This window comes from Cryptomeria japonica, chromosome 6 (genome assembly GCF_030272615.1).
Source record: "Cryptomeria japonica chromosome 6, Sugi_1.0, whole genome shotgun sequence".
In the NCBI taxonomy this organism is placed as follows: Eukaryota; Viridiplantae; Streptophyta; class Pinopsida; order Cupressales; family Cupressaceae; genus Cryptomeria; species Cryptomeria japonica.
In genome coordinates, this window is record NC_081410.1 from 265,089,404 (window position 1) to 265,233,582 (window position 144,179).

Consider the following 144,179-nt stretch of genomic DNA (forward strand, 5'->3'; position numbering starts at 1 on the left):
TCTCATGAGTGCTCATTGATTCAATGTGTATGGTGAATGTGATTACTAAAAAATATCTTTACATTTTACAATTGCATGAAGTAGCACATGATAAATCCAATGTTATGGTCAAGATGTATGATGGTTTCTCTTTCCCTACTATTGGATCTATAACCCTTCTCATCAAGGTTGGTAATAAGGGCTTAGATGTGACTTGTGTTATCATTCCTACATTAGATCAATTTCACGTGAAGTTGGGACATCCTTGGCTCTCTTCCATGAAATTTATCCCTTCTACTATTCATAAATATTTAAAATTATCTCATAATGGCACTATAATAAAAATTAATCATAGCCTTTACCAATCCATGACAAAGCATGGCAATTTCACCCTTACTTAAATTTGGCCTAAACAACTTTGGCCTCTCAAGCCTTTAAATGGTGTCCTTTTTCTATCTTATCAAAAGTGGAAGAGTGATATGATAATATATTTGAGTAAGCCTAGAGACCCTAGACCTATTCCCCCTCCTCATGATGGACCTAGTATCCTTCCCATATATGTCGCAATCCCACTTCCTATGTCTCATAAAGGAAAGAGCTTGGCATCTTCTATGTCCCAACCTAATGTGGTTTCTTTTTCTCCTCCTTTAAAGGAAGAAACAAAGCCTAGGCCCATTGATCCTTAACCTTCACAACCTTCAGCTAAAACTAAAAGAAACTATTGTGCAAGAAAACACCAATGAAGACATTGTGCTAAGGCTCGTGAACTTGCTTCCCAAACCATTTCCTCCCCAAGGACACCAAATACTGACTTGATCCCATTTGCATATCCTTCACCTAATCCTAGGGAGGAAGTAACCTACATCACCAAGATTAAAAATTCTTAATAAAAATGATGGTTCATGCTCTTTTTCTATTAGAGATCCTATTTTTATTTATATAGATGATGAAATGGATGATGATATTGTTCATGCTAACAATGTTGATTCTAATTATTTTTATGATATGTATGATCTTGTTGATGTTAATCATGATCTATCTTCACATTTTTCAAAAGCATTAACCCTAGCTCCTAGTGACAAACAAAGTGACTCGTCATTAGAGCGTGTTCCTTGTTTGGAACTTGCAGTAGCTCCATCTACTATTCTTGAACTGGATCCTCTTTCATCTTGTCCACATTCCCAAAACAATGTTTATAAATATTAGGAGGTGAATGATTTGCCTAATTACCTTCATTTGTGTCATACATCCTCTCTTGTCTGTTTGTAATGTGTTTCCCTTGTGATGTGTTTTTGTGTTATGTTAAGTTCTCTTTAGATTATCCTTGTTACTCTATTGGTATAAGGTAATATAAATAGGTCTAATCTATTGTGGCATTCATATATTTGTATCTCAATTATTCTATATGTTATCCCTAGTGTTGTCTACTTGGGGACAATGCAAAGCGTTGAGATCTCTTTTAGTCTCTTCCATGTTGACTCAAAAGACACATGTGCTCTTCTTCCATTGTGCTTGTAGTTCCACTACCTTTGGGAGATGAAGTCAATTCAATACAAATATTCATGATATACATTATTTATCATAAGAGCATACTGACCCTAGAGATAGTGGATCCCTTATGTGCTTTTATGTTTTGTGACCATTATCCTTTGATTTATCCTTTCTTTAGGGCATCTCATTGTGGTAACATGCTTGTTTTTTGGATACATACCACCTTAAAGAATTTTCTCCCATTAAGGCATATGCAATTGCTTTAACATCAAGGCATACACTTCTCTCAATGTTACACTTTTTGCACACACTATGAGATGTTTCGATAATCGAGTTACTTTGCAAACTGGGCCTTTTGCTTTTTAATTTGGTATTTTTATTTCATGACTCATAGTAAGAAAATCTTACTAGGCTATCAGTCATGTTCTCTCTCTCTCTCTCTCTTTCCTATTTCTTATGATGTCTCTTTTGTCTTGATATTGGATTACTAAGATCCTAAAGTCTCTGGGGGGTTGATGCATCTTGTCTCTTTGATATCTTGATGAAATTTTTTAATGCAAACCTTTGTACTTTACCATGAGTATGCTTAGTATCACACTCCCACTAAAGTGGGGGCTAAATGTAGTGTCTTAAATTGTACTCACCTACAATTTTTTCCTCATGTAGGCCTTACTTTGGCATTCCATCCTCCAAGCCCTAATTGCAATTCTTATTTTTCTCACAACACCCATCTATTTCACATTTTCATCAATTTTCTAGCTTAGCCCCCAGTTTGGAGTCTTGATTTCTAGAATAAGGACATACCATGCCTTGGTCCCAAATCAGGTTCAGGATGTACCATACCTTGGTCCTAAATCAAGACTAAAGTGTATATGCCCAGGGCCTCTTAAATTGGCCCCAAATTGACACCCTCTAATGGTTATCTTTGGTGAGAAGGAAAAATAACCCCATGTCGGCATGTTGTAGAAACTCATTCAGAATTTTGACAAGCAAGTATAAAATGAGATCCACCTCTCTCATTTTTAACTTAACAAACCTCATTCAAGATCTCAATTGCACTTTAGTGAATTCAAGTGAGAAAGCAATCAGTCTTGTATCAAGCATTGGAGCATAAGTGAACTCAAGATTCAAGCATTAGAGATAACATTCATGTTCTATGTTTTATGAAGACAACGTACATGAAACCCTAATTCCTCTATGGAGACAAACAAAACTTCATTAAGGTATTATATCATTAGTGTTTCAATTATTTCAACCTTTCCCTCAAAATGAAAGTATTTTACTGTAGTATTTCATTTACATTTTAATTCATTTTCATGAATAATTCCAAAATCAAGGTTTAACCTAAGGCAAACCCCTATTTCCAACATATTTCTCCTTTTCATTATGTGTAGGAACAAGTAAAGAGTTGTAATCAAGAGGATGAATAGAATTCACAAATATGAACTAGTTCAACTTTCAATGGTAAGAAATTCAAAGGACCGTTGTGAATTGATAGTACTACCTAGTTCAGAAAAATCAACCTAAACTTCTAGGAACATATCTAAAACACATTATTTTGCTCAGATTTAGGTTGGTGGCTCTATACAACATATGTAGCGTATTGTTTCTATTAGATTGCTTCAATAGTTCACTATCTTGTTTTAATCGTCAATAATTCAATTCAATTCAATTTAAGGAGGAGAAACCCCTACCAAAGGAACCATGAATCTAATCAAAATCTTGGTATTTCAAGTCTATATCTATTAGATTTGTCTCCTCCCTAATGTAATGGTTAATTAGGACATTTAGTGGTTTCACTATCTTAACTCAACCCTAACCCTAATTTTCCATTATGACACAAAGAGGTGCATGAAAAAGATTCTCAAAATATCCAAATAGTTCAAAGTTCTAGAAATACATATAGGAAAGCCCAAGAGAAGCCATCCAATGCAAACAAAAAGTTTCTAGGAGCCAAATTGACCAAGTAATCAACCATAAAATAAAAAAGAAAAAGAATGAATAAAAAATACTTGGGAAAAAATATAGCAAAAATAGTAGCAAATTTAGATAGATCACTGAACCACCTTTCCATTGATATCTAGTTTTAAAAAAATGGAGTCCACATGTGCAAGTTATGGCTCTAGAAGAACAAAACAAAGAGTTGACTTCAACAGCCTATTGTAGTCACCAGGAACAAAAATAAGATCAAACCACCTATAGATTCAAATAATCCTTTGAACTAGCTTTCCAATGATATGGGGAAGTTGAAAAATAGATTTTGTATGGGCAAGTTCGTTGGATGTGTGGGGATATTGTTGGATAATGTTCAAATATGTGTTTGGATTGACTGAGTAATGTGTTGTCATTGATGTCAACATATTCCTCTACATGTTCCAATGTTGCAGTCAGATTAAGTAAGTTGGTTTGGCTAGTGTGTTGTAGATTAGTTGTTGTGGATTAAAGGGTTTTGAGATAAGTATCTCTTGTTGATTCAGCTCAAGTTTCAGTGGTTTGAATGGAGATTTCATTGAGTTATGAGATTTGGTATTGCGGTTGGTTTTTTAGTTGCTCAGTGTTGATCAGTATTCTGTATTTTGCTCCACGTTGCAATATCTTGGTTTGTGGATTTAGGACATTCTGGTGTGTCCTGAATTTAGGTGGTTTGTAATTTGGAGGTCCACAAGTGAATCTTTCAGTTTGATAGTCATTGCAGTTATTGTTCTCAAAGTTTGGTATAATGATGATAAAGATTCTAGTAAGTTGTGTTGGTGTGGTGGTTGTTGTGGTAATTAATGATTCTTGTGGATATTTCTAGATCATGTGCTATTTGTATTGGTGGTCCGCATTGATCGTTGTGTGCGCTATTGATGATTTTCCTTGATCCGATGGTGTTCTTCATGGTCTTGGTTGACATGATGATTGTAGCATGTTGCAAATGTTTGAGGCATAATTATTGGAGGTGTTTCATGTTTGAGGTGTTGATTTAGGTCCATACTATGTCTTAGCCAATATTTTTTGGGTTTGCATATAATATTGTAGTGTGTATGGTTATATTTTTGTAATTTGTGATGAGTGTTGAGCCGACCTTGAAAGATAGGTTGATGTCATGTATAAATAAATGTAATACTCATGTGTGAGAAGCATCTGCATGTGAAAATAACTTCTTGATCCTTTGAAAGCAATGACGTAGTGTGAAGAAGTGTGAAGAAGACTTCAGGGTTTACTTTAGTGGCGAATATTTGCCATTGGCGAATATTTCACATCGGTGACTTGGAAAATGGTGAATATATTGTACCAAATAGGGGTGGCCATGTCACTAGGAATTTATAAATATTAGTCAAATGCATGACCCAATCACCCATATTTTTTATATAAATAATTGTATCTATGTGAAGATTTCGCCAATAAAATCCATGCTTTATACACGGTAAATTCAATTTTTTTGCCTACACTCTCCAAGGTTGCCTTAATAGACGGCCATAATTCACCAATAGCCATATAAAGATTTATTTTCTAGGAGGACCCAATTCGTCTAGCATTTCACGGAAGGATGTCTCAGTTCACCCCAATTTTCACCAACTTTATTATATTTGCCAATTAATTGGTCGACCCATAATCACCTCGTAAATTACATAAGACATGTTATAGTTAAGTGGAATCACCAAATATTTGTATACCATATAAAATTCCCATCGAATTCACCAAATAAGGATTGGTATAAATACATTCAAAGATCAGACCTTTCTCTACACAATTTGGTCAATTTTGGGCTCTCAATTCAGATCAATAGCAAAGTTTCAGACCAGGAATAACCATTGCTACTAACTGCATTGGCGACTGCTAGTGACCTATTAGGTGAGTGATCATATTTTTGAAGTATTCTAATATTATTCTGAATTCATCTCTATCTGTTTGCACTGTTGAGTTCATTCTTATTCAGTGGGGACCCGTCAATGTCAATGGTCACCTGGGAGACCTCAGACATCTATATTGTAGGTCGTAGGTCCAATGAATCATATAGTCTAGTCTATTTACTATTATTACTTCTTCAACAACTTGATATTTTTTTGTAGCCTTTATTTCGTTGGAGATGTCAAATAGGAAGAAGGGTAGGAATCCTGAATGTGGGGAAGGTGGAGAACCTGATATCTCAGGAAGAAGATTCACAACCTTCACCACATATTGAAGAAGGTGGAGAACCTGATATCTCAGATCATGATGAACTTGAAGAATATTTTATGGTAGATGCCCAGGTTAGCCGGAATGATATAATTGACTTGGGTGATAATGCACGAAAGGGGAAAACAAAAGTCATATCAAAAAATGATAAACCCAAATCAAAAAAGGATCAACCAAAATCAAAAAAGGATCGGGAGTGGGATATGTCAGTGAGGAATTTTCAAATTAATTGGGTGTCAAAGTATCCATTCATTGAACTAGTGGAGAATCCAATTGAAGGTGAGCCTCCAATAGAATGTAGGTGTAATATTTGTACTTGGAAACATAAGAAGGAAAAGAGGTTGTAGCTAAAAATGACACCATAGAAAAGTATATGGGTAAAGTTTATGAAAAAAAAAAGATAGACGGGGTTGAAAAATTAGTGATAAGATGGAAAAAAAATGAGGAATGTAATGTGAGGAATGTCGAAGAATTTTATTTTCATGAGAAAATACAGATGAAGCCTGTTGAAGTTAAAGGTTCTATTGAAGCTATTCTTGGAAAAGCAATGCAAATAGAACACTTGGTAAAACTTGTTCACTTAAGTGTTGTTTTTTTATATTTTGAGTATAGGGCATTCTATGATAGACTACCCATCAATGAGTGGTTTATTACACTTTTTGAAAGTTCCTAACTATCCTAATAGTCAATGGTCAGTAAACAGTGGATGGGAATGGGCAAGTTGCTTTGCTGAGGTTGAAAAAGAAGATGTAAAGGAAAAAATAAGAGATTCAAACTTTATTGCATTGTCTTTAGATGAAGTTGCCATAATAGATAATACTTCATGGGTATGCATGCATGTTTATACTATACAAAATCATGCTTGCCAGCCTCATCTACTATCTGTTTCTAAAATAAAGGATAGTATGATGGCGGAAAATTTATTTCAACTTTTGAAGAGTTGTTTATTTGAATATTGAGGTATGGATGACATGATGATTGCCAAAAAGTTGGTGTGTGTTGGAGTAGATGGAGCTTTAGTAATGCAAGGTCATAGGAATGGTCTTTGCACAAAGATGGAAAACCCTTGTGCACCCTACATTACTGGCATTCACTGCATGGCCCACATAATCAATCTAGATTTTGGAATTGTGAGCAAGTATGCTACAGTAAAAAGAAGTAAACATTTAGTCAGAAATTTCTAGTCACACTTTTGTCAAAGTCCCAAATGATTTATCAGATTTCAACACTTTGCTGATGAAATAACTGATGGGAACAAGCTTCTTAAGGATAATGATACCAAATGGATTTCTTTGGATGGTCCAGTGCATCAATTTTTTTCATAATATCCATCCTTGATTGGACTATTTCACACAATTCATGATGAATCAGAGCAACCAAAATTTCCTTACCTACTTCGAAGGTTAATTAATATAGAGAGACTCTTAACTTTAGCATCTCTTCTCCCCATGCTAGAGGAAATGAGGGAAATTATGAAAAAATCCCAGCAAAGAGATATGTATAATGCAAAATATGCTAAGTTGCGTAAGATGACATGCCTCTCCCTTGATAATCTCTATCGATCTCAACCAACATTATCTGATGAAAAATTTGCTAAGTGGCGGACACTCACAAATTTGAACAATCCTGATAACTTTTTACAGATCAGTGCAAACGGGGAGATATGTGCTAGTGTATGTGGAGATGAGATAATAATGCACTTCTTTGCCATGGTCGAGCCTGAGGAATCATAAAAGCACCCCAAGAAGCAACTAGCAAGAGTTACAGGGGAAGATTTTAGAAAGATTGTTGAATCTATAAATTCTTTTGTGAAGAAAATTGACTATTATCTTTCCTCACAGATTAGAACCAGATCCCCTCCTGATAAAATACTTGAATCCATGTCTATTGTGTTTCCTCAATATTAGAACTTCAACAATGCTCCTAATTTTTGAGCTAAGCTACTGAATTTGATAAATCAATTTTGTAAATCCATAGAATTCAATGGAGTAAACTATAAATGGAATTTTAAAGAGAACTCTTCTTAGAGAGAAATCATCCAATTTTGCATACACTATGAGGGAACAATATGATAGAATGGAGAACCCCCATGAAGACGGATCGGTAACAAGGATTTGGACAAATCTAGGTAAGAACGAAGTGTTGTATGATTCAATATCAGAATATTTCAAGCTTGTTGATTTTTGTCTTACCATGATATTGGGTTCAGTGGAGGATGAGAGAGTTTTCCGTTCTTTGGGGTTCCTAAAATAAAAGCCAAGAAACAAACTATACAAGAATTTGGAAAATTGATTGAGGCTCTATAATCTAGGTATGATATCCACACTTTTCCTTACGATAGGGTACTAAAAATCTGGAGGTCGAAATGTGAAAGAAGAGGTTTGGGAAACACTTCAAACCAAAGTGCCAGTAGGACAATTGACTCATGTATTGGACCTACTGGTAGCATTGAGATGCAGTTCAACGAAGGTATGCAGACTCAAAGTGAAGAAAACATGGACAAGGATCAAGGATGCTTTGATTTTAATGAGGAATGGAAACTATAAGAGATTTAGGACTACCAGTTCGTAGGTATTTATTAACCTTATTATTGTATCTCATCATTCATATTATAAAAATATACTATGGTGGTTGATAACTTGATGATATTTTATGTGTATCAACTTTTTGCAATTAAAATTTAGTATTGAATTGCAATTGCATTTTTCAACTTTCTATTTTCAGATAGAAAATAGAAGAACAAAAGAGCGTAATGTGTTTATTGATACAGAGATATTTATTTAGACATGTTGTGATTTCAATTAATTCTTTCAAAATATAGCCATAAGATACAATTTATTCAATACACAACTCTGTGTGATTCTCTATGGAAAAGTCAATACCAAATTTTAGAACCCTTTGCAAATGACCCTGAATTCCCTTTTATAGAAACAAGGGAGCAACAACAACTTCAGGTCAGTTTGCAACATGTGAAGACTCAACATCAAAATCAATTACCAAGGCACTAAATCTATTGTCCCATAAGTATCAGAAACTTGGTACAATTTTACAAGGCTGAAGGTATCTATGACCATCATAAGTCAAATTAGCAATTTAGCAACTAATACATGTCTCCTGAGTCCTGTTCAAAAAATAGAGTTCAAACTTAAACTTAATTCAAGACATGAAAAATTAAATATACATAATAACAGTGTACAAAACCTAGAAATAAGAAATAGAAAAATGCAAAAAAGTTAAAACCTAAGAGAAATTGAGAATACAAATTTACAAGGCTGAAGGTGTGCATCATAGGATGGATTAGTAATAGTGAGTGTTGCATTTTCTTGTCCATAAAACAAAGTTATTTCAATTGATGCCAAAAGAATAAAACCTTGAAATTAAGAGTAAAATCATAAAACTATGCAATACATACTATGATTCATGAGATCTTTACGCCAGTTTTTGTAAGGTTCTCCAATCTTCATCTAATGGAAGTCCAATTTCTTTTAAAGTATAGTAAGTCAACTGTAACTTCATCAACAATCCATATTTGGAAGAGTGACTTGGCTCCACTATTTCACCCAATATCGCATTCAAAGTTGTCAATGGTTTGATGAAATCCAGAAAGCTGTGAGGATTTGTGTCCTTAGGAAGCAAGTCTAAATCATACTTCATTTTGTCCTCCATCCTTTTTTTGAAATCTTTTTTTCCAATGAATTTATTTGATGTGTCAACACTCTCTGGAAAACCAAGATTTAACAAATTGGTTGTCTTTTGTTGCAGCTTGAATAATCTTTTCCCATCTTTATCCAAAAATTCCCGAAACTAATGGACCACCCTGAACCACCCCTTAGAATAGTAGGGGCCCACCCACAACAACTATTCCCTCCCACCTGTGCTTCCCTTAGTTTCAGGAATTTTTGAATGATAGATGATGCCTTAACTGAGGCACCAATCTGGATCTTAATTCCCTTGGATGCCAAATAGTTGTCATTGTTACTATAGACTTCTTGCAAAATCTGTTTTGCAATATTCTCTTTTAAATTAATATTTTTGTTCTTCTCAATGTTTTCTTTGAGCTTCCCAAAAAATACTCTCAGACTTTCATTCAATTCCAACGATTCACACAAGTTGTCAGTCCTCTGCATTATTTGCCCCCAAATGTTTTCTTTTATATACTTCACTATATTTTCATATTGTCCTTCAATCTGTCTTCCAAAGTTTTAAGTTTATTATTTGTATTTTGCATCTCTTCTTTCATTTGTGCATGTTTTTTATGTCTTCCTCTACTTTCTCTTCCAAATGTTTTTCTTTTTTCGTCTCATGTTGCAATTGGTTCTGTAATTTTTTTTATTTCAGCAGCACTAGACTCCACACTTTTGTATAATTTCCTAAACTATCTCTTTCATCATTAAATTTTTTAATGCTTTCATCCAATTTTTCCCTTAGTTCCTTCAGTTATGCCTCCATCTATTCCTACACTATAATTGTTGAGGTAGAGGCTGAATTTTTTATCCTTTTCTGTAATTCATTACACTTATTATCTATTTCTTTCCTCTTTGCTTTTTCATTTTCTAGGTCTTCCTTTAACTTTTCCATTTGTTTGTCTACCTTATTTTTCTCTCTCTCCATCTTTAGCAGTAAAGTGTAGATCACTTTGTTGGTCTTTTTTGACACACTAATTTTGTCCATATTTTGAACTTTGGAAAAATCCATTTGGAGGGTGCTGACGTGAAATTCAGAGGGATCTATCTGACTCTGTGGTAGATTTTTATCTTTATTTGGGGGCATAAAAACCATGAACTTCATCATATCTTTGTTTGGGTCATATGTGGGAGATACCCTATTTGATGTAGGTTGTTCCTCTAAAGCTTCAGTAAGGGCACCCATCTTCAATCTCTTCTTTTTTTCTTTATTCATATTTGTTGTTTGTACAAATTTCTTAAATAAATCATTGTAATGAAAATCTAGGTTTGCTGAAGCAATTGAATGTTTGAAAGGTGAACTAGCACTTGCAGTGATATATGAGGCTTCACCTATGCCTATGGTTCTAACTAATGCATTTTGAGGAGTACCAAAAGCCATTCCTTATCCTATCCCACCTTCACTTGCAAGTATAGTTTGTTATGAAGGTGTTTTTGTACTCACCGTTGTTGTCATAACCTTTTGCTTCTTCACATTGCCTTGATCACTAGGATTTTGTATAGTATCTACTACTATTGTCCTCTTGCAAGAGATATCTTGTTATTTCACTTGTTGAGGACAACTAGTATTAGTACCCATGCCATCCCCACTAGTGGAAATGACACTTGATTGAACACTAATATGAATACTATCCCAAGATTCCCCACTAGTGTTAGTGGGACTTGATTTACCACCAATAGGAATACCATGTTGTGGTAGTGGTTGTGATTGAATCTGAGTGTCTGTACACGTTGGATTTGAATCTCTAACAAATTCAAGTGGAGATGTCGGGTAATGAGTAGTACCTTTCTATGATGAATTTCATAAATCAAGTCCAATGACTGGTTTCTCAGGATGTTTTGATTTTAAATTTGATGGGAGTGGTACCTCAAGTGGAAACCAAGGGCCTTCTCCTCTGGGACCTAGACCACCACCTTCAAAAACCATTTTTCCACAATGTTTGCCCCTTTGCTATATTTTTCTTTCATGGAATCATCAACTTCACTCAATTTTGCAAAGACTGTAGTAGTTTTTGGTGTGACCTCAACCTCACACTCATTTTCATCATCACTTATGTCATATCCTTCTATGGGATGCTCCATATTCCACAATTTTCTAAACTCAATATCCTCATCGTTTTCATCAAAGTCTGCACTGGTCTTTGGTTCATCGAGATTCTTCCTCATAATCCCAAAATCATTTATTTTGGTTTGATTCCAATGTTTGTATTTACATTCTTGTAGTATTTTCTTGGGAATAGCTTTGTTAGATGGATTAGCAGCTTTTTGGTAGAAATTGTAGGACCTCCTATTTTCATTTTGATTTTGGATGCCCTACTATGTTGTTTTCTATGTGTGCAATGCCATAATTTGTGATGACAACTATTCTGTGAAAATTTTATTGTCAGCAGTAATTTTCTCCATCTCTTTTTTACCTCATCCCAGGAGTCCATGTTTTTAAGATTTTCTAGTAATGGTTTACTTTCATTTTGACATAACCTTTCAAAGTTCCCATTTTTCTTAAGCCTTGTTTGAATGATGCTGAGTGGATCATACTGCCAGTGACCCTCAACACCAAAACTAAAAATTGTCAAAAAAATCATGTGCCACTTTGAATGTTTTTCTATTAAATATGAACCCTCCACATGAGAAAGGCAAGGAAGTAAATAGGATCTTCTTTTGCTAACCATGAAAGAGTAAATATATTCTCTCCAACTATTGTACATATTCCAATGCAAAAACCCTCCTTGTCACATGTATTGGAAGTTTGTGGGGTTCTACTGTTGATCCGTAAAACCCTAACATAGTGTATTCTTCCATGAAGAACTAGACAACCTATTGAATTTGACTTTCAAGTTGAATGCAATATCTACAAGACATAGGCAATCTAGGCATTAGAGTGCTTGTAATTTGATTTTATATTGGTGCCAAAAAGAAGCCTACAAAATGGTTGTAGTTCTTTCTATTATCATGCATCCTTATCTTAGGTGTGTTGGTATTTTGGTATGGTTTTGTCATTGATGTCAACACCTACTAAACCTTATCAACTCTGGCACTTTGGAGAATCGACAACATTCACCAGCAAGCAAATGACTTATGCACAATCACCGGTATCTGGTACACTGACAGGATATAATGATCACTGACACTTGGAATGGCATGGAAAACACTTGGTTATGATGAAGACATCATTTGGACACCTTGTCTTAGAGATTTGATTATTGGTATATTCATATTCACATATTTGCAGTTACTGACAAATAGGTCCAGGTTATACACCAGCAGGTTTATCTTTTCTAGATCAGCATGACACACTATGGAGATGATTTATTATTGTTGTAAATGCATTAAGCTGACATGTTGAATCAGTTATTGTATCGAGCATTAATTTAATTGTAAATTGATTTTATTGTAATATCTCTTAGAGCCGACCTACTAAAATTGGTCCTAGGTTATAATATAAATGTAAGATCTTATTTGTAAGATAGGATGTGGAATGGGAAGAAGAATTGTGTGAAGGTATATGCGAGCTTAAACAGAGCTATACACATAGACATCATTTGAAGGTGAAGCAAGGTTTTTGTGAAAGCATATCAGAACTACATCGATACTGAATCCAGCATATGAAGATGCTATTTTGAGTAGTACATCCTTATTGGATTTAACCATCCAATTGTAGTCAGTGTGACTCCTATTTTGTGTTTGAGCAGTGAGCTCTAGGTGCTTGGCCTTTCTACATGTGTAGACCCCATTTGTATACACTTACTATCTGCAGTAGTATCATCTGATTGTGGGTAAGGTTTCCCACCATGGTTTTTTCCCTTATAGGGTTTCCACGTACAAACATTGGTGTTAAGTGTTGTGGATAACTTTGTCTTTTTGTTTCATGCATTAATCTTTATCAGTATTGCAATTATCTAATAAAATTGTCCACCAGTATTAAAGACTGGTTCACCGGTATTAAGCAGTAAGTTGGTTAAGTTGTTTTTGTTTTGAATTTATTTGACAACTGATTCACCCCCCCTCCCCCTCTTAGTTGTCTCTAGGACCTAACAATTGGTATCAGAGCCTAGTTCTATTCTGCAGAAGTTTAACAACTTGAGGAGATCCAATGTCTACTAACTATTTCAGGAAGGACAGTCCTAAACTTGATGGAACCAACTATGGCATATGGAAGATCAGAATGGAGACACAATTAAATTGCATTGGAAAGGACATCTGGGATGTTACAAAGAATAGCTATACTGCTCCTACTCAAAGCTAGCCTAATCCACCTAACTCGACTAAAGATGAAGAAAATGATTGCAAAGCAAGAGAAGCACTCTTGAGTGCATTAACAGATCAACAAATCATGTGATTATTAGATAGATCAACTGCTAAAGCTATTTGGGATCATTTGGAAACACTAAATGAAGGAGATTCCACAGTCAAAATTGCAAAGCTTGAAAGCTTCCAGGTCAAGTATGAAAATCTAAAAATGGAAGAAGATGAAAGGATTTCTGCTTTTATGGAAAGAGTTAATGAAATTGTTTTGGGTATTAAATGTACTGGAGGAACCTTAAGTGAAGATGAAATTGTTTCAAAAGTTTTAAGAGGATTGCCACCAGCATACAAAATGAAGGTCATTGCTATAAATGAGTTAAGAACAATGCCTAATACATCAATAACTAGAGATACATTGATTGGAAAACTTTCAGCCTTTGAAATTGAGGAATTTGGTCCTGTTGCTACTATAAAGACAGATTTAGCCTTTAAAGCATCAACATCATCTGCATCATCATTTGACAAATCTGATTGGAAAGCCTTTTATGCAAGAGAACTTGAAGAAAGCAGGAAAGAAAATGAAGAACTTGAAGCACTATTTGCAAGGAAAATGCCTAAAGGTCCAGTTGGAAGTAAGTATGAAGGTAAAGCACCCATTAAATGTTTTAACTATAATAAGATTGGTCATATGGCTTCAAGATGCCCTGATAGACATGCTTGATTGTACATATTGATGAAAGTTGGCTATGGCATAAGAAACTCTGTCATGTAAACTTTGATTGCATGGTGAAAATCAGTACTACTAAGGCAGTTAGAGATTTACCTAAAATTGTCAAACCTCACAATACAGTATGTAAGGAATGTCAATTTGGAAAACAAGTTAGAACTACCTCTAAAAGTATTCTAGAAAAATCCAATAATGCTTTTGACTTAATTCATACTGACTTATGTGGTCCAACTAGAACCAAAATCTTGCAAGGTGGTAGATATTTCATGCTAATCATTGATGACTATTCTAGAATGTGTTGGGTTACTTTTCTGAGAGAAAAATCAGAAGCACTTGGAAAGTTCAAACTATTCAAAGCAATGGTAGAAAATGAAACCAGTAAGAAAATCAAATGTCTAAGATCTAATCAAGGAGGAGAATTTACACCTAAGGAATTTGATGCATTCTGTGAAGTGAATGGAATCAAAAGACAGCTATCAGCACCTCGAACACCACAGCAAAATGGAGTTGTTGAAAATTAAAAAAAAACCATCTTGGATGTTGCTAGAAGTATGTTATCAGATGCAAATTGGGCAGGAGATGTGGATGATAGAAAAAGCACCACCAGCGGAGCATTTTTTCTTGGAAGCAGACTAGTTTATTGGTTGAGTAAGAAACAAAGTTGTACATCCTTATCAACAGCAGAATCAGAATATGTTGCAGCAAGAACTAATTGTACATAGGTACTATGGCTTAAACAAATGTTGAAAGACATAAAGGTAAAATGCAAGGAACCTATTACTATCTATTGTAACAACACTACAGCAATTGATCTATCTAAGAATCTGGTACTACAATTCTAAAACCAAACATGTTTCTATCAAATTGAATTTTCTAAGGGAGAATGTTGAAGCAAAAGAAATTAAACTAGTTTATGTGAATACTAAAGAGAAGATTGTAGATATTTTCACTAAACCTCTACCTAAGGAGACTTTTGAATATCTTAGAGATCAGCTTGGGGTCATTCTCCCACCGATAGATACTTAGAGAGTTGATGTTTGTCATCAACCGACAGAATTAATAGAAATCTTTTACTCTGGCTTTGATGAGGAAGCTACTTCTCAAGGGGAGTAGTTGGTATACTAAATTGGTTGGTATTTTGTAATGAACTCAGTTTTATAGTAACTTTGGCATTTGATGTCAAAGGGGGAGAGATTGGTATGGAAAAACACAAGGAAACTGTTGGTATTTTGGTATGGTTTTGTCATTGATGTCAACACCTACTAACAATTATCAACTCTAGCACTTTGGAGAATCAACAACATTCACCAACAAACAAATGACTTATGAATAGTCAGTGGTATCTGGTACACCGGCGGGATATAATGATCACCAACACTTGAAATGGAATAGAAATCACATGGTTATGTCGAAGACATCGTTTGGACACTTTGTCTTGAAATTTTGTTAATTGGCATATTCGTATTTGCATATTTGTTGTTATCGAAAAATAGGTCCAGGATATACATTGGCAGGTTTATCTTTTCCAGATCAACATGGCACGCTATGGAGATGACTTATTATTGTTGTAAATGCATTAAGCCGACATGTTGAATCGTTTATTGCATCATATATTGTATTGTTTATAAAATGATTTTATTGTAATATCTTGTAGAGTCGACCTACTAAAATTGGTCGTAGGTTATGATATAAATATAAGATCTTATTTGTAAGATCAAGTGAGGAATGTGAAAAAGGATTGTGTAAAGGTATATGTGAGAATAAGAAGAGCTATACACGCAAACATCATTTGAAGATTGAAGAAGGGTTTTTTGTAAAGACATCAGAACTATACTGGTACTGAATCCAGCATAGAAAGATGCTAACTTAAGTAGTACATTCTTATTGGATTTAACCATCCAATTGTAGTCAGTGTGACTCCCATTTGTGATTGAGTGGTGAGCTCTAGGCACTTGGCCTTTCTGCATGTGCAGACCCCATTTGTATACACTTACTATCTGTAGTAGTACCATCTAATTGTGGGTAAGGTTTCCCACCATGGTTTTTCCCCTTACAAGGTTTCCACATACAAACATTGGTGTTATGTGTTGAGGATGACTTTGTCTTTTTGTTTCATGCATTAATCTTTATCGGTATTGCAATTATCTAATAAAACTATCCATCAATGTAAAAGCCTGGTTCACTGGTATTAAGCAGTAAGTTGGTTAAGTTGTTTTTTTTTTGAATTTATTTGACAACTGATTCACCCCCCCCCCCCTCTCAGTTGTCTCTAGGACCTAACAATTGGTATCAGAGCCTAGTCCTATTTTGTAGAAGTTTAACAGCTTGAGGAGATCCAACGTCTACTAACTATTTTAGGAAGGATAGTCCTAAACTTGATGGAACCAACTATAGCATATGGAAGATCAGAATGGAAACACATCTAAATTGGATTGGAAAGGACATCTGGGAAGTTACAAAGAATGGCTATACTACTCCCACTCCCGGTTAGCCCAATCCACCTAACTTGACTAAAGATGAGGAAAACGATTGCAAAGCAAGAGAAGCACTTTTGAGCACATTATCAAATCAAAAAATTATGGGATTATTAAATAGGTCTACCGCTAAAGCTATTTGGGATTGGAAACACTGAATGAAGGAGATTCCACAGTCAAGATTGCAAAACATGAAATCTTCTGGGTCAGGTATGAACATCTGAAAGTGGAAGAAGATGAAAGGATTCTTGCTTTTATGGAAAGAGTTAATGAAATTATTTTAGGTATTAAATGTTGTGGAGGAACTTTAAGTGAAGATGAAATTGTTTCAAAAGTTTTAAGAGGATTGCCACTGGCATATAAAATAAAAGTCACTGCTATAAATGAGTTAAGAACAATGCCTAATACATCAGTAACTAGAGATACATTGATTGGAAAACTTTCAGCTTTTGAAATTGAGGAATTTGGTCTTGTTGCTACTATAAAGACAGATTTAGCTTTTAAAGCATCAACATCATCTGCATCATCATTTGAAAAATCTGATTGGAAAGCCTTTTATGCAAGAGAACTTGAAGAAAGCAGGAAAGAAAATGAAGAGCTTGAAGAACTTGAAGAACTTGAAGAACTTGAAGCACTATTTGCAAGGAAAATTCCAAAAGGTCCAGTTGGAAGTAAGTAGTAAAGCACCCTTTAAATGTTTTAACTATAATAAGATTGGTCATATGGCTTCAAGATACCCTAATAGACATGCTAGACTAAGAGAAGAAGCTAGAAGAACATACAAGCCTAACCCTAAATATCAGAGATACATATTTAAGAAGAATAAAGACAAATCTTGTTACATTGCTGATGAAGGAGTGACTGATGATTCTGATGAGGATCTGACAGATAATGGATGGGTCTTTGTTGCTATAATAGAAGATCAACTGGTACCTACTGGTCAACCGACATAATAGGCCTTGGCAGCTAAAGTTGAAGTAAAGGATGAGTGGATCATTGATTCAGGATGCTCACATAATATGACTGGTGATAAGAGTAAATTCCTAACTTTTCAGGAGTATAATGGAGGTCTTGTAAGATTTGGAGATGATAAAGCTTGTTTGATCAAAGGTAAGGGTACAATATCTCTTGACGGTAATAATAATACTGACAATGTCTACTATGTTGAAGGTTTAAAGCATAATCTTTTGAGTGTTGGTCAATTAGTTGAGAAAGGATTTCAGTTACAATTCAAAAATGGAAAATGCAAAATCATGAATAGAACTGGTTTGGAAATTGCAACTGGTAATCAAACTAGAGGTAATATTTTTCATTTGAATAATAGTGAGGAGACAGCTTGATTGCACATATTGATGAAAGTTGGCTATGGCATAAGAGACTTTGTCATGTAAATTTTGATTGCATGGTGAAAATCAGTACTACTAAGGTAGTTAGAGATTTACCTAAAATTATCAAACCTCACAATATAGTATGTAAGGAATGTCAATTTGGAAAACAAGTTAGAGCTAGTTTCAAAAGTATTCCAGAAAAATCTAATAATGCTCTTGATTTAATTCATACTGATTTATGTGGTCCATCTAGATCTAAAAGTTTACAAGGTGATAGATATTTCATGCTAATCATTGATGACTATTCTAGAATGTGTTGGGTTACTTTTCTTTGAGAAAAATCAGAAGCACTTGGGTTTTTTTCAAACTATTCAAAGCAATGGTAGAAAATGAAACCAGTAAGAAAATCAAATGTGTAAGATCATATCAAGGAGGAGAATTTACATCTAAGGAATTTAATACATTCTATGAAGTAAATGGAATCAGAAGACAACTATTAGCACCTCGAACACCATAGTAGAATGGAGTTGTAGAAAGGAAAAACAAAACTATCTTAGATGCAGCCAGAAGTATGTTATCATAAAAAAACCTACCACATGTATATTGGAGAGAAGCAATAAGTACAGTGGTCTATACATTCAACAAAGTTCACATCAAAGGTGAAACCGGTAAGACCCCTCATGAACTATGGTTTGGCATTACTCCTACTCTTAAATATTTCAGAATATTTGGAAGCAAATGTTATATTAGAAGAGATGAGTATATTGGCAAATTTGATCCTAGAAGTGATGAAGGAATATTTCTTGGTTATTCATCTAAGAGTAAGGCATATAGATGTTTTAACAAAAGATTGCATAATATTGTTGAAAGTACAAATGTAAAGATTGATGAACAATTCAGAGGAACTTCAAGGTATATAGACTCTAAACCGGCAATAGAAATTTTGACAAATGAACCTACACTAAACCCACCGGTACATAATGAAGATCCAATTACCCCAGTATCATCTGAAAATTCCACTATAACTGAGGAACAACAGCAAACCAAGACACCCTGGTATGTAAGGCTGAATCGTTCTAAAGATCAGATAAATAGAAACAAGTATAAAGGAGTTATGACAAGAGGAAGATTGGAAAATGAAGAGGTATGTCTTATTTCTCAAATTGAACCATCATCTGTTAATGAGGCATGTTAAGATGAATATTGGATTAAAGCTATGAAAGAAGAATTAGAACAAATTGAGAAGAATAACACTTGGACATTAATTCCCCAACCTAAAGATAAAAATGTAATTGGAACCAAATGGGTATTCAGAAACAAACTTAATGAAGATGGTAAGGTTATCAAAAATAAAGCAAGACTAGTATGTAAGGGATATTCTCAAAAAGAAGGAATTGATTACAATGAAACCTTTGCACCAGTAGCTAGAATTGAGGCAGTCAGATTATTTTTGGCCTTTGCAGCACACAAGAACTACAAAGTATATCAAATGGATATTAAATGTGCATTTTTGAATGGAGATCTTGAAGAAGATGTTTACATTGAACAACCTGATGGATTTTCTTTGATAGAAAACAAAGATATGGTTTGTAGGTTAAGGAAAGCTTTGTATGGGTTGAAGCAAGCTCCAAGAGCTTGGTATGCAAGATTGGATAAGTATCTTTTGAAGATTGGTTTTTCTAAAGGTAATGGACACAACAATTTATATTATAAAGTGACTAATGATGACATCCTGGTTATAGAAGTTTTTGTTGATGATATAATCTTTGGAGGAGAAGATAGATTATGTAAAGAATTTTCTATTGAAATGCAGCAAGAATTTGAAATGTCTATGATTGGAGAAATAAAATTTATTTTAGGATTGCAGATTTCTCAAACCGATAAAGGTATATTCTTGAGTCAATCTAAGTACTTAAAAGAATTACTAAAGAAATTTGGGATGGAGAACTCTAAACCGGTAAGCACACCTATGACTACAAATGACAAATTATCACTAAGGGATGAATCTACACCTGTTAATCCAACTAGGTACAAATCTATGATAGGAGGTTTACTGTATTTGACACAAACCAAACCTGATATTATGAATGCAGTATGTATTGTTTCAATATTTCAGAGTAATCCTAGAGAAAATCATGAATCATCAGTAAAAAGGATTTTCCGGTACTTACAAGGCACTACGGATCTTAGATTATGGTATCCTAGAGATGAAAACTTTGAATTATGTGCATATATAGATGCAAATTGGGCAGGAGATTTGGATGATAGAAAAAGCACCACCAATGGAACATTTTTTCTTGGAAACAGATTGATTTCTTGGTTGACTAAGAAATAAAGTTATACATCTTTATCAACAGTAGAATCAGAATATGTTGCAGCATCAACTAATTGTACACAGGTACTATGGCTTAAGAAAACGTTGAAGGACATAAACATAAAATGCAAGGAACCTATTACTATCTATTGTGATAACACTGCAGCAATTGATATATCCAAGAATCCGGTATTACATTCTAAAACCAAACATGTTTCTATCAAACTCAATTTTCTAAGGGAACATGTTGAAGCAAAAGAGATAAAACTGGTTTATGTGAATACTAAAGAGCAGATTGCAGATATTTTCACTAAACCTTTGCCTAAGGAGACTTTTGAATGTCTCAGAGATCAGCTTGGGGTCATACCCTCACCGGTAGAGACTTAGGAAGTTGATGACTATCATCAACTGGCAGAATTAATAGAGAAATCTTTTATTCCAGCTTTTGATGAGGAAGCTACTTCTCAGGGGGAGTAGTTGGTATACTAAATTGATTGGTATTTTGTATATGAACTTGGCTTGGTAATAACTTTGGCATTTGATGTCAAAGGGGGAGATTGGTATGGAAAAACACAAGGAAACACATGTTCCTCTCAGGGGGAGAGATTGATACTTTGGGAGAGATTGTTACTCTCTGTATCTATATTTTGATTTCAGGTTATTGGGAGATTGTTGGCTTTTGGTATTTGGCATTTTTGTTTTGGCACTTTGATAGTTTTTCCATCTTGTGTTGCCATCAATGCCAAAGGGGGAGATTGTTGGTATTCTGGTATGGTTTTGTCATTGATGTCAACACCTACTAACAATTATCAACTTTGGCACTTTGGAGAATCAGCAACATTCACCGGCAAACAAATGACTTATGAACAGTCACCGGTATCTGGTACACCGATAGGATATAATGATCACTAGCACTTGGAATGGAATGGAAATCACATGGTTATGTCGAAGACATCATTTGGACACTTTGTCTTGAAATTTTGTTAATTGGCATATTCGTATTTGCATGTTTGTTGTTACCAGCAAACAGGTCCAAGATATACATCAGCAGGTTTATCTTTTCTAGATCAGCATGGCACGCTATGGAGATGACTTATTATTGTTGTAAATGCATTAAGCTGACACGTTGAATTGGTTATTACATCGGATATTGTATTGTTTATAAAATGATTTTATTGTAATATCTTGTAGAGCCGACCTACTAAAATTGGTCTTAGGTTATGATATAAATATAAGATCTTATTTGTAAGATCAAGTGAGGAATGCAAAAAAGGATTGTGTAAAGGTATATGCAAGAATAAGTAGAGCTATACACGCAGACATCATTTGAAGATTGAAGAAGGGTTTTTTGTAAAGACATCAGAACTATACCAGTACTAAATCCATCATAGAAAGATGCTAACTTAAGCAGTACATTCTTATTGGATTTAACCATCCAATTATAGTCAGTGTGACTCCCATTTGTGATTGAGTAGTGAGCTCTAGGCGCTTGGCCTTTTTGCATGTGCAGACCCCATTTGTATACACTTACTATCTGCAATAGTATCATCTAATTGTGGGTAAGGTTTCCCACCGTGGTTTTTCCCCTTACAGGGTTTCCACGTACAAATATCAGTGTTATGTGTTGTGGATGACTTTGTCTTTTTGTTTCATGCATTATTCCTTACCGGTATTGCAATTAACTATTAAAATTGTCTACTGGCATATTAGACTAGTTTACCGGTATCAAGCATTAAGTTGGTTAAGTTTTTTTTGGTTTGAATTTATTTAACAACTAATTCACCCCCCCCCCCTCTTAGTTGTCTACAAGACCTAACAGAAACACATGTCACTCTCAGGGGAGAGAATGTTACTTTGGGAGAGATTACTTATATTTTGGTGTTTGGCATTTCTGTTTGGCACTTTGATGGTTTTTCCATCTTGTGTTGCCATCAATGCCAAAGGGGGAGATTGTTGGTATTTTGGTATGGTTTTGTCATTGATGTCAACACCTACTAAACCTTATCAACTCTGGCACTTTGGAGAATCAACAACATTCACCGCCAAGCAAATGACTTATGCACAGTCACTGGTATCTGGTACACTGACAGGATATAATGATCACCGGCACTTGGAATGGCATGGAAAACAATTGGTTATGATGAAGACATCATTTGGACACCTTGTCTTGGAGATTTGATTATTGGTATATTCATATTTGCATATTTGTTGTTACCGGCAAATAGGTCCAGGTTATACACCGACATGTTTATCTTTTCTAGATCAGCATGGCATGCTATGGAGATGATTTATTATTGTTGTAAATGCATTAAGCTGACATGTTGAATTGGTTATTGCATCGAGCATTAATTTAATTGTAAACTGATATTGTAATATCTCTTAGAGACGGCCTACTAAAATTGGTCCTAGGTTATAATATAAATGTAAGATCTTATTTGTAAGATCGGATGTGGAATGCGAAGAAGAATTGTGTGAAGGTATATGCGAGATTAAGCAGAGCTATACACATAGACATCATTTGAAGGTGAAGAAAGGTTTTTGTGAAAGCATATCAGAACTACACTAGTACTGAATCTAGCATATGAAGATGCTATTTTGAGTAGTACATCCTTATTGGATTTAACCATCCAATTGTACTTAGTGTGACTCCTATTTTGTGTTTGAGCAGTGATCTCTAGGCGCTTGGCCTTTCTAGATGCGCAAACCCCATTTGTATACACTTACTATCTATAGTAGTATCATCTGATTGTGGGTAAGGTTTCCCACCGTGGTTTTTCCCCTTACAGGGTTTCGATGTACAAACATTAGTGTTAAGTGTTGTGGATGACTTTGTCTTTTTGTTTCATGCATTAATCTTTACCAATATTGCAATTATCTGATAAAATTGTCCACCGGTATAAAAGACTGGTTCACCAGTATTAAGCAGTAAGTTGGTTAAGTTGTTTTTGTTTTGAATTTATTTGACAACTGATTCATCCCCCCCTCTCAGTTGTCTTCAGGACCTAACAAGGTGTCCATTCATATATTGGAGACTCTATTATGTTCATAGTCTTCTCATCAATCTTATAGACCTCAATGTGAAGCTTGTTGGTCTTGAATATTGCACGATACTTTGATAGAAAAAGATAGCACAAGTAGGATGTGAACCTAAATGTCTTACAGGAACCAATTTCAATCATTAGTAATTGTGTTTTCATGGATTGAACAACGTGCTCAACAAAATTAAATCTTACTAGTTCTGTTATGCAATGGATATTAAAAATCATTTCAAGAAGGTTGGCACCCACTTCCCTATCATTTTCCAATCGCAGGTAAAATGTTAGCAAGGAAATAGTTTCCTGAACCCACGGCACAAAAAAATTACAATCATAAGGAGGCTTATGATTCTGATCCAATCGAGTATCGGGCATTATTAGACCTTTGATAAATGAATCTTTATAATTTACATCGATTTTTTCATATTGCTCTGCCAGCTTTCCTAGGTCAATGTGGACATTTGAGTTGTGTGCTTCAAACCCTAGGTTCAACAAATGAGCAAATTCTCCCTCGGTTATTGACAAAATTTCCTCTTGATTATTTTTATAAACAATTTATTTTCTATCTTCATCATAATTTAGGGCACAAACCATGACAATTTATGGGCAAGGGAATAATTCAAGTAACACCATGTTGGGAAGTCCAACATACCACGATGCAATTTTATTTGTCCTTGTATTTGACATTTTGTTAAAGGCAATATATTTTTCCCTGTTTAGATCTCTCACCTTATTAGAAAATGCATATCTAATTTCTATGATTCAATTTTTACCATGGATAGCAGGGTCATAAATATCATGGTATTCATCAGTGAAACCTATTGTTTTAACCAGTTCGGTTAAGTCTCTTTTTTTATTCACCTAGGTTTTAGTTCTACTATCAATTTTCCCCATCGATGGTACTATTAATGATTCAAAATAATGCAACCCTCAAGTTGAACCCCTAATTCTAGCTCTATAGTCTAAATGGTAAACCACGAGATTCAAAAATTTAAAACGTGAGATGTAGGCGTTCTAGATTTTACCTGGACTTTCTATTTGAGTAGATTGATGTAAACAAATTCTATTGCATTCCTCAATCTAGTAGTTGTTTCTGAATCTCCTTGGATTTACTGGTTTATCCAAGAATCAAAATACCAATATGAGTCCCTTAGTTTTAAAACCCTCAAAAGTTCAAAAGTAAAACCTAAAGGGAAAAATTTCTAGAATCGTGTGGTAATTTTATAAATTATTATTAATAACTTTTCTCTACTGCAAGGCAAAAAATTCATTGCTTCTTTCTATATTCTGAGGATTGGGAGTCTAACACGTCACACGAGTCACTTTTCGAGAATGTTTTTGAAGACTTTTTTATTCTTTACAACTTCTTCCCAAAATAGAGCTTATTACACTTAATTAAGTATACAATTACAAATTTAGAATTTAAGTATACTTAATTAAATATTTATCATTTATGGAAGTCTTCTAGTAGAAGTTTGCAAAAAATATTTATCGTTCCCACATTTGGCCTGAAATACACCCTACATCATTGATCTATGCTCATCCAATGGATGATGATATCCTTTGTCACTTGTCATGGGTTCCATTATACATAGGATTTTTTCCACCCAAATGCCATGTCACCTGACACTTCATCATCGTATGGGCCATTACCTTTATTTTGTGTCAGTGATCAATGACATGTGTTTCCAGTGGAAGTTTGGAAAAAAATTAGAGATCCCACATTCGGCCCGAAATACACCTTAAGTTGTTGATCTGTGCTCATCTAACGGATGATGGTATCCATTGTCAGTTGTCGTCTATCCCATTATCAATAGGATTTAAATATGAATTAAATATGTAATTTCAAAACTTGCATGATATTTCATTTTTTTATCGAGAATTTTTGTATTGTATTACTTGGAAATAAAATATTACAAATATGCAAGTATGGGTGATATAGTAAAACCACCAGAGTTCTGCCACTGTAAAAAACACCCCCAAAACCACCATTCCCAACAACAACAAAAACCCTACTACATTTAGAAACCCCAGAATTCCCCTCATACAGTGTACCCCAGAATTCAGTGTACCAAAATTGTTAGCAGACATCCCCTCATACATACAAAGTTGGGGAGAAAATGGACATGAAACAAAAAGATACAAATAGACAACACCAAACACCACTGACCATAGCAGGATTAACCCAAAAATGGCCTCTACTCCAAGTCATCATATAATTATGAGAGTCACTTCATTTCTTGGGTAGTCTTGGGTCTCGGTCGCAACTCTCGACTGACCTCTTCTCATTCCACTTCATGAAGGACCCTTAAAACCTCATCAAACTGCATCAACCTTGCGAACATTTTGAAGACCTACCACCCAAACCAAGAAAGAGCTCTGCATATTTCCTTCAAATCATCATTGGCCCATTGAATGAGTGGTAGTAGCACCACTAGACCATCCACCCTTCCTTAGGAACAATATTGCCCACCTTCAGGACCACACGAGCACACACACTATCCATAATTAATAGGTAGTTTGAATTAATTATAACTCTCAAGGCATTTTTTACCTTGTCCATCTCATCCTCAAACTGGAAACCCCAAGCGGCAATCAATGAATATGCCTCCATGTTCATCCTGTAACGATGACCTACATGGACAATTTCCTCTCCCAACAGCATTTTCACACTCTCATACAATCGTTCATCCTTAAACAAGAACAAACCTTTCAGCCTCCTATCCATAAATTGTCCAAGAAATGGGATTAATTTCTTATTAGTATGAAAGGAGAAATTGGTTTCCATGCTTCTTAAGAAACCCAAGAGAACGCTGCAAATGCAGATAGTATGATACCAAGAAAATGGCAATCCAACTACACTCTATGACTCTTTGGCTTCCAATCCACCCAAGCTTTAAACACCTCACACTCAATTCTAATTTTTGACATCCAACGGCAATAGCAGTCGGCATTAATCACAAACTCTACCATCATTCCTCTACATGTACTAGTTCAACCGCACAACTCATCCGCACAAGCCACCATTAAAGTCACCTAAAGGCTAAATGTTAACCATTCACTTTCAGTGGCATGCATACCATAAGGTAATATCACTGCATATCCATTGTTAGTTCTCATGGGTCCCATTATACATAGGATTTTTGCCACCCAAATGCCACGTCACTTGACACTTCATTGTCCCATGGGCCATAGCCTTTCTTTCGTGTCTGTGTTCAATGACACGTGTTTCTGGTAGAAGTTTGCAAAAAAAATAATTGTTCCCACATTCGGCCAGAAATACACCTTATGCCATTGATCTATGCTCATCCAACAAATGACAGTATTCGTGCTCGAAATTATATATGAAGAATAATAGTATTGAAAATGTTAATAAATAGTTTTTAAATTATATTGATTATATTTTTATTTTTAATATGTTGAAATTATAGTGGTAATAAATAGTTAAAAGTATTCCCAATATTTATAAATTTATAATAGTCATATTCAAAGTAGTGACTAGAAATTAATTTGTTTAAACAAAAATGGATTAAAAAGATTTGGAATAAAGAAATATACTACAAAATAAATATAAAATAAATTAATATATTTATTTATTTATCATTAATTAAATTAATTATAATTTAATTATAAATTACAAGAATCATATGATATAAATATTTTAAACGTATTTATGTATAAGATATTAAATATATTTCCATCTTTAAAATCTTACATCTAATAAAATTCTAACTTTTATTTAGAAAAATATTTTATTTTATTTAAGTGTATTATTTAATTATAGATATTTATTAATGTATAACATTTATATTAAATTTAAAAAACTTATATTAAATATGTAAATAAAATTTCTATAATCTTTAACTTTTTTTTTGTTAATTTTGCAATTCAAAGACCCAAACTTCAACATGTAAGCTCTCTACCTACAAAGTAGAGGTAAACAACCTACCAAAATAGAAGCAAACAAAATAAACACAAATCTAGTATGATAGTTATGACAGAATTGCAGCAGCTGACTCTTTATAGTTTAAAAAATCAGTATCACTTACACCTAAATACTGACATCACTTAAATTTAATCTTCATCCTCTGCCTCATTCTCAGCAATGTTAAAATATTGTAGCTCATAGACATTATGTTTTTTCAAATACTTCTTTGTCAAGCACTTCAAATATCTTTTAGAAAAGGTCATCTCAAAAGTGACACTGAGTTTGTTCTTTAACTTAGATAAGAAATTAGAATAGACTTGCTATGTTCGACAATATCTTCCCTCCTTTAATTACTATCCCATATTTGGAATCTTCTAATTCCAACTTGTGTTCAAAATGGAATTTCTCTTTCTCTCTGCTCGAGATTTAATTTAATGAGATTTGACATTTGTTTAGAATTTAATATTTTTCAATGGTGAAAATTAAATTTTATATCCACACAAATTAATAACTATTTAAGCTATTTCTAAACATAATGATTATGCTAAGTATCATGCCATGGAAGGAACTAATAATACAATGAAATAGAAAACATTTTTAAATTCATAAAAGGCAAACTGAAACGAACTGGAATTTGCAAAATTTTCATTAATATGTTGCACAAATTTACAATTTTCAATTGTCAGAGTCCCTATCCCTCCAAAACTTTAAAGCCAAAATGAGGGATGTTATGAGGAAATAGCCAAAAAAACAAAACTACTAGGAGCTAGAGCACTAGCACTGGACGGTGGACCAGTGGTATCCAAAAAATAAGACAAAAAATTGAAACCCTTCATGGGTAACCCTAAGGATCTTGCCCTCCATCTAAGTAGAATTCTTCAAAGATGAGAAGCTCTAAGAATTCTTTGAGTCATCTGTAGTCTTTAAATTCATCCAGGAGAAACCATTTTTTGAAGTAAATCTCTACCAATCCATGCCCATTTCCTATGTCATGTCAACTGGTCAACATTCAGGCTCAAAAGAAATGGTTGCCTAGCCACATTTTGGTCAGCGAGGAGAATATTGGGTAAATCACTCACCCTTGAAGGGATCCTTACCCCTACTTCTGCAAAGACAACAACAGTAACAGCATTCCCAAGGAATTCTTCTTTGAACACTCTCCTTAATAGCATCAACATTTCCACCTTTTCTCCTTCGAGGTCCAGAAGAGACGCCAAGAACTAGGACGTAATGTCCATGTTAACATGGTATCTATTATCATTTCTCAAAAACTCTCAGCCCATCACCATCTTCATAGCCTCATTAGTGAACATCTCGACCTCCTTACAAACTGATTGTAGGGTTGGGTCTTTGACGTAGCCCAAAAAGGCCCCTGGTCCTCCTCAGTTGTGCTTCTCAACCAGATAGGAGTGTCCATCTTCATAAATCTGAATACCAAATTATACAGCCTAAAGACCTAAAGTAGAGGTAGAATCTCAACTACCATCAGCTCCAACAATTTATCTACCAAAGGCGAATTGAAGAAGAAAGAAGCAAAGATCATCTATAAATAGCTCTAGTTGATACTAGAAATTCCTTCACTAACCGTATTAATTCCTTTGTCCTTTAAATTTTTATATCTTTTGTATCTCTTAGTAAATCTTTCTCATAAATGCACGAGTGTGCAAAATTGGAAACAACCGTAAACCACTACCAATTACTAGTTGGAATTCATGTGTGCTGAGTGGATTGCAGTTAGAGAATGTCAGTGACAAGATATTAATAAATGTTGATACTCGATTAGATTTGATACGTGTCTACCGTCTCCAATTCCATTCTAGGGACTTTTTGGAGAACTACGTTCTCTTCAAAAATTTGGGCCAAAATAAAACTTTAGCCATTGATCTACGATCATCGAACGGTTTTAAATCATTGATGGATTTAAGGTATGTGGAACATGTCGATGAGGTTGCACTTAACGATACATCATGCAGAGTCTGGACTTGACGTGATGTTGCATTAATTAGATGATGATATGGCTATTAATAGATAAGGAAAATGGCAATGAATTTATGAAATTGCCAATAAAATATTTATTTTTTATAAATAATAAAATATTAGCCAATAAAACTAAATAATTTTCAAATGGTAGATAAAAATTACCAATACACTTAAAAAAAAATTCCTTCCGAGTATAACTTTTCGCCCATACACTTATATATTTTTTCCTTTAACCGAAAAACATTTGCCTCCGACATTATATATATTTCCCCACACAATAATGAATTAGTCGTCAGGATTTTATGGAATTTTTATACCCTAAAAAAAATTTCCAACACAAATTAATTTTTTTCCAAATTTGAAAAACATTTTGCCATCAATATGAAATTTGCCCCTCAAAAATAATGTTTGATTTGCCAGGATTTTACACTTCTGCATGGGGGTAGTTTCTTAAAGTTATCCCTGGAAGAAGTGTGAAAGAGAAGAATATGTGTTATGTGCCTAACCAGAATTGTAACTAGGCATGAGGAGATGATATTCTATTAGTTCATGATCTTCCAAATGTAATTTGAATATGTGTGTAAGATAGTGAGTCTTCCTTGGGTTGTAGCCCTTTGTTGTTTTTGAGTAGTGAGCTCTAAGCAATGTGCCTAAATGCATGTGCATTCCCCATTGTAATATTTCATATACTTCTAATAGGGTATCATCATGTTGTGGGTAGGTTCCCACCATGGTTTTTCCCTTAACTAGGTTTTCCACATCAAAAGTCTTGGTGTTATGTGTGTTATTGATGTGGTGTAGATTTATATTTTCACTGTCAATTATTAGATCTAAAATTGTGTTTGAGTTAAGAAAAGATTTTGAAAAAATTGATTCACCCCCCCTCTCAGTGTTTTGCTTTGTTTCCAACAATTGGTATCAGAGAAGGTTCCTCTGAACAAGCTTGATCACTTGAGGTGATCCAGGATGGCAACTTATAAGAAGGATAGTCGGAGATTTGATAGATCAAACTACACTCTTTGGAAAAATTGGATGGAGTTGTTAGCAACAAGAAGGAAGGAAAACTAAGAGGGATGAATCAATTTTCACCAAATTAATCAATTTAAGCACAAACTTAGATCTAAACAACTGCATAAAGAATAAAGATAAAGACAATAATTCCACAACACACAACACCAAGATTTTGACGTGGAAAACCTGGTTAAGGGAAAAACCACAATGGGAACGTACCCACAATAAGATGATACTTTGTAGTAGTATGTGTAAATATTACAATGGGGAATGCACATGCATTCAAGCACATTGCCTAGAGATCACTGCTCAAAATTGATAACTCAATGATGAACGGATAGTACCAAACCGGTACTGAGAGGGGGGGTGAATCAGTATAGACAAAAACACAATCCTAAACTGGTTTGTCAGCAAACACTGTGCTTTGACAAACAAATAGTAACATCGGTCTTAAACAGAGTACAACCGGCAAAACCCAGAATAACTGAGACAAGCATAAACTGGTTGACACTTATCTTTTCATACAATCTAATACTTCATTTCCATTTCACCCTAGTGCATGAACATGTAATCTATCATCAAAGATATATAAACAACTAGATTAACATGATTTACCTTCAAACATAAATCACTTAAACCATCACATGAATAACACCACACATGACACACATATTTTTCACGTGGAAACCCAACTGGGAAAAACCATGGTGGGGATGAATACCCACAAGCTATTTTTGAACTCTTTAGAAGTCCGCTCTGTTAGGAGCCTTGTCCGGTTAAAGACTAATACAATAGGTTCTATTAGGAACCAATCCTGTTAAGGATCACTTGGTTAAGGGATGGCTAGAATACCTGGTTAAGGGTTAAACCCTGTTAAAGGTTACCTTGTTAGAGGATTTCAAGAACTCAATGGTTTTGAGTCACCTTGTTAAAGGACTTATAGTAAGCCAGTTAAAGCCACCTTGTTAAGGGATTCCCAATTGTTGATGTGGTTAGAGATCAACAGGTATTACAATGATCTGGTAACAACACTCAATGCCAATGCAGATCCGCTTTAGCTCCTCTTCACCTTCTGCACTTACACTCTGCAGGTATCACTTCTCTCTTTTGGTCTGGCAAGAATCATGTATCTCTTTACTTGGATAATCACACACAACTTTTGCCAACAACCTCAGAAAGAAACACAACATCGACCTTATAGGAAACAGATAGGTCAGTAGCATAAACCCTAAACCCTAAACCTGCTAGGTTGAGCAATTCAAATGGTTCAATCCTGATCATTGAGCATATTGCATTAAATGCAACAGTCTTGAACCAATCTCAAGATGTTCTCCATCGTTCATTTTCCACCAATTTCATGGCAGCTGATAACCCATCACGCATTATCACCATTTACAGACTTTGCACATTCTCGAGGTAGATAGGGACAATCTCCTTCATGCAAGATCCTTCATGCCCACAAGGTTGTCATGGCAACATGATCTGTTCTTCGTTGCAATGCTAACTCATCACACAAAGTCACCGATTGAGTCACACAAGCTTGAGGAAATTCAACTGGAACCCTGAAGTTGAGACTACCAACTGGTAGTCATACAAAGCTTCCATCTATCGGTTCCCATAACCACATGCCGGTTCACCTTGAACAAACACACCGCTTCACTTTGGCACATATACCAGTTCACAATGTTATACCGGTTCTCACATATACTGGTTCTTTGTAACATATCGGTTCTCTCTTCTTCAACATAATGACATCAATGACAACATACAATGTCATCATGTCCTCATACTAGTTCACATAATGCCAACAATCTCCCCCTTTGGCATTGATGGCAATATACAAAGATATCTCTCTGCTTCACATCTTCTCCCCCAATTTTTGTTGATATCTTCTTCACTTCACTTCTTCTCCCCCTTTGACAACAATGCCAAAGTGGACGCACAAGCTTCCCTGTTCCATTATGTTGCTCCCCCTCAAGAGTAGCATCCTTCAACACATCAATCCTAAAGAAACATTTGACTATGCAATACTTGACTGATGTGGAGCATATACCTTTAGTTTACCTCCTGAAGGGGCAACACCCCTAATTCACCTCTTAAGTACATAAATGTAGCCTTTGGGAGAGGCTTGGTGAATATATCTGCTAATTGCTCCTTACTGGAAACATGTTCCAGTGCAATCTCTTTGTTCTGAACCTTTTCCCTCAAGAAATGATACTTAAGCTCAAAGTGCTTGGTTCTAGAATGTAAAACTAGATTCTTGGAAATGTTAATTGCACTAGTATTGTCACAAAATATACTTACCGGTTTAGATACAGGAACTTTGAAGCCATTTAATACATGCTTCATCCAAATTGTCTAAGTGCAGTTCATGAAAGCTACAACAAACTCTGCTTCCGTTGTAGACTAAGAGATACAACTCTACTTCTTACTCATCCATGAGACTAGTCTACCACTGAGAAAGAATGCACCATCGATTGTGCTCTTCTAGTCATCCACATTACCTGCCCAATCAGCATCTGTGAATATTTTCAAGTTGAAATCCTTGCTATATGGATACCACAATTCATAATCAATAGTTCCCTTTAGATACCTAAGAATCCGCTTGACTGCAACCAAGTGGGATTTTCTTGGACTTTTCTGGAACCTTGCAGTAATGCCAACTGCATGTGCAATATCTGGTGTGCTATGCACTACATAATGCAACTTACCAATCATTGATCGGTATTTGTTCTCATCAACCAATGATGAGTCATCCTCTTTGGATAGTTTACAACCAGTCACCATTGGTGTACCAACTAGTTTGCTATCTTCCATGCTAAAGGTCTTTAACACCTCTTTGACATACTTGGACTGAGTGATAAAGATTCCATCTTTCATCTATTGAATTTGTAGTCCAATGAAGAACTTAATCTCCCCTATGAGTGACATCTCAAACTCTTTCTTCATCTCATCTGCAAACTCATGACTCATCTTGTCATCTCCACCAAAGATAATGTCATCAACAAATACCTCACAGATCAGGATCTGATCTCCTTCAGACTTCAAGTAGATATTGCTATCTTCGCTTGTTCTCTCAAAGCCAATCTTGACAAGATGGGAGTGCCAGCATTCATACCATGCTCTAGGTGCCTCCTTTAGACCATATAAGGCTTTGTGTAGCCTACACACCATGTCACTGTCTTTAGATAGGGCAAACCCATCTAGTTGCTCTATATACACCTCCTCTTCAAGTACACCATTTAGGAATGCAAATTTTACATCCATTTGATATACTTTGAATCCTTTAAAAACTGCATATGCAAGAAGCATACGAACTCCTTCCAATTTGGCTACAGGAGAAAAGGTTTCTCCATAGTCTTCTCCTTCTTCTTGAGCATATCCTTTACACACTAGTCTGGCTTTGTTTCTAATCATTGTGCCATCCTCATTCATCTTATTTCTGAAAACCCATTTGGTACCAATGACATTTTTATGCTTCGGTCTAGGTACCAAAGACCATGTACCATTTCTCTCTATCTGGTCAAGTTCCTCTTCCATTGCCTTGAACTAGTTTTCATCTTTATGTGCCTCTTTGAATGATTTAGGCTCAAATTCAGAGATCATACATGAGTTTTCTCTGACCTTTCTTCTTGTAAGGATTCCTACATCCTTAACTCCTATGATCTGCTTAGGATCATGATTTATCTTGACATACCGAGGAATGGTCTTGATAGATTCCTCTTGCTTTTCTTCTTCATCCTCATCTCCATCAGTATCAGCATCTACATCTACCGGTGTAGGAACACTGTTACTGGTACTTGGTTGATTGGCAACCAGTTCCCAAAAGGTTACAATTGGTTCATTTACTTCTTTCTTACTATCGGTTTCCTCAATTTTCTCAGAGGTTTCATCAACTCTTACATTGATGCTTCCCATAATTATTTGAGTCCTATTATTGAAACACTTGAGAGCTTTGCTCTTGGTGGAATACCCTAGGAATATTCCCTCATCACATTTTGCATCAAATTTTCTCTGGTGTTCACTCCTCTTGATGTAACATTTTCTACCAAACACTCTAAAGTAGATAACCACAGGTGTCTTACCAGTCCAATACTCATAAGGAGTTTTATCCTTACCTTTCTTGATGAGTACCTGGTTCATTGTGTAGACTACAGTGCTCACCACTTCTCTCCAAAAGGTGTGAGCTACCTTTCCTTGAATCAACATAGTTCTAGCTGCTTCAACCATAGTCCAGTTATTCCTCTCTGCTAGGCCATTCTGCTATGGAGTTTGGGGGGCAGACAGTTGCCTCTTGATGCCATGTTCTTCACAATACTTGTTGAATTCACCGGAAGTGAATTCCCCTCCTTGATCAGTTCTCAGGCACTTGATCCTTTTACTGCTTTCCTTCTCCACTAATTCTCTGAAAGCTTTGAACTTTACAAAAGCTTCAGACTTATCTTTCAAGAATGTGACCCACATCATTCTTGAGTAGTCATCAGTGAGAATCATGAAGTACCTATCACCCTGCACACTCCTAGTTTTCATAGGACCACACAAATCAGTATGCACAAGATCAAGCAAATTGTCAGCAATGAAAGGTTTACCTTTAAAGGTTGAGGAAGACATTTTCCCCAGTTGACACTCTCTGTACAAGGTATTTTCTAGTTTTCTCAGCACCGGCAACCCTCTAACTACCTTGATCTTATTGGCCTTCACAATGTTATCAAAGTTTACATGGCAGAGTCTCCTATGCCATATCCAACTATCATCAAATTTAGCCATAAGACATGTACTTGTATTTGCATTCAGCTGAAATAGGTTACCTTTGGTCTGCATGCCGGTAGCCACCAATTCACCATTCTTTCCTTTGATTCTGCACACTCCATTCTTGAATTCCAGAGTGAGACCACTATCATTCAGTTGGGCAACACTTAGAAGGTTGTGTCTTAGACCATCAACCCAATACACATTGTTAGCACTACTCTTTCCATTCAAAGAGATGGACCCTCTAACTTTGACCATACATGGTGCATCATTACCAAAGCAAACCACACCACCATCATACTCTTCCAAGGATAGAAACATGCTCTGGTCACCAGTCATATGGTGAGAACAGCCACTATCAATAATCCACTCATTGGAATTATCAAAGTGGGAGACAAGAGCCTTCTTGTCTGACACATCTTCCTTGATAGCAACAAACACAATATCTTCATTTTCTTTATCTTCTGACTCCTCATCTGTGACACCTTCATCAACTGCCACAAAATAGTTTCTCCTATTTCCTCCTTTGAATTTCTTGAACCTTTCTAGTTTGTCCTTGTTCTAAGTATTCTGGAACTTCTTCTTGTTGTCTGGCATATTTGTCCTTCCATTCCTGGAACACGTCATCATTCGGCCAAGAAAAGCTAACAATATTCTTCTTCATTCCTTCTAGCCTTTTCCAAGTGACCCTTAACTGCCCAATCTCTATTTCTATGAAACCATAATGTGACTTTACCTTTTCAATCTCCTCAATTGTCTTGACAAATAAGGACATGTCATTAGTGTTCATGATTTCATTGACTCTTTGGTACAAATTGTGGTCCAACTCTTCTAGCCATGTCTTCTCCTCTTTTAACTGAGTTGGACCAATAAAACCCTCAGGAAACAACTCATACTTGTGATCAGAATATTCTTTCCTGTATAATTAGGCTTTTATCTTCACACCTGCCATTTCTTCTAAGAGTATATTCATTTCTTTTATGAATTCACAAGTGGATCTGAGACTATCATTTGCCTATGCATCTGCATGAGCTGAACACATAAGCTCTAACTCCTTTCCCCTAGGCATCCACTTATTTAGAATCAGTTCCAGAGTGATCTCATCTTCTCTTAATTCAGTCAAAATATTCAGAATCCTCTTCATAGAAATATGTATGACATAGGCCCTAACTGAATCAGCAAATTTCAAAATTGTAGCCTTTACCTTTTCCTCATATTTACTTGCAAACAGGGCTTGGGCCTGTTTCAACTTTTCCAACTCATGTTGAATAGTTTCAGCTGGTTGGAAACCAGAAGGAATAGGAGAAGGGGGATATTCTATGATAGGACTTGTAGGTGGAGGTATTGCTAGAGAAGAAGCTATCATTAGAGTAGAGGACTCACCTTGATGGTGTTGTCCTGCCATCTGACTCTGAAGTCTAGCAATGATGCTATCTCGATTAGCTATTCCTTCTTTGGCCTCATTATAAGCCTTCAAGATTTTTTCCAATTTCAACTGGAGATTATCTTTTTCCTTTGCCTCCTTTCCTACCACTGCTACATTGAATTTTGCAGTTTCTAAAACTGTGCTAGCAGCTTCTACCACCCCTGTATCTTGGACTCTTTTCACAATCATACCTCCTAGGAAACTAGAACCTGAGGCATCTTTCCTTATTCTATTTTCATCCTTTTTCAATGACCACATGACTAAAGCAACATTATCTTTGTTGAATGTCACTCCTTCCATAGGCTCGGTTTCTTTCCTGACCGCTTCAAGTACCAAAGCATTAGCTATATCCCTCTCAAGGAGGATTAAGACACCAGCCTTTGATACCATTTCTCTTCCCTTTTCAGGAGTAACAGCCTTGAATTCTTCAATCATTTCTTGTTTTACCTCTTCCTCCACCAGAGTTACATCTTTGTGAGGTTGCTCATTCTTCCTTTTTTCACATCTTGCCTTAAACTGTTCAATGTTTTGTTTCCATACAAATTGCATGAAGGCCCCTGTTGTAAAAAAGTTACTATCAGCCAAGAACTCCTCACTGGCTTTCTTGACAATTGGGTCTAGCTCTTTACCTTTGAACTCCCCTTCAGTCAAGTTCATCTTAGCACTAAGTGGCTCTTCTGGCATCCCCTCTTGTGTTTCCTCATATGTGTAGGCAATCTCCCTGAGACTCCCTAACTGTAACAATTGTTTGCCCACCGCCTGCTCATCTCCTATGTGGATAGGGGATTGAGATGGACTATATAGAGGCTCATTGGTTTGCACTTCCTTCCCCACTCTTTGCCTTTTAGGGGAGTCTTGGATGTCAATGACATCTTCAATTTCTCTTTTCCCTCTTGAAGTAGAAGGCTCACCAGTCACTGGTATCATCACACTGTATTTTGATTTCTTGTGCATTACATAATCACCTGGTGGGATGGCCTTAGCAAAGGCAGGCTTAGCCAGAACCAGTCTAACCCTGTCAGGATCATTTCTCATTATAGCCTCCCTCTTTTCCTTCAAATTTTGCATGAGGTCTTCAAAATAAAGAATTAAGAATTTGATTTTTTCCTCAAAGGGATTAAAACTAGAAAAAGGGTCGTAACTACTATCAAATTGATGAATGAAATCAAGAGCTCTTTTGTATGCCACCCACTTCTCTTTCCTCAATTCTTGCTCATCCAAATTGAATTCATTCCTAATCAGATCTTCAGGGAAATGAAATTGGTCTAGCCTACCTTTACATACTGCTCTCTTTCTAAACATGCCATTGAAAAATCCTTCAGGGTCTGCAAATCTTGAAAGTGCAGTAGACAACCTATATGGTTTAAATAATTCTTCAAAACACTTCCAGCCACCTTTGGTGATCAAAAAATGATGAGCCATGGTAATAGTTGGGAAAATAGTCCCTTTACCCCTATTTCTTAGCTCTGCCTCTTGCACACTTCCAATTTGCCTTAAGACTTCTGCAATCCCTATCTTCAATGGGACTTGATAAGGTAATAAATATGGAGTGCCTCTGAAACCATAAACTCTAAAAACTGTAGAAATAGGGTACAAATACATATCACCCCAATTATGAACAATTTTAATACCTTCAGCAAACTCTTTAGGCCTAAGGAACTCCAAAATAGCCTTTGGGATCCTAGGGTTTTCTACACACAAGAGAATCCTGATTTTAGATGCAAAGCATCTATCAAACTTTAGGTAACTAGTGTCTTCTCTATCCCAAGATAGAATGGTGCTTCATAATTGCACTGGCATCTCTTCACCATCTTTTTTCTTTATTAGTTCTATTTCACTAGCAAAATAATCGGCACCTTTAAATAAAAACATATGCATGAGAAGGGAGTACCATCCAAAAGGCCTATCCACCTTACCATTTTTTATGCCTACTAGCCCTTCATGAATTGCATCAATGAGGTAAGGCACATAGTCAAATGTTACTGCCAAAGAGGGATTCAGAATCTGTGCTATCATCAGCATATAATGGGTTGGCATGTTTTTCTCAACATCTTCTCCAAAAATCTGACAAAGTGACCAATACATTCCCTTAGCCCTTAGAGTAAACGAGTTCAGGGAGCAAGGTTCCATGGTACTGGGGCCTACAATAGTTAACCCTCCTATCTTGACAAAAAACTCTTTCAGTGGGCCACTCCTAAGGTGATCCCTTTGCACATTGTAGACTTGTGCAAGTATCTCAAAGTTGATAGGCTCTAAATAAATGGACACTTCACTGAGCTTGAAAACCTTCCTGAACTCATCATCATTTATCTCAATTAAGGCTGCTCCTTTTATATTTATGATATATTTGGCTATAGGGTCATAATTTTGTGCACTCAGGGTCAACAAATCTACATCCATGAAGACGTCGGGGACTACGAGCTTTCCCACATCCAATTCCAATATACTTTTTAATGGGGCAAGGGAATGTCTCTGACCAAAACCTACCTTGAAAAGTCCTAGACCTACCATCCCTATCTGTGGATCCTTGAACCTATTTCCTTTATCATATAGACCGTCTCCAATTCTTAAATGAGGGTTTTTTGGTACCAACTCTTTAGTTTTGGCCACAGCATTGGTAGACATGGTTAGTTGTTCCAGCTTGCCATCACATATGTTCCTATCTTGGTAATTTACATTCCCTGTGAAATCCCTTCTTGGCGCCATCCTATTAATACAATTATACCAATTGAGAATTAAATAAAACTCTAACGAAGCAATTCACACAGTAACACCGATTTTTCAGACTGCAATTAGTGAGAAAAAACACAAAAACTTGTTACTCGCCTGAAGAAAATCACTTTGCATCAGCTCCTCTGCAACAAACTTGTCGAAATGATGCTAGTACTCAATTGATGTGGACCTTAACTCAACAACTTGGCATTGAATTGAGGCATTAATCTCACATGCTTTGAACATCACCTCAAAATTGAATTTGCAAATCAAATTCAAAAATGGGTTCCAACGGATCATAAGCCTTATGAGTATTTCCCTGTTTCGTTGTTTCACCATTTCGTAGAGTTTAAAACCCTCGCACTTTTCTTTTGCGAAGCAACAATGATCGTTGGATCTCGGAAACTTGCACTGCCTTTACTTTCCCCGGTCACTCTGCATTAGTAACAGGCCCCACCTTCCTTTCACTACTTCACGAAGGGTAAACATTGTGCACTTTGACCACATGAAACAACGTCGACCGTCAGATCATTATCCACTTGCTCAATCTTTACTTCCTATAGTGACCACCAGTCTTCTTAACTAGCCACGCACAACCATGACGGCTAATGGTTTTTGCTACTTCATGAAGGCTAGACTGTAGGCATCTTTGGGCTACGAAACAATGACAACCGTTGGATCCATCTTGAGATGTACACCATTTAACGTGCTCAAATCTTTAAAGTGGGCCCTCAACTCAAAGACCACTTGCTTTGTTTCACCACTAGTGGATAAATGCCACATGGCAGTCAACTATTTGTTTAGATAACTCCATCAGGCTCCATTCTAAGGAAGCCATGTGTTTCACTTTACCCTTCTTTAATACAACCGCTGGCTAAATCACAGCGGGCCCTCAACTATCCTTTGGAACCACATGCATCTGCCAAGTCACCATTTCTCTCAATGGAGCAACCCATCTATCCTGCCATGTCATCCACCATGTGACTGCCATGTCACTTCGCTATTTCATGAACAGTAACCTCTATTTGATTTGGGGCTGCGAATCCACGTGAGTTGTCCAATCAACTCCTACTTAATAAGTCTTTAAAACTATGACCTGATTGTCCTTTGAGCCCACCGACCTTTTCGCTACTTCACAAACTTTAAATCTCAAGCAACTCTTCTTCGTGAAGCAATGACAACCATTGGATCTTAGAAACCTACTCATCTGTTACCCTTGTCGTGACTACCTTGCATGGGCCCTCCGCCTTTTTGCTATTTTGCAAAAGGTAAAACACGTACATCTTTCAGTTGCGAATCAACGCATCGTTGATCTTTTCTGAACTGATCATCCTTTAACCAAAGGAACCGCTTGCCTCTGGGACCCACCAACTCTTTCGCTATTTCACAGAGGGTAAGTCACAAGCATCTTGGGCTAGCGAAGAAACGTGAGCTGTTGGATCCAATACAAGATGCATTCTTTTTACCTAACTAACAATCCTTTGGCTGGGCCCGCTTACCCTTTTCACTGCTTTGCATATGAGAAACCATAGGCATCTTCTCCCAGCAAACCAATGCACACCACAGGATGAACCTTGACTTGCACGATCATTAAGAATCCCGACAAAAATTCAAACAATACATAGGCAAAGGCATAAAATTTGAAAATGTTTAAAGGACCCCCTAGGGAAAACCTGAAGGGGGGGGCACTTTCATGATGGAGCGACCCTTCCACTTAAGTGGAAAAAGTAATGCAGAAATAGAACACAAGGGTTTTCAAACATAGGAAGGGTTAAAACTTTCAAAATCTTAAACCCTCTTTGACCCAAGAAACACAGAGGCAACAAGGCCATGCCAAACCCATTTTTTGCAGATTTTTAGCTGACTATGGGACAAGAATACCCAAATTTCTAAATAGTGATAACAACACCAAATCATGAACCATGTAAACTAAGGATACACACGAACATCCAAAACATTCTCCCAAATTTGCAACTAAAAATAAGATCATACCAAAGCTCACTGTATCAAATACCAAACTCTGCCAACCACTAAACAGAAAGAGTGAACTTCAAATCGGATCAAATAATATGATCAAGTAAACTTCTGGATCACTGAAACCAATAAGAAATGAATTATTCCAGCATCCCAAGTAGATAAACCAACCATATCAGCTTAATGCAATCACCGACCAGAACAACAAAAATCTCTCTACAATACCAGAACACGAGTATATGTTGACATCAATGACAACAACATATCCTAGTAGAAACAATATCCAACAATCTTCTCCTTTAGCATTGATGGAAACATGTGTATGTGAAAAACAATAAATGCAAAGGAATGAATCAACACCTGCAATCTGCAACAAACTCCCCCTAAAATTACGCATACAAAAGTTCCAAAGATAAAGTAGTTTATCACATGACTCTCTCCCCCTTTGACAACAATGCCAAAGACAGAATACAAAATATGCTCTCTCCCAAAAACTCATCCTCAAAGAAGGAAAATATATCCCCCTGTGGGTAAACTCACAATTGAAAATCTAAATCACACACTGACTACTCTTGCTAAGTAGCAGCACCAACTCGTCAACCCAGATAAGACGATAAGGCTCTAAAATCCACCGGATTGATGTAGCTCCATGCATCCAGTTCTCAACAGGAGGGGCAGAGACACCTAACTTGTCTCTCAAATAGACAAATGCATCTATAGGCAAAGGTTTAGTGAAAATATCTAAAATTTGATCCTTTGTAGATACATATTCCAATTTGACTTCTTCATCACTGACTTTCTCCCTCAAGAAATGATACTTTATTGACACATGCTTAGTTTTAGAATGCAACACCAGATTCTTTGAAATATTGATAACACTTGAATTGTCATAGTATATAATAGTAGGCTCATCATAAATAACTTTAATATCCTTCAACATTTTCTTCATCCAAACTACCTGAGTACATTTACTAGCAGCAGTAATGTATTTAGCTTCAGTAGTAGATAAAGATACAATAACGTGTTTCTTACTAGACCATGAAATCAACATCTTTCCCAAAAATAATGCTCCACCGATAGTTCTCTTTCGGTCATCAACATCAACAGTCCAATCAACATTGGTATAAGCGCATAGCAGGAAATCATCATTCTTTAGATACCATAAGCCATAGTCAACACTCCACTTCAAGTGTTTGAAAATCCTCTTCACACCAGTAACATGAGTCTCTTTAGGATTTGCTTGAAATCTAGCACAAAGATAAATAACATGCATAATATCTGGTCTGGTATGAGTTAAGTACAATAATCCACCAACCATAGATCTATACAAAGTTTGATTAACTCTTTGAGATTCATCATTCTTAGACAACTTGCATCCAGTCACCATAGGAGTTCCAACAGGCTTAGAATCAGCTAGCCCAAACTTTTTCAACAATTCCTTCACATAATTAGATTGAGAAATTAAAATACCTTAACCGATATTAGTAATTTGCAAACCTAAAAATAATTTCATCTCACCTATCATAGACATCTCAAATTCCTTTTGCATATCATCAACAAACTTCATACTTAAATCATCATCACTACCAAAAATGATATCATTGACATAGACTTCAACAATCAAAATGTTATCATTCTCAACCTTAAAATATAAGTTACTAACAATAGTACCTTTACAGAATGCCAATTTTACCAAATACTTATCCCATCTAGCATACCAAGCTCAAGGGGCTTGCTTCAGTCCATAGAGAGATTTATTTAGTTTGCATACCATATCTCCTTCATCTGATAAACAAAATCCATCAAGTTGCTCAATGTAGAATTCCTCTTCAAGATCACCATTCAAAAAGGCTAACTTGACATCCATCTGATACACCTTGAAATCTTTATAAGTAGCATATGCAATAATCAATCTAACAACTTCAATTCTATCTATAGGAGCAAAAGTCTCTTCATAATTAATACCTTCCATCTAAGAACACCCTTTACAAACCAATCTTTCTTTGTTTCTAACAACTTCACCAACTTCCTTCAGTTTATTCTGAAACACCCATTTAGTACCAAACACATTCTTGTCTTTAGGTCTCAAAACAAGCTCGCAAGTGTTATTCTTTTCAATCTGGTTCAACTCTTCTTCCATTGCTTTTATCCAATTCTCATCCTTACATGCTTCTGCTACATCTTTAGGCTCAATCTTTGAAATCAAACATGTCTCTTCAGCATCAATCCTTCTCCTAGTCATCACACCTTTATTCTTGACACCAATAATCTGATTTTCTTAATGATTCAATCTTACATACCTCAGAGTCTTCTGATTGTTCTGATTTTCAAGTTCTTGTACTTCTTCATTGACAACAGCAATATTTGGATTAATTGTCTCCACTGGATCAACCTTCTTCAAGATCTCAGTCTGCACAGGCTTAGGAGCAACGTCTTCATCATCAAAATCATATTTGCATGCTCTGATCTACTTTCCAAGACATTCATCCACCTTCACATTTGCACTCTCAACCATCTTCTTCAACCTCTTATTATAGCACCAGTAGGCCTTGCTCTTAGTATAATATCCTAATAAGATTCCTTCGTCACATCTTACATCAAACCTTCCTATATCCTCATCTCTTTTGATATAACATTTACTCCCAAAAACCCTAAAATATCTAACTGTAGGAACATGACCAAACCATGGCTCATAAGGAGTCTTACCGAAATCACCTTTAATATGCACCCAGTTGAATGTGTAAACAATAGTGCTAACAACTTCTCTCGAAAAGGTCTATGCAACATTTCCTTCAATCAACATAGTCCTTGCAGCATCCAAGATAGTTTTGTTCTTCCTTTCAACAACTCCATTCTGTTGAGGGGTTCTAGGTGTAGATAATTGTCTTCTAATTCCATTCCTCTCACAAAATGTATCAAATTTTGTTGATGTAAATTCTCCTCCTCTATCATATCTTAGGCACTTTAGCTTCAATCATATCTCAGTCTCCACTCTAGCTTTGAATATCTTGAATTTCTCCAACTCTTTTAATTTCTCCCTTAGAAAAGTAACCCACAACATCCTAGAATAGTCATCAATCAACAACATGAAATATATGTCACCCTCTATGCTTCTCACTCTAGTAGGACCACATAAGTCAGTATGAACAAGATCTAGCAATCCAATAGATGAATACAACTTACTTTTAAATGAAATTCTTGTTTTCTTTCCCAACTGACATTCCTTACATACCAGATTAGCAGGATTCACAATCTTAGGCAAATCTCTAACAGCTTGAGTAGAACTTATCCTTACCATATAATCAAAATTAACATGAAACATTCTCCTATGCCACAACCAACTTTCATCAGTCTGAGAAATCAAGCAACTTTTCTCATCATCATTCACGTGAAATGTATTACCTTTTCTCTTAGTACTTGATGCAATCTCTATACCAGAGGCATTTAGGATCTTGCATTTACCATTATTGAATTACAAATCATATCCCTTGTCAACTATATGTCCAACACTCAAAATATTATGTTTCAAACCTCCAACATACAAGACATCATCAGTATTATGATTACCATTGAAAGATATGGAGCCTCTACAATAAATCACACAAGCTTTGTCATCACCAAATCTCACTATACCACCATCATACCTTTCCATATTCACAAATTTTCTTTTATCACCTATCATATGATATGAGAAACCACTATCAATCACCCATTCATCTTTCTCTTCAATCTTAGTTGCTAAAGCTTTCTCCTCAATAATGCACCTTTTAGAATTTGATGATACCAGATCATCTTCCTTGATAGCAATAAATACAAATTTATCGTCAGAATTCCCATTCTTTGATTCTTCATATGTCACACCTTCATCAGCAGCATAGTAACATCTCTTCTGATTTCTAAACTTCTGGTAGGTCTTATAGGGTTTATCATACTTATCATGCTTCTCATATCTATCATTCTTATCAGATATATCATGCCTTTCAAATTTATCATGCTTATCATATCTAGACATTCTCTCAGGGCACCTAGAAGCAAAATGTCTTGTCTTATTACAAGAGAAACATTTCAAAGGTAAATGTCCATCATACTTACTGGCTCCTTTAGGCAATCTCCAAGCAATAAGAGCTTCAAGATCATCCAATTCTCATTCTTGTTCTTCCATCTCTCTCTTCTCTCTTTCAAATCTTGATACCTAGCATGAACTTTCTCCCAGATCATACTTTTGCTTCTCAAATACGGAGGCTCTGAATGTAGTCTTAGATTTACCATGTGATTCTCCAAATTTTCTCAACTCAAATACAACAAGCTTCCCAACCAACATATCTTTAGTTACTGTAGTCACACTCTGAATCTAATCAATAGCAGCTACCTTATGTTTGTAACCAGGAGGCGATGAGCTCAGCACCTTAGCAACAATCTCATCTTCTTCAAGGGTTCCACTGACACATTTGATATTCATGACAAGTTCATTCACCTTACCCATAGAGGTTTTTATATTCTCATCTTCTCCCGTCTTCAAAGCTTCATACTTTCCTTTCAAACTTTGTAGCTTAGCAACTTTAACTTGTGCATCTCCTTCATACAAGGTCTCTAGGTTCTTCCAAATCTCATGTGTAGTCTTCAAACCCATCACATTAGTCATCTTTGAATCAATCAAGGCACTCATCAAAGCTTTCTTAGCTCTTATGTTATGTTTAGCATCCTTGATCTCAACAACAATAACTGGTCCATTCAGAGGAACATTGTAAACACTCTTTGTAATCTTCTAGTACTCATCTCCAAGACATTTCAAATGAACTTCCATCCAATCCTTCCAAAGAATATAATTGCTTCCATAAAATCTAGGACTCTCCTTCTTGAACACATAAGCTTCCATCTTGAATCTCCTCGAGAGGTCAAGCTTCTTCCGGAGGATCTAGCTCTGATACCAATTATTAGCAGCAACAAGGAAGGAAAACTCAGAGGGGGGTGAATCAGTTTTCACCAGATTAATCAATTTAAGCACAAACTCAAATCTAAATAATTGTAGCAAGAATAAAGATAAATACAATAATGCCACAACACACAAAACCAAGATTTTGATGTGGAAAACCTTGTTAAGGGAAAAACCACGGTGTGAACCTACCCAAAATAAGATGATACTCGGTAATAGTATGTGTAAATATTACAATGGGGAATGCACATGCATTCAGGCACACTTCCTAGAGCTCACTTCTCCAAATAAGATGACCTAGAAGGCTCCAACCCTCAGGGAAGGTTCACTGCCTAACAATAAGATTCAGACTACAATCCGGATTACATGACATTTTTGCTTAAGCATATTTGTTTGCCCTGCAACACTCTCTACTCAATACATCACACCAAAGGATAAATTTTATTATGCACCATATACACCACTCTCTAATAATGTAGACACCACAACGATACCCAAATTACATGACTATACCACCTATTTATACAATTCATCCACCTTGACTACAAGGTCGACTCAACCCTTAACACCCAATTACAAAATTACATCACACGATACATAAATAAACCACAAGACCAATATGATGACATATATGACATAGAATAGACCTAAATCAAATCTCCAAACATGCATCATCACCGGAAATTTTTCCAAGATCAACTGCAACACGCTACACTACCAAGAATATCGGCATAACACAAAGAATACCACCAAACCCATAAGATCTTCAAGAACATGCACAAGGATCAATACAAACCACCAAGACAAATAGGACATGATGAGGAAACACCAAAAAGAATGTTAGAACCATCCACAATAGCTACACCAACACCACTTATTGAAATCTTCATTGATCAACATGCTAACTCTCAAGAACACTCAACAACAACAATTCAGACTAGAAAGATAGCTTTCAGAGCACCAAATCATGAACCATCTGAACTAAGGATACACATGAGCATCCAAAACACTCTCCCAAATCCACAACCAAAAATTAGATCATACCAGATCTCACCGGATCAAATACCAAACTCTACCAACCACTGAACAAAAAGACTGAACTTCAAACCGAATTAAATAATATGACCAAATAAACTTCCGGATCACTAAAACCAATAAGGAATTAAGTATTCCAGCATCCCAAGAAGATAAACCAACCATATCAGCTTAATGCAATCACTGGAACACCAAACAACTCTCTGCAACACCAGAACACGGGAGTACATTGACATCAATGAAAACAACATATCCTAGCAGTAGAAATATCCAACATGAGTGTCACTTTGAGATGCATTGGTGAAGATTACTAGAAAATCACTAAAAATTTGTATAACATTCCCTAGAATTGTCATACAACTCTGGATGAGATAAAGGAAGCTGAACACAATATTAGAGCTAAGGAAGCATTGTTGAGTGCCTTGACTAATTCTGAAATGACAAATGTGATAGATTTGCAGATTGCTCATGAGATGTGGGAGAAGTTGGAAACTTTGTATAAAGGTGATAGTTGTTTGAAGATTGCCAAGTTGTAGAGATTGAAGGGAAAGTATGAGTGGTTGAAGATAGGTGAAGATGAGAACATAACTTATTTTATGCAGAAAGTGAATGAGCTTGTGTGTAATATTAGATGTGTTAGTGGAGTATTTGAAGAATCAGATATTGTTGCTAAAGTGTTGAGATCCTTGTCTCTTGGATACAAACATAAAGTTGCTACTATTAAGGAGATCTGGACTGTGATTAATATGACTAGAGACATGTTGATTAGCAAGTTTGTTTCCTTTGAATTGAGTGAGTTTGGTGACTCCCTTCCTAAGATAGAATTTTCATTCAAAGCTACTAGTTCCGGAAAGAGGATATATGATCTAGGACAAATTTCTTCAAGAAGGGTATCTAGATATGAGAAAGAGATGAAGGAAATTGAAGAAGAAGAGTGAGAGCATGAGGATATTGAAGCACTTATTGCTAGGAGATTTCCTAAAGGAGCCAGTAAGTATGAAGGAAGGTTGCCTCTTAGATTCTTTTCATGTAATAAAATAGGACATTTTGCTTCAAGGTGTCCAAAAAGAGTTCCTAGGAAACAATACAAGCCAAAATATCAGAAGAAATGTTATTATGTTGTTGATGAAGGTGTGGCAGATGATGAATCTGAGAAAGGAAATTCAAGAGATGATGAATGGGGATTTATTAGTATCAAGGAATGTGACCCAGTGCCTACCAATTTTGCTAGCTGCATTAATGAGTAGATATCTTTAGCTGCTAAAGTTGAAAAGAAAGATGAATGGGTTATTGATAGTGGATTCTCTCATCATATGATAGGTGATAATAGTAAGTTTGTGAGTATGGAAAAGTATTATGGTGGTGTAGTAAGATTTGGTGATGACAAAACTGGTATTATCCATGGTAGAGGTTCCATTTCTCTTGATGGTAAGCATAATAATGATGATGTATTGTATGTAGAAGGTCTAAAGCATAATATTTTGAGTGTTGGATAGATGGTTGACAAGGGATATGATTTACAATTCAAGAATGGCAAGTGTAGAATCTTAAGTGGTTCCATAATTGAGATTGCATCAGGGACAAAAACTAAAGTAATATCTTTCTCTTGAATGCTGGTGGTAAAAGTTGTTTGATTGCTCAGATTGATGAAAGTTGGTTATGGCATAGGAGGGTGTGTCATGTGAATTTTGATTGCATGGTTAAGATAAGTTCTACTCAAGTAGTGAGAGATCTTCCTAAGTTGGTAAAGCCTAGTAATCCAATATGCAAGAATGTTAGTTAGGGAAGCAGACAAGAGTTACTTTTAAAAACAAACAGTATTTTGCTCTAATGCATTATTGGATCTTGTGCATATTGATTTGTGTGGTCCTTCTAGAGTGAGAAGCTTGCAAGGAGACAGGTATTTCATGTTGTTGATTGATGACTATTCAAGGATGATGTTGGTTACTTTCTTAAGGGAGAAGTCTAAATCCATGGAGACGTTCAAGACTTTCAAAGCCATGGTTGAGACCTAGATAGGATTGAAGCTAAAGTGTTTGAGATGGTGGTGAATTCACTTCCAATGATTTCAATGCATTTTGTGAAGAGAATGGAGTGAAGAGACAGTTATATGCACCTAGAACTTCTCATCAAAATGGTGTTGTGGAGAGGAAGAATAGAACAATTCAGGAAGCTACTAGAACCATAATGTTAGAAGGAAACATTTTGCATATCTATTGGAGAGAAGCTATCAGTACTGTTGTATACACTCTTAACCAGGTGCATATTAAAGGTGATATCGGTAAGACTCCTTATGAGTTATGGTTTGGTCATGTTCCTATTGTTAGATATTTTAGAATTTTTGGAAGTAAATACTATATCAAAAGAGATGAAAATATAGGGAATTTTGATGCTAGGTGTGACTAAGGAATATTTCTTGGTTATTCTACCAAGAGCAAGACCTACCAGTGTTATAATAAGAGATTGAGAAAGATAGTTAGAAGTGCTAATGTGAAAGTTGATGAAGGTAAGGAGCATCAGCCCAGATCCTTTGGATATGATTCTGATGATCAAAATGACAGATCAGATAAAGGAAAGCAAGTGTAGACCAAGAATCTAACTCAGATTGCTCCAAAAAATACAAAAGATTAGGGAAAGAATAGTGCTAGTGTAGAAGAAATAACTCAAGAGTCTAAAATCAAGAAAATACTAAGACTCCCAGGTATGTGAGGATGAATCATTCATAAAATTAGATCATAGGATATAAGAATAAAGGTGTGATGAATAGAAGAAGAATTGCTAAAGAATATTGCTTGATTTCTAAGATTGAACCTAAAGATATTAATGAAGAATGCAAAGATGAAATTTGGGTTAAAGAAATGGAAGAAGAATTGAACTAGATTGAAAAGAATAATACATGGATTCTTGTTGATAGACCCAAGGATAAAAATTTAATTGGAATTAAATGAGTCTTTCGAAACAAATTGGATGAACAAGGTGAAGTTGTTAGGAACAAAGCAAGACTTATTTGTAAGGGATATTCTCAGATGGAAGGAACTGACTTTGAAGAGACTTTTTCTCTGGTGGCAAGAATTGAAGTTGTTAGATTATTTCTTGCTTATGTTGCTTACAAAGATTTCAAAGTTTATCAAATGGATGTCAAGTCAACCTTTCTTAATGGTGAGTTGGAAGAGGAAGTTTATATTGAGCAACCAGATGGATTTTAGTTGATAGATTAGAAAGATATGGTTTACAGATTGAAGAAAGCCCCAAGAGCATAGTATGCCAGATTGCATAAGTATTTTATGAAGGTCAGATTTAATAAAGGTACTGCTGATAGTAATACGTATTTCAAGATTGATCATGATAACATTTTGATTGTTGAAGTTTTTGTTGCTGACATTATTTTTGGAGGGAATGATAGTTTGTGCAAGAAGTTTGCTAATGAAATGAAAAATGAGTTTGAGATGTCTGATTTGTGAGATGAAATTCTTTTTGGGATTGCAAATTACTTAGTTGGATAAAGAAATTTTTATATATTAGTCCAACTATGTAAAAGAATTGTTGAAGAAGTTTGGTTTAGATTATTCAAAGATAGTTAATACTCCTATGTTGACCGGATGATGATTCCCCTAAAGCAAATCAGACTAGATACAGATCTATGATTGATGGATTACTATATTTAACTTAGACTAGACCAGATACTATGAATGTTGTATGTCTTGTCTGTTGGTATTTTGGATATGTTGATATGGTTTTGTCATTGATGTCAACACCTATTAACACTTATCAACTCTAGCACTTTGGAGAATTGGCAATGTTCACCGACAAGCAAGTGACTTTATGCACAGTCACCAGTATCCGGTACATCGGTAGGATATATTATTCACCGGCACTTGGAATGACATGGAAAACACTTGGTTATGTCAAAGACATCGTTTGGACACTTTGTCTTGGAGATTTGTTCATTGGTTTATTTGAGTTTGCATATCTATTGTTACCAGTAAATAGGTCCAGAATAAGTATCAGCAGGCTTATCTATTCCAGATCAGCACAACACGCTTTGGAGATGATTTATCACTGTTGTAAATGCACTAAGCCGACATGTTGAATCAGATATTGCATCAATTATTAATTTACTTTTAAATTGATTTTATTGTAATATCTTTTAGAGCTGACCTACTAAAATTGGTCTTAGGTTATGGCATATATGTAAGATCTTATTTCTAAGATTGATATGCGATTGGGAAAGGAATTGTAAGAAGGCATATGCGAAAATAAGCAGAGCTATACACGTAGACATCATTTGAAGGTGAAGCAAGGTTTTTGTGAAGGCATATCAGTGTTGGCATTTTATATGTTCATGTTGTGATTGTCATTGATGGACACACACTTGCATTAAGATCCTCTTTGTTTGTATGAGCTAGAGCACAAACCGACATTTGTTCCAACCGGTATGGTGTAGGTATGTTGTATTATAGTCTTTAGACTATTGATGTTTTGCAGAATGTGTTTACCGATCTAAAGTGGCATGTTGACCCCAAGCGATTCGTGGATACCAAGTGGTACAAGGGATTAAAACGACATAACACATTTTTACCAGTCTTCATTTTTGATAAACCGGTAACTGGTACTTTGTATGAACCGGTAATACTCTATGATGAGTTACCAACCGGCATTTTGTGATGAGTTACCAATTCACTGATTGTTTGACGATGGCGACACACTAGCAGTGCTTTTTGTGTTGTGTTACTGAGTATGTCTAGATTCATTGAACCTAGGAAATTAAAATGTAATCCTATTGGGCTGACATTAGATTCCTTTCAAAGGACATCATGTCTAGGGTTTTAGGTGATTGTCGAAAGGGTTTATGTTGTTGCTAGGGTTTAAGGTGGTTGAGGAGTTGGAAAGAATATGAATGTGTAGAAGACTGAAGTAATGCAGGAGTGCATTAAGAATGAGCTATCAAGGATCTAACCGAGTAGTCTGTGCTATTAGATAGATCAAAAACTTGTTGATTACTCACATCTTTGACAATTTTGTAGCCCTTAACCAAGCAGGCCCAAAAGCCATTTGTGAAATCCTCTAACAAGGTGGTTCACCTCTGTGAATCTAAAATCCTCTAGCAAGGTAGTCCTTGATTGGACTTATCTCCTAACAGAGATTGAGATTCCTAACAGGATCTTTTCTGGTGAAGAACATTGTAAGACCTTAACCGGTCTAACCTTAACCGGTCTGGTTTCTATTCTGCGGATAGTGACTTGTGAGTTCTATCTCACCGTGGGTTTTCCCATTTGGGTTTCCACATCAAATATCTTGTGTTATGGTTGTATTGCTTTTGTGGGTGAATTATTTATTTGCATTTTGGTTTGCATGTGTGATAATCGGTCTGTCTGTTAAATTGTTTTACTAGTTTATCTTTAGACTGTTTAAGTGTTTAAGTGCAGTGTTTTTCAGTATACTAATTCACCCCCCCCTCTTAGTATTCATCAATTGGTATCAGAGCCTACCTTTCTATAAGTTTAACCACTTGGAAAGAGATATGGGGGAATACACCTTGAGGGAACTTACTCAATGGCTCACTCAATCTGAGCAAGCCTATGATTGTAATAACCCACCATAATTCATCCAACAAAATTTGAGTATATTTTTTTTTTTTCCTTTATTATGTTTTATTCAATTGCATACTCTGGGCATCCATCCAAATAGGATTGGGCATTCATCCATTCGGGATGAGCTTCTAACCATACGGGTTAGGCAATTGTCCATACGGGACGTAATTTCCATCTATCCAATACGGGATAGGCATCTACCCATACGGGGTAGGCATCCATCCAAATGGGATAGGAGATGTAGTGGCTAGAGACTTAGACTCATCGGGACCATTCGGGTCCTAAGCCACTCACTAAGTACTACATTCTTCTAACAAGAATGCACCGAGGTTGCCGTCCTTAGGAGTAATAAGAAAATAATACAAGCTTGAATTCTGCCTCAAAATTTGGCTTAAAGCCTCGGGAAGTCAAGCGAATCCATACGGGATTCCTTCCGAGTATGCATTGAATTAAGTTTGATTATCTTATCTTTCAATTTAGGATTCTTACTCAACCAAGCCTAGACCCCACCCACGAACGCCTGAGTACGAGGGACAACTCCGTCCCAAGACTGCCTACATACCCGCTTCGGCATGGGATCAAGGCGTAAAGTATGTAGTTCTATTTTCTAATCTATGGTTTGATGTAAACTGATTTGTGGGTACGCAACCCTTTCTAGGGTCAGTGTCCCAGACAGTTTCTCTGCGGTTGCTACCCACGAAGGTAGCACTTAAGCGAAGGCTCAAGATGGCCTATTGCTTGTGGCCTAAACAAAATAATTAGAACCTAATACTTATCATGAGCGTCACCCAATTGCAAATCACCAATATCCCTTCGAGGTGAATAAATAAATAAATAAATAAAGTAAATTTCACGAGAGCTTTTAACTTGACCATCCCTAAGAAGGGTTTACTATGGTTTATCTCAACGGATGTGAAATTCATTTAAAAGTTATCTTATAAATTTATCGATCCAAGAGGGATTACCCGCCCCTTGGATTTTTAACTTCCAAATGTCCCTTATTACTCCCCGACGATTTATAGGGACGATGCCACAGACGTCGTTAATGCAGCTTTATTAGGCGTTAAGTGCAGTAGTTCAACATGACGGCATTACCCGTAAGCGTGACCCAGAGGCACCATATATACCGAACGCTGCTAGTTTTGGTTTTTCCAACTTCCTTTATTTAGTTATCTAACTACGAATAATGAAAATGAAAGCGTAATTAATTGAAGTAACTACTTGAAGTGTAATTTGCGTAACAAATGAAACTTGCATAATAGTAATTGCATGAAAGATATAATTATCCTATAAATAATTCGCATGCTATGAACCATTAACGAAAGCAATTAATCTTTGATGTAATATGACTTAACGAATCCAAAATAACGATTAAATCTAAGTATTTGTAATAAGGTAAGTTAATCTCTAAGGACCAATCAAGTGTCCCAACGATTCTTTTTAGAAGAATTAATCTTGCTACACATTAATCCCATTTTTAATTGAAAGTCAATATCCTTAAATTTACACTAAGGAAAAAAAATCATCATTTCCTAAATGTCATTATTATCAACTTAAAAAAAATTAACTAAATGGTAATTAACTTAGATTATTTTTTTTTTTAAAAGAAAAACAAATTAAAACTTCAAATTTCGAAATACTAAAAAAAAAAAATCAATTTTAAAACTTAATGGAAAAAGGCTTGCATTTTATTATGATAATAAGGAGGGTTGTGGGGTGGGGACCACGGGTCCCATCACCCCTGCGGCCCTGCATGCGCAGGACCGCAGAGGTGAGGGGACCCGTGGGCCCCCCATACTCTGCGACGGTTACGTAACCGTCCATGCACTGTTGCCGACGTCCAATCAACGAAAACGCCATGCGTTACGGGCGTGGGAGACTTTTCTAACATTGATATGATTTCTTCCTTTTTGATTATTTATATATATATATATATAAATATATATATGTTATAATATTATTATTATCATTTTTCTTATACAGGAGTATTATAAAATTTATTGAAGATTACTTAGAGCAGAGTAAATAATAGGCAATAACAATGTTGCAGGTTTGTCTCAGGGACAAAATGAAGCAGTAACCAGAGGGATTTTTCATTTCTTTGTTTTCTATACAGGGAAATCCATTCACAGATAAAGGGAGTTTATATCTTTTCTTCATTTCTTTTGTTTCCTACACAGGGAAAATTCATTCACAGAGAAAGGAATTCATTTCTTTACACAGGGAAAATTTATTCACAGAGAAAGGAATTCATTTCTTTTGTTCTTTACATAGGGAAAATTCATTCACAGAGAGAGGAATTCATTTCTTTACACAGGAAAAATTCATTCACAGAGAGAGGAATTCATTTCTTTACACAGGAAAAATTCATTCACAGAGAGAGGAATTCATTTCTTTACACAGGAAAAATTCATTCACAGAGAGAGGAATTCATTTCTTTACACAGGGAAAATTCATTCACAGATAAAGGAATTCATTTCTTTTGTTCTTTACACAGGGAGAATTCATTCACAGAGAAAGGAATTCATTTATGCACACAGGGAGATTGTCTACAGAGAAAATTGTTTGTACACACAGGGAGATCTAATTTTTATCAAAATAAACTGAAGACAATGAATCTAATTTCCATTTACTCTACTTCTTTCAATCTGAAACTAATCTCTTATCAGAATTAAAACAATGAATCTTATTTTCTACAAAATCCAAAACTAAGAATTTAAACAAGGAATCTCATTCTACAAAATCTGAAACAAATTTCTTATCAAAAATTTAAACAATGAATTTCATTCTCTACAAAATCTGAAATTAATTTCTTATCAAAAATTTAAACAATGAATCTTATTTAACAATAAATCTCATTCTCTACCAAATCTAAAAAACTAATTCCTTATCAAAATTTCAAACAATGAATCTCATTTAAGCCATAAATCTCATTCTTTACAAAATCTAAACTACTTCCATATCAAGAATTTAAACAATGAATCTTATTTAAACCATGACTCTCATTTTCTACAAAATCTAAAACTAATTCTTTTAACAAAACACAAATGAATTTCATACTCATAATTAATCTAATCAAATCTAATCTACCATAAACATGAGATGCATAAACTAAGTTGAAGGAACCTGGATGCTTGAAGATGGTGTAGAGTCTTCCTTGATCCTCCAAATTGAAGAGAAATCCTCCCAACAAAAATCTTAGCTGCCAATGAAAGTGGACTACAAAGGAGAATTCAACTTGCAGAAATTTCTTATGGAATAGCTAACTTTTCTTTTGAAACTTGTACCTATTTTATAAAAGAAATTTCAAATTCCCACTACCTAATTATTAATTGAAAAAAAAGAGATTCTCTCCCAATTTGGCCTCCATGAAAATTGATTAGGCTTAGTGGGAGGAGTTACATGCAAGGAGGTGGAGAAGCCTCTAGAAGCTTCTTATTCCTCCTACAACATGTGCCTTAATTTGGGGTGAGGGAAATTAAATAACAAATTAAAAATATATATGCATTTTCCATGTGTGTGTGGTTTATTATTTTTATTCCCTTACAATATCCATTCAATAATTCATCCAAAGAATATAAATAGAGTTTTGTATTTAAATCAAAAAAGGTGATAAAGGAGGGTTGTGACATCCTCCCCCCCTTAATCTGTGCATCGTCCCGATGCACTTATTAAATGCATTCAAAAGAGTTTATAGTTCATGTTCAAAACAAAAAGGGAAATAGTTGTTGCATCTCCTTAGTATCCTCCCACGTGGCATTCTTCTCGTCATACTGGTCCCATTGCACTTTGCACTGATCAACCTCTCTGTTGCGCAACTGGCACTGGTGCCTCTCCAAGATTCTGAATGGCTCTATCATTATTCCCCCCATTTCTTGGACCTGCAAAGCATCCCAATTCAAAATGTGTTTCTCATCAGGTACATACTTCTTAAGAAGAGATACATGGAAGACATCATGGATTCGGCTCAATTGGGGAGGTAAGGCCAACCGATAAGCAACTGGATTAATTCTTCCCAATATTTCAAAGGGTCCGACATAACGAGGTGCAAGCTTAGTCTTTTTCCCAAATCTTATGGAACTCTTGTGTGGCCTAACCCTTAGGACCTCAAACTCCCTTGGTGTTTTGTTTTTATCTGCATAACTTTTCTGCCTATCCGAGGCTTCCTTCAATCTTTGCCTAATTTCCTTAGTTTTCCTTTCCATTTCTTTCAACATATCTGGCCCAATAATCACTCTATCTTCAAGGCTATCCCAACTCAAAGGTGTTCGACATGGTCTACCATACAAAGCTTCAAAAGGTGCCATTCCCAAAGATGTTTGATATGTATTATTGTAGGCAAACTCTACCAAAGGTAGGTACTCTTCCCATTTCCTCTGTTGGTCCATGCAGTACATGCGAAGCAGGTCTTCCATAATCTGATTTGTCCTTTCTGTCTGACCGTCGGTTTCCGGATGGTATGCGGTGCTAAAATTTAGTTGAGTTCCTAGAGCTGATTGAAGAGTGGTCCAAAACCTGGAAGTGAATCTTGCATCTCTGTCTGATATGATTTTCTCTGGTATTCCATGCAACCTAACTATCTCCTTAATGAAGCGTCTAGCCAAGGTGGGTGCATCATCCGTCAGATTTCCTGGTATAAAGTGTGCCACCTTAGTGAGTTTGTCAATTACCACCATTATTGCATCATGCCTAGAAGGTGACATGGGTAACCCTTGTACAAAATCCATACTAATAACTTGCCACTTATGTTGAGGTACATCGTGCAATTGTAACAATCCAGCTGGATGCCTATGTTCTGCCTTTACTCTTTGACACTCCAAACATTTAGCTACATACTTGACAATATCGCTCTTCAACCCTTGCCAAAAGTATAGCTTCTTTAGATCTGCATAAAGTTTGTTAACTCCTGGGTGGCCTGAATAAGGGGCATTGTGAGCCTCCGATAAGACTACTTCCCTTAAATTCCCGGAATTAGGAACATAGATTCTGTTATTGTATCTGAGCAACCCATCTTCATCTAATGTGTACCCTTCGACCTTAGGGTCGGTCGGGTTGTGTCTTATAGTTAATTTGACTTGCTCATACCATGGGTCATGTCCTTGTTCATCCATTATTTGCCTTTTGAAAGAGGTTTTGAAGGTTGCTATAGTCATCAAGTGTCTCCTCCTACTTAAGGCATCTGCCACCCTATTTTCTTTCCCCTTAATATATTCAATCTCAAAGTCATATTCACTTAGAAACTCTAACCACCTTCTTTGTCTGGCATTTAAGTGAGGTTGGGTAAAGATGTATTTTAGTCCTTGGTTGTCCGACTTAAGCTCAAACATAGAAGGAGGAATTGATGCTGAAACAGTTCAAGTGGACATGAACAAAACCTAGAAGAGGAAACTAGTAATGTTGGAAGAGGAACCGGTTTCTACACTGAGTATGGAAATATCAGAACTGGCAAACTAAGCTTTAGAAGGCTTAGGGGGGAGAAAATGACAAAATGTTTTTGAACCCCCGGTTTATACCGGCAAAAGACCTTAACCGGTATGTGATACCTGTCACTTGGCAGAAGATCAGAAATGGTAAAAAGGCAAATTAGGGTTTATGCCCTAATGGAGGAGCATTAATGATGGTAAGTGAGGACTATGTTTAAAAACATTTTTTGAAATCATTTCTCACTATCAGTTTTCGAGTGAAGAAATTTTTTTCAAAGAGCAGAGCGACAAAAAGGCAATTTGAGCAGAGATTTGGAGAAATTGAGAAATTGTGAAGGAGATTCAAATTCAAATAGCAAATAGTCAAGTGGAGAACACAAAGCGGTGATTCAGCTACCGACAAAGTGAGGAGTGAAGGAGAATCAAAAAGCCCTAAATTCGCATGTTTTAAAAGGTATTTCTCAAGTTCTTAAAATTTCTACAATGGCTTCCACATCTCATACTAGTTCTAGTGCACCTATTGAGTCTGAAAGTTTTATTCAACGGAAGTCAAAGTATAATGCCCTATCACAAGTTTTGGCTGGAGTGATAGTAGAAGAGGGAATTTCTGACTACATAGATTGTAAGATTGAAGACCTAGGGTCTCTAGCCATCCACTCCCAGCTAGGTCTATTTTGTGGACAAGATAAGATGATCAAACCGGAGTATAGTATTCTGGAGAAGAAGAAACTCCACAATGTTGTTTACTTCCTGAAGGATTTCACAGAAGATCATTTAAGAATTATTTTGAGTAGGGTCCATGGTGACAAGATGTACCTAGAGAGAACGCATGATATTACGCCACAAGCAATTCATGCCATCGCCAGTTTCTGCAATACACGGGATGTGCCAGCCCTAAGGACAGTTAGCAAAATAGAGATGTCCAAGCTCACCAGTTCAGTGAGTGACTCATGTGGCATGACTATAAATTCAATCAAGGATGATCTGGTTAAGTATGCCTGCATGGTGATAGGCTACTGGATATTCTCTGCCAGCAGAATCAACTCTGTATCTGCTATAGTGGTAAATTCCGCTTACCGGATGATAAAGGAGGATGCATCATTCGATCTGTGCACTGGTATGCAAAGGCAACTCCTATTGAACTTGAAATCAATCAAACAAGATAATGCACTGAGGTTAAAGTTTAGACAACTATTGGTTGGGTTGTTCTTTTACTTTAAAGGATACTTCCCAGGAGTGGGAGACATTTAGTGGTTTGCGGACCAACCGGTTACCAAACAGATAAAGGAAAGTTTGCAAGCAGTAGGAACCAATTATCCTAAAGTTTTGAACAAGTATTTTGATGAGTTCAGATGAAAAATGAGCCAAAGGATGAGGATCTTAGGTGATATCGTCAAGAAATATGAAGATGACATCTGTTTCACCATCCAAGTAAACAAATGAATAATGGAGGTTGTTGAGCCTAGAATGGAAGAAGTGGAGCCAATGGGCTATGAGGTGATGTATGATATGTTGGAAGGGTATGCCTCTACCCTTATTGCCTCACTGCTTGATCCTAAGGCGAAGAGAACTGGCACCTACCTAGAGAGAATAGCACTGGTTGAGGAACCACCAGCAATGAAAGAAAAGGAATCGGCAAAGAAGAAGGCAAAGGCAGTGCCTGCAGCATCCGCACCGGTTACTACTGGAACTCCAAAAGTGACCAAGTGATCACTAGCCAAAAAGAAACTGGAAGCTGAACCAGCTAAAGTGTTCTAGAGAAAGAGGAAGACAAGGAACACCTCTCCAGACTCAGAAGAAACCTTGTCTGAGGAAAAGCCAAAGAAAACACGTCAAGCAAAGAGGAAGACAAAGGATGAATCGGCATCATCTGCACTGGTAAATATTGGTATCTCCTCCTACAAACCTTTGACACATTGTCAAAGAACTATCAAAAATATTAGGAGAAAAGTATTGAATGATTTAATTGATTATTTTGATGACTTTAATGATGATGAAAAGGAGGCGGTGAAAAAATAAATAATTCAATATTTATGTATTAATGACCGGTCCCCTTCAGAAATTAGATTTGAAACACTGGATTCTTTGTCTAAGTCCTTAGACAATAAATGGCGCATTGCCATAGAGCAAGAACATGAAATAAGAGAAAAAGTTTTTGTTGAACACTTTCCTGAAGTATCTAATTTGGAATTGTTTAATGTAATGAACAAATACAAAGGTCTTTTCTTCATGAGAAAAAGAAGACTCCTGTTACTGGAAGGAAAAGGTAAGGAAGTGCTCATGGATACATACACTCATGCTCTAGATGCTCTAAAGATGCATCGATTGGTTGAAGCCAACCGGCAAGCTGAGAAAGAATTAGTTGTATCCAAACCGAATGAAGCATTTAATGATGAAGGAAATCTAGTTGATGAACTAGTCGACACTATTGATGTCGATTCTCTAGACGGAGAAGATGTTACCCAGGAGATGCCATCTGAGGCAATAGGTCAAGAGCAACAGGCTGAATAGGAGAAGAAAGTTGAGGATAGACAGGAAGTGGCAAAGAAAAAAGCTGAGCAGAGGAAAAAGGAAGAAGAAGAGAAGAGGAAGAAGGATAAAGAAGAGAAGTAGAAAAAGGAAGAAGAAGAGGAGAGGAAAAAGTATGAAGAAGAGAAGTAGAAGAAGCAGGAAGAAGAGAAAAAGAAAAAAGATGAAGAGGAAAAGAAGAAGAAAGATGAACATGAGAAAAAGAAAAAAGATGAAGAGGAGAAAAAGAAGAAAGATGAAGAGGAGAAGAAGAAGAAAGATGAAGAGGAGAAGCAGAAGAAGGATGAAGAGGAGAAAAAGAAGCAAGAAGATGAAAAGAAAAGGAAAGAAGAGGAGGATAAGGAACAGGAGAAAAATAAGGAAGCAGAGAGGAAGAAGAAGGAAAAAGAAGATAAGGAACAGGAGAAGAAGAAGGAAGCAGAAAAGAAAAAGGCTAAGGAGGACAAGGAAGCAGAGAAGAGGAGAGAAGTGAAGAAGAAGAAAGAAGAAGAGGACAAGGCAGGAGAAGCGGTGAAGAGCACCCAAATGGAGACTCTGAAGGCAACCGGAAGTCAAGCCAAACCGGCTGACCTCTCCAGTCCTATAGATCTCCAGTCTGCAAGTGAATCGGAGCTAATGCAGAGAATCAAGGTTGCTCAAGAGCACCTTGAAATTATTCAAAGGAAGAAGGAGTGGGATATGATTCAAGCAGTTGTGGACACACTTACTGGTTTGATACCCAGTACAAATCTTCCCAACACTGAATCATCACTAGAAAAACTTAAGCTACTATGCACAGTAGTGGATGATCAGGTACAGAGCCTAGAAGAAGCAGCTGAGGAAAATGTCAAGAAAGAGCATCAAAAATCTCTTAACATTGCTCTGGTAAAGAAGTTGAATGAGCTCTAGTCTGAATTGCAAAAAGACCAAAAGGATATAAGGGACACTTTGGATGAGGGAAATCTACTACTTAGCGAAATCTACCAACACCATATGTTCTATGATGATGTGCTAGCTTAGAAGCAAAATCTTCAAATAGACTTACAGTCTTACTTGAGCACATTCAAGCCACCTTATGATTCCTTTGCAACTTATGGGCAAACCATTCACCGATTTCATATCCAGTCAGCCAAAATGGAGCAAGAGATCAACACATAGTCTAGAGATTTGCAAGAGCTACAACTAGTTTTACTTCCACGTCTGCAAATCCTTCAGAAGTGTTATCTGAACCTGGATGCCTTGATAGTTACATAGGAGATGAGCACAGTTGATGCCATGGAAGAACAGGTCTCATAGATGCAAACCGAGAAAGAAGTGTCCACCTCCCTACTTGAGTCCTGGTCTCTATCAATGAAGCAATTCTTGCAGGACTATAAATCTATTTTTGACAAGTACTATTCCTTATTGTCATAAACTTTTATTATTTATATATATCAAATGGAAACAGGGTTGTTTAGTAGTACTTTGTCATTATTGGCAAAGGGGGAGAAGTATTGTATTTTGGAGAAGTATAGGGGAGAAGTATCTGGTACTTAAAATTTGGCTATATGCTATATGCTCTAATATCTCAATGTTTATGCTCTGTATACAAAATTGCTATACATTGTATGGATTAAGGGATAGTGTATATGCTTAGGGAGAGCAATTTTGCTAATGGCATGTTTTTGTTGTAAAACACTTAGATGTCAAAATTTTATTTTCCTAAGTGTTGCCATCAATGCCAAAGGGGGAGATTGTTGGCATTTTTGATGTTCATGTTGTGATTGTCATTGATGGACACACACTTGCATTAAGATCCTCTTTGTTTGTATGTGCTAGAGCACAAACCAGTATTTGTTCCAACCGGTATGGTGTAGGTATGTTGTATTGTAGTCTTTAGACTATTGATGTTTTGCAGAATGTGTTTACCGGTCTAAAGCGGCATGTTGACCCCAAGCAGTTCGTGGATACCAAGCGGTACAAGGGATTAAAGCAGCATAACACATTTTTACTAGTCTTCATTTTTGATAAACTGACAACTGGTATTTTGTATGAACCGGTAATACTCTGTGATGAGTTACTAATCCACTGATTGTTTGATGGTGTCGACACACTGGCAGTGCTTTTTGTGTCGTGTTATTAAGTATGGCTAGATTCATTGAACCTAGGAAATTAAAATGTTATCCTATTGGACCAACATCAGATTCCTTTAAAAGGACATCATGTCTAGGGTTTTAGGTGGTTGTCAAAAGGGTTTATGTTGTTGCTAGGGTTTAAGGTGGTTGAGGAGTTGGAAAGAATATGAATGTGTAGAAGACTGAAGTAATGTAGGAGTGCATTAAGAACAAGCTATCAAGGATCTAACCAAGTAGTCTGTGCTATTAGATAGATCAAACACTTGTTGATTACTCACATCTTTGACAAGTTTGTAGCCCTTAATCAGGCAAGCCCAAAAGCCTTTTGTAAAATCCTCTAACAAGGTGGTTCACCTCTGTGAATCTAAAATCCTCTAGCAAGGTAGTCCTTGATCGGACTTATCTCCTAACAGAGATTGAGATTCCTAACAGGATCTGTTCTGGTGAAGAATATTGTAAGACCTTAACTAGTTTTACCTTAACCGGTCTGGTTTCTATTCTGCAGATAGTGGCTTGTGAGTTCCATCTCACCGTGGTTTTTCCCATTTGAGTTTCCACGTCAAATATCTTGTGTTATGGTTGTATTGCTTTTGTGGGTGAATGCTTTATTTGCATTTTGGTTTGCATGTGTGATAATCGATCTATCTATTAAACTATTTTATCGATTTATCTTTAGACTCTTTAAGTGTTTAAGTGTAGTGTTTTTTGGTATACTAATTCACCCCCCCTCTTAGTATTCATCAATTAGAACTACACTAGTACTGAATCCAGCATATAAAGATGATATTTTGAGCAGTACATCATTATTGGATTTAACCATCCAATTGTATTCAGTGTGACTCCTATTTGTGTTTGAGCAGTGAGCTCTAGGCGCTTGGCCTTTCTACATGTGCAGACCCCATTTGTATACACATACTATCTGCAGGAGTATCATTTGATTGTAGGTAAGGTTTCCCATCATGGTTTTTCCCCTTACAGGTTTTCCACATACAAATATTGGTGTTATGTGTTGTGGATGTTATGTCTTTCTATTTCATGCATTAATCTTTACTGGTATTGCAATTAACTGATAAACTGTCTATCAGCATAAAGTTTGGTTTACCGGTATTAAGCATTAAGGTTGGTTAAGTTGTTTTTGTTTTGAATTTATTTAACAACTGATTCACCCCCCCCCCCCCTCTCAATTGTCTCTGGGACCTAACATTGTTGACAGATTTCAAGTTGATCCTAAGGAATCTCATGTTCTAGGTATGGAAAAAGATTTTCAAATATTTGAAAGAAATAGTTTATTTTGGTTTGTGGTATCCTAAAGATGATGATTTCACTTTGAGTTCTTTTACTGATGTTGATTGGGCTGGAGATGTTGATGACAGAAAAAGTACCAGTGGTGATATATTTTTCTTGGGAAAGCGATTGGTTTCTTGGATGAGTAAGAAGCAGAATGCTATTTCTTTATCTACTGTAGAGGTTGAGTATATTGTTGCTGCTAACAATTGTACTCAGGTGGTATGGATGAAGTAGATGTTAAAGGATATAAGAGTTGTTTATGATGTGCCTACTACTGTATACTATCATAACTTAAGTGCTATCAACATGTTGGTTCCCAAATCAACAGATCCTAAATCTTAGAGAAATGGCCACTGACTCATAAATAGATCTAGGCTTGGGTTTGGCCAATGAACAAGTTTTAGCACTAAGGCTACAATCTTCTGCTCTTTAGGCTCTGCAAGACCTAGGTGGGTATCCCTATAAAAATATTATCAGCATTTTGTCTTTATATAAACAAACATTACATTGTGTAACAGATGCTTTCAATGAAAATATACCAAGGAAAGTATAATGAACTACAAATTTTGGCTTGAACCTTCTCTTGTATCACTTTGCTTGCATTGAAATATGGTTCTAATCTATTCTACTCCTAATGCAAAAAAATTGAAAAATGAAATATAAAAGGTGAAATAAAAATGTGAAAATGATCCTAGAACTTAGAAAAGTATGACCAATTCCTATCTAAGGGAAATACAAAATCAAACAATAGGCCTAAAGACTAAAAATATCATAGTATTAGCATTAAGATCCAATACTAAATATTTAAGACTTTCTTAAAATGCTCAGATTGAGAAATGCATCCACAACTTCCTCACAATATCACCTACACAAATGTTACAGTATTCAAGATAGAATTTAATTAATTTTACTTTAAATAAAACCTACCAAGGATTATAAATTCTCCATTAAAGAAGAGAAGTTTAACATGTCATTAACATAACAACTCATACAACACAATACAAGAGATATGAACAAGAAAATGAATGTTCACTATTTAATTTTAGAGTAAAATTGATACATTCATAATAGATTGCTATGCACACTAAACTTGCAAAAGAATAGCTTCCATTATATTACTTCAAAGCTTTCTTAGTACATACTAAGAAAGATATATGAATCCTTCTTCTTGACCCTGAATTCCCTTTTATAACACAAGGGAGCAAAACAAGCCTCAGGCCAAGAAGACACCTGTCAAAATTACATTGCATTATAACTCTCCCTAAGGCCTTTTGTCCTTGTCACCCTGCATGCACACTTATTTGATGCATTAAATGAGGAAGAGTTGAGAGGGTGTCATCCTAGAAGCTTTAGACTACAGGTCTGCAAAATCGCCCCTTCACTGGTACTTTAATACATGCTCCTGTCAGGATCTGAAGTACACCTTGGCATCTGGTAGTAGGTAACCTGGAGAATAGTCTTTGATGATTGAACACTTATGCCAGTTCTCCTCAAAATTAGCAACCTACATAAAATTCATGGTAACAAAATAGAAGGATTAAGACTAGTCTTCTCCCTCAAGTTTCTCTTCTTCCAAGGAGTAGTACTTTCTATTTAGAGCTTCTATCTCGTCCAATGGCCAAGAGAAACCCCTCAAAATTTGCAACTTATTTATTGCTTCCCTTGTTTTGTGGGTTGGCAATGTTGTGGCTTCCAAATTAAAACTATGGTACATGAAATTTGTTGGCATGATTGGCATTACTGATGCAAATGAAGAATGATGACTGAACCGGTAAAGGACTGTTTGTGATGAAGAGATTGAGATTGTATGATTGGATGACTTTGATCAGTTATTTATGTTGTTATTGATGGCAAATGATGTTTACTATGATGTATTCTATCATCTTAGTCTTTTTGGTCTACTGAAAACAGCTTATCGGTAAAGAAATAGGAAACTGGGAATTAGGACCTTAACCGGTAAAAAAGGAAATGTTTTGATTAGATCTGATGATTGGTGATGATTGAAGTGTTGTGGTTTGGAATGTGAGTTTGTATCATTGTAATATATATCTGATCGGAACTGCATCATGTTTTGGTTACCTTAAGTCATGTTTATCATTTCTGTTGTATTTTTTCTAGGGTTTAAGAAGGGTTTAAGAACCGGTACTCAATTCTTATAACCAGTAATGATTTTGAGTTTGGTGGTGGATCACATTATGTTTATAAGTTGGTGATGACGTGGTTGAAACCATGTGAAGTGTTTGAATGATGTTTTGGCATGATCAAAGAGCAAATTTCTTGGGAATATGTGAAGTGTTTAGCGAAATGAGCTAAGGGTTTGAAAGTGTATCAGATCGAGGTGCAGTGATCATTCAATAGTTGTAATTGATTTGTAATTAATTGTAATGATCCATATGATGATCAATGATGATCTGTAAAGAGTTGTAAAAATCTATGATGATCTATGTTGTAAGTCTTAGGGTTTTGTAACTGACTAAGTTGTAAAGGCTATTTAGGTTGGAACAGTTGATGCTTGTTGTGTCGGTGGTTTTGAGGAGTGTGAGGCCAAACTAGAGTGTGAGAGATCTGTCAGGGTATGGAAGATTTGGAGCAAAAGTGGATCTGATCAATCAAGAAGTTAAGTGCTATACCCAGATCATTCATTGTTGTTCCCTAACAGTTGCAGCAGTCAAAATCCCTTAACTGAGTAGGTCCTAACAGGCCTTACATTGTAAATCCCTTAACCGGGTAGCACAACATCTGAGTGTTGAATCCTCTTGCAAGGTTGATCCTACAAGTCAAAGCTCCTAACAGGGCTCATCATCAAAATCCCTTAACTGTCGGTGATGCACTGTGAAATGGACAAGGTTAGTTTGAGATAAATAACACAAGACACAAGAAAATCGTTAGTGTTAGTCAATCAAAAACTAATCTAAACAGGCATATCAAAAGAGATAGTAAAATCATGCTAATATATCTAACAAATGAAACAAAGATAATAAAGCATCTCCAAATGCCTCTTAGCATGCTCTTAACTCCTTCTCCCTTGTTCCTCTCCTCTCCAAGTTCCAAAATAGTGTAGCTCTCAGCAGCTTTTTGCATTATGGATGCTTATGGAGGATTGAGATTTTAGTATTTTGCTCTAAAATGTAAAATGAAAATCTAACATACTAGATGCTATTGAAATGATTGATTTTAACCAAAATAACAAGATTTTAGTTTGCTATGCTAAATGCTCTCTAAAATGCCTATAGGTTAAATGCATACAAGTTTTTCAGGATCTGGATTATGAAGAAAATGAGCTTTATTTATAGGGAAAAGGGAGCAATGGATGGTTGAGATTGAGAAATCTCAATAAGGGTCAGGATTGAATGATTTCAAATCCATGTGAGGGCTTTCACCCAATCCCAGGATGACAAGTGTCAATGTGAGATAGGTTGAGAGGAGAGGGAATAAGCATTAAATGCTTTATATGACCTTGGGAGTTAAAGTCAAGGTTAGTTGAATGAATAAACTCTTTATTCAAAGAATAAAGCTTTTATCCAATGGATAAACTCTTGTGCAAATGTAAAAAGGGATAAATATGGTCAAAACAATAAATGTTTGGGGAGAAAAGTTTGAAATAACTATAAATGGTTATGTAAGAGCCATAAATGGTCATGTAAGAGCCATTAGTGGTCTTGGAAGACTTTGGGGGTTAATTTGTTGAACACACAAAGCATTAAATGTTTTTCAAAGACTTTTGAAGTCTTTGAGAAGTGACTTCATTTTGCTTAGGAATGTGACAATAATTAGGGGATGGATTAGGCTAATTAGGAAGGGGTTAGAAGAATCTAGAAGGAGATTAGATTTTGCAAGTGGATTTGGTGGGTGAGGGAAAATAGGATGTTAATTAAAATAAAATTAATTTATTTCAATCAATAGGTGCAAGTTTCATTTATAGGAAAATGCAAGTGGGGGGGATAAATGATTTAAATAAATGTTTTATTTAATTTATTTAAAAGATGAAAGGGGATTAAATTGAATAAATAGGATTTATTCATTTAATTGATTGTGAATTTGTTTTAATGAATTAATTAAAATAAATTGAATAATTTATTTAATTAATAGAAGAATGTTTGAAGATGAATTAATTAAATATTAATTTAATTAATTGATGGCTAGTAGATTTTTAATCAAATAAATAGCGAATATTTATTTAATTAAGCTGGACAGATTTGTGTGACTACATTTGCCCCTCTTTGAGACGGTGCGGTTTATCGCATCGTTTCAAAGAAAGAAAAAACTGGTGTGAAGAAAATGCCCCATCAAATGTTAATTTAATGGGTGGTATGCCCCCTCGAGAGATGAGCCAAAAAATTTCAAAAAATCGGGCGATCTCTTGAAAAAGAATGAAAATTGGCAGGGTTTTAGAAGAAAAGGAGTTAGCCATATGGCTGAAAAATAGAAGAAAATGGGGGTAAAATGGAGAAATGGAGAGCTCGAGAAGTTCAAGGGGACCACGGCGGTGAGCGAGGGGAAGTTATGGTGATGGTGAAGGGTATAAATGGGGTGAAAGGGATGAAAACAAGATCATTTGTGACTGCGATCAGTGTGAAACCAGAGCTCTGATAGTGACGTTTTGGAGGAGTGAGTAGCAGTCAGGATGCCGATACCGATTACTAAACACAGATTTGAGTGAGTCTGACGGTTCCAACGGCCAGATGACTATGGACCAGCGGTACACAAATTGGAATTTTGTATTTTTAAGCATTTTTGATAGGCTTTTTGCTAAGTATAAGTCGAGTCGGAGCAAGAGCATTGAAACTATGGTTTTGGCACTTTTTCTCAATAAACTAGCGCTATGGTGCCGCAATGGCGCTATTAGCCTATTGTTTGAGCGCTTTTGAAATGCTTTAGCGCTATTGTATGCATGTTTAAGAGCTATTGAGTGCTTAATTGAACACTATTGCTCTTAATTAGCGCTACTGTGTAGTTGTTTTAGCACATTTGTAGTTTGAGCACTATTGGATAGCTTATTTTTGTTAGGGTTGTAGTGCTATTGTTGAGAAACTAGTGTTTTTGTTGGTAAAATAGCGCTTTTGTTTTAGGATAAAAAGATGCCCCAGTTTGGATGAAGAAAATCTCCCGATGTCAATGATGGATGGATGGCGATGTGAAGTGGGAGTTGTTTTGAACCATAGCAGCCTGATGAGACTTAGGTCATTTTTAGGATAAATGCCCATTGATGGAATGACGTCAGGTTCACCAAATGATGCACTATGAAATGGACAAGGTTAGTCTGAGATAAATAACACAAGACACAAGAAAATCGTTAGTGTTAGTCAATCAAAAACTAATCTAAACAGACATATCAAAAGAGATACTAAAATCATGCTAATATATCTAACAAATGAAACAAAGATAATAAGGCATCTCCAAATGCCAGTTAGGATACTCTTAGCTCCTTCTCCCTTGTTCCTCTCCTCTCCAAGTTCCAAAATAGTGTAGCTCTCAACAGCTTTTTGCACTTTGGATGCTTATGGAGGATTGAGATTTTAGTATTGTGCTCCAAATGTAAAATGAAAATCTAACATACTAGATGCTATTGAAATAATTGATTTTAACCAAAAATAACAAGATATTTTAGTTTGCTATGCTAAATGCTCTCTAAAATGCCTATAGATTAAATGCATACAAGTTTTTCAGGATCTGGATTATGAAGAAAATGAGCTCTATTTATAGGGAAAATGAAACAATGGATGGTTGAGATTGAGCAATCTCAACAAGGGTCAAGATTGAATGATTTCAAATCCATGTGAGGGCTTTCAACCCAATCCCAGGATGACAAGTGTCAATGTGAGATAGGTTGAGAGGAGAGGGAATAAGCATTAAGTGCTTGATATGACCTTGGGAGTTAAAGTCAAGGTTAGTTGAATGAATAAACTCTTTATTCAAAGAATAAAGCTTTTATCCAATGGATAAACTCTTGTGCAAATGTAAAAAGGGATAAATATGGTCAAAACAATAAATGTTTGGGGAGACAAGTTTGAAATAACCATAAATGGTTATGTAAAAGCCATAAATGGTCATGTAAGAGCCATTAGTGGTCTTGAAAGACTTTGGGGGTTAATTTGTTGAACACACAAAGCATTAAATGTTTTTCAAAGACTTTTGAAGTCTTTGAGAAGTGACTTTATTTTGCTTAGGAATGTGAGAATAATTAGGGGATGGATTAGGCTAATTAGGAAGGGGTTAGAAGAATCTAGAAAGGGATTAGATTTTGCAAGTGGATTTGGTGGGTGAGGGAAAATAGGATTTTAATTAAAATAAAATTAATTTATTTCAATCAATAGGTGCAAGTTGCATTTGTAGGAAAGTGCAAGTTGCATTTGTAGGAAAATGCAAGTGGGGGGGATAAATGATTTAAATAAATGTTTTATTTAATTTATTTAAAATATGAAAGGGGATTAAATTGAATAAATAGGATTTATTCATTTAATTGATTGTGAATTTGTTTTAATGAATTAATTAAAATAAATTGAATAATTTATTTAATTAATAGAAGAATGTTTGAAGATGAATTAATTAAATATTAATTTAATTAATTGATGGCTAGTAGATTTTTAATCAAATAAATAGCAAATATTTATCTAATTAAGCTGGACAGATTTGTGTGACTACATTTGCCCCTCTTTGAGATGGTGCGGTTTATCACGTCGTTTCAAAGAAAGAAAAAATTGGTGTGAAGAAAATGCCCCATCAAATGTTAATTTAATGGGTGGTATGCCCCCTCGAGAGATGGGCCGAAAAATTTCAAAAAATCAGGCGATCTCTTAAAAAAAATGAAAATTGGCAGGGTTTAAGAAGAAAAGGAGTTAGCCATATGGGTGAAAAATAGAAGAAAATGGGGGTAAAATGGAGAAATGGGGAGCTTAGGAAGTTCACGGGGACCACGGCGGTGAGCAGGGGGAAGTTATGGTGATGGTGAAGGGTATAAATGGGGTGAAAGGGATGAAAACAGGATCATTTGTGACCGCAACCAGTGTGAAACTAGAGCTCTGATAGTGACGTTTTGGAGGAGTGAGCAGCAGTCAGGATGCCGATACCGATTACAGAGCACAGATTTGAGTGAAGCTGACGGTTCCAGTGGCCAAACGACTACGGACCAGCGGTACGCAAATTGGAATTTTGAATTTTTAAACATTTTTGATAGGCTTTTTGCTGAGTCTAAGTCGAGTCGGAGCACTGAAACTATGGTTTTGACGCTTTTGCTCAATGAACTAGCGCTATGGTGCCACAATGGCGCTATTGGCCTATTGTTTGAGCCCTTTTGAAATGTTTTAGCGCTATTGTATGCATTTTTAAGTGCTATTGAGTGCTTAATTGAGCACTATTGCTCTTAATTAGTGCTACTATGTAGTTGTTTTAGCACATTTGTAGTTTGAGCACTATTGGATAGCTTATTTTTGTTAGGGTTGTAGCGCTATTGTTGAGAAACTAGCGCTTTTGTTGGTAAAATAACACTTTTGTTTTAGGATAAAGAGATGCCCGAGTTTGGATGAAGAAAATCTCCCGATGCCAATGATGGATGGATGGCGATGTGAAGTGAGAGTTGTTTTGAACCATAGCAGCCTGATGAGACTTAAGTCATTTTTAGGATAAATGCCCATTGATGGAATGACATCAAGTTCACCAAATGATGCACTGTGAAATGGACAAGGTTAGTCTAAGATAAATAACACAAGATACAAGAAAATCGTTAGTGTTAGTCAATCAAAAACTAATCTAAACAGGCATATCAAAAGAGATACTAAAATCATGCTAATATATCTAACAAATGAAACAAAGATAATAAGGCATCTCCAAATGCCAGTTAGCATGCTCTTAGCTCCTTCTCCCTTGTTCCTCTCCTCTCCAAGTTCTAAAATAGTGTAGCTCTCAGCAGCTTTTTGCACTATGGATGCTTATGGAGGATTGAGATTTTAGTATTGTGCTCCAAATGTAAAATGAAAATCTAACATACTAGATGCTATTGAAATAATTTATTTCAACCAAAAATAACAAGATATTTTAGTTTTCTATGCTAAATGCTCTCTAAAATGCCTATAGGTTAAATGCATACAAGTTTTTTCAGGATCTGAATTATGAAGAAAATGAGCTCTATTTATAGTGAAAATGGAGCAATGGATTGTTGAGATTGAGCAATCTCAACAATGGTCAGGATTGAATGATTTCAAATCCATGTGAGGCGTTTCAACCCAATCCCAAGATGACAAGTGTCAATGTGAGATAGGTTGAGAGGAGCAGGAAATAAGCATTAAGTGCTTGATATGACCTTGGGAGTTAAAGTCAAGGTTAGTTGAATGAATAAACTCTTTATTCAAAGAATAAAGCTTTTATCCAATGGATAAACTCTTGTGCAAATGTAAAAAGGGATAAATATGGTCAAAACAATAAATGTTTGGGGAGACAAGTTTGAAATAACCATAAATGGTTATGTAAGAGCCATAAATGGTCATGTAAGAGCCATTAGTGGTCTTGGAAGACTTTGGGGGTTAATTTGTTGAACACACAAAACATTAAATGCTTTTCAAAGACTTTTGAAGTCTTTGAGAAGTGACTTCATTTTGCTTAGGAATGTGACAATAATTAGGGGATGGATTAGGCTAATTAGGAAGGGGTTAGAAGAATCTAGAAGGAGATTCGATTTTGCAAGTGGATTTGGTGGGTGAGGGAAAATAGGATTTTAATTAAAATAAAATTAATTTATTTCAATCAATAGGTGCAAGTTGCATTTGTAGGAAAATGCAAGTGGGGGGGATAAATGATTTAAATAAATGTTTTATTTAATTTATTTAAAAGATGAAAGGGGATTAAATTGAATAAATAGGATTTATTCATTTAATTGATTGTGAATTTGTTTTAATGAATTAATTAAAATAAATGGAATAATTTATTTAATTAATAGAAGAATGTTTGAAGATGAATTAATTAAATATTAATTTAATTAATTGATGGCTAGTAGATTTTTAATCAAATAAATAGCGAATATTTATTTAATTAAGCTGGACAGATTTGTGTGACTACATTTGCCCCTCTTTGAGACGGTGTGGTTTATCGCATCATTTCAAAGAAAGAAAAAACTGGTGTGAAGAAAATGCCCCATCAAATGTTAATTTAATGGGTGGTATGCCCCCTCGAGAGATGGGCCGAAAAATTTCAAAAAATCGGGCGATCTCTTGAAAAAGAATGAAAATTGGCAAGGTTTTAGAAGAAAAGGAGTTAGCCATATGGGTGAAAAATAGAAGAAAATGGGGGTAAAATGGAGAAATGGGGAGCTCGGAAAGTTCACGGGGACCACGGCGGTGAGCGGGGGGAAGTTATGGTGACGGTGAAGGGTATAAATGGGGTGAAAGGGATGAAAACAGGATCATTTGTGACCACGACCAGTGTGAAACCAGAGCTCTGATAGTGACGTTTTGGAGGAGTGAGCAGCAGTCAAGATGCCGATACTGATTACAGAACACAGATTTGAGTGAGTCTGATGGTTCCAGTAGCCAAACGACTATGGACCAGCGGTACGCAAATTGGAATTTTGAATTTTTAAACATTTTTTATAGGCTTTTTGTTGAGTCTAAGTCAAGTCGGAGCAAGAGTGCTGAAACTATGGTTTGGCGCTTTTGCTCAATGAACTAGCGTTATGGTGTCGCAATGGTGCTATTGGCCTATTGTTTGAGCCCTTTTGAAATTTTTTAGCGCTATTGTATGCATGTTTAAGCACTATTGAGTGCTTAATTGAGCACTATTGCTCTTAATTAGCGCTACTGTGTAGTTGTTTTAGCACATCTGTAGTTTGAGCACTATTGGATAGCTTATTTTTGTTATGGTTGTAGCGCTATTGTTGAGAAACTAGTGTTTTTGTTGGTAAAATAGCGCTTTTGTTTTAGGATAAAGAAATGCCCCAGTTTGGATGAAGAAAATCTCCCGATGCCAATGATGGATGGATGGCGATGTGAAGTGAGAGTTGTTTTGAACCATAGCAGCCTGATGAGACTTAGGTCATTTTTAGGATAAATGCCCATTGATGGAATGACATCAAGTTCACCAAATGATGCACTATTAAATGGACAAGGTTAGTCTAAGATAAATAACACAAGACACAAGAAAATCGTTAGTGTTAGTCAATCAAAAACTAATCTAAACAGGCATATCAAAAGAGATACTAAAATCATGCTAATATATCTAACAAATGAAACAAAGATAATAAGGCATCTCCAAATACCAGTTAGCATGCTCTTAGCTCCTTCTCCCTTGTTCCTCTCCTCTCCAAGTTCCAAAATAGTGTAGCTCTCAGCAGCTTTTTGCACTATGGATGCTTATGGAGGATTGAGATTTTAGTATTGTGCTCCAAATGTAAAATGAAAATCTAACATACTAGATGCTATTGAAATAATTTATTTTAACCAAAAATAACAAGATATTTTAGTTTGCTATGCTAAATGCTCTCTAAAATGCCTATAGGTTAAATGCATACAAGTTTTTTCAGGATTTGGATTATGAAGAAAATGAGCTCTATTTATAAGGAAAATGGAACAATGGATGGTTTAGATTGAGCAATCTCAACAAGGGTCGGGATTGAATGATTTCAAATCCATGTGAGGGCTTTCAACCCAAACCCAGGATGACAAGTGTCAATGTGAGATAGGTTGAGAGGAGAAGGAATAAGCATTAAATGCTTGATATGACCTTGGGAGTTAAAGTCAAGGTTAGTTGAATGAATAAACTCTTTATTCAAAGAATAAAGTTTTTATCCAATCAATAAAGATATTACAATAAGATCATTACATACATCCATATTACAATGATATGCCATGTCGGCTTTAGACCAAAACAACATTAACAAATCCATAAAACATCTCAGTAACGTGTAGAGAACACGTTAACATAATACCGGTCCATAACCTAGATAGGTACCGGACCTAATCTGGGTCCACCACGCCAAAGTGATGTCTCTAGTCAGTCGAGGCATGATCAAGGATCACCTTCTGCATCCTGAATTTCATCTAGAAGCTACACCAACACCACTTATGCATCCTATCAAAGATTCTCAGTAAAAACTTTGTCGTTTAAACCTTAAACCCTTACTGGTAACACTAGTTCTTCTATCGGTAACCAAAACTTGTCTATCGATAACCAACCATAATATCTAGTGTTGACATCAATGACAAAAAATCAATGCAAAACATAATCAATTCCTCCATATTGCCAACAATCTCCCCCTTTGGCATTGATGGCAACACTAGATGTGAAAAAGAAAACATCTAAGTGCCAAGAAGTGCCAAACATTTCATAGAAGATATAACAATGAAAAACTGAAAAATCCCAGCAACTCCCCCTGAGAAGTGTAGTCCAATCTGAAACTAATCTAAATTTTTCACATATAACTCTCCCCCTTTGACATCGATGCAAAAGATATGACATAGATATAAAAAATTTGTGAATCTCAAAACTGACTACTCCCCTTGAGTAGTAGCACCGCTACATCAACCCGAAGCAAAGGATAAAGCTGATGATGCATACCAGACTGATGGCCTGCTCAATCAATTAAGTTTCTATCGGAGGGGTAGATACCCCTAACTTGTCTCTCAAATACTCAAATGATTCCTTAGACAGTAGTTTAGTGAATATATCTACAATCTATTCTTCAGTGTTCACATAAACCAATTTGACTTTCTTTTCTTCCACCTTGTCCTACAGAAAGTTATATTTTATTGAAATGTGCTTAGTCTTAGAGTGAAATACCGGATTCTTAGACATGTCAATAGCTATAGAGTTATCACAATAGACAATTATTGGTTCACTATAATTTACCTTGATATCCTTCAACATTTGCTTCATCCACAAGACTTGAATGCAATTAGTTGTTGCTGCAACATATTCAGCTTCTGCACTAGATAAAGAAATGCATGACTATTTTTTTCTGATCCATCAAAATGATTTATTTCCAAGAAAGAAAGCTCCACTAGAAGTGCTCTTCCTATCATTAGTATCTCCTGCCCAATCTGAATCTATATATGCACATAAAGTGAAGTTATCATCTCTAGAATACCATAAGCCATATTTTGTTGTTCCTTGCAAATATCGAAATATCCTCTTTACTGTGCATTCATGATATTCTTTAGAATTAATTTGATATCTTAAAACAATACTTACTGCATTCATAATATATGGTCTAGTCTGAGTTATATATAACATGCCACCAATCATAGATTTATACCTTGTCAAATTTATAGGTGAAGATGTGTCTTTGATATATAATTTCTCACTTGTCACCATAGGAGTACTTATCGGTTTGGAATTATCCATACCAAACTTCTTCAACAATTCCCTTATATACTTAGTTTGACAGATAAAGATGCCTTTATCAGTTTGAGTAATCTGCAAACCTAAGAAAAATCTCATCTCACCAATCATGGACATTTCAAATTCATTCTTCATATTATTAGAGAATTCCATGCACAATTTATCTTCACCTCTAAAAATGATATCATAAACAAATACTTCAATAATCAGAATATCATCATCAGTGATCTTGTAATATAAATTACTATCAACACTGCCTTTAGTAAAACCAAGCTTCAAAAGATATTTATCCAACCTTGCATACCAAGATCTAGGAGCTTGTTTCAATCCATATAATGCTTTCCTTAACCTGTAAACCTTATCTTTGTCATCTGTAAGTGAAAATCCACCAGGATGCTCAATGTATACCTCTTTTTCACCATTCAAAAATGCACATTTAACATCCATTTGATAGACCTTATAGTTCTTATATGCTGCATAGGCAAGAAATAGTCTAACAACTTTAATTCTAGCTACAGGTGTAAATGTCTCACCATAATCAATTCCTTCCATTTGAGAATATCCTTTACAAACCAATCTAGCCTTGTTTCTTACAACTTGACCATCCTCATTTAGTTCCAATAACATTCTTATTTTTAGGTCAGGGAACTAAAGTCCAAGTGTTATTCTTCTCTATCTGATATAATTCATCTTCCATAGCCTTTAACCAATGTTTATCTTTACAAGCTTCAATAACAGATGTCGGTTCAATTTTAGAAAGAAGACATACCTCTTCATTTACCAATCTTCTTCTTGTCATAAATCCCTTGTTCCTATATCCAATGATTTGATCTTGAGAATGATTTAATCTTACATACCTTGGAGTCTTTTGAACTTTAGGTTCACTGTTCTGATCATCAGTTAGAGTTGAATTTTCTGATTGTACTAGTGTAACTATCTCGGTGTCTTGTACCAGTTGAGGTATTGTTGGTTCAGTTATGATCATTTCTACTATCAGTTCCCTATCATATGATATAGATTGATTTATGTATTGCTCATCCACTTTCACATTTGCGCTCTCCACAATTTTCTGCAATCTTTTGTTATAACATCTATATGCTTTTCTCTGAATTGAATATCCAAGAAATATCCCTTCATCGCATCTATGATCAAACTTCCCAATTGAATTATCCCTTTTGATATAACATTTACTTCCAAAAAATCTGAAATATTTAACAGTAGGTGTATGTCCAAACCATAATTCATAAGGGGTCTTTACTGGTTTTATCTTTGATGTAAACTTTGTTGAATGTGTAGAATGCTATACTCATTGCTTCTCTCCAGTAAATGTGAGGCAATTTGGCTTCCATCATCATGGTTCTTGCTGCATCCAAAATGGTTCTATTCTTCTTCTCCACTACTCCATTCTACTGAGGAGTCTGGGGTGCAGATAGTTGTCTCCTAATTCCATTTGTCTCACAAAAACTGTTAAATTCATGAGAAGTGAACTCACTGCCTTGATCCGATCTCAGACATTTGATATTTAATCCAGTTTCTATTTCCACCTTTTCTTTAAAGATCTTGAATTTCTCAAAAGCTTCAGACTTCTACCTTAGAAAAGTCACCCACATCATTCTAGAATAATCATCAATTATCAGCATAAGTATCTATCACCTTGAAAGCTTATGGTCCTTGCTAGACCACATAAGTCAGTATGAATCAAATCAAGCACATCATTATATTTATCATGTATGCTCTTAAAATAAATTCTAACTCGCTTTCCCAATTGACATTCCTTGCATACCGGATTATGAGGCTTTATAATCTTAGGTATATCTCTAACTTCCTTAGTTGAACTAATTTTAACAATACAATCAAAATTAACATGATACAACCTCTTATACCATAACCAACTCTCATCAGTATGAGCAATCAAACATGTCTTATTACTAGTGTTCAAGTGAAAGATATTACCTCTAGTCTGAGTACCGGTTGCAATCTCCAAACCAATTTTGTTAATGATTTTGCATTTTCTATCTTTGAACTGAAGTTGGAATCCCTTGTCCACCAATTAACCAACACTTAAAATATTATGCTTTAAACCTTCTACATAATAGACATTATCAGTATTATGCTTTCCATCTAGAGAAATAATACCTCTACCTTTGATCATACATGCTTTGTCATCCCCAAATCTGACTTGACCGCCATTGTATTCTTGTAGGGACAAAAATTTTCTTTTATCTCCAATCATATGATGTGAACATCCACTATCAATTACCCATTCATCCTTGTCTTCAACTTTTTTCTACCAAGGCTTTTTCTTCATTCTTGATAGCCGGTTCTGGTTCATCTTCCTTTAAAGCATAGAACACCCATTCCTTTCCATTTCTAGATCCACTAGTAGAGTCTGTTGCTGATTCATCCTCAAAGTCGTCACTTACTTCTTCCTCATATGCTATGTAGCATTGTTTGCTTCTCTTGAATCTGTATTTGTTCTGATTAGGCTTAAATAATTTCTTAACTCTTTCTTCAAATCTTGCATTCCATTCAGGACATCTAGATGCAAATTGGTCAATCTTATTACATGCAAAACATTTAAAAGGTACTTTCCCTTCATAATTACTTCTTGTTGGTCCTTTAGGTACTCTTCTAGCAAATAAGACTTCAAGTTGCTCAAATTCTTCATCCTCTTTCCTCATATCTTCCAATTCTTTTGCATATAAAGCTTTCCAATCACTTTTGGCAGTAGATGATGATGCATGAAAAGTAGGTTCATATTTTGTAGCTCTAGAGGGTCCAAATTATTCAAGCTCAAAAGCAGATAATTTACCAATCAGAATGTCTTTGTTCACTGAAGTGTTTGCCATTGTTCTCAACTCATTAATTGCAGTCACCTTCATCTTGTAAGCTGGTGGAATGGCTCTCAAGACTTTAGAAACTATTTCATCTTCACTTAGAGATCCTCCACAACATTGAATTCCCATGACAATCTCATTTACTCTTTCCATAAATGTAGCAATTCTTTTATTATCTTCCATCTTCAAGTTCTTATATCTTACCCATTAACCATCAAGTTTAGTAATTTTGATAGTAGGATCACCTTCATTCAGAGTTTGTAATTTATCCCACATAACCTTTGCAGATGATTTATCAGTCAATCCCATGATTTTCTGATCAGTGAGTACACATAAGAGGGCTTCTCTTACTCTGCAATCATTTTCAATATTCTTCTCCAAGTCTGCAGGAGCATGATTGCCAGATGTTGGATCAAAAGGTGTATATCCTTTCTCAGTGGTCTCCCAAATATCCTTGCCAAGACATCTAAGATGAGTCTCCATTCGGATTTTCCATATCCAATAATTTGTTCCATCAAGCTTAGGGAATTCTCTTCTGAAAATAGTTGTTGGTGGATTTGAATTATTAGTTGCCATAGGATCTACCTCAAGTGGTTAAGCTTCTGCAAAAGAGGACCAAAGATCTGATACCAATTGTTAGGATAACTAGTGGACAACTGGGAGGGGGGCGGGGGGGGGGGGTGGTGAATCAGTTGTCAATAGATTATATTAATCAAACCACTTTATAACCTTTAACCAGAGCACAAAAACATTGAATACCGGAATAGTAGAAACAAATATCGGTAAGCAATAAAACTTAAGAATGAAACAAAGAATTAACACAATGTAACCATACCACATAACACCATGATTTGTATGTCGAAAACCGGATAAAGGGAAAAACCACAATGGGAATCCTACCTACGGTCAGATGATACTTCTGCAAAAAGTATGTGATACAATAAGGGGCCTACACATGCAGGAAGGCACACTGCCTAGAGCATACTGCTCATTACAAAGGAGTCTCACTAACCATAAAGATGTTACAAACACCTCAATATAATTGGACAACAATCCAAAAGAATGAACAGCCAAAGATAGCATATGCTATGCCTAGTTACAGTCCTGGTTAAGCTCAATACCAAAGGCCTTTGACCTCTTACTTAAACCCAAATTGATCACCTATGATCGACCAAATCTCCTTCGCATATGATATTTCATTCCATGACCATGAATATTTCCTTTTTCATTCCCATGATCTAAAATGAGATCTTACATCAATTTATACAATCCCTAAGGCTAAAACTAATTAGTTTGGCTACCTAAAAGATATTACAATAAGATCAGTACATACATCCATATTACAATGATATTCCATGTCGGCTTTAGACCAAAACAACATTAACCAATCCATAAAACATCCCAGTAACGTGTAGAGAACACGTTAACATGATACCGGTCCATAGCCTAGATAGGTACCAGACCTAATCTGGGTCCACCATGCCAAAGCGATGTCTCCAGTCAGTCGAGGCACGATCAAGGATCACCTTCTGCATCCGGAATTCCATCTAGAAGCTGCACCAACACCACTTATGCATCCTATCAAAGATTCTGAGTAAAATCTCTGCCGGTAAAATGTTAAACCCTTACCGGTAACACTAGTTCTTCTACCGATAACCAAAACTTGTCTGATGATAATCAACCATAATATCTAGTGTTGACATCAATGACAAAACATCAATGCAACACATAATCAATTCCTCCATATTTCCAACACATTTCACAATATGGTCAAAGGGTTAAAGAAGTTGTAGGTGGTATTTAGAGTGCTAGAGGTAAGATTGTTGATGATGTTGTTGTTAGTAAAATTCTTTAAAGAACTCTCCTACCACAATATGTTATTAGAGTTTCTGCAATTCAAGAACTGAGATATATTTCTAAAGATAAAGTCACTGTTGATTCTCTTATTTGAAAGTTGATTGCATTTGAGTTAAAAAATTTGATAATAGTATTTCAAAACCGTTTAAATCTACTTATAAAGCTTTGGTAGCTGGTACATCTGTGAGGAAATGAAAGGATATTTGTCATAATCATGACTATAGGTCTAATCATGGTTGTAGGAGAACTGAGAATGATAATGAAGATCATCTGATGGAACTTGAGGCACTATTGGCTAAAAGATTCCCTAGAGGCACCGGTAAGTGCAAAGGTAAACTTCCTCTGAAGTGTTTTTCCTAAAATAAGATTGGACACATTGTTGCAAATTGTCCAAATGGTGATAAAAAGGAAAAGTTTTGGAAATTTAAATGAAAAGGATAGAAAAATTGATATGTTGCAGTTGATGAAGGAGTAACTGATGAAGAATCAGAAAAAGATGACAATGAGGAGATAGTGTTTGTTTTTATGAGGGAAGATCTTACTGATGAAAAGGAATTGGTGTCTCACATAGATAGCGGTGATGAATGGATAATAGATAGTGGTTGCTCACACCACATGACCGGTGATAAAAAAGTTCTTATCTCTTGAAGAATTTGATGGCGGTGTGGTAAGGTTTGGTAACAACTCACCCTGCATGGTTAAAGGTAAAGGAACTATTTCATTGAATGGAAAAAGTAATGCAGATGATGTCTTTTGGGTTGATGGATTAAAACTTAGCTTTTTGAGTGTTGGTCAACTAAATGATAAGAGATATCTTCTATAATTTAAAAGTGGAGTGTGTAGGATTCTTGGAAGTAATGGAGAATTGATTGCTACTAGAAAGAAGATAAGAGGTAATCTTTTTCATCTGAATACCAATGTGAATAGTTGTTTGGTGGCAAAGATTGAAGACAAATGGTTATGGCATAAGAGGTTTTGTCATGTGAATTTTGACAATTTGATAAAGGTTAGTAAATCAAGTATTGTAATAGGTTTTCCCTAGCTTGCTAAACCGGATAATGTGTTATGTAACGATTGTCACATGGGTAAGATGACTTATGTATCTTTTAAGAGTAAGTCTTTATCTTCAGAAAATATTCTAGATTTGGTTCATACTAATCTTTGTGGTGCTATGAGGACTAAGAGCTATTATGGTGATAAATATTTCATGATTTTCATTGATGATTTTTCCAAGATGATGTAGGTAACTTTTCTTAGATAAAAGTATGAGGCATTCAGTAAATTCAAAACATTCAAAGCTTTAGTTGAGAAAGAAACCAGAAAGAATATGAAATGTTTGAGATCTGATCGGGGAGGATAATTTACTTCTGATGAGTTTGTGAAGTTTTGTGATGAATAGGGAATCAAGAGGCAGATGTCAACTCCTCGAAATCCACAACAGAATGGGATAGTAAACAGAATGAATAGAACAATTGTTGAAGCTACTAGAACCATGTTGATTCAAGGTGAAGTACCGAAAATGTTTTGGAGAGAAGTAGTTAGCACTGTTGTTTACACTTTGAACCAAGTACTTGTCAAGAGAGGTAACAACAAAACACCTTATGAACTATCGCATGGAAAGACTCCTAATGTAAGTTACTTTAAAATTTTTGGGAGTAAATGTTTCATTAAACATGATAATTTGACTAGAAAGTTTGATGCAAAGTGTGCTGAAGGTATTTTTATCGGTTACTCTACAAAGAGTAAGGATTTCAAATGTTATAAGAAGAGAACAAAAAGCATCATTGAGAGTGAAAATGTGAAGGTAGATGAACTCTCTAAGAAATCTAATGAGACCAGCAGATTTGAACCTGAGAAAGATGAAGAAAAACTTGTGTTTATTGAGCCGAAAGTACAAAAGAATGATGAGCGGGAAAATACAGAAATAGGTGCTCAACCGGTAAATGAAGAAAGCAATGAAGAAGATGAAGAACATGAAGCAGAAGGCACAACACCGAAACTGGTAATACCAAGGTATGTTAGATTAAATCATTCAGAAGAACAAATTATAGGAGATAAAAATGCTAGTTTACAAACAAGAAGGAAAATCAGAGAAAACTCCCACTGATTTCAACTATTGAGCCTAAAACAGTAAGAGAGGCATTGAAGGATTATGATTGGATTAATGCTATGAATGAGGAATTGGATTAGATAGAGAAGAACAAGACATGGACACTTGCTCCTAGACTGGAAGACAAGAATGTGATTGGCATTAAATGGGTCTTTAGAAACAAGTTGAATGAAGAAGGCAAGGTTTTGAGGAATAAAGAAAGGTTGGTATGTAAAGGCTATGCACAAGAAGAAGGAGAAGATTATGGAGAAACCTTTGCACCAGTGGAAAGATTGGCAAGAGTAAGAATGTTACTTTCTTATGCTTCATTTAAAGGCTTTAAGGTCTACCAGATGGATGTTAAATATGCTTTTCTTAATGACATCCTTGAGGAAGAAGTGTACATAGACCAATCAGATGGATTTGCTTTGTCTGAGGATAAATATATGGTTTGAAAGTTACACATAAGGCACTGTATGGATTAAAGCAGGCACCAAGAGCATGGTATGAAAGATTACATGCACACCCAATCAAGATAGCATTCTAGCATACCAGTGAGGACACTAACATATATCTTAAGACTGATGGAGACAGAGGGTTGGTAGCTGAAGTATTTGCAGATGATATAATTTTTGGAGGTGATGATGATTTATGTATGGCTTTTGCTGAGGAGATGAAGAAAGAATTTGAGATGTCTTGTATTAGTGAGATTAAGTTTTTCATTGGGTTGCAGGTCCAGCAACTGGATGGTAGAATATTTATCTGTCAGAGTAAGTATGTAAAGGAAGTGTTGAAAACATTTGGCATGGAGGATTGTAAACCGGTTGGTACTCCGATGGTGATAGGTTGTAAATTGTCTAAACCATATGATTCACCCTCTATTGATGAAAAAGAATATAGGTCCATGATTGGTAAGTTGCATTATGTTGTTCACAGTATGCTTGATATTGCACATGTCATTGGTTTGGTTGCTAGATTTCAGAAAGATCCCAAGGAGACTCACTTGGTAGAGGTGAAAAGGATATTCTGGTACTTGAAAGATAAAATATATTATGACTTATGGTATCATAAAAATGATTTTTCTTTGGAAGTGTTTATTGATGCAGATTGGGCAGGCAATGTTGATGATCGAAAAAGCATTACTGGTGGAGCTTTACTTCTTGGAGGTAGATTGGTTGCTTGGACAAGTAAAAAGAAAACATGTGTATCATAGTCAACAGCAGAGGCAAAGTATGTTGCAGCATAAATGAATTGCACATAGGCAATCTGGATGAGACATGTGTTAGAAGGTTTTAAACTTGATATGTTTGAACTAGTAACTATTTATTGTGACAATGCAAGTGCAATTAATATTTCAAAAAAACTTGTATTACATGCAAGAACTAAACACATAATTGAAATATCACTTTCTAAGGGAGAGAGTACATGAAAAACAAGTTAGAATGGAGTATGTGACAAGCAAAGAGCAGCTAGCAGACATTTTCACAAAACCATTGCTGAAGACTACCTTTGAGTACCTCGGAGGTAAATTAGGGGTCAAACCCCTACACAAGAGAAACTAGGATGCAAGAGATGCATCAATCCAGTATGCTTATTGAAAACTTTTCACTATGTATTGATGAAATGATGGCTACTCCGTAGGGGGAGAAACTTAGATGAGATTTGCAGAGATCTTGAAGACAACAACAACAAACTTGATGACTGGTGATGCATAAGAACCTTTGGAATTATTGTCAAATGGGGAGAATAAATATATTAGCCTAAGGAGGAGAAGATGTGTAACAAAATGGGGGAGAAGAAATGAAGATTTAGTTCTAGGTGGAGAAGAGAAGAACCGACAAAAGAGTGAAGTGCAGTAGAGAAGTTCCAGAAATGAGAAGCATGATTTTAGTTGAATATGTTGGTGTTTATGTTGGTGTTGCCAACAATGCCAAAGGGGGAGAATGTTGACGTGATTGGCATAGCTGATGCAAATGAACAATGATGACTGAATCGATAAAGGACTGTTTGTGATGAAGAGATTGAGATTGCATGATTGGATGACTTTGATCAGTTATTTGTGTTGTCATTGATGGAAACTAATGTTTACTATGATGTATTTTTTCATCTTAGTCTTTTTGGTCTACTGAAAAGAGTTTATCAGTAAAGAAATAGGAAACTGGGAATTAGGACCTTAACCGGTAAACGAGGAAATTTTTTGATTAGATCTGGTGATTGGTGATGATTGAAGTGTTGTAGTTTGGAATGTGAGTTTATATCATTATAATATGTATTTGACCAAAACGACATCATGTTTTGGTTACCGGAAGTCATGTTTATGATTTATGTTGTATTTTTCCTAGGGTTTAAGAAGGGTTTAAGAACCGGTACTCAATTCTTCTAATCGATAAAGATTTTGAGTTTGGCAGTGGATCACATTATGTTTATAAGTTGGTGATGATGTGGCTGAAAGTGCGTGAAGTGTTTTAATGATGTTTTGGCACGATCAAAGAGCAAATTTCTTGGGAATGTGCGAAGTGCTTAGCGGAATGAGCTAAGGGTTTGAAAGTGTATCAGATCGAGGTACGGTGATCATTCAATGGTTGTAATTGATTTGTAATTGATTGTAATGATCCATCTGGTCATCAATGATGATTTGTAATGAGTTTTAAAGATCTGTGACGATCTATGTTGTAAGTCTTAGGGTTTTGTAACTGACTAAGTTGTAAATTTTATTTAGGTCAAAACAGTTGATGTTTGTTGTGTCGATGGTTTTGAGAAGAGTGAAACCAAACCAAAGTGTGAGATATCTACCAAAGTGTAGCAGATTTGGAGTAGAATTGGATCTGATCAAGCAAGCAATTAAGTGTTATACCCAAATCATTCATTGTTGTTCCCTAACAGTTGCAGCAGTCAAAATCCCTTAACCGAGTAGGTCTTAATAGGTGTTACATTGTAAATCCCTTAACCGGGTAGCTCAACATCTGAGTGTTAAATCCTCTTGCAAGGTTGATCCTAATAGTTCAAAGCTCCTAACAGGGCTCATCATCTAATTCCCTTAACTAGGTGACTCCTAACAGGGTATGCTCCTAACAGGGCATCTTTGTAAACTCCTAACCAGGCTAGGCTCCTAACAGGGCGCATTCGGAAAGAGTGCACAATTTTTGTGGGTACCAATTCCCACCATGGTTTTTCCCTATTTGGGTTTCCATGTGAAAAACATGGTGTTCATGTGGTGAATGTTTATGATGTGTTCATTTGATTTACTTTCAGTTTATGCATGTTGATGAACATTTAATGAGCAGTTTTGTTAAATCAGTTTAACAGTTGGTTATTAGTGATTACCGGTAATGGCAAACGGTTTATTACTGGTTTATGATTGATTTGGTGAAGTTTTATAAGTTCAAGTTTTAAGTTTGAAATTGTTGTTAATATTGATTCATCCCCCTCTCAGTATTAATTAAATCCTCTAAGATTAACAAAATCCACCTCCATGATTTTATTAATGATATTATAATATGAATCACTTTGGGCGGGATCAGCAACCAAGGAAATCAAAACAACATTTATGGTGTCTTGGAAGCCCTGCTTCCACTCCTCTAGGCCTTTGATTTGTCCTTTGCCTTTCAAAATTGTGGGGATATCCCACTTTTTCAATCCTTGGAAAGAATCAATCATTTTAGCCAATGCTTTATTTTCATCCTCAATGTTACGCAATTCTTTAATTAATGAATTATAATTCTTCCAAGTCACCCGTACAACTTGGGGTGGAGGTGCCACATTTTTTACTGCCAACTTGGCCTCTTTTAAGTCCTGATCTTTTGGCATCTAGGTGGTCCTAATAGGTTGAAAGAATGACATAATTTCATCCAGCTGGCTAAGGAGTTGTGAAGTCAAAGAATATGAGGTGTGCACCTCGCTTAATTTCTCAATAACTTTATTTGCCACCTACAAAATTGAAGCCTTCCTGATTTCAAAATAATTATTTTCGGCCTCATCTTTGACCCTCTGTAATTCCTTATTCATTCTTTCTAACTCTTTAGGTCTAATTCCTCTTGAAGAGTTTGTTGTCATTTTCTTTATTTGCTCTTTCAATGCACAATTTTCAATGAATAATTTGTTGTAATTTGCATTAAGAGATAAATGCATATCCTTTAGCATTACATGTTTTTGCTCAAGGTCCTCTACTACAGTTGAGCAAATTGGACTGCATGAGATGTGATTGTTGCACCCTTAAATGCAATAGTGTCTTCAAGTGTCCTTACTACTGCATCCCCTATTTTTTGTTGTGCACCTTTCAAAACTATAAGTTTTTGAACGTTTGGGGCCTTTGACCATAGAGAAAAATCCTTCAGGCCTATTCTTACCCCAGACCCATGCTCTCTGAACTCTTTGGCGAAATTGGGATCTTTCTACTGCATAATCTGATCTAACAAAATGATTTTCTCAAAATCCTAGCCGAGAACAAGAAGTATGTCACTATTTCTAATCATCTCCCTGCCTTCTTCAAGAGTGCATCTAAAACTATTCCTATTAGAACTTCTAATCTCTTCATCAGATAAATCCTTAAACTTTTCCCTAAGCCAAAAGGATTTGAACTCAGGAGAGTTCACAAAGTTGTCATCTACTATGAAGTTATTTGAAGCAATGATTCTTTCATCATCCACTTCCTCTATAGGAATTGTACTCGAGATGATGGCTTTGTCTAAGTCATTTAGGACTTCAGTAGCCTCCTCTTCATGGAATTTTTCTCGAGGGGGAGAAGGTGGTGGCACATTTGTGTCAAAATCATCTTGGATATCTACAAAGTCGGACATCTTTTCCTTTCCCTTTTCAATCTTTCTGACTTGTTCAACAACTTGCCTAGAGGTGTCAGGAGATATTTCTTCAATTGTTACTGTATGCCCCTTCACCTTGTACACTGTAGGGGTAGGGTCAACAGGCCTTCCTTCAAATTTAATTCCTTTATCCTTGGCATCCCTTCTCTCCATTTCCATCTTTATTATGTTGGCTTCCTTTCTCATCATGAAAGACATCCTAGCAAAATCATTCTGATGGGATCCTCCTGCCTCCTTTCCCTCTCAAGCTTCTTCATGAGCTCCCATTTCTTCTTGTTCTGATCTACCTCAGAAAGGTAAGTATTTCTAATCAGATCCTCTCTTTTATCAAAAGAATGAAAATAACCCTTTTCCTTTAGCTTATGTATCCTAAGGTCATTTATACATCCCTCAGGGTCAAAATGCCTAGCTTGGGCAACCTTCAATCTATAGTTCTTTACCAAGAAATCCTACACTTTCTCCAAGGTATCACATCCTACAGTGAAGTATTCAAAATCGATCACCCTAGGGAGGAGATTCCCTTTCTTATCTGTTTTAATTTGCTCCCTCTCCATCCATATCAATTGTAAAATTAACTCAAGGAATGCTAGCCTAGGAGAGACAAAAAGTGGCAAAACATGGGGTGCTTGCTCACACCCATATACCCTGATGATAGTGCAGTTGCCATACAAAAAGAAATACCCAAAATTGTGGATGAATGTACCCTCTTGATATATCATCTCATTATCTCTACAACTTCTTATCCTCAGAATTTTAATGATTGTCTTGGGCAGCCTTGGTAGCCTAATTCCGGGCCTTAACAAAACTTTCATGACAAAATGATCAAAGAAAACACAATAATTGCCAAACCTGGATCCTTTATCCCACACCTGAGTCCATCTTTGTACTATCCATAGAAGACCTCATGCGGATTATTTGTTCTTATCATTAGTTCTGGACCCTAGTAAGCCTTGTTCTGATACAAAATCAGATGGCACAACAAAGAATAATGTTTGAATTCCAACTTCTCTTTTTTATTCTTTCCTCTCATCAACCCCTTGTAGACACATAAAAATTTCCATTAAAATGTCCTCTCAATTTAAACTTAATTTTTCCCACTATCAGGTGGATCCTTATTATATAATATTCTTATTATCTATTATTCATAATATATTATCCATTATTATTCTTCATTACATCATAACATTCATTCTTCAATATATTATCTCATTTTTCATCATTATATCATAATATTATATTATTATTCATTTAAATCCATTAATATATTATATTATTAAAACCATTTTCTAAATCTCTTGCATGCTCAATCCATTCCCTATTTATCAATCCCCACTCTATCTAATTCACTCATGTAATGCATGTGGGATAAACACTAAAATATCCAATCCAATATTCTATCCTACATTCTCCTTACAACCTAGATCCGCCCTTTAGGACTTCTATTTAAGCTCAACCCTTCTCTCTCATTTGAACCATCTAGTAAATCATTTAGTTTATCTTTTGCATTTTGCATTCTTTTCATCTCGCATTTTGCTTTCTCTTTCAATCATCTTGCATTTAAATCTTTGTTTCCTCGTAGCCTTTTGTGCATGTGCTTATGAGAGCAATATTGTGAAAATATAAAATCTTGACGAATAGGAGGGCAATGGAATGATTTCATGCATGTGTTTTTAGAAACCGTTAGCATGCTTGTTTACATTGTCAAGTTTGAATGCCTTTTGTAGGAGACCATACTTATTGAGGCATTTCATCAAACATTTTATACTTTCACTCAGATTTTGGCACTTCTCACTGTTTATGGGTTGTCTATGATACACACCTTGTGTTTGGTCCAGCATTTTGTCAAAACTCTCACGTGCCTTGCCTATTACAATTCACTTTCTTCAAACATACCCAAGAATAACGTCTCTTTTGAAAATTATTGAACATTTTTGCATGCATATTCTGCCATTATTCATGCATGCCTTGAACAGTTCTAAGAAAAGAAATCATTTCAAAAATCTGCCAATACATTTCAAAAATCTGCAGAAAACATTTTTAGAACCTGCTAAAAATAACATTTTAAAAGTAGGGCAAAATCTGTCCAAAACATGTTTTCAAAAAAAACCTCTTTATGATAGGAAGACGTCTCATGGCTTGCAAAAAGATTTCAAAATCTGAAAAAAAATAGAGGTGCTTGGGTTTTGATTTTTCTGTTATTAGTTTGTTTGTTTGTTTTTGGTTTGTTATTTGTTTGTTTTTGGTTTGTTATTTGTTTGTTTTGATTTGATTGTGTGGGCTGCATGAGCCTTGTTTTTTCTATTTTTTCTTAGTTTTAAGATAGTTTTTAAAATAGTTTTAGTTTAAGTTTTTTTTAAATTAGTTTTTACATGAGTTAGTTTTAAAATTAGTTTTAATTTAGTTTTTTATAGAATTAGTTTTTAATTTAGTTTTTATAATTAGCTTTTATTTAAATTTTAGATTAGATTTTAAAGTTTTTTTAGTTTTTGTTAATTAGATTTTTAATTTGGTTTTAAATTAGTTATTTATTTATTTATTTAGTTTTTGGTTAAATATAAATTATTTTTGTTAATTAGATTTTAATTTAATTTTTAAATTAGATTTAAATTGGGTTAAATTAGTTAAGTTAGATTGTTAATTGGGCTTTATATTTTTGTGAGTTAGACTTTGTTAATTTGGAAATTAGATTTAAAATTTGTTAGTTTAGATTTAATTAGATTTGTTAACTGAATTTGTTAGTTTGTTAATTAGTTTCATTAACATTTATTAGCCTTTGTTAGTGTTTTTAGTGTTCTTTTAGTTTGGTTAGTCCATCAAGTCGTCATTAAGGTTTCTTAATTTGTTACTTAGCATGGGTAGTGTTTGGCTTTTTTATTGACTTTTTGATTTTGTGGAGGCTAATCTTTTGACTTTTTGTCTTACGTAGGGCATCCAATCTTGCGTGTTGAAGATAAACTTTTGAAAATACTAATGTTATTTGATGTAGGATGCATGTCGAAGGATTTGTGATTTGAAACTGATTGTTTGATTTTTAGATTAGAACGCATTTTGAATCGGTGCTCTAAAATTAACCAGTTTCTTTTGTGTCTTGAGCAATAGGCCTACCTCCCGAGAAGCTCGTAACGCTTAGTTAGAGGAAACGACCCAAGTGGTAATGGGCTAAAGACAAGCTCTTCCAAACCACTATAAATAAATGTGTTTGTGACGAAAGTTGCAAGCAATGGGTGTTGATTAGTTCATACTGGTGGCATGTCTCCCCATAAACCCTATAGAGCGCGACCTCTATAAGCTAAGAGCCTTCCTTAACGGAGCGTATGCCACCACATGTATGCTCTTACTAAAAACCCTTTGTTTTAGAATCCAAAAACCTTCTACTTGTTGGTACAAGAGGTCAAACCTCTGATGTCGTCTCACGTCCTTATGATTCTTAGTAGAGATACAAAGTTTGGCATGAGGATTTTTCATGAGGACTGATGCTTGGCTGCCCCGGAGAAGTGAATGTCATGGAGTGGAGCCAATGGGGTCAAGCATCTAAGTATCTTCTTTGAGCAATCGTAGTTGGGGAAACTCAAGTGAGATCCAACAACTATTGTCCTAGCTAGCCTTAGGATTGTGCTTGAATGTGTTTTTATTGCAAAATCAAACAAACATTCTGTTTGCCATGTTTTCTAAGTGTGTACAAATAAAAAAGAAAAATTTCACAATCAACACCACACTTGAAATTGAAACACTTTACAAAAACCTTGGTCTAAACTTTCAAGTATCCATCCATGTTGTAAAACAAAATCTTGCAAAACAACATTGTCATTGAAACATTGAACCTGTGTTCTCAAAACAATCATTTCAAATCTCTTGAGACATCATTTTTCTAGTTTTGATATTTTATGTTCTTGCATAGTTGCATCACCACACCTTTTAGGACCTTGCATTCCACCTTTAGATCATACCCTTTCATACTTCCTTTAGGTCTTATCCTTGCATCACATCCTTAGGTTCCACAGTTAGGTCAAACCTTTGCATAGCACCCTTAGCTCAAACATTTTGCACACCTTTCATTAGGTCATACATAAATTCTTGCATATACTTCAACCATCCCTTTAGGACATAATCCCGCCTCTTGCATACATCAATCAAAAATTTAAAAAAACCCAAAAAACATTGCACTTAGGATTTCTCGTCTTAGGTGTGACATCAACTTTCGATCATCAATCACCCTTATCACTTGAGGTGCATCTTCCTTGTGTTAGGAAACCTATTAGTGTCTTTGAGTTGGTATTCTGCTTGGAGTTCATCATCTCCCATCATAGCATGCCCTCTCTTTGATCACTTATCCTTATGTATATCCATCATAGCACAAGTCAAAACTCGCACTAAAAATATTTTCAGACCTAGGGTATCCTTAGTCCTTGCATCAAACATCTTTCATCCTCATATCCTATTTAGGGCTTAGCATTTTGCATTGATCCTCATCATATCCCAATCTCACCTTCCTATCACATTGTTTGCACCTTAATCTCTGCATTGATCCTTAGTTACGTCCTAACCTCACTCATATCATATAGTTCCCCCTTTGCACTTTAGGGTTTGCATCATACCTTGAGTCTCATTCATTGTCATACCGCTCATCTTAGGTAAGAGATCAAAACTATCATATATGCCCATGGCTAACTTGGCTCAAATTCAATATCTCAAGAGAACAATATATGGCATTCAAGTCCAACAAAAGGAATCAACAACACCTCTTTAGAGACACATTCAACATATCAAGAATGACAAATTGAAAGGAATGCTAAAATGATTATATGAATTGGAACAATAAGTGATTGAAAATCAAAAGCCAAATATCGAACAAGATCACATGACTCCTTCACCAAGACAAAAGACAATTCCTCCAACTATACCCTAGATAGATAGTTTACGCCTTTGGGGCAATCTATTGAGTCAGCCTTGAAAGAACTTCTTGAGCACAATCTTATCACATTGCCTAACACAACCCCACGAGGATGTGAATTTTTGAGTAACTATTGTCCATATCATAGACATAACAAACATAAGACTTCAATGTGCATGGAATTAAAACATAAAATTCAAGACCTCCTTGATAATGGTGTTATTGAAATTCAAGATCCTAATGATTCACCTAAGGAGAAACAAGATGTCATTACCAAGCATGATCAAAATTATGAATTTGTTTCTAGCAATGGTCCATATGTAGCCTCCATCTCTTCCATGATGCCTCCATCTCCTAAGGCTTCTCAACAACAATCCATACCATATCATTCAAAAAATGAACCTAATGATGAAACTTCTCATGTTGACCCTCAAGTGCTATCAACAGTACAAATCCAAGCTAATCCATTTTTTCATAAAAATCCTTTATACGATTCGGATATCTTAGATCTTATGCCATCATACCCTCCAATTCCAATCATACCCACTCTAGAAGGCCCCATCCAAAATGCTTCCCCATCATGCAAAAACATGAACACCTTCCAAGAATCCCCCATGCATATAAAAATAATACCCCTTCCTTAGAAGTGGCTCCATGTCAAGAGGATATTTTTTTAAATGAGGAAACAAGTCCTATCATAAATCAAGATCAAGACACCAAAATTCCCCAATCCCATCCAATGGTTGACCAAGATCCTACCTCCCTAGAATCCCATGATGATCCCCTTATACCTTTCCATTTCTTCTAAGATGATCCCCTTTTATCTCAAGAGAAAATCATCCTTCCAAATCCCATTCCTAATCCACTTCCTAAGGAAGATCATGATGTCTCTTCCACCTTTTCAAATGATCCTGTTCAAAATGAAAAGTCAAACACCCTTCCTACTCTATCCAATGGACCTCTTCCATGTCAAGATCAAAGTATCCCTTCATCTCCTTGTCATAATCCTCCATGTTCATCTCAAGGATCCTTCATGCCTACAAACCCCTCTCATGATCCTATCATTCCCTAGATTCCACCTCCACCTCTTAACGGACTCGCATCTTCTTCCCAAAGAAAAGTGTATCCTACAAGTCAAAATATTTGTAAAGGAAAAGTGGTAGAGCTTCACAAGCAAGAACCCCTCCATATTAAAGAAAATATTAAGGGTCATGGCCTCAGTGAAATTCCTCAAGACTTTGGTATCCCTACTAAACCAAAATCCAAATACATGCCTTCCCCTTCATCCCTTCCATCTATTTTAGGCTCCTATATCCCTCCATCCCTTATGAAGGATCAACAAAGGCATAGATCTTCGAGCACCTTCCATCCATCCAAAATACCTCCATATCATTCCTATCCATCCACAAATTATTTTCCTTCTCCAAGCAATTTGGATGCCAAGCATAAAATTCATAAGTCAAGCAATCCACATGTATTAAAAAATCAACATGTCCCATCTAATTGACATGTAAAAATAAAGAAAAATGTGATCCAAAAAGAAAAAGAAAAATCTAAAAGGCCACAAATGCCCGCTGAGAAAAAGAAAGAAATTTAAAAAGCCACATGGGTTCCTAAGGTGCTTGTAGAAGCAATGTGTTCCAAGGAACTACAAACGAAAGAAAAGTCAAAAATCATGTGGATTCCCAAGAGGCTCCTTGAAGAACAACATCCCAAGAAAAAAATAGAGTTGGCATCCAAGATTGTTATCCCTACTTCTAAACCTCTCCAACCTTTCACATCTATTTTGTTCCCTCATGTTCCAAAATCCTTAGCTATTCCTCCATCAAAATCTCAAAATCCAAAATACACTTTTCCTTTGTCACTCCACCACCCCTCAAGGTGTGTGCCAATGTCAATCCTGCCAACATTTCCATTCACTCATGCACCAGCCTTTCAATATCTAATCCATTATCCAACACCTCTTTTTCACCCTTCCATACCTCTTATCCAATCCTTTGCATAATACTTTACCCTAGTTTCATTTCATCATCCTAAAAACATCTTTGAGAATACCTTCATAGTCATGGTCTATTGCAAAACATATTCCAAGGGTACCATCCAAAGAAGAGAGATGCTTGTGTCCTTCCATCTCCTATCATGTATCTGTCATCTTCCAAAAGTTCCAAAAAAAAAGGAAAAAAGAAAAAGGTGAAAAATCAAAAAATAAATAAATAAATAAAAAGCAAAGAGAAAAAAAATCCGTCCACTGGTGAAAACTTGGCAAACAGGTATCTTGGGCAAGTACCATGATGAAAACCTGGCAAATAGGCATCACGTGGAATCTATTATTTTCTTGCACTTTACACTAGGGGCAAATTCCATCCATGTTATCTTATCTGCCACATCCGTCTATTATCCTTCATCGTCCATTATCCCTCATTCACTTGACCTACATATGTATCCCTTTTCCACCCTTGATCTTGACAAGGTTAAGGATATTTGTAGGCTTTGTGTGTCCTATCTATTGCATATGATCCACACCCTTCAACTCTTATCCTTCATTACCACCCTTTGATCTTGCTTATTCTATCCAAACCCATCTCTTGATCTTGATCAAAACTAAAGACATAAAATGCAACAAAAAAACAACCTCTTAACATGTCCATTCCTTTGGATCACATGACACTCATTCCACCTATCCTTTATTTATATTGCTATATTTGGTCCATGTGCTTGGATTAGCATGTTATCCTATTGTGAGATAGTCCTTGAACATCACATAAGCCTCTGTCATCATTCATTCTTTCGCTCAAAGTCCCTTTTACCTTGCTAGACATTAGGGGCAAACATTAAAAAATCATAAAAATCATAAAATGTCCTGAAAAATCATAAAATGTCCTAAAAAATCCTTTAAAATCATAAAATGTCCTGAAAAATCCTAAAAGTCAAAAAATGTCCGGGAAAAACCCTAAAAATTAAAACAATTATAAAAACCCTAAAAATCATAAAAAAATCCAAAAACATGTGATAACCATTGCGATGACACAAACACTTTGGACAAGCATGCAACTTTGGAACATCAACGAACTCATGACATGACGAGATTATGATTGAGCAAACATAACAACATCTGATCGACTTATTAAAACCAAACACATTAACTGTGAACAAAAATCATTCATCATGAAACATATTGTTTGCTTGTTTTCTTATTTTCTTTTGATTGTTTCTGATTTCTTTTTTTTTGGTGACATGTCTTTTAGCTTTTCTGGGATGTCTCTAACTAGAGATTTTATCTCCAGGATGTCTTTGACTAGAAAGGCGAGGATGGGGCATGTTCACCTGTTTGCTGCTTGTGGATTTTTCCTTAGTAATTTGATGACTCGTCTTAGGACGTGATCATTTAAGATCATCGAGGACATAATAGTTTGATCCAAACTGAGGCAATCCTTCTTGTCTAATGTATTTTTTTTCATGCAATTGGTATGACAATTCATTTGGGTTAATTTGTATCTAGATGATTTTTCCATTTTCCATAATAAGCTCGATGATGACTTTAGCACTTCAAAAAGAACAAGAATTCTCATCACCTTCATATCCTCTTTCTCATCACTCATTCTTCTTTCTCATCACTTTTCACCTTCCATCACCCCTTTCATCTCTCTTTTTCATCACTTCTTTCATCATCTTCTTTATTCTTTGCATTGCAACAAGATCAATCAATGCTTTATTCGGTTGATGCATGTCTCTTACTATTTACCAATTGCTCTATCAATCAATAAAATGGTTTCTTGAAATCTTCACGCCCCTAGATCAATCAATCAATCAATCATTGGATCACCTTATCTTGTGCTATCATCAATCCCAATCAGCTTAATTATCTTAATCAGCTCAATCAGCTCCATCAACTTAATCATCTTATCGACTTGGCTATACTGTTTATTTGCATCAATTGTTCAATTATGCCTTCCAATTGTGCATTTCCATCAAATTTACATCTCAATTTAATCACTTGCACAATATCAATGCTCCAATCTCATTTTTGTAATCTATCCAGAGATCAATCTCCATCAATATGTTTGATCAATCTCTTGAGGGGGCATAACCAATCAATTATCATCCTTACCAAGATATCTCTTGGGCATATATAAGATGATCTTTTTCTTTGAAACAACGCGACAAGCTACATTGTCTCAAAGAGGGGCAAAATATAGACACATAAAAATTTCCACTAAAGTGTCCTCACAATTAAACTTCATTTTTCCTACTGTCAGGTGGATCCTTATTATATAATATTATTATTATCCATTATTATTCTTCATTACATTATAATATTCATTCATCAATATATTATCTCATTTTTCATCATTATATCATAATGTTATATTATTATTCATTTTAATCCATTAATATATTATATTATTAAAACCATTTTCTAAATCTCTTGCATGCTCAATCCATTCCCTATTTATCAATTCCCACTCTATCTAATTCACTCATGTAATGCATGTGGGATAAACACTAAAATATCCAATCCAATATTGTATCCCACATTCGCCCTACAACCTACATCCACCCTTGAGGACTTCTATTTAAGCTCAGGCCCTCTCTCTCATTTTAACCATCTAGCAAATCTAGCAATATAGCATTTAGTTTATCTTTTGCATTTTGCATTTTTTCATCTCGCATTTTTCTTTCTCTTTCAATCATCTTGCATTTAAATCTTTGTTTCCTCATAGCCTTTTGTGCATGTTCTTCTAAGAGCAATATTGTGAAAAATAAAAAATATTGAGGAATAGGAGGGAAATGATGTGAGTTTTGTATTTGCATGCATGTGTTTTTAGATTAGATTTATGTATTTGCATGTGTGTGTGATTTGGAGGAAATTCATTGTTGGATGTTGGAAGATTAAATCTTGCATTCAATCCATTTCTCGCATCTACACACCTCATGAAGCTTATCATGAATAATAGCTACAAAATCATATAGCTTATTTATTGAGGGGTGCTAGATATTGATGACAATCATCATGAAATCTATGGGCATTTGAGTTAGTTTTCAATCCACCCCAAGATATTGTCCTAATCCATAGTAGGTCTTAACAAAATAGGGCTCAAAACACTCCAATCTGAAAGACTCCTTTTCAAATGGTAGAACATAATTCTATGAATTTTTGTAGTTTTTTCATGAAATGAGGAACGAAGTCCTTTCTATACCTCTCCCTCTTATATTGGCAATCCCTATGCAGATTGTTTCTTTTGATTCCCTTGAGGGGAGACCCATCAAAACCAAAACATTCAACAATGGCCCTATGTGAGATGTCCAATAGGACATAGCCTTCTACTATTCTTACAGTCCATCTTGGGGAATCATAGGCATCAGCTAGCTCTCTTATCAACATTGGCTCCACAAAAACGTCTGGCACTACTAGCTTTCCCAAATTTAGTATCCAAGGATTTGACACTAGGATATGCTTGTCTCTGTTTCCATGAAAGCAGTAAAATGTATCCCAGCCCCTTTCCTTTGTGAATGCATCTCTGCACCCTGCCTCTCTGTCTATGAAGAAAATTTTGAAAGTATTCCGCATGGAGAACCCCTCAAATAGTTCTAACAGGTCCTGATGAAGGCTTCTTGTTTGTCTGGTAGCCATCTTTGCAACTTCTTCTAACTTTTGTGTAACTTCATGCTGTAATTCTTTTGCAATCACTATAGGAGCAAGAGGGGTAATGGACACTATTGCTGGTTGCTCTTCTTGGGCTGATGATTCTCTTGAAGATGCCTTCCTAGGCTTCTTTTTGAGCTTTGGAGTTGTCTTTTTTGTAGGAACAGTTTCATTAACTTACTCAAGAGGATTTTTCTCTTGAGGAATTGGGCCTTCCTCAGTGGGAGGGTTTTCTATAGCAGGTGCACTTTCTACAGGAAGAGGAGTAGCAGAGGCGGGTTCTTCAATGGAGGTTTTTTGTGCACCTCTTTTGAATTGGTTTCCTAGCTTTAGGAAGAGGGGTAGGCTCATCCGAAGACTCACTATCAGAGACAATAGTGATAATCTTCTAAATTATCTTTCATTTCCTCTTTGCAACCCTTTCCTTGGGAGGGGAGCTTGCTTCGGCCTCCTCAGACATTTATGGGGTAGTTTGAGGGTTTGGCTCAGCAACGGGGGCACTCTCAATCATTAGCACAGGTGAAATTACATCAAGGGGGATAGCATGGGTAATCTCTGGCATCACAAAGCTAGTACCAGTTTTAGGGACACTCTCAACAGTGGGAGTAGCAAAGTATTTAAAAAGGGAAGCCATTTTAATTCTTAAAGAAAAGGAAAGCTTGGAAAATTAAACGCAGAGGCAAACCCTACAGAATCTAGGAAACACAGAAAGAGCTCTGTGTATTCATAACTATAGAAACCTAACAAATGCACAAGGATGGTGAAATGATCAACTTATTGGTTTCCTTTGCTTGGCTAAATTTGCTGGAGGGTGCACTAATTTGCTGAAACTTGCTCTAGGATGCTCTGAATTCTCTTTCGGATGTAAGGTACAGGAGAAAACCAATGAACCTCTCTTTAATGGTGATGCCATTAATTCATTTGTGTCGGACAGAGTTAGTTGTTGGCACCAAATTTAAATTTCATTCGTTGATCAAGAGATGAATTGTCAAAACCATCCTTTAACAACCCTCAAATGATAACATGGAATTCATAAGACTCTCTTGGCCACCTTAGACTTTTCAAAATTTATATCATTTGAATTTTATTATTTTATGATTTTTACCGTCTCTGCAAGATAATCCTTCCTTGGATCCCTCTTTGTTTCCTTATCCCACACCATATTTTGTTAAATTGACCATCCCCATGGGATAAGGTTCCTATGCACTTTACTCTATTATTTTATCTCGCGGAACCCAAAAGCATCCTTTTCACCTTTGCAGGATAAGGCCTTGCTATCTTCTCATAGCTTCATGTTGTCTCCCGCTTGAAGGTGCTTTTCTTTGTGTGTTCACTCCATGCAGGATAAGCCTCTTAAGCTTACTTTATCTTATCCCGTGACCCATCTCTTATCCCCACAGGAACATGCGGGATAAGAGATCCTCTCGATCTCAACTTGTAACCCTTATCCCAAGTCCACTTTTGAGTAGACAAAATTCCCTGCGAGATAAGGTTTCTTTAGAATCCTTCATTGCCCCTTATCCCATGGGATCAATCTTAGAAAACCATCACTTGTTATTTCTTCCACTACCTCTTATCCCGCACTACGCTTTTGTCGATTTGGGAACCTTGTGGGAGAACTTTTACCTTATAATTTTGAGTTATTTCTTATCCCGCAAGCTCATCTCGACATCCTAAAACCACTGTGGGATAAGACTTTCTTCTGTGCTCCTTATCTTCTCTTATCCTACATGGTCAGAGTGTATTCTGAAAACTATTGCCACTCTTGTGAACACTCCTTATCCTGCGCCACTCTTGTTGTTATGAAGTGATTGTGGGATAAGGATCCCTTTGTTACTCATTTCTCCCTCTTATCCCGTGGTGCTTAATCATAACTTCAAATGTGTTAGGGGATAAGCTTTGTACTTTGATCTTTGCTACTTCCTAATCCCGTGGAGTCAAGACCTCTTTCTAAAAAGCCTACGGGATAAAATTTCTTCGTGTTCCCTTTGACATGCTTATCCCACACAACAGCGATAGTAAGGCGGGCACTTAAGTAGATCCTTTTGAGCACATGAAAACCTATCAAGGGTAACATGACCATGCGAGGGGGGCCTCCCAGGGAATTTTAAAATGCTAAACTATGAGGATTTTGCAGCACTTAGGAATATAATAAAAAATTAAAGCAACGGCTACAAATGATGATTCCTAATTTGCGAGGATGATGAATGAATGATAAAAAGGCCTCCCGACCATGACTTAAATCCAGTTCACCAGTGAATACAAGTCAACTACAAAATATGACATTGCTTGGGAGAACAAAGGGAAAAACTTTGATAGGTATATAACCTCTTTCAAAAACCCTAAACCCTAAGTTCTAACACACAGGCAGGGCACAAATAAAACCATTTTTTAAATAGTTCCAATAGTGGCTCTTGCTTGGAGACGTTTGACCATTTGGTTCAAAGTGAGGATCCAAATCTCTAAGACACCAAACCAATCAAAAAACACCAGAATATTTATAAAACCCTTATCTAACCTATATACAAACCCTAAACCTATTGTGCATGGAAAACATCAAGAAAGAAATGCTTAAGGAAATGTCCATGCACTGGCAACTTCTGCATCTCATTGTTCATATCTATGAGGAAATATGAATCCTTACCATTCTTCTCTTCAACAACAAATGGACCCAACCATAGGGATTCAAACTTGCCATTCTTTCCTTTATCTTGAGCTCTAGCATTCAAAAGCAACACCAAACCATTGATTTCAAATTTTCTTTTTGATGCTTGCTTATCAAATAGGTACTTACTTTTTTGTTGTAGCTTCAGGTTCTTCCTATCAGCATCTTCTCTGGTTTCATTCAATTCTACAAGCATCTCCATCCTTTCCTCTAGCGGATCTGACATTTCCAAGCCATTTTCATGGATGAACTTGTATACAGGTAGTAGATTATCTACTGGTACCCTTGCTTTAGATCCATATACTAGCTCAAAAGTAGATGTTCCTATGGCCTTCTTAACAGTAATCCTATATGTCCATAGTGCCATTTTCAACTTAGAGTCCCAACCTCTCTTGTTTTTCTCAAGTGTTCTCTTGATGATCTTCATGATACTCTTGTTGTTGGATTCACCTTCCTTATTTCCTTGTGGGTGGTATGGAGATGCATATGAGATTCTTATCCAATATTATTTACAAAAGTGTTTGAACTCTTTAGATATGAAGCACACGGCATTGTCCATGATGAGTCTTACTAGTACTCCAAATCTGGTCACAACATTGTTTATCAAGAAATCAATAGCCACTTTACTAGTTGCTTGTCTTGTGGGGATAGCTTCCACCCACTTAGTGAAATAGTCTATAGTGACCAATATCCATTTTTGTCCACCATTGGACCTCTTAGTGATCTCTCCAATAAAATCAATACCCCACTAATGAAAAGTGGCCTCTACTTGCATAGGCCTGAGAGGTAGTGCTCCGGCATATTTCAGCTTACCTGAGAACTTTTGGCAAGGCTCGCACTTTCTTACATAGGTGTGTGCATCCTTGAATAAAGAGGGATATAAATAGCATGCCTTTAATACCTTGTGAGTTATGGTGTTTGTTGTGAAGTGTCCTCCACATACCCCATCATGCATTTTTCTTAACACAAGCTAGTCATGTTGTTCATCGAGACAAAACAATAAAAAAACATCTTTGTCTCTATAGTACAAATCTCCAGCAATGAATACATACTTTTGTGATCTCAGTTTTAAGGATCTTTTTTGGCTTTCTATGAAACCTTCTGGATATATGGAGTCTCTAAGAAAAGGAATAATATCTGTGTACCACAAGGTTATTTGCAAGTTGCAAATGATACCTTTTGAATAAGATAGATCATTTATTTGGGTAGCCTCTAAGTTCTCTTCAGCCATAAGCTTTGCCAAGTCCATTCCTTGGACCAACTTAGTAATTTGAATGTCAATATTGAATTCTTGAATGTATTGATCCATCTGCACCTTCTACCCATTTTCTCTGATTGGACAAAGATGTCCTTCACTACAGCATTAAGAACATAAGCTATGACTTGGGCACCTACAAGGTATGGCCTAAATTTTTTTACAACCTTGACTAAAGCATATGCTTGTTTTTCCATAATGTCATATTTGAGCTTTGCTGCCTGGAGGGATTTACTATGAAAAGCAATAGGTTTTTTATACCCCTCGTTATTCTTTTGCAACATAACAATAGCTACAATGTGGAATGAAGCAAAAGAAAAAACTTGGAAAGGTTTCCCAAAATATAGTGCCTTTAAAATAGGAACCTTCTTAATGGATCTCTTGATAGCCACAAAGGCTTCTAAGGCTTCATTCATCCAGTCTATCACAACCCCTTTCTTGAGCATCCTAGAAATAGGTTTTACTATCTCAACAAAGTTAGTAATGAACCTACAAACAAATTTTATCTAGCCAAAGAAAGATTGGATGGATTTCATAGTTTTGGGGATAGGTATTATGTCAATGGTAGCCACTCTCTCAAGATCTATTCTTACTCCATCCTTGGACACAATATGTCCTAATGGCTTTCCCTTTGTCACATCAAAGTGGCATTTTTTAGGATTAAGAGAAACCCCATATTCCAGTGCCCTGATGAATACCTTTTCTAAGTGTAGGCAATGCTCCTCTACCTTCTTGGAGAATGTTGTTAAATCATCTTGATAAACAACCATAATGGTTTCCATAATTTCTGAGAAAGCTACATCCATAGCTCTCTAAAATGTTTCTCTAGCATTAGTGAGTCCAAAAGGCATTCTGACATAAACATAGGTCCCCCATGGGGTAGTGAAGGCAGTCTTGTATTGTTCTGATTCTTTGACCTTCACTTGCTTGTAACCAGAGAATCCATCCATCATGGATAGTAACTCACAACCTGTGACCTTCTGTAGAATTGCTTCCATGTTAGGTAGAGGGTAATTATCTTTCAATGATGACACATTTAAATTCCTGAAATCCACACACAGTATAATGTCACCATTCTTCTTCCTGACAGGGACAAGATTAGAAACTCATGATGAATGCCTGATGGGCTTGATAATATTGCCATCTTTGAGCTTCATTAGCTCCTCTTGCATTTTGGGTCTAAGAACTAGGTTTATTGGCCTTTTCTTTTGTCTAAAAGGCCTAGCAGCTGGGTTCAAAGGAATTTCATGTTGGAACAGGTCTTCTCTGTAAGCCTTTAGGTCATCATATGACAATGCAAAAACATGCTTATATTTTAGTAATCAGTATGCACCTGATATTTGAGCTGATCTTTCTAGCAATGTAGACTTTTCTAGGGAATAAATCAGTTCCTAGGTTAATCTCCTCAAATCCCTCTTTGTTCATAGGGGACTGTTTCATTTTTTTACTATCCTGAATATCAAACACTCTTTCCAGAGCTACCAATCCTTTTGGGATTTTATTTGTTTTTAGCTGCACTATTTCATTCCCAAAAATGGTGTCCTTGCCATCTATGGTTTCCACAAAAGCATTAAAGTCAATTTCTTGATTGTCATATTCATCTATGCAATGCAAGAACCTCAACAAGTCATCATCATCATTAAAGACCTGCCAGATGCAGATATTATCAGGTATGGCAGGTCTATTTTTTACCTCCACCATTGAAATTCCAGCCAAGGTGATATCATCACTCTTTAAAGCAATGTTTTCCAAGAAGTTTTCCATAATGTTCTTTGATCTCTCTATCCATTTGATGTTGAAGGCATCAAAAAATTCCAATGAATCCCTCATAGTTGATCTATACTACTTCAATCTATCATTCTTGGAGGAATAAACTAATCTAACATCTGATGCAATCAATTATGAATCCCCCCATACTGATAATTTCTTTATCCCATGCTTAGTGGAAAGATTTAAGCCTAATAAAAATGCCTCATACTCTACCACATTGTTAGTGCACTCAAAAAGAAACTAGAAGCAATATTTGAATGTCCTTCCACTTGGTGCAATAAAAACTACTCCAGTACCTGAGCCCTCTTTGCAACAGGCTCCATCAAAATACATATGCCATAAATTTCCCTAGTTGTTCTGAATTTTAGTTATGACAGGGTTTACAACTTCTGGGGATGGTTGAATGGGTTCAACCCTGAATTTTCCCATGTCAAAGTCACAAAAAATCACCATGTTATTTAGGTCAGTCTACTCAATAGTAGTATCATACCTAGGTTCTCTTTCTAGCCTAACATCTTGTCTGTTAATAGGGATTATAGAATATGATAAATCCAGTTGAACGTTCCCCACACCATTTTTGTCCATTGTCTTGACAAAACCAAGCCATAATTTGGGGGGACATCTACAACTATTACATCTACCTTGTAGGCAGCCTCTGGAAAATTTTCTACCTTGACTTCTAAATTTTTTAGGATGCCTATCACAGGAATGGATCTATTATCCATGGCATAACATTTCCCATAATTGTAGTCAACAATTAACCCAAGTTCCCTCATGACTCATATAGGCATGATATTAATGGCAGCCCCATAATCAATCATACAATTTTTTACATGCTTTCCATTGATCAACAAAGTCATATAGAAAGGATCTACATGGGAAGGTATTTTAGTGATAGTATTCCCTAGAGAGACCTCAAGAGCTTGCATTGTTCCATATTGTTCCTCTTGTGTATAATTAGTTTTATTTTCTAAAAAAGCATGGTTGTGCAAAGCATCTTGGAGCATACTTGGAATGCCATTTGTCAAAGCTAAAGCATTATTTCTATGTTCTAGGATTTTTATCATTTCCAACAAGGGAACATAAATCTTTATCTGAGCTAATGTTTGCATCATATCAAAAGAAAGTGTTGTAAAAGTACCTGGATTAACCTCCTTTTGATTTGTTGTCTTTGGTTGATTCTCCTTCTCATCTATTTTTGTTTTGGGGGGAGCTTCAACTATGATCTCCTTTTTAGTCTTCTTGAATTTAGTACTCCCTTTTGGCACATACTATTGAGCAAGGGTGGTCTTTGCCACTTTATTATTTTCCTTTGTGAATGGTGGAGGAGTCTATTGTTTAGGTTCTGGTTGCTTGTCTTTTATGAACATTCCACTAGGTTTTCCTTGGTTGGGAAAAGCACCCCTCAGCCTCAAATTGTACCCACTCTTAATTTGGGTGACTGTGACCATAGTGAATCTTTTGATTTCTTCTTCAGAAGGTCTCCTCAGATTGATGTTTTCAGATTGATTATTGGAAGCATTGAACTTATAATCTTCCTTATTTTCTTCATCAAAAACACTTCCTGATGATGGCTGCTACTTCATAGTCTCTGAATATCCACATCTATTTCTACTTCATTTTCTTCAAAGGTTGAATACTCAGACTCATTATCAGCTTGAAAAGAAATCATATTCAGCATGTGATCAGTGAATCTGTCTTCCCTATAGCTAGCATAGACATCTTCATCTTCTTCCATGGATTTTGCTACTGCACATTTGGTTTGTGTATGTGGCAAATTACATGCCATACACCATGGGATATCTTCTACAAGATGAGCACCTGGTCTTTTCAATGGATCAGGTGTTTCTTTGTTTGCAAGCCTTTGATTTCCAACTACAGGTCATTTTTCTTTCTAATTTGTGTTTTAAGGTATATCATGCAGCTTGGGTCTATCATGCCTTTGAAAACTAGGTTTTTCATGAGACGTGCCCTTCTCATTTCTTGCCACTTTGTAGCTCAAATCTTTTAGGGCACTCATAACTTTGTCCAACTTATCCTCCTCTTTAGGTGCTTTGTTGTGATGCCCTTTGGGATTCTACAAAATCCTATTATCATCTCTTCTTGATGTCTTTCTTGAGGCTTTCCCATTGTTCTCTATGGTCTAAGCAAGTTTAAAAGAAGCTCCCAAAGCTGGAGGGTTATTTGACCTCAACTCATACCCTATTTTAGGATCAAAAGCATCAAAATAGAATACTAGGTTCATATTGTCAGTTGGTTTCAGATTAAGAGGAATTTTGTTGAGTATCTTGATAAACCTATTATTAAAACATGCAACATCCTTGTTCTATTTTTTTCTGATACTTGTTAGCTCATGCAAAGAAAAATTGGGATCTTAATGATCACCATACTGATCTCTAAACATTATTTTGAATTCCTAAAATGATCTGATAGATAAGTCAGACAGACTTTTGTACAATTTTCTAGCATCATCAGTTAAAGATTGCATAAACATTTTCATAAATGCATCCTCACTTTCTACTTCAAAGTTATCCATTACATTTTGAAATGTTCTAAGATGATATTCCCTTGAGATTGCATTGTTTCCTGAGAAATTAGGGAGTGCATCTCTTAATTCATTGCTTACTGGATTTGGGAAACCTATGATCCCAGTGAAATTAATTTGTCTATATCTATCCAATTGCATTGGTCTTCTAGAAAACTGATTTTGCATTTGTTGTTGGTGTGCATCTCCTTGATTAGGAATCTGATTTTGTTGATGGTGTTGTTGTTGTTGTTGTTGTTGTTGTTGTTGTTGTTGTTGGTACTATCCTGCCATTTGCTGCTGAAATTAAAGGAACTATAAATACTGCTGGTAAGAATTATTTCCTCCCATTTGATTATTATTCTGATATGTTGGCGAGGGAATATTTTGTGGGAAAAAGGGATATTATGGAGGTAGTGGGCCAAACATTTGACTTGATGTGTTGCCTTGACTTTGTGCACCATAATGATGTTGTGGAGCTCCATGGTGTTAACTAGTACTTTCCTAACCAGTATTTATATTTTGGACATTAGCAGGAGGTATGCTTACACTTGTAGAGGGGGAAGACAAATTAGGTATTCTAGTTGTCCATGCATGCAAAATTGGCACAATACTGGTTGCAGTACTACAAATATTTGCTTGGGTATTAGCTTGGGCAGTAGTTGTTGCACATGTTGAAACAACACTCAAAATAGGGGCTTAAGCAGTACTACTTGTAACAACAGGGGCTAAGGCATTAATGACATTCACATGGGAAGACATAGATGCAGAAGTAACTAAAGGGAAGCTAGTTATACTAGGGACATTGGATGTCTGGCCAGATCTCACATGGGTAAGGATTTGCATCGACTGATGTATGGCCAGATTTAACACTTCCTGCACCATCATATCCCTTTCTTTTCTTACTTGTTCCAACTGCCTCTGCAACTCTTTTGTTGATCCTACAGTTGCATTTCCCGAGGTAGAACATATATTAGACTTAGTGAACTAAGTTTGAAAAAGATTTTGTGCTAAGGGAAAGTTCGTAGACACAGGGGTAGCTATGGTGTACTCTAGACCAATGTTACTTTGTGCATTAGCTAACTGGTCAGCATACATAGCTTCATACTCTCTTTGCAACCTAACCCTTTCAAAGTCTATGTACAACTTATCATAGGAAGCTTGGTCCTGAGCGGGATCTTTGTAGTAGGGATTATGTAGGTTTTTATCCATGCTTAGGAAAATGTGACAAACAATAAGATTTTCTCTTGACAAGGTTTTGTCACTACTTGTATCGTCTACCTCGTAAGCATATTTATAAGTGTCACTGTGATAATTTTCTGAAACATCCTTCCCTTTTAAATCATTATGCAACAGTTCGTGTTCCTCAATTCTAACAACAGGAGTATTAAAGCTAACACTAACTGGTGCTTGAAAAAAAATAGTTTGATGAATACCTTTGTCCTTGATAGTCCACCTTTTGTTGGTTATAGATTTGCTGCCCTTTTTGCTCCCTTGATCAACTTCTTTATCTGAGTTAAGCTCAGTGTCTAATGCATTTCACCTTGCAATGCGCTCACTCCTCCTTGTAACAATTTTTGTCACCATTGTCCTGCTCATGTGATCCTTTCAATCTATGAACTAGCTTTCTTCTTTTCAGAGTCGCCACCCAAAATGGGAATATTTGTTTCTTTCTTTCACAACTCTGGTTGTTGGACAAGGACTACTAGGGTAAAATACTTTTCTTGACAAAGTCTTCAATTTTCTCCCCAGCAGAGTCACCAATCTGTTGGTTCCCAAATAAACAGATCCTAAATCCTAGAGAAATAACCACAAACTCATAAACAGAGCTAGGATTGGGTTTGGCCAACGAACAAATTTTATCACTAAGGCTGCAATCTTCTGCTCTTTAGGCTCTACAAGGCCTAGGTGGGTATCCCTATAGCAATATTATTAGCATTTTGGCTTTATATAAATAAACATTGCATTGTATAACAGATGCTTTCAATGAAAATATACCAAGGAAAGTATAATAAACTACAAATTCTGGCTTAAGGATTCTGGCTTAAACCTTAGCTTGTATCACTTTTCTTGTATTGAAATATGGCTCTAATCTATTCTACTCCTAATGTAGAAAAACTGAAAAAATGAAATATAAAAGGTGAAATAAGAATGTGAAAATGATCCTAAAACTTAGAAAAGTATGACCAGTGCTTGACCGAGGGAAATACAGAGTCAAATAACAAGCCTAAAGACTAACAATATCATAGTATCAGCATTAAGATCCAATACTAAACATTCAAGACTTGCTTAAAATGCTCAAATTGAGAAATGTATCCACAACTTCCTCACAATATCACCTACACAAATGTTGTAGTATTCAAGAGAGAATTTAATTCATTTTACTTTAAATGAAACCTATGAAGGAATATACATTCTCCATTAGAGAAGACAAGTTGAACATGTCATTAACACAACAACTCATACAACACAATACAAGAGATATGAGCAAGAAAAATGAATGTTATCTTTATTGAATTTAAGAATAAAATTGATACATTCATAATAGATTACTATGCTCACTAAACCTGCAAAAGACTAATTGTCATTATATTGCTTCAAAGATTTCCTAATACACACTAAGCAAAATTTATGAATCCTTCTTCTATGCCCTAAATTTCCTTTTATAACACAAGGGAACAAAACAAGCCTCGGGCCAATAAGACACATGTCAAAATTACATTGCACTATAACTCGCCCTAAGGCCTTTTGTCCTTGTCACCCTATGTGCACACTTCTTTGATGCATTAAATGAGGAGGAGCTCAGAGGGTGTCATCTTGGAAGCTTTAGACTACAGGTCTACAAAATCACCCCTTCACTGGTAATTTAACACATGCTCCTATCAAGATCTAAAGTACACCTTCGTGTCTATTAGCAGGTAACTTGGAGAATGGTCTTTGATGATTGAACACTTTTGTCACCTCAAAATTAGCAACCTACACAAAATTCATAGTAACAAAATAGAAGGATTAAGACTAGTCTTCTCCCTCAAGCTTCTCTACTTCCAAGGAGTAGTACTTTCTATGTAGAGCTTCTATCTCATCCAATGGCCAAAAGAAACCCCTCAAACTCTGCAACTTTTTTATTGCTTCCCTTGTTTTGTGGGGTGGAAATGTTGCAGCTTCCAAAGTAAATTTATGGTACATGAAATCCACCGCCATGATTTTATTAATGATATTATAATATGACTCACTTTGGGTAGGATCAGTAGCCAAAGAAATCAAAACAACATTTATGACATCTTGGAAGCCTTGCTTCCACTCCTCTAGGCCTTTGATTTGTACTTCACCTATCAAAATGTGGGGACATCCCACTTTTTCAATCCTCCGCAAGAATCAATAATTTTGACCAATGCTTTCTTTTCATCCTCAATGTTAGGCAATTCTTTAATTAATAAATTATAATTCTTCCAAGTCACCCTTACAACTTGGGGAGGACAGGCAACATTTTTTATTGCCAACATGACCTCTTTTAAGTCCTGACCTTTTGGTATCTAGGTTGTCCTAATAGGCTCAAAGAGTGAAAGAATTTCATCCAACTAGATAAGGAGTTGTGAAGTCAAAGAATATGAGGTGTGCACCTCTCTGTAATTCCTTATTCATTCTTTCTAACTCTTCAGGTCTAATTCCTCTTGAAGAGTTTGTTGTCATTTTCTTTATTTGCTCTTTCAATGCACAATGTTTAATGAATAATTTGTTGTAATTTTCATTAAGAGCTACATGTATATCCTTTAGCATTACATGTTTTTGGTCAAGGTCCTCTACTACTAGTTGAGAAAAGTGGACTGCATGTGATGTAATTGCTTCAACCTCATATGCAGCAGTGTCTTCAAGTGTCCTTACTATTGCATCCCCTATTTTCCAGTTTCCACCTTGCAAAACTATAGGTTTCTGAACGTTCGGGGCCTTTGACCATAAATAAAAATCCTTTAGGCCTATGCTCACCCCAAACCCATGCTCTCTGAACTCTTTGGTGAAATTGGGGTCTTTTTTCCGCATAGTTTTGATCTAACATAAATATTTTCTCAAAATCTCAGTCGGGAACAAGAAGCATGCCACTATTTCTAATCATCTCCCTACCTTCTTTAGAGGTGCATCTAAAACTATTCCTATCAAAACTTCTAAACTCTTCATCAGATAAATCCTTTAACTTTTCCCTAAGCTAAAATGATTTTAACTCGAGAGAGTTCACAAAACTGTCATCTGCTATGAATTTCTTTGAAGCAATGATTCTTTCATCATCCACTTCCTCTATAGGAATTGTACTCAGGATGATGGCTCTGTCTAAGTCATTTAGGACTTCATTAGCCTCATCTTCATGGAATATTTCCCAAGGGGGAGAAGCTAGTGGCACATTTGTATCAAAATCATCTTGGATATCTACAAAGTCATACATATTTTCCTTCCCCTTTTCAATCTTTTGTACTTGTTCAACAACTTGCCTAGAGATTGCAGGAGATATTTCTTCACTTGTTACTATATGCCCCTTCACCTTGTACATTGTAGGGGTAGGGTCAATAGGCCTTCCTTAAAATTTAACTCCTTTATCCTTGGCATCCCTTCTCTCCATTTCTATCTTTATTATGTCATCTTCCTTTCTCATCATGAAAGACATCCTAGCAAAATCATTCTTAAATTCTCTGTAAAAACCTTCAAAATTGGGATCCTCCTACCTCCTTTCCCTCTCAAGCTTCTTCATGATCTCCCATTTATTCTTGTTTTGATCTACCTCAGCAGGGTAAGTATTTCTAATCAGATCCTCTCTTTCATCAAAAGAATGAAAATAACCTGTTTCCTTTACCTTATGTATCCAAAGGTCATTTATACATCCCTCAGGGTCAAAATGCCTAGCTTGGGCAACCTTCAATTTGTAGTTCTTTACCAAGAAGTCCTGCACTTTCTCCAAGGTATCACATCCTACATTGAATTCTTCAAAATTGATCACCCTAGGGATGAGTGTCCCTTTCTTATCTATTTTAATTTGTTCCCTCTCCATCCACATCAAATTGCTAAATTAACTCAAGGAATGCTAGCCTAGGAGAGAGAAAAAAGTGGCAAAACATGGGGTGCTTTCTCACATGTGTATACCCTAATGATAGTAAAATTTCTATATAAAATAAAATCCCCAAAAATGTGGACAAGTGCCCCCTCTTGATATATCATCCCATCAGCTCTACAACTTCTTATCCTCAGAATTTTAATGACTATCTTGGGTAGCCTTGGTAACTCTGAGCCTTAACAAAACTTTCATGACCAAATGATCAAATAAAACACAATAATTTCCAAAGTTGGATCCTTAATCCCACACCTGAGTCCATCTTTGTACTAGCCATGGAAGACCTGTGTGCGGATCATTTGTTCTTATCATTAGTTCTAGACCCCAATAAGCCCTATTCTAATACAGAATCAAATGGCACAACAAAAAATAATGTTTGAATTCCAGCTTCTCTTTTTTATTATTTTCTCCCATTAACCCCTCATGAAGCTTATCATGAATAATAGATGCAAAATCATATAGCTCATTTATTGAGTGGTGCTAGATATTTATGGAAATCATCATGAAATCTATGGCCATTTGAGTAAGTCCGCAATCCAGCCCAAGAATCTTCCTAATTCATAGTAGGTCTTAACAAAATAAGGCTCAAAGCACTCCAATCTAAAAGGCCCCTTTTCATATGGTAGGACATAATTTTGTGAATTTTTGTAAAATAATTTCATGAAATGAGGAACAAAGTCCTTTCTATGTCTCTCCCTCTTATATTGGTAATCCCTTTGCAGATTATTTTTGTTGATTCCCTTGAGGGTAGACCCATCCAAACCAAAACATTCAATAATGGCCCTATGTGATATGTCCAATAGGACATAGCCTTCTACAGTTCTTATAGTTTGGCTTGGGGAATCATAGGCATCAACTAGCTCTCTTATCAACATTGGCTTCACAAAAATGTTTGGTACTACTAGCTTTCCCAAATTCAATGTCTAATGATTTGACACTGGGACAAGCCTGTCTCTGTTGCCATGAAAGGAGTAAAATATATCCCATCCCCATTCCTTTCTGAATGCATCTATGCACCCTTCCTCTTTGTCTATGAAGGCAATCTTGAAATTATCCTGCATGGAGGAGTCCTCAAACAGTTCTAACAGGTCCTGATGAAGGCTTCTTGTTTGTCTAGTTGCCCTCTTTGCAACTTCTTCTAACTTCTATTCAACTTCATGTTCTAATTCTTCTACAGTCATTGCAGGAGCAAGAGGTGTAGTGGGCACTATTGCTAGTTTCTCTGCCTGGGCTGATGATTCTCCTTTAGATGCCTTCCTAGGCTGCTTTGCAGCTTTGGAAGATGGATTTTTTGCAGGGCAGTTTCCTTAACTTGCTTAGGATGGTTTTTCTCTTGAGGAATTGGGGCTTCCTCAGTGCGAGGGTTTTTTGCAGTAGGGGCACTTTCTGTAGGAAGAGGAGTAGTAGATGTGGGTGCTTAAGAGGAGGTATTTTTAGCACTCTTTCTTCTCTTTTGAATTGGTTTCCTAGCTTTAGAAGGGTGGTACGCTCATTTGAAGACTCACTAGCATAGACAATAGTGATAGTCTTCTGAATTGTCTTTCTTTACCTCTTTATGACCTTTTCCTTGGGAGGGGAGCTTGCTTTGGCCTCCTTAGACATTTGTGGAGTAGTTTGAGCATTTGGCTCAGCAACGGGGCCACTCTCAATCATCGGCACGGGCGTAATTACATCAAGGATGATAACATGGGTAATCTCTGGCATCACAAAGCTAGTACCAGATTCAGGGATACTCTCAACAATGGGAGTGGTAGAGTATTTAACAGGGGAAGCCATTTTAATTCTTAAAGCAAAGGAGAGCTCAGAAAATTAAATGCAGTCGCAAACCCTACAAACTCTAGGGAACACATAGAGAGCTCTGCATATTCGCAACTATAGAAACCTAACAAATGCACAAGGATGATGAAATGATCAACTTACTAGTTTCCTTTGCTTGGCTGATTTTTCTAGAGGTCGTGTTGATTTTCTGAAACTCGCTCTTCTTCTTGCTTTGGGCCGCTCTGAATTTTCTTTCGGATACAAGGTATGGTATAAAACCAATGAACCTCTGTTTTATGGCAATACCATTAATTCATCAGTGCTAGACAGAGTTAGTCATTGGCACCAAATTTAAATTTCATCCATTAATTAGGAGATGAATGGTCAAAACTGTCCTTTAACAACCCTCAAATGATAACATGGCATTCATAAGACTCTCTCGACCACCTTAAACTTTTCAAAATTTATATCATTTGAATTTCTTTTATTATTTTATGATTTTTACCATCTCTGCATGATAAGCCTTTCTTGGATCCCTCTTTGTTTCCTTATCCCGCACCATCTTTTGTTACCTTGACTATCCCCATGGGATAAGGTTCCTATGAACTTTACTCTATTGTTTTATCCCACGGCACCGAGAAGCATCCTTTTCACCTTTGTAGGATAAGGCCTTGCTATCTTTTCCTTATCTACACTTGTCTCTCCTTATCCCAATGCACAACTGTCATCCTTTTTTCTCCTCCCAGGATAAGGTTCCTAGTATGTCCTCTAAGAATCTCCTTATCCTGTATTGCTAGTAGCTTCATGTTGTCTCCCACTTGAAGGCGCTTTTCTTTGTGTGTTCACTCCATGCAAGATAAGCCTCATAAGCTTACTTTATCTTATCCCGCAATCCATCTCATCCCCATGGGAACGCACAGGATAAGAGATCCTCTTGATCTCAGCTTGTAACCCTTATCCCAAGTCCACTTTTGAGTAGACAAAATTCCCTGTAGGATAAGGTTTCTTCAGAATCCTTCATTACCCCTTATCCCACACTACTCTTTTGTCATCTTGGGAACCTTGCAGGAGAACTTTTACCTTGTAACTCTGAGTTATTCCTTATCCTGCAAGCTCATCTCGACATCCTAAAACTACCATGGGATAAGACTTTCTTCTATGCTCCTTATCTTCTCTTATCCCGCATAATCACAGTGCATGCTGAAAACTGCTTCTACTCTTGTGAACACTCCTTATCCCGCACAACTCTTTTGTTGTTATGAAGTGATTGTGGGATAAGGATCCCTTTGTTACTCATGTCTCCCTCTTATCCCACAGTTCTTAATCATAGCTTCAAATGTGTCATGGGATAAGCTTTGTTCTTTGAGCTTTTCTACTTCCTAATCACGTGGATTCAAGACTCTTGCTAAAAATCCTGTGGGATAACATTTATTTGTGTTCCCTTTGACATGTTTATCTCACACAACAATGACACTAAGGCAAGAACTTAAGTGGAACCTTTTGAGAAAGTGTAAACTTGTCAAGGGTAACATGACCATGTGAGGGGGCCCTCCTAATATACAAATTTAAAGCAACGACTTCCAGCAGTTATTCCTAACACGTAGGGCCAGTGAATGAATCATAAAAAGGCCTCCCAACCATGACTTAAAACTAGGTCACCAGTGAATACAAGTCAACTGCAAAATAGAACATTGCCCGAGAGAACAAAGGGAAAAACTTTGATAGGTATATAACCTCTTTGAAAAACCCTAAACCCTAAATTCCAACACACAGGAAGGGCACAAATAAAACCATTTTTTAAACACTTCCAACACAACATTTGTAATAATTTGGTATTGCATTCAAAGACTAAGCATATATTAATCAAGTTTCATTTATTAAGAGAATAGGTGAAAGAGAAGGAAGTCATATTGGATTATGTATCTACAAAGGAAAAAACTGTAGATATCTTCACGAAGCCTTTGCCTAAGTATACTTTTGAGTATCTTAGAGAGAAGCTAGGGGTGATTGCCCCTCCTGATTGGAGCTAAGGTACATTGGTATGCATCAATCTGGTGCATTTCTCAACATTTAATACCCAAAACAATTTCATTTACTCTTTCCATAAAAGAAGAAATCCTTTCATCTTCTTCCATTTTCAAATGTTGATACCTGACTCAGAAGCTTTCAAGTTTTGTAATCTTGACTGTGGAATCTCCTTCATTCAGTGTTTCCAAATGATCCCAAATAGCTTTAGCAGTAGACCTATCTGATAATCCCATGATTTGTTGATCTGATAATGCACTCAAAAGTGCTTCTCTTGCTTTGCAATCATTCTCCTCATCTTTAGCTAAGGTAGTTGGATTGGCCTGACTTGCTACAGTAGTAGTATAACCTTTCTTTGTAACTTCCTAAATGTCTTTACCAATGCAATTCAGATGTGTCTCCATTCTGATCTTCCATATCCCATAGTTGGTTCCATCAAGTTTAGGATTGTCCTTCCTGAAATAATTAGTAGACATTGGATCTCCTCAAGTTGTTAAACTTCTACAAAAAGAGGACTAAGCTTTGATACCAATTGTTAGGTCCCAGAGACAACTGAGAGGGGGGGGTGTGAATTAGTTGTCAAATAAATTCAAACCAAAAACAACTTACCCAACTTAATGCTTAATACTGGTAAACCAGTTAAGTATGTCGATAGATAGTGTTAATAGTTAATTGCTATACCGGTAAAGATTAATGCATGAAACATAAACACAAAGTCATCCACAACACATAACACCAATATTTGTACGTGCAAACCCTGTAAGGGGAAAAACCATGGTGGGAAACCTTACCCACAATCAGATGATACTACTGTAGATAGTAAGTGTACATAAATGGGGTCTGCACATGCAGAAAGGCCAACAGCCTAGAGCTCACTACTCAATCACAAAAAGGGAGTCACACTGACTACAGTTGGATGGTTAAATCCAATAAGAATGTACTGCACAAAATAGCATCTTCATATGCTAGATTCAGTACCGGTGTAATGCTGATATGCTTCCACAAAAACCTAGCTTCACCTTCAAATGATGTCTTCATGTATAGCTCTTCTTAATCTCGCATATACCTTCTCACAATTCTTTTTTGCATTCCACATTCGATCTTACAAATAAGATCTTACATTTATACCATAACCTAAGACCAATTTTAGTAGGTCGGCTCTATAAGATATTACAATAAAACATTTTACAAACAATATAATAACTAATGCAATAACTGATTAAACATGTCAGCTTAAAGCATTTACAACAATAATTAATCATCTCCATAGCGTGCCATGTTGATCTGGAAAAGATAAACCTGCTGGTGTAACCCTAGGTAACCCTGGACCTATTTGCCGGTAAAAGCAAATATGCAAATATGAATATACCAATGATTAATTCTTCAAAAAAAAGTGTCCACATGATGTCTTCGACATTACTAGGTGTCCTCCATATCATTCCAAGTACCAGTGATCATTATATCTTGCCAGTAAACCATATACTAGTAACTGTGCAGTAGTTACTTGCTTGCCGGTGAATGTTGTCGGATCTCCAAAGTGCTAGTGTTTTAGTAGGTGTTGACATCAATGACAAAACCATACCAAAATACCAACAACCTTCCCCTTTGGCATTGATGGCAACACAAGATGGAAAAACCATCAAAGTGCCAAAATAGAAATGCCAAATACCAAAAACCAACAATCTCTCCTAAACAACAATCTCTCCCCCTGAGAGCAACATGTGTTATTCAAAGTTTTTCAATACCAATCTCTCCTTAAAAGGATAATGCATTTTTCCATTAATATCTCTCCCCCTTTGACATCAAATGCCAAAGTTACAATAATAAAATCAAGTTCATATACAAAATACCAATCAATTCAATATACCAACTACTCCCCCTGAGAAGTAGCTTCCTCATCAAAGACTGGAGTAAAAGATTTCTTTGTAAATTCTGTCGGTTGATGACAATCATCAACTATCTAAGTCTCTACCAGTGGTGGTATGACTCCAAGCTGATCTCTAAGATATTCAAAAGTCTCCTTAGGGAAAGGTTTTGTGAAAATATCTGCAAGCGGTTCTTTAATATTCACATAAACCAGTTTTATCTCTTTTTCTTCAACTTTTTCCCTTAGAAAATTTAGTTTGATAGAAACATGTTTTGTTTTAGAATGTAATACCAGATTCTTAGATATATCAATTGCTGCAATGTTATCACAATATATAGTAATAGGTTCCTTGCATTTTACCTTTATGTCTTTCAACATTTGCTTAAGCCATAGTACCTGTGTACAGTTAGTTGTTGCTACAACATATTCTGATTCTGCTGTTGATAAAGATGTACAACTCTATTTCTTACTCAACCAAGAAAGTAATCTCTTTCCAAGAAAGAATGCTCCGTCGGTGGTGCTTTTTCTATCATCCACATCTCCTGCCCAATTTGCATCTATGTATGCACATAGATCAAAATTTTCATCTCTAGGATACCATAATCTAAGATTTGCAGTGCCTTGTAAGTACCGAAAAAATCCTTTTTACTGTTGATTCATGATTTTCTCTAGGATTACTTTGAAATCTAGAAACAATACATACTGCATTCATAATATCATGTCTGGTTTGTGTAAAATACAGTAAACCTCCTATCATAGATTTGTATCTAGTTGGATTAACTGGTGTAGATTCATCCCTTTGAGATAATTTGTCATTTGTAGTCATAGGTGTGCTTACCGGTTTAGAGTTTTCCATCCCAAATTTCTTTAGTAACTCTTTTAAGTACTTGGATTGACTCAAGAATATACCTTTGTCAGTCTGTGAAATCTGCAATCCTAAAAAGAATTTTATTTCTCCAATCATAGACATTTCAAATTCTTGCTGCATTTTAATAGAAAATTCTTTACATAATCCATCTTCTCCTCCAAAGATTGTATCATCAACGAACACTTCTATAATCAAGATATCATCATTAGTTATTTTGAAATATAAATTATTGTCTGCATTTCCTTTAGTAAAACCAATCTTTAAGAGATACTTATCCAATCTTGCATACCAAGCTCTTGGGGCTTGTTTCAGTCCATACAGAGCTTTTCTTAACCTGCAAACCATATCATTGTCATCTGTCAAAGAAAATCCATCAAGTTGTTCAATGTATACTTCCTCTTCAAGATCTCCATTCAAAAATGCACATTTAATATCCATTTGATAAACTTTGTAGTTCTTGTCTGCTGCAAAAGCCAAGAATAATCTGACTACCTCAATTCTAACTACCGGTGCAAAGGTTTCATTGTAATTAACTTCTTTCTGAGAATATCCCTTACACACTAGTCTTTCTTTATTTTCGACAACCTTACCATCTTCATTAAGTTTGTTTCTGAATACTGATTTTGTTCCAATTACATTTTTATCTTTAGGTCGAGGATCTAATGTCCAAGTATTATTTTTCTCAATTTGTTCTAATTCTTCTTCCATAGCTTTAATCCAAAATATATCTTCACATTCCTCATTAACAGATGATGGTTCAATTTGAGAAATATGACATACCTCTTCATTTGCCAATCTTCCTCCTATCATAACTCCTTTAAATTTGTTTCCAATTATCTGATCTTCAAAATGATTCAATCTTACATATCGGGGTGTCTTAGTTTGTTGTTGTTCTTCAATTACTGTGGAATTCTCAAATGGTACCGGGGTAACTGGATCTTCATTCTATACCGGTGGATTTAGAGTAGGTTCATTTGTCACAATTTATGTTGCTGGTTCAGAGTCTATATACCTTGAAGTTCCTCTGAATTGTTCATCAATTTTTACATTTGTACTCTCAACTATTTTTTGCAATCTCTTGTTAAAACATCTATATGCCTTTCTTTTAGATGAATAACCAAGAAATATTCCTTCATCACTTCTAGGATCAAATTTGCCAATATACTCATCTCTTCTAATATAACATTTACTTCCAAAAATTTTGAAATACTTAAGAGTAGGAGTATTACCAAACCATAGTTCATGAGGGGTCTTACCAGTTTCACCTTTGATGTGAACTTTGTTGAATGTATAGACCATTGTGTTGACTGCTTCCCTCCAATACACATGTGGTAAATTTGCTTTAGATAACATACTTCTTGCTGCATCCAAGATAGTTATGTTTTTCCTTTCAACAACTCCATTCTGCTATGGTGTCTGAGGTGCTGATAGTTGTCTTCTGATTCCATTCACTTCATAGAATGTATTAAAGTCTTTAGATGTGAATTCTCCTCCTTGATCTGATCTTAAACATTTGATTTTCTTATCGGTTTCATTTTCAACCATTGTTTTGAACAGTTTGAACTTTCCAAGTGCTTCTAATTTTTCTCTGAGAAAAGTAACCCAACACATTCTAGAATAATCATCAATAATTAGCATGAAATATCTATCACCTTGTAAGCTTTTAGTTCTAGCTGGACCACATAAATCAGTATGAATCAAATCAAGAGCATTATTGGATTTTTCTGGAATACTTTTGAAACTATCTCTAACTTGTTTTCCAAATTGACATTCCTTACAAATTGTATTCTGAGGTTTGACAATTTTAGGTAGATCTCTAACTGCCTTAGAAGTATTGATCTTTACCATGCAATCAAAGTTTACATGACAGAGTCTCTTATGCCATAACCAACTTTCATCTATATGTGCAATCAAGCATGCCTTTTCACTATTATTCAAATGAAAGATATTACCTCTAGTCTAATTACCAGTTACAATTTCTAAACCAGTTCTATTCATGATTTTGCATTTTCCATTCTTAAATTGTAACTGAAATCCTTTCTCAACCAATTGACCAACACTTAAAAGATTATGCTTTAATCCTTCAACATAGTAGACATTGTCAGTGTTATGCTCACCATCAAGAGATATTGTACCCTTACCTTTGATTGAACAGGCTTTGTCATCTCCAAATCTTACTAAACCTCCATTGTATTCTTGAAAGTTCAAGAATTTACCTTTGTCTCCTATCATATGATGTGAGCATCCTGAGTCAATGATCCATTCATCCTTTACTTCAACTTTAGCTACTAGGGCTTGTTCTACCGGTTGAGCAGTAGGTGTCAGTTGATCTTCTATTATAGCAATAAAAACCCATCCATTGTCTACTGGATCCTCATCAAAATCATCAGTCACACCTTCATCAGCAATGTAACAAGATTTGTCTTTGTTCTTCTTAAATTTGTATCTCTGATATTCAGGATTAGGCTTGTATGTTCTTCTAGCTTCTTCTCTTAGTCTAGCATGTCTATCAGGGCATCTCTAAGCCATATGACCAATCTTATTGCAGTTAAAACATTTAAAGGGTGCTTTACCTTCATACTTACTTCCAACTAGACCTTTAGGCATTTTCCTTGCAAATGTGCTTCAAGTTCTTCAAGTTCTTCATTCTCCTTCCTAGTTTCTTCAAGTTCTCTTGCATAAAAGGCTTTCCAATTTGATTTATCAAATGACGGAGAAGATGATGTTGATGCTTTAAAGGCCAAATCTATCTTTATAGTAGCAACAAGACCAAATTCCTCAATTTCAAAAGCTGAAAGTTTTCCAATCAATGTATCCCTAGTTACTGATGTATTAGGCATTGTTCTCAACTCATTTATAGTAGTAACCTTCATTTTATATGCCAGTGGCAATCCTCTTAAAAATTTTGAAACAATTTCATCCTCACTCAAGGTTCCTCCACAACATTTAATACCCAAAACAATTTCATTTACTCTTTCCATAAAAGCAGAAATCCTATCATCTTCTTCCATTTTCAGATGTTCATACCTGACTCGGAAGTTTTCAAGTTTTACAATCTTGACTATGGAATCTCCTTCATTCAGTGTTTCCAAATGATCCCAAATAGCTTTAGCAGTAAACCTATCTGATAATCCCATGATTTGTTGATCTGATAATGCACTCAAAAGTGCTTCTCTTGCTTTTCAATCATTCTCCTCATCTTTAGCTAAGGTAGTTGGACTGGCCTAATCAGCTACAGCAGTAGTATAACCTTTCTTTGTAACTTCCCAGATGTCTTTACCAATACAATTCAGATGTGTCTCCATTCTGATCTTCCATATCCCATAGTTGGTTCCATCAAGTTTAGGACTGTCCTTCCTAAAATAATTAGTAGACATTGGATCTCCTCAAGTTGTTAAACTTCTGCAGAAAGAGGACTAAGCTCTGATACCAATTGTTAGGTCCAGGAGACAACTAAGAGGGGGGGGTGAATCAGTTGTCAAATAAATTCAAACCAAAAACAACTTATCCAACTTAATACTTAATACCGGTAAACTAGTTAAGTATGTCGGTAGATAGTGTTAACAGTTAATTGCTATACCGGTAAAGATTAATGCATGAAACATAAACACAAAGTCATCCACAACACATAACACCAATATTTGTACGTGGAAACCTTGTAAGGGGAAAAACCACGGTGGGAAACCTTACCCACAATTAGATGATACTACTGTAGATAGTAAGTGTATATAAATGGGGTCTGCACATGCAGAAAGGCCAACAGCCTAGAGCTCACTGCTCAATCACAAAAAGAGAGTCACACTAACTACAGTTGGATGGTTAAATCCAATAAGAATGTACTGCACAAAATAACATCTTCATATGCTGGATTCGGTACTGGTGTAATGCTGATATGCTTCCACAAAAACCTAGGTTCACCTTCAAATGATGACTTCGTGTATAGCTCTGCTTAATCTCACATATACCTTCTCACAATTCTTTTTCGCATTCCACATTCGATCTTACAAATAAGATCTTACATTTATACCATAACCTAAAACCAATTTTAGTAGGTCGGCTCTACAAGATATTACAATAAAATATTTTACAAACAATATAATATCCGATGCAATAACCGATTAAACATGTTGGCTTAAAGCATTTACAATAATAATTAATCATCTCCATAGTGTGCCATGCTGATCTGGAAAAGATAAACCTGTCGGTGTAACCCTAGGTAACCCTGGACCTATTTGTCGGTAAAGTAAATATGCAAATATGAATATACAAATGATTAATTCTTTAAGACAAAGTGTCCACATGATGTCTTCGACATTACTAGGTGTCCTCCATATCATTCCAAGTGTCGGTGATCATTATATCCTACTAGTGAACCATATACTAGTAACTATGTAGTAGTTACTTGCTTGCCGATGAATGTTGTTGGATCTCCAAAGTGCTAGTGTTTTAGTAGGTGTTGACATTAATGACAAAACCATACCAAAATACCAATAGAGTAGTCAGTGTTGTGGTTCAGATGTTCATATTTGTGAGTTTTTGTGGTGCAAATATGCTCCTTTTTCCATTGATTTCAAAGGGGGAGTGATTCATGTGAAAAATGGTATAGTGATTTAAGGGGGAGAGATTATTTATATAGAAGGAGATAGTTTTCTAAAAGAGTTGTTGATTTCTTTGACATTTATTGTTTTTCACATCATATGTTTCCATAAATGCCAAAGGGGGAGATTATTGGATGTATGGGGAGATTGTTGGGATAATGTGCAAATATGTGTTTGGATTGACTGAGTGATGTATTGTCATTTATGTCAACATATTCCACTATGTGTTCCAGTGTTGCAGTCAGATTAAGTAACTTTGTTTAGCCAATGTGTTGCAGATTAGTTATTGTAGATTAAAGGGGTTTGAGATAATTATCTCTATTTGATTTAGCTCAAGTTTCAGTGATTCACATTTAGATTTGATCGATTTATGAGATCTGGTATTGCAGTTGGTTTTTCAATTGCTCGGTATTGATCAATGTTATGGATTTTTCTCCACATTACAAGATCTTGGTTTGCGGATTTGGCAGAGTGTTTGGGACATTTTGGTTTGTCCTCAATTCATTTGGTTCGTGATTTGAAAGTATGCATGTGAATCTTTCAATTTGACAATCATTGCAACTAGTATTCTTGAAGTTCATTTAATGATGATAAAGATTCTTGTAAGTCGTGTTGGTGTAGTTGTTGTTTTGGTAATTCATGATACTTGTGGATGTTTCTAGATGATGTGTTATTTGTGTTGGTGGTTTGCATTGATCATTGTGCATATTATTGATGATTTTACATGATTTGGTGGTGTTCTTCATGTTCTTGGCTGACATGATGATTGTAGCATGTTGCGGATGTTCAAGGCATAATTCTTGGAGGTGTTTCATGTTTGAGGTGTTGATTTAAGTCCATACTATGTCTTAGCCAACATTGTTTTGGTCCGCATATAAATATTTTATGATTATATTTTTGTAATTTGTGATGAGTGTTGAACCGAACTTGAAAGATTGGTTGATGTCGTGTATAAATAAATGTAATACCAATGTGTGAGAAGCATCTGCGTATGAAAATAACGCTTTGATCCTTTAGAAGCAATGAAGCAGTGCGAAGAAGTGTGAAGAAGTGTGAAAGAGAAGAATATGTGTTGTGTGCCTAATTGAAACTGTAACCAGGCATGAGGAGATTCTAGTCTATTAGTTCATGATCTTCCAGATGTAATATGAATATGTTTATAAGATAGTGAGTCTTCTCTGGGTTGTATCCCTTTGTTGTTTTTGAGCAATGAGCTCTAGGCAGTTTTCCTAAATGCATGTGCATTCCCTAGTATAATTTCATATACTTCTAATAGGGTATTATCATATTGTGGGCAGGTTCCTACCATGGTTTTTGCCTTGACCGGGTTTTCCATGTCAAAAATCTTGGTGTTATGTGTGTTATTGATGTGGCGTTTATTTATGATTTCACTGTTAATTATTAGATCTGAAATTGTGTTTGAGTTAAGAAAAGATTTTGAGAAAACTTATTCACCCCCCCCCCAACCTCTCAGTTTTTTGCCTTGTTGCCAAAACAAGTTATGGTCAAAAAACTAATTGCATGTCTAAATGGGCTTGGAGGCTTGAAAGGGTTTCCAAAATAAGAAACTTTCCAAAAATAGAAACTTTCCAAAAATAGAAATTTTCCAAAAATAGAAATTTTCCAAAAATAGAAATTTTCTAAATAGAAACTTTTTTAAAATATAAACTTTCCAAAAATATAAACTTTCCAAAAATAGAGGGTTTTGAAAAAATAGAAGCTTTCTAAAATAGAAACTTTCCAAAAATAGAGACTTCCCAAAGATGGAAAAATTCTAAAGATTTGGATGCCTTTTGCTCCAAAAGATGATATAACTGCCCTTCCATATCCACATAAGAAGACAGGCCTGGTGACCCTGCAATGCTTTTGACAAAAAAAAATCTCTCAAACCTTGAGAAGGGGTTTGTTAAATCCACACTCTGATACCATGTTGAATTTAAAGATTGAGTTATGATACCATATTGAAGTTAAGATTAGGCTCTCTTATTATGTTGAATTTTGCAACACAAGACTACAAGATCAAACAACAAACTAGAACCTCTTCCACAAATGAGAGTAGCAAGACAAATATTGTTAGGACCCAGAGGCAATTGAGAGGGGGGGGTGAATTAGTTGTCAATTAATTTCATCCTAATTATAACTTAATCAAACTTGATACTTAATACCGGTAAACCAAACTTAATGTCGGTAGACAGATTAGCAGTTAATATTAATACTGGTGAAACTCAATGCATATAATAGAAAGAGAAACAACATCCACAACACATAACACAGAGATTTGTATGTGGAAACCCAATAAGGGGAAAAACCACGGTGAGAAACCTTACCCACAATCAGATGATACTACTACATATAGTATGTGTATACAAATGGGGTCTGCACATGCAGAAAGGCCAACCACCTAGAGCTCACTGCTCAATCAAAAAATAGGAGTCACACTGACTACAATTGGATGATTAAATCCAATGATAATGTATTGCTGAAAGTAGCATCTCCAATGCTAGATTCAGTGTCGATTAAGCTCTGATAATCACCTTCAAACCTTCCTTGAACCTTCTCTATGGTCTTCTCATATGATCTTAAATATTCACACATACCATGTTACAATACCATAACCATATACCGTCTCTCTATTCTTTTTTCATCTTCTCACAAATGAGATCTTACATATATACCAAAACCTAAGACCAAATGTGTAGGTTAGCTAACTAAGAATATTACAATTAAATCAATTACAAATAAGTCAAGATGTGATGCATCATGTCGTCTCAATACAATTACAACAATACCCAATTAATTAAATCATCTCCATAATGTGTCGTGTTGATCTAGAATAAATAATGCATGTCAGTCCATAACCTAGACCAATTTACTTGTAATAGCAAATATGTCAACCCGATTAGACCAATAACCAAAATACTGAAACCGAGTGTCCAAACCATGTCTTTGACATAACCAAGTGATCTCCAAATGATAACAAGTCATCCTTAGTGTCAGTGAACAATATACCAGTGACTGTGCATAAGTCACTGAACATGTCGGTGAACATAATGTGTCGGTTCAACATAACCAAAGATATCCAGAAGGATAAGTGTTGATAAGTGTTGACATCAATGATAAAACCAATGCAACACATCCATAATACCAACAATCTCCCCCTTTGGAATTGATGGCAAAACAAGATGGAAAAACATCTAAGTGCCAAAACAAAATGCCAAAAACCAAAAACCAACAATCTCCAGAATAGATCAATACTAGAAATCAAAATACAAATGCAGAGAGTATATATCACTCTCCCAAAGAATAATCTCTCCCCAAAGAATAATGTTTTTCCATAGATATATTTTCCCCTTTGACATCAAATTCCAAAGCAATACAAATACCAAATACAACCAATTCAATTACCAGTTGTTATAACCAACTACTCCCCCTGAGAAGTAGCTCTCCTCCATCAAAGCCAGAAAAAGGTTTCTCTGTTAATTCTATCGGTTTGATGTCAATCATCAACTGCCTAATTCTCTAACGGTGAGGGTATAACTCCAAGCTTCTCTTTGAGATATTTAGAAGTTTCCTTAGGCAAAGGCTTAGTAAAGATATCTGCAATCTTCTCTTTAGTATTCACATAAACCAATCTCACTTCTTTTGCTTCAACATTCTCTTTCAGAAAATTATATTTGATAGAAACATGTTTAGTCTTAGAGTGAAATACCAGATTCTTAGATATATCAATTATTGTTGAATTATCATATTAAATGATTATAGGTTCTTTTCATTTTACCTTTATGTCCTTCAACATTTTCTTAATCCATAATACCTGAGTACAATTAGTTGTTGTTGCAACATATTCAGATTTTGTTGTTGATAATGATGTACAACTCTATTTCTTGCTCAACCATGAAATCAATCTGCTACCAAGAAAGAATTCCCCACTAGTGGTTCTCTTTCTATAATCTACATCTCCTCCCCAATATGCATCGGTGTATGCACATAAATCAAAATTTTCATCTTTAGGATACCATAAACCAAGATTTGTTGTGCCTTGTAGATACTGGAAAATCCTTTTCACTGCTGATTCATAATTTTCTCTAGGATTACTCTAAAATCTTGAAACAATACATATTGCATTCATTATATCAGGTTTTGTTTGTGTCAAATACAGTAAACCTCCAATCATATATTTATATCTTTTCAGATTAATAGGAGTTGAATCATTCTTCAATGTCAATTTATCAGTTGTAGTCATAGGAGTACTTACCGGTTTAGAGTTTTCCATACCAAATTTCTTCAATAGTTCCTTCAAGTACTTTGTTTGACATATGAATATACCTTTATCAGTTTGTGAAATCTGCAATCCTAAAAAGAATTTTATCTCCCCAATCATAGACATTTCAAATTCTTCCTACATCTTATTAGCAAAGTCTTTACACAATCCATCTTCTCCTCCAAAAATGATATCATCAACAAAAACTTCAATAACCAAGATGTCTTTATTAGTCACTTTGAAATATAAGTTGCTATCAGCATTACCTTTAATGTAACCAAGTTTCAAAAAATATTTGTCCAATCTATCATACCAAGCTCTAAGAGCTTGCTTCAATCCATATAAAACTTTCCTTGGTCTACAAACCATATCTCTATCATTTGTCAATGAAAATCCATCAAGTTGTTCAATGTAAAATTCCTCTTCAAGATCACCATTCAGAAATGCACATTTTACATCCATTTGATATACTTTATAGTTCTTGTGTGCTGCAAATTCAAGAAATAATCTAACTACCTCAATTCTAGCTACCAGTGCAAAGGTTTCATTGTAATCATTTCCCTCTTTATATGAATATCCTTTACATACTAATCTTGCTTTGTTTCTGATTACCTTACCATCTTCATTAAGTTTATTTCCGAATACCCATTTAGTTCCAATTACATTTTTGTCTTTAGGTCGGGGAGCCAATGTCCATGTATTGTTCTTTTCAATTTGTTGTAATTCATCTTCCATAGCTTTACTCCAATGTTTATCTTCACATGCCTCAATAACAAATGCTGGTTCAATTTGGGAAATTAAACATACCTCTTCATTTTCCAGTCTCCCTCTTGTCACAACACCTTGATACTTATTCCCAATTATCTGACTTTCAGAGTGATTCAGTCTTACATAACTGGGTGTGTTTACTTGTTGTTGTTCTTCAGTCATTGTGGAATTCTCTGATGATGCCGGTGTGACTGAATCCACATTCTGTACCGGTGCACTCTATATAGGTTCATTTATGATCATCTCAGTTGCTGGTTCAGAATCCATAACCTTGAATTTCCTCTAAATTGTTCATCTATCTTCACATTTGCACTCTCAAAGATTTTCTGCAATCTTTTATTAAAACATATATATGCCTTTCTCTTAGATGAATAACCAAGAAATATTCCTTCATCATTTCTAGGATCAAATTTGCCAATATACTCATCTCTCCTAATATAGCATTTGCTTCCAAATATTCTAAAGTATTTAAGAGTAGGAGTATTACCAAACCATAGTTCATAAGGGGTCTTACCGGTTTCACCTTTGATGTGAACTCTGTTAAAAGTGTAAACCGATGTATTCACTGCTTCTCTCCAGTACATATGAGGTAGATTTGCTTCTAATATCATGCTTCTAGCTGCATCCAAAATAGTTATGTTTTTCCTTTCCACAACTCCATTTTGCTGAGGTGTCTGGGGTGCTGATAGTTGTCTTCTAATTCCATTCACTTCACAAAATGTATTGAACTCCTTAGATGTAAATTCACCTCCTTGATCTGATCTTAAAAAATTGATTTTCTTACCGATTTTTTTCTCTACCATTGCTTTGAATAATTTGAATTTCCCAAAAGCTTCTGATTTCTCCCTAAGAAAAGTAACCCAAGACATTCTAGAATAATAATCAATGATTAGCATAAAGTATCTATCTCCCTGTAGACTTCTTGTTCTTTCCGGATCACACAAGTCAGTATTGATTAAATCAAGAACATTATTGGATTTCTCATAAATACTCTTAAAAGTTATTCTAACTTTCTTTCCGATTTGGCATTCCTTACATACCAGATTATGAGGTTTTATAATCTTAGGCAAATCCCTTATTGCCTTAGATGAACTAATCTTTATAATGCAATCAAAATTCACATGACAGAGTCTTTTATGCCATAACCAACTTTCATCAATATGTGCAATCAAGCATGTTTTTTCATTGTTATTCAAATGAAATATATTACCTCGAGTCTGATTACCGGTTGCAATCTTCAAACCAGTTTGATTCATGATTTTGCATTTACCATTCTTGAACTGTAACTGAAATCCATTTTCAACTGATTGACCAACACTCAAAAGATTATGCTTCAAACCTTCAACATAATAAACGTTGTCAGTATTGTGCTTACCATCAAAAGATATAGTGTCTTTTCCTCTGATCAAACAAGATTTGTCAAATCTTACTAAACCTCCATTGTATTCCTGAAAAGATAAGAATTTACTTTTATCACCAGGCATATGATGTGAACATCCGGAATCTATAATCCATTCATCCTTTTCTTCAATTTTAGTTGTCAGGGCTTGCTCTACCGATGGAATAGTAAGTGTCATTTGATCTTCTTTTATTGCAACAAAATCTCATCCATTGTCTATCAGTTCTTCATCAGAATCATCAGTAACTCCTTCATCAGCATAGTAACATGATTTGTCTCTATTCTTCTTAAATATGTATCTCTAATATTCAGGGTTAGGCTTATATATCCTTCTAGCTTCTTCTCTCAATCTTGCATGTCTATCAGGACATCTAGATGCCATATGACCAACTTTATTGTAGTTAAAACATTTAAATGGTGCTTTACCTTCATACTTACTTCCAATAGGACCTTTAGGCATTTTCCTTGCAAAAAGTGCTTCAAGTTCTTCCAATTCTTCATTTTCCCTCATGATATTTTCAAGTTCTCTTGCATAAAGTGCTTTCCAATTAGATTTATCATATGATGATGATGATGATGATGATGATTCTTTGAAGGCTAAATCTGTCTTAATTGTAGCAACAGGACCAAATTCCTCAAGCTCAAATGTTGAAAGTTTTCCAACCAAGGTACCTCTAGATACTGATGTATTAGGCATTGTTCTCAACTCATTAATAGTAGTTAATTTCATTTGTATGCTGGTGGCAATGCTCTTAAAACTTTAGAAACAATTTCATCCTCACTCAAGGAACCACCATAGCATTGTATTCCCAAAACAATTTCATTAACCCTTTCCATAAAAACAAAAATTCTTTCATCTTCTTCCATTTTCAGATTTTCATACCTGGCCCAGAAGCATTCTAGTTTTGCAATTTTGATAGTGGTATCTCCATCATTCAATGTCTCCAATTTATCCCAAATAGCTTTAGTAGTAGATCAGTCTAACAATCCCATGATTTGCTGATCTGACAAGGTGCTCAAGAGTGATTCTCTTGCTTTACAATCATTCTCTTGATCCTTACCCAATGTTGGTGGATTACGTTGATTCGGTGTAGGACCAACATAGCAATTCTTAGTGACATTTCGTATGTCTTTTTCAATGCAATTTAGATGTGTCTCCATTCTGATCTTCCATATACCATAGTTAGTTCCATCAAGTTTTGGATTGTCCTTCCTGAAAAAGTTAGTTGCCATAGAATCTCCTCAAGTTGTTAAACTTCTATAAAAAGAGGACTTAGCTCTGATACCAATTGTTAGGACCCAGAGGCAACTGAGAGGGGGGGGGTGGTGAATCAGTTGTCAATTAATTTCATCCCAATTATAACTTAATCAAACTTGATACTTAATATCGGTAAACGAAACTTAATGTCAGTAGACAGATTAGCAGGTAATATTAATACCGGTGAAACTTAATGCATATAATAGAAAGAGAAAAAACATCCACAACACATAACATAGAGATTTGTATGTGGAAACTATGTACGGGGAAAAACCATGGTGGGAAAACTTACCCACAATCAGATGATACTACAGCAGATAGTATGTGTATACAAATGGGGTCTGCACATGCAGAGAGGCCAACTGCCTAGAGCTCACTGCTCAATCACAAAATAGGAGTCACACTGACTACAATTGGATGATTAAATCCAATGATAATGTACTGCTCAAAGTAGCATCTCCAATGTTGGATTCAGTACCGGTTAAGCTCTGATAATCACCTTCAAACCTTCCTTGAACCTTCTCTATGGTCTACTCATATGATCTTCAATATTCGCACATACCATGTTACAATAGCATAACCATATACTGTCTCTCTATTCTTTTTTCATCTTCTCACAAATGAGATCTTACATATATACCAAAACCTAAGACCAAATGTGTAGGTCAGCTAACTAAGAATATTACAATTAAATCAATTACAAAAAAGGCAAGATGTGATGCATCATGTCAGCTCAATACAACTACAACAATATCTAATTAATTAAATCATCTCCATAATGTGTCATGCTGATCTAGAATAGATAATGCATGCCGGTCCATAACCTAGACCAATTTACCGGTAACAACAACTATGTCAACCCCATTAGACCAATAACCAAAATACCAAAACCAAGTGTCCAAACCATGTCTTTGACATAACCAAGTGATCTCCAGATGATAACAAGTCATCCTCAGTGTCGGTGAACAATATAACTTGTCAATGAACAATATACCGGTGACTGTGCATAAGTCACTGAACATGTTGGTGAACATAATGTGTCAGTTCAACATAACCAAAGATCTCCAGAGGGATAAGTGTTGATAAGTGTTGACATCAATGACAAAACCAATGCAACACATCCATAATACCAACAAATATGTCATATTACTCAAAAGCAAAGATTGTATAATTAAATTATAGTTCATAATGATGTGCTGATATAGAGAGCACAAAGATGCCTTAAACGAAGTTTAGGAGAACTAAAGAAAAAGCATGAGGGGTTAAATAAAGCTCAACAACAACTAGACTAAAGTGAAGCTAGTATTAACACAATTAAGTAAAAGTTAAAAGGCACCTAAGTTTATCTTAAATGAATCAAGTATTAAATGACTTATTTATTTAAAATTATATAATTTTCCTAATTGCTCCAACATTCTGGACATTTTTAATCCACTTTGGGGGCCTTGTGTAGCTTCTAGGTGGATCTTTTTTAATTTGTTTCTTCCTTCTCACTATGAATGTAATTGTAATGACAGCATTTTGACATTTACTAATATAATCACATTGCACTTAGAATATCTTTTGATATTTAGCATTACATTTGTTAAATCAATCTTTTATCAAAATTCAATTTGACTGTCCATGGAGGTGGAAACACCTCGATGGGGTTTTGACCAAGGCAAGCCCCTAAACAACCACCCACCATTTTCCTCTTCTTTTTGTGTCAAGTTATTCTAGGTTGGAAGTAGTGAAAGATCCCCTTGTTTTATCATTTCATCAAATTTTTATAGCTTGTTTTATTGTAGTACTTTTCTTTTATTTATGTTATTAGCATATCTTTTTGTACACAATGGGCTTGTGATGTTGTTGTCTATGTAGGAATAGATTTCAGGGTATTCCAAGACTTTTATTTTTCATCCATAGTAGACAACAATTCACTACTAGGAAATCCATGTTGCGTATTGGTGTCCTTGTCCAAGGTCTTCAATAAGTCACATAATAATTTTTGGTGTTTATACTTTGTTTTTCTAAAAGTTCTAGGTTGAAATTTTTAGTATAATAAATAAAAAATCACCAATTTTGTACAACCAAAAGTTTGTATTAAAATTGTGATATTTTATTTCATTTTCCAATTTTAATCTTTATAAAAAGGATAAATAATATTTTTTTATGAACATCTAATTCATTCAAATGTAAACATTAATTTTGGTTCTCAATGAAAGTGGCATTCTTTGTTGGAATCAAATTTAATATCTTACAATAATCACACAAAGATCCTATTTTACTATGATATAGAGCCTCTTATTGCATTACATTTTGTAGATTTAATATAGACTATGTAACCACACAAGGATCCATTGAACCTTGATCCAAATCTCTCATTTCACCATATTTAATCGCTTTAGTTCTCAAAATATAATTATCTTAGAAAATCCAAACATTGTCACTCTACCTCATAGAAAACATACCAATGCACAATTAAAAAATAAAGGCCAGACGATAGAATCTACATAAACATTAAAAGATCTATGTATAACTAGGGAACTAAGCATAAGATTCATGTTATCAATTATGCAACCACAAAATATAAACAACGTGAAATTAAACCCATAATATAATCAATAGAGGTATGAAGATAAAATGCTAAAACTAAAAAGCAAACCATTTCAAAGTGTCTCCTCCATTATTCCTCCATTGTTCTTCTTTCTCCTTCAAATAGTTGTGGATCTCACATACAAGATGCAAGTGTGATTGAAATAAAATTGGATTGCAAAAGCGATTATGAAATGGACAGCGTAAGGATACTAGAAGTGTTGGCCATTTGGAGGAATTGATTATGTGTTGCATTGATGTTTTGTCATTGATGCCAACACTAGTTTTTTGGATGCTTTACCGACACCCTTTGAGTCCCAGTAGGATGAGTGGTTTTTGGTTGTTTTGGATCTGACATGATCTGGTAGGCTCTGGTATGATTTGGTTATGGAATTGGCTTGTTCATGATACTCATTCTCATATTCAATAAGCTAGTTTTTGTCTGGTGATCGAATGCTATCATGTTTGCTTAGAATCTTGGCTTCTGGTTCCGATGAGGGTTTCATCGGCAGAGCTTTTGATGAAGATCTTTGATGAATTTCTTAAGTGGTGTTGGTGCAGTTTTTGGTGGAGTTTTAGGATGCTTATGGTGATCATGTTTGAGACTTGGCATATGGAGATCATTGTTGTAGTGTGTGGACCTATACTAGGTCCCGGTTGATCTAGGTTATGGACCAACTTTAATGTAACGTGTAGATTGGACCTCTCGATGTGTTTCCCTAATGTCTTATGTGTTGGATATTATTTGTTTGGTCTAAGGCCGACATGGTTTGTAATTATGTAATTGGTTTATTGTCTGGTGGCCGACCTAATTGTTTATGGTTGAGGGTTTGTATGTATAGATGTAAGATCTCAATGTAGATGAGATATGATTATGGAAAATGGATATTTAATGTTTGAATAATAGAATATCATTCAGGCAGAGGATTTGGTTGATCATTGGAGATCGAATGGGGTTTATGTAAGAGGATTTATTCCTCCGGTATTGAGCTTAATCGAAACTGTACTCAGGCATAGGAGATGCTATCTTCTACAGTTCAACACTTCTCTGGATTGTAGTCTAGATTTCTATGTAGTCATTGAGACTCCTTTTGTGATGAGCAATGCACTCTAGGTTTTTGGCCTTCCTGCAAGTGCAAGTCCCTCTATTTTAATTCACATACTTACTATAGAAGTATTATTTGATTGTGGGTAGGCTTCCCACTATGGTTTTTCCCTTTACCGGGTTTTCCATGTATAAATCTTGGTGTCATGTGGATGGTATTTTTTCTGTGATTATTGTTTATGATTAGAAGTTCTAACTACTATTTTGGTATTAATGTTTCGGGTTCCGGTATTAAATTTTTAATTGCTAATGGTTTTGGTAATCTGTGACAACTGATTCACCCCCCCTCAGTTGTCTTTTTGTTATTTAAATTATCTAACAATTGGTATTAGAGCTTTGGCCCTCTCTGCAAAAAGCTTAGCCATTTGAGGAAGATCCTATGGCGACTAACAGTTCAATTTCATCCAGTTCATTTGGAGCTATCTTTCGGAGGGATATTCTAAGTCTTGATGGAACAAATTACACAGTATGGAAGATTCAAATGGAGACTCATCTAAGACGTCTTGGAAAGGAGATTTGGGAGATCACACAGAATGGTGTCACACCTTATAATCCAGCATCTGGCAATCCTCCTCTGACAAACCTGGATAAGGATCTTGAGAATGATTGTAGAGCAAGAGAAGTCCTCTTGTGTGCACTTTTTGATCAGTAAATAATGAGATTAATTGAAAAAACATTTGGAAACGCTATATGGGATAAGTTGGAGACTCTTAATGAAGGTGACCCTACAGTGAAGATTGCTAAACTTGATGGTTTCCAGGTGAGATATGAAAATCTGAAGATGGAAGAAGCTGAAAGGATTACTGCATTCATGGAAAGGGTAAATGAGATTGTTATGGGAATTCAATGTTGTGGTGGAACTCTAAGCAAAGATGAAATTGTTTCTAAAGTCCTGAGAGCCATACCATCGGCTTACAAAATGAAGGCTACTACTATTAATGAGTTGAGAACAATGGCTAATACATCTGTCAACAGAAATACCTTGGTTGGAAAACTATCTACTTTTGAGCTTGAAGAATTTGGACCTTCTAGAGCTGTGAAGACTGAACCTTCTTTTCATGCATCTACATCTGCAATCGGTAAGCAAGATTGTAAAGTTTTATATGCAAAGGAATTGGAAGATATGAAGAGAGAAGATAATGAGTTTGAGCAACTTGAAGCACTATTTGCTAGAAGAGTACCTAAAGGACCGGTAGGAAGTAAGTATGAAGGAAAAGCACCTTTTAAATGTTTTGCATGTAATAAGATTGGTCATTTTGCATCTAGATGTCCTAAAAGGAATTCAAGATTTGAAGAAAGAGTTAGAAGATCTTTTAAGCCTAACCATGGATATCAAAACAAGTATAAGTATAGGAAAAACAAAGACAAATCATGCTACATAGTGGATGAGGAAGGCATTACTGATTCTGATGATGAACCGGCAGAAGACTCTGCTAGTGGTTCTGATAATGGGAATGAATGGGTGTTCCTGGATATCAAGGAAGATAATCCAGCACTAGAAGAGAATGTACCTAAAGAGAAGGCACTTGCTGCTAAAATTGAAGAAAAGGATGAATGGGTAATTGACAGTGGTTGTTCACATCATATGACTGGAGATAAAGGGAAGTTTCTATCTTTGCAAGAATTTGGTGGCAGACTAGTTAGATTTGGAGATGACAAATCATGTATGATCAAAGGAAAAGGAACTATATCATTGGATGGTAAGAATAATACTAACAATGTTTATTATGTTGAAGTTTTGAGGCATAATCTTTTGAGTGTAGGACAATTGCTAGATAAGGGATTTCAATTACAGTTCAAGGATGGAAAATGCAAAATCATTAACAGGTCTAGTTTGGAGATTGCAACCGGTACATAGACAAAAGGTAATATATTTCATTTGAACTCTGGTGAGAAGAATTGTTTGATTACACAGATTGATGAGAGTTGGCTATGGCATAAAAGGTTGTGTCATATGAATTTTGATTCCATTGTAAAGATCAGTTCAACTAAGGCAGTTAGGGATATACCTAAGATTATGAAGCCCTATAATCCGATATGTAAAGAATTTCAAATGGGTAAACAAGTCAAAACCTCTTTTAGGAGTATACAAGATAAATCAAATGATGTTATTGATCTTATTCATACTGATTTGTGTGGCCCTGGTAGAGTTAATAGTTTTTAAGGTGATAGATATTTCATGCTAAGCATTGATGATTATTCTAGAATGATGTGGGTTACTTTTCTAAATGAGAAATATAAGGCATTTGAAAATTTAAAATCTTTAAGGCTAAAGTGGAAATAGAGACAGGATTGAAGATTAAATGTTTGAGGTCAGATCATGGTGGAGAATTCACATCCGGTGAGTTTAATAACTTTTATGAGAAGCATGGTATAAAAAGACAATTTTTTGCTCCCCAGACATCTCAGTAGAATGGAGTTATGGAAAGGAAGAACATAACTATCTTGGATGCCGCTAGAATAATGATGATGGAAGCTAGTCTACCTCATATCTATTGGAGAGAAGCAATGAGCACAGCAGTTTATACATTTAATAGAGTTCATATCAAAGAAGAAACCAGTAAGACACCTTATGAATTATGGTTTGGCAAAACACCTACAGTTAAGTATTTTAGAATCTTTGGTAGTAAATGTTATATCAAGATAGATGATATCATTGGCAAATTTGATCTTAGATGTGATGAAGGCATATTTATTGGTTATTCTAATAAAAGAAAGGCATATATATGTTATAACAAGAGATTGCATAAAATTGTGGAGAGTGCTAGTGGAAAAGTAGATGAGCTAAACAGAAGTCAAATCAGAGTTATGAGAAGGAACCAGCAGTGAAAATGATTATATCTAAACTAGTAGCACCTTTATCAGAACAGAGTGTTGAACCAGTTACTCCGGAAGTATCAGAGGATTCTACAGTAACTCAAGAATAAGGAAGAGGAACAGAGAGTCAGAGGACTCCTAGGTATGTAAGATTCAATCATTCAGAAGATCAGATCATTAGGGATAAGAACAATGAAGTAATGACAAGAAGAAGAATGGCAACTAATGAGGTATGTTTAATTTCACAAGTTGAACCGATATAGTAATTGACGCATGTAAAAATGAACATTGGTTGAAAGCTATGGAAGAAGAATTAGATCAGATTGAGAAAAACAATACATGGACTTTGGTTCCCCGGCCTAAAAATAAGAATGTTATTGGAACTAAATGGGTTTTTAGGAATAAATTGAATGAGGATGGTCAAGCTATAAGGAATAAGGCTAGATTGGTATGTAAAGGATATTCTCAGAAGGAAGGAATTGATTATGGAGAGACTTTTGCACTTGTAGCTAGGATTGAAGTTGTAAGATTATTTCTTGCCTATACTGCTTATAAAAACTACAAGGTTTATCAGTGTTGGATTGTTGGAATTGACAAAACTGATCAATCTAGAAAACTGGTATATGTGCTAAGGTTTGTCATTGATGTCCAACACTTACTGGTGAAGAAACTAACTGGTGAAGTGGTATAGGTAAAGTGGTGTTGCTTTTTAGTAAGCAATAGTGAATAGAAACAACATTGATATTGAATGATCAAAGGGTACTTCAGCTCAAGGAAAGATAAATTAAGTCAACTGATCTATCATTTGGGAAAATCAGTCACTTTGGTGATGGTGAAGTCACAAAAGGTGACTTGGGCAAGAAAACTTGTTTGCTCTAACCAACCGGTAACTCACTGGTAAACAGGGGAAGAGACTTGGTTCCAGTACAACAAACCGGCAATAAAAGGATGAACCGGCAATATAAGAAGTGCAGTTGCATACCGGTACACCGGTATGACAGAAGGAAGATAGGTGATCACCATAAATCTCAAAGAAGTGATTGGTTATTCAATTGTGGTGGAAAAGGATGAGTTGGTAAGCTTGTGCCTACACTAAAAAATTTGTTGGTAAGGCTAAGTTTCAGCTATCATGCAGTTAAGCATGATTACATGCGGATTCTCTGGTTTGCATCTATTTGGCTAAACATGACTTAGAAGTTTCTATATTTGGGAGATGCAGTGGCAGAATTGTTTGAACACTTGGTGTAATTGTTGTAAGACACGCAAAGAAAGAGTGGGAGATTTTTAAATTGGAATCTTTTAAAATCCTTGATTGATTTCATTGAGGATATGCCTGAAGGTGTCGACAGAAAATGTATGAAGAGTTCTTGATCTCTTTAAGAAAGTTTTGATCGTCAAATTTGAAACAAGGAAATCTTGTTGAAGGCAATCCAAGGTGAAGAATAGAGTGAGAGGAAGTGCTAAGAGGTGTTAGCACAATTGAGTGTGTGTGTGAGGTGAACTAGCTAAGTGCAGAGCTAAAGGACTGAGAATCGACTAAGGGCAAAGTCGAAGGATAGAGGACCGATAGAGTGTAGAGTTGAAGGTCAAAAGACCAACAGAGTGCAGTGTCAAGGGATAAGTGACCGGCTGGGTCAATAGCCGAAGGTGTAAGAAGGAAACTGGTGTTGTGCAAAGAAGACACAACTAGTGTGTACTGAGTGAGATGCATATTGAGATCTAATCAAGCTATCAATAGCTAATTCATCAGATCATCCATCTGTTGCTTTCTAACAATTGTAACATAAATCCCTTAACTGGGTGGACTTTAACAGGTCCCTATTGTAAAATCCCTTAACCGGGTAACATCTTAATTGATGTTCTAAGTCCTCTAACCAGGCTACCTTTAACAGGGTAAAGGCACTAACCGGCCTTGTTCAAAATCCCTTAACCGGGTGGCACCTAACAATATCTTTGTAATCTCCTAACAGGGATGTCTCTTAACTAGGCATACTCCAGAAGAGTGCAAATTTTGTGAGTTCCTACTCACATCGTGGTTTTCTCCCTATTGGGTTTCCACAAGATAACTCCTTAGTGTCACAGTCAACTTTTCATGCTTGCATATTTTACTTCAGTGATTAAGTATATTGTTGGATCTTAGATGAATGAATTTTAAAGATAAAAGTTAAATTGAGAAAAATTGATTAAGTGTTGATTTACCCCTCCCCTCTCAACACTGGTTGGGACTAACAATTGGTATTAGAGCATCAGGTCCCTAGAATCAGAAGAAGCTTAACCAGCTTAGGGAGAGATCCAAGATGATGTGTAAGGAGGGCCCCAAGTTCTCAAAGGAGAACTACACCTTATGGTGTGGAAGAATGAAACTTTATCTAAGATCCCTAGGTGAACACTACTAGAACCATGTGATCACAGAATACAATGAACCTTCAGGGACTCTTACTCTAGACCAGATAAAGGAAAGGCAAGATAATACTGTTGCTATGGATCTGATTGTTAGCACTCTCTCAGATAATTAATTTGTTAAAGTACAAGATTTGAAAATAGCTTTTCAGATATGGAATAAGCTAAATATAGTCAATGGGGGAGATCCCCATGTTCACAAGGCCAAATTAGACATCCTGAGAGGAAAATATGATGAGATGAGAATGCATGAAAGTGAAAACATAGAGCAGTGCAGTAAGAGAATAAAGGATGTAGTAAAATCCATTAAAAATGCAGGAGGAAAATTTGAGGAGGAGGATGTGGTTAGCAAAATCTTGAGAACTCTGCTACCACAATATGCCATAAGGGTCTCTACTATCCAAGAACTTAGATCCTTGGGAACAGTTAATGTAACTCTTGATTCACTGATCAATAAGTTGACCGCTTTTAAATTGAGTAATTATGACAAGAGCATACCAAAGATTGATGTTGCTTTCAAAGTATCCATGATGCATGCACCCACAAGGAGAAGGAAAGAAACCGGTAGTAGCTCTACTAGAAAAACTAGTCATTCCCATGAGAGTGACAATTTTCTCTCTAAGGAACAGGAGAAAGAGAAAATTGAAGCTCTACTTGCAAGAAGATTGCCAAGAGGTAAAGGTAAATACAAAGGTAAATTACCCTTAAAGTGCTTCTCTTGTAATAAGATAGGTCATATTGCTTCAAGATTCCTTGAAAATGATAGAGACAGGAAGGACAATTTCAGAAGTTACAAGGACAAGAGCAAGAAGGAAAGTTATCTTGCAGAAGGAGTCACTGATGAAGAATCAGAGAGATCTAATGAAGATGGCATTGCTTTTGTGGTAGTTAAAGAGGAAAGCATAGAGGAAGGAGATATGGCATTTATTTCTAGCTCAAACTGGTGTGGAGAATGGGTGATTGACAATGGTTGTACTCATCACATGACCGGTGACAGAAGCAAATTCCTCAGCATGGAGGAACAGTGAGGTTCAGAAATGATGCCCCATGTGCAATAAGAGGTAAGGGGTCTATAGCCTTGAATGATAAGTCAAATTGTGGTGATATCTTTTGGGTAGAAGGATTAAAGTATAGCTTGTTAAGTGTTGCACAACTTAACAATAAAGGATACTGGTTAGAATTCAATGAAGGGATATGTAAAATAAATGATAAATCTGGAAGTCTAATTGCCACTGATAAACAGTCAAGAGGCAATTTGTTTCATCTAGACACCACCATAGGTAATTGTCTAGTGGCCAAGGTAGAAGACAGCTGGTTGTGTCACAAAAGATTGTGTCATGTTAATTTTGATAGCATAGCTAAAGTCAGTAAGACAAAATCTGTCAGAGGTATGCCTGACATAGTAAAACCTGAAAATGCTATGTGCAAAGAGTGTCAACTAGGAAAGTTGACTGGGTCCAGTTTCAATAGTAAAACTTTCTCATCTGAAAGTGTGTTGGACTTAGTTCACACAGACCTGTGTGGTCCCTTGAGAACCAAGAGTTTCTATGGAGACTGGTATTTTATGTTATTTGTGGATGACTTCTCAAGGATGATGTGGGCTATATTCCTAAAAGAAAGATCAGAAGCTTTTCACATGTTTAAGGTGTTTAAGGCTTGAGTAGAAAGAGGAACCAGTAAGAATCTGAAGTGCCTAAGATCAGATAGAGGAGGGGAGTTCACCTCTCAAGAGTTAATGAACTACTGCGAGGAACAAGGAATCGTGAGACAGATGTTTGCACCCAAAACACCTCAGAAGAATGGAGTTGCTAAAAGAAGAAATAGAACTCTCATTGATTGTGCCAGAACTCTAATGATACAGAAGTATATCCCACATACATTTTAGAGAGAAGCAATAAGCACTGCGGTATACACTCTAAACCGAATACATGTGAAGAAGGGGACAAACAAAACTCCTTATGAATTATGGATTGGTTACTCACCTAATGTTTGTTGTTTCAAAGTATTTGGAAGTAGGTGCTATATCAAAAAGGATGAGTACACTGGAAAATTTGATCCCAAGAGTGATGAGGGAACCTTCTTAGGTTACTCAACAAAGAGCAAGGCATACTGGTGTCTAAACAAAAGGATCGGTAAGATTGTGGAAAGTGCAAATGTCAGAGTAGATGAGTACTCTAAGAAAAATGAACAAGACAGTAAGAGTGAACCAAAGGACTATAAAGGATTTGGGTACAATGTACCAGTGGAACCTACTGAAGAAGATCCTATTGAAGTGGCTAATGAAGAAGCCTGTGAAATAGAACCTGCACAACTGGTAGAAGAAGCTCCAAGGAGTGAACTAGTATTGGCTAAATATGTTAGAAATAATCACTCTGCAGAAGATATCATCAGTGACAAGGATGCAGGAGTTCTAACCAGAAGAAAAGAAAGAGAGAATGAGTGTATGCTCTCCATTTTTTAGCCCAAAACAACAAAGGAGGTTCTAAAAGATTATGATTGGGTCAAAGCCATGGAAGAAGAACTAGGGCAAATGGAGAAAAATGATACATGGACTCAAGTACACAGACCGGATAATAAAAATGTAATAGGCACCAAGTGGGTGTTCATAAATAAGATGGATGAAACTGGTAAGCTAATAAGAAACAACGCAAGATTGGTCTGTAAGGGCTATGCTCAAGAAGAAGGTTTGGAATATGGAGAAATCTTCACACCAATAGCCAAACTAGAAGGGATCAGAATTTTGATGGCCTATGTTGCTTATAAAAGGTTTAAAGTGTACCGAATGGATGTCAAATCGACATTCTTAAATGGGGTGTTAGAAGAAGAAGTATACATAGAGCAACCGGAAGGGTTTGCATCTAAAGATGGGAGGAATATAGTATGCAGGTTGTAGAAGGCTCTATATGGGCTGAAACAAGCACCGAGAGCTTTGTATGAGAGGTTAAACTCATATTTGCTAAGCATTGGGTTCAAAAGAACTAGTGATAACAGTAACCTGTATCCGAAGACTGGAGCTGAAGGAAAACACCTAATTGCTAAGATCTATGTAGATGACATCATCTTTGGGGGAGATGATGAGATGAGCAAAAGCTTTGCAAGACAAATGTAGCAAGAATTTGATATGTCCATGATTGGTGAGATTAAGTTCTTTATTCTCCTACAAGTCTCTCAATTAAATAATTGCATCTTTATTAGTCAGACTAAATACATAAGATAAATTCTTAAGACTTTTGGAATGGAATATTGCAAACATGTTGGAATGCCAATGGTTACAGGTTGCAAGATATCTAAACATGATGAAGCTGAAGAAGTGAATGAGACACTTTATCGATCCATGATCGGTAAATTACAGTATGCAGTACATAACCAACCAGACATAGCACAAGTTATTGGCTTGGTTTCCAGATTCTCTGCAAATCTGAAAGAAACTCACATGATGGCAGTCAAAATAATATTCAGATACCTAAAGGGGACCAACAAGTATGGTCTCTGGTATCCACACAAAGGAGACTTTAGTTTAAGTGTCTTCACTAATTCATTGGGCTGGAAAAATTGATGATAGGAAGAGAACCAGTGGAGGAGCATTCTTTCTCAGAGAAAGGATTGTATCTTGGACAAGTAAGAAACAAAACTACATATCTCAATCTATAGCTGAGGCTGAGTATGTAGCTGCTACAATTAACTGCACACGAATAGTTTGGATCAAGCAACTTGTGGAAGGAATTCAAGAAAAAGTGGTTGGACCGGTAGTGATTCAATGTGAGAACACCAGTGCCATTGACATATCTAAGAAATGGGTGATGCACTCCAAAATGAAACATATATCCATCAAATATCACTATCTAAGGGAACAATTTCAAGAGAAGGAAGTGATGTTGGAATACATACCAACAAAAGAGCAGGTGGCTGATATATTCACTAAGCCACTACAAAAGGACACTTTTGACTATCTCATAGGTAAGGTGGGGGTTATGCCCCTCCATTCAGTAAAGTAATCAAATAGAGTGTTGGGACTCATAAATGTTTAGTGAATTTGAGAGGTCCATTTCAAAATTTTGCATCTGCGCTTTCAAGTGACCACCTAATCTCATTCAAATGGCCTAGTTTGAAGAAAGGTAAAATGGAGCCAGTTGATTATCAAGGGGTAAGGCTTGGGAAACTTTTTGTACACCTTTAATTTGTCCTATGCAGTGTTCTACAACTTTCAGATTTCAGTTTGGATCAGTTTATCAAGTACCCATTTCAAGGGGTGGATTGAAAGTTGTTTTATGCACAAATTCAGATTTTATTAAGTGGCCCACTTTGAGGCCTTGCATTTCATGACCAGTTGGTCTTCATGTTGAAATTAAAAGTGCACTAAATTTTATGCATATAGGTGAGTCCACGTGCCAAATTTCAATTCCCTATGAATCCATTTTCTCAGTTTGGTAAGCCCAATCCATTTGCAATTTGTATTGTTTGCATAAGTCCATGTTTCAACAGCTAGTCAGAGCCCCACTTTGCATATGTGTAAAGATGCCTAGATGAGTGTCATATCAAAACATTTCTTCTAGGGTACTCCTAGTATGAAAGATAAGCTATGTTTCCAGTTTCAAGTCATAGCCAATT